This window comes from Dermacentor variabilis, chromosome 8, assembly GCF_050947875.1.
Source record: "Dermacentor variabilis isolate Ectoservices chromosome 8, ASM5094787v1, whole genome shotgun sequence".
Lineage (NCBI taxonomy): Eukaryota > Metazoa > Arthropoda > Arachnida > Ixodida > Ixodidae > Dermacentor > Dermacentor variabilis.
Genome location: NC_134575.1, coordinates 51385428 through 51529606, shown reverse-complemented (window position 1 = coordinate 51529606; position 144179 = coordinate 51385428).

The window sequence follows — 144179 nt, the reverse complement described above, 5'->3', positions numbered from 1 at the left end:
TCTTCGTCTGCTTCTGTCGCTTCCTATGCACGCGCACGTTTTTTCCTATGCTCTGCAGTGTAAAATTTTCTTTCTGTGCAGCCTAATGTTGGAAATACTTAGGAAAGGATACGAGGCTTACGGCGCGGCTGTGCGATGGGGCAGCTCGGGGAGCAACACAAGGGCGAAATTTTTCCGTTTCCCAGCGGACGAGCGGTAAGCACACTTTTTCTGCAATCGTTATGCGGAAACAAAAGCTATGCTTATCAAAACAACTATCAGATGAAACGAAAGATCTTCCGCATTTATTTTCGAGTGAATATTCTTTCTGCCTTGGTGCGCCGCCTTTTTCCGCGATGTTGTAAGAAACTGAATCTACTTGGCCGATTGATGCTAGCTGACGCGCAGCCCGAAATTTCGCTTCGTTATATGTTACCGTTGGCACTTCATTTCTTTGGAGAGTAGAAAACATGCAATTTATATCTGCGGGAAGTATTTGAATGCTTCCTGCGCAAACTTGTTACTCCGGGCAGCATTCCTGTGACCAGTTTTTTTGTTATTATATCGCCACCCATGAATGGTCATGAACACGGCAGAAGTAAAAAAGAAAATATCACGCAGTAGGCACCGCTTGCGTTTTTAACTACAAGAAGTTGAGGTTACCTATGTGCCGACATTGATTGCTTTCACTTTTCAACCTGTGCCTACAAGGGCTGGATTACTTTCTTTTTCTGCTTCTTAGTAGGCTCAACCTCATTTGGTTTCGCTTTTAAGTGTTCTTTAATCATGACCACCCGGTATTTTGCCCATTCCTCAGGAGCGACATATGACAAAATGATGTTAAATTGGAAGCCCTGGCGAGGCTGACGTGGGAGCACATGTATGACGGCTACGGCCTCTGCTCGGACCACTTGGGACAAAGGGACTACGCCGACTCTGTCGTGGTTGGTCGGCAGTGCCGACTGCTGGAGTGGAAGAGTGGTCCCTGATCGATGAAGGTAAGGAAAACACGATATTACTGGTTGCCAATCTGTGCTTCTGTAGTTCATTATTTTCGTACAAAAACCACGTGACAGGGGACGGTTTAAGTGCCATTAGGGGGGCCAGCGTTGCCTTTTCTTCGTCGCTTGTTCCAGCGCCGTGTGCCCTGTGACGTTGCGAAGCGAAATTTGCTACGCGTGGGCCACGACACCGCGTGTGTGTCAGTTTGACGTCATTGCTTGCTCGCGTGCGGGGCGCGATGTCCCCGATTACAGCCTAAAATAAAAAGCCAAACTGTTTTCGGTGACAATGAGCGAATTCACGTTAGTAAAAATTGGCGCTGCCTTGGCACTGCGGCATATATATACGTTACGCCGAAGACAGTTCTGGCCGCGCACGGCCATCTTATCCCGAAACTTGGTTTGCCGCTTTACAGCAGAAGTTTTTCCGGAGCAAAAAATCCCAATTCTCAGTTGCCCAGCAGCTTTATACTATTGGAAAATAGCTTTTCTCTTATGATATTTCGCAGAAATATTGATGAAAAGTAAATAAAGCACTCAATTACCTTATCCCTCACAAGAATAATCAAAAGCTTTCATCCATCAAGTATGCTTGCTCTACAAAATTGATGCCTAGTATTCTGAACAAGCTATTAAGAAACCAGCAACGCCTAACACGTTACATGAATGCATAGCAGGACCAAAACTTGCTACTTTGCTTATTAAATTTTGGGGCCGCATTTCTACTTGAAATCCTTTAACCAAACATAATCAGAACTAACTTGAACGGATTAAAAGGACTCTTTTAAGAAAACCGTTCAGTTTTTGTTACGCGCAGAAGAAATTTCATGATGAACGGTCTTTTCATATCGTGTTTCCAGAAACGTGAAGTGATGTGGTTTGGGACCCATGTGTTGCCAATGGAACATGGCACTCAAACATAGACAGGGCGCTGTTCTTGTGCTGTGTGCCTGTGTGTGGTGTTCGTTGACACAACGTGCAAGGTCGGGGAAAATTTGCCAAGTAGCCTGGCAAGATCTTCTGATGATGTATCTGTCTTCCCATGTTCCACACCACCACAGCGAGGCGAAACGGGGAAAATATATACTCACCAGAGACCGTAGGCGTCATCAACCGACTGAGAGATGATACACAATGGTATTGCAAGTCAGCGAAGTTGTAGAGCTGCCCGAAAAATAACCACGAGGGAAACACTAGAGACGTTGGTGTATCATGTGAGCCCAGAGTTCTACCAACTCCTTGTGTGCCAGGTGACGGTCCATTATTTCAAGAGGAAGTACACGGATAATGGTTTTCCGGAGCATGCTGGTGTGGTCGCGCAGTTCTGCGGTGTGTCCACTATTTTTAAACATAGGCTAAACTGTAGTGTAATATAAGGAATATATTGCTCTAATGAGTGTCGCATAGACCTGCTGTAGTATTTCTGCCATGTATGCCGTATGCTGCGCATAAATTACATTAGTCTGTATCTCAAAAGAGGGCGTTAGAGAAAACCCGCTACAGAAAGAAAGCTCCAGAAGCTTGAAAATTTGGAAAATTTTCTTACTGGTATTCTCGTTTCTTTTTGCTAATTGCGACAGTTCTCATGGCGGTCTCCTGATTAGGCTATCTTTAGATAATATTGACACGTGTAGTTGTTTAGCTTTATCGGGAGACCACTTTTTCACCGCCTAACAAATGTCATCGCACAGCGCAGGACGCGCCTGCACGCATAGGAAGTTTCTGGAATGTTATTGATGGTTCCATCCGCTGTCGGTCATCGAACCTTGTGTAATCTGATTGCATGTATGCGCGACGCGAATGGTGTACAACTTTGTGGAAGACACGCGGGTCCCAGCGATTAATTACTCTGGAACATTCGACGACTGCCGTATAAAACCCGACTCGCTTGACCCGCTGATCAAATTTTCGACGATCGCCGAATGTGTTCGCCGCTATCATTGTGTTTAAGTGCAGCCTGTTTTTGTGGGCACAGGTTCGTCCTATACATGTTAGTTTTGTCTTACGGTTTTCCTACTGTGTTCGTTAACGTCACTACCACGTGACAATGTCTCGGCATATTTCAATATTTGCATAAACATCGTGCATCGTATTCTTTCTGCCAACGGTCATTGCTCCCACGCTTGCACCCTCCTCTTCAAAGATTATTGCCTAGCCACCATACGTGGATCTTGGGACGCTAGATTTTTCCTGAGCTTACTTCAGTAAAGATGTGAAGTAACAATAGTGCTCAGCCCTGTACACTTGCGTGGTTTCACTAATAATCCAAAACTGAGAGCTGGGGGCAGATCTCCTTCTGCAAGCCACGAATAATTTTAATTATGAAAGAAAGCATGCTGTGCCAAAAACGAGTGTTCTAGAAAAGTTGAAACGCTTACGAGTCCTTATCGTGTCCAGACCGAAATTCTCACGACAGATTACCTCCAGCAAATGATGAAACTGGTAACATAGCTCCAACACCTGTCCTATGCTTCTAAGATTGAAACGGGTGGCACGTAACTGTGCCTGTGAGCGTAAAGTACATCCAGCGTATTACAAGAAGGTCTTGAAAACCATTCAAAAGAGATTTGTTCTTAGCACGCTGCCCAGATGCATTGAATGCAGCCTACTTGCGTTTATTATAGGAAATATTTCTCTATGTCCTGAAACTACGCGTTCAGTAATACATTTGTGCGTCACTCTGTCTTTGCTCTACCTCTAGTGACAATCGACCGCCGATTGGCACATAATTCTTCTGCATTTGTTGTTTCTCAACAAAAAAATTGCGCTATTTGTTGTTATTGCCTCAGAACGGTGCCATTTATGCCTAGAGGATAATAGAGCAAATGAACTGCATTACGAATGTTAAGAAACATCTGCAATATGATCACGAGGGCTTAAGTATTGATACCTTGTTCACAATATTACAGACCTGAATGAAACTCTTGTGGTCTTACATGTATTGCGAAACAAAACCACATATGAAGAAAGGCTACAAACATTTTCAATATAATTTGCTAGATATTTATCTGCGCATGAATGCAAGAAGAGCTAAGCAGAGAATTAACTAGGTATAGCATGTGGTTTGGTCTAAGATGTATAACCGTCGTATAGAATAAAACAGGGAGCTTTTGTGAGTGGTGTGCGAAAAATTTGGATCTGCTGCTCTTGATAGTCATTTCATTATTCATAAATAACTATTGCGACAAAATTTGTTTTGGTAGAGTTGTGTTGCCCACAGCAACCAAACATGGTCTCGGTTAGCCATTTTCTGTCTATGTGAAACTGTAGGAGGTTGTCTTACGCATGAATTATTATAGTACAGAATGCGCCCATTTGTGCTGACAAATGAGATACTTTGCTCCACATTATTGCAATGTATATTTAATGCCTTGCTGCGTGATAGGTTGCTAATAAAAAAGTAAATAAACCACATTTTCATGCCTGCTTATGGTTTACCGAAACAAAATAGCTGCGTGGCATGGCACACCAGCTCGCGCATCTTGAAAAGAAAAAGATAAGTTTTCACATAAATGCGTTGAACATATTGTGAGTAAGAAAATAAAATTAGAAGCCGAAGGATGTTGAAAAGCATATATGAAAAGGGAAGCAATCTGCAGAGATAGATGGAGGTGGTGTTTGTTTCCGTTGGCGCCTGCAGGGAAAGTCGTGTTCTCGTCCAAGGCATGGTAGACGGCATGGGCAATAGCGTTTGACCCTCGCGCATCAGCAAAACCGTTGCCATGGAAGCAGGCTTAATTATTTCTTTGTTTTTTTTTTCCTCTCGTTGTTTGGACTACCCAGCAACAGGGTAGAAATTAGTGCTCGTGACACAATTTCCGTTTACCTCAGGGTATACCAGCTAACCTAGCCGTGTTCTAGGTCTCCATGTAGTGTACACACGGTGATGTCGTCAGCGTGTGGAAAAAACATACCGATCGTAACCGTGGCTATACGACTTTCTTCGCAGATATTGCTTTTGTTCAATTATTCAACATGCATGAGGGCGTAGTAGCAGCGTTTCTTGGAACTACTTTTGATAGAGAAGCCTGTCCACCTCTTTGTGATCGTCTTGTAACGCCCATCAATAGAACAGTAGGCCGAGAAACTCCACGATGATGTCGCCAATGGAGCCTTCTTTACGGCAATTGTTGACAGCTAGGTATCGTGAACACACCTATCATTAACACAAGAATAGGCTCAGCTTCCATTCAATAAAACTATAATACATCCTGTAGAAAAGCGACAGTGCAGAGGTGTCAACGCACTTCTTCAGCTAGCCGTGTCGTTTTATTCATTTTTTTGCATAACGGGCATCCCATAGCAACGATGTGTGTTTTGGCTCGAAAAATGCAAGCTGTTGCCGCTTTTTACCAATGTGGTAGAGTGCTTCCACATTGGTAATGCACGACGTTAGCTCGCCTACCTACCATCGCTGCATGAACATAGTAGAGGAGGAGACACTTCATCAGTAGAAGAAAGTGTGTAACTCGGATGCAATAATGAAACAGATGTACGCGAAGGTTTCATGAGCCAACAAGGTGAAATGGTGCACCAAAAGCGACGCGTCGAATAGTTCAGTGTCAACGCATACCTCAAGAGAAGAAACCGAAGACGCTTTCGCTTGCTCGACAACAGAAGTGGAAGGGCGGCCCCAAGAAATTTCCGGTCCCGTTCTTTATCAGTCTACTGCGCGGCAACACAAAACGCATTTCCCAGACCTTTCGCTGTGCGGAAAGTCTACTTTTAAGTTTTGAGGTAAAAGAAGAACGCATTACTCTTCAAGGCTAATTCGTAAATATTTTGTTTTATCTTGCGCCATACTTGTAAAATTGTCGATATGTTTAGAGGAAAAGTCTTCAAAAACGGCGGGCTTAGATTTTAACGCTCTCCAGCTACACGATATCGCCATCAATGCATTTCATGTTTAGCGGGCTACTTCAGTGAGCGAAACCGGAAGTTGTCCAGGGCCTATGTCTGCAAACAGCGAAACGCGGCATCTCGCCGCAGCACGATCAGAGACGCACACAGAATTGCGGTGACAAACTCGTGGCGTTATTTCTTTCTTTCTTAGCAGGAAAGTGTGCGCGGTGACGTCTTATAAATATTATCTCATCATCATCATAATCATCATCATAATCGTCATTATCCTGGTTACGTCCACTGCAGGGAAAAGGCCTCTCCCATGCTTCTCCAACTACCCCGGTCATGTACTTATTGTGGCCATGTTGTCCATGCAAATTTCTTCATCTCATCTGCCTACCTAACTTTCTGCCACCCCCTGCTACGCTTCCTTTCTCTTAGAATCCAGTCCGTAACACTTAATGACCATTGGTTATCTTCCCTCCTCAGTACATGCCCTGCCCATGCCCCCCCCCCTTTCTTTTTCGTGATTTCAACTAAAGTGTCGGGCGGAAGAAGAAGTGATCGTAGCGAGCAGCTTCAGCTTCGAGATCTCTGCATTTTCTATTTTATTTTCTGTGATCTCCGCAATCAGTGACAAGAAAACTGGGGGACGTCGTCCTCTGCAATGGGGGACCCAAACCCCGCCCAGCAGTTTCGTCCTGAACGGCCAGTTCATTATGCCGGTGACGTGAGTGACGGCTTCGACCCCAGCATGGTCCCGATTGAGTCATCTGATGGCTCCTCTACTGATGAGATGGGCTCGGACAGCGATTTTACCGTGGTGTCAAGCCGACGTCTGAAGAGAAAGATACGAAGAACATCACCGACCAGTCGCCAGGCGACGAAAAAGGCAAGTGGCAAGCAATCATACACTATTGCATATGTACCAACAACGACAACAGACAACCTCAACTCACTGACCAGGCAGAGCCTGTCGGAATATTTTGAACGAACTGCCCATGGTCAAGTAGAAGAAATACGTATAAACGCTCGAAAGAACATCCTCTCGGTGGAAGTCAATACACCGACAATACTGGAGACACTGAAAAACATCACTCAGTTGGGAAGCATCCCTGTTCGCGCATTCCCCACATACGGCAAGGAAGCGACGACAGGCGTCATCTACGATGTGGACATTGACATTACAGACACTGACCTGGCCAAACTACTATCATCGTCGGCTCCTGTGCTCAGCTTTCACCGTTTTGGACGTTCCCGATGTGTGAAATTAGTGTTCCAATCGGAAACTTTGCCAACACACGTCAAGATTGGATATGTGAGGCATCCGGTACGTCCTTACGGGCCGAGGCTTTTACAGTGTCACAGGTGCATGAAACTTGGGCATGTCAGTGCAGTTTGCAAGGGTGCAATAACATGCAAACGATGTGGTGGACCTCACGGAGACAGCAATTGCAACGTTGCTGCGAAATGTCCAAATTGTTCTGGTGCTCATGACGCAACGTCAAAAGAGTGCCCAAGGATCAGGAAGGAAATGGGTATTCTGAAGAAGATGGGTAGAGATCGTTCCACGCACAGGGAAGCGGCAAGGGCTATCCGACACCGCAGTCGTCGTTCACGAAACCGACATCAACGGGATCGCAGCCCTCCTCGCGTTGGAGGGACGACAGCTCAAGTGCAACATCCACCCCCTCTTCGTCTCAGGAATGAAGAAGCACGTGCCTCAAAGCCTTTGTATGCCGCGAAAGTACAAGGCGACCCATCATCGGCACTAAACACATCGGAGACTCAGTGGCCCTCGTTACCATCAAGGCCTGTGGGAACGCCCTTATGCACCGCTCCTAGACGTACTGAAGAAAATGAAAAGATGGGTGACATTGACGTCACGAGTATGGTGAAAAATTTGATGGGCTCCATGCGCAGGCTTCTTTCCGGCCTAAATACCCCGGCTGCCAAGGTTGCCGTGCAGCTACTTGAAGTCTTGGAACCACTGCTAGTGCTTTTTCACTAAGCAAGTATGGCGATAATGTTTGAAGAACGGATGCCTCAATCGCTTGCTATGCAATGGAATGCTCGAGGTCTGCGTGGTCGTTTGTCGGATTTCCGACAGCGGGTATTTAAATACCAATTTCCAGTTATTGTTATCTGTGAACCTAATATGGATTCTTCTTTCCATATTTCTGGTTATGTCCAGATGTGGTCTCGTAACGCCCAAACCTCGAGCAAAGTATTAGTTTGTATACGTCACGACCTGGTGTATTTCAGACATGACGTCCCATCGCATACTACTAATGATAACGTAGGCCTCACCATAAAACACAGATGTCGCACGGTTACAGTGATTGGAGGCTATATCCACCCAAGAGCGAGGATCGATTGCTCGCACCTGATGTCTCAGCTGCAAGCATCGCAAGGTCCTCATATTGTGATTGGTGACTTTAACGCGCACCATCCCCTGTGGGGTAGCACTTCGATGAATTCTCGTGGCAAATATTTGGCTGACTTTATGTGTAGTCGGGGACTAAATGTGCTCAATGACGGGTCTCCTACATTTATTCGTGGCACGTCCTACAGCAGTTGTCTTGACCTAACGTTTGTATCAAGGAACCTTCTGTCTTCAGCATCCTGGTCGACGGATCTAGAGACTCATGGTAGTGACCACCTCCCCACTTACGTTCACTTTAGCTGGTTTCGCCGTTCAGCCTAACGTTGCATTCGTCAAACAGACTGGATTGCATTTAAGACCTCTGTCGACACCGCCTGTCAGAGTATGACATCTCCATCCGAAATAGAGGACATCATTGCCTCTATCCTGCGGGACAAAACTAGAGAAGTCAGCATACCGAGGCACAGGTCATCGGTCGACATACAATATGAGGCCCTTCGTGCGAGTCGTCGCCGCGCGGAACGGCGATACAGAAGAACAAAGTCACCGTCCGATCTTTCGAGCAGTCGCCGAGCTCAACGACATGTTCTTCGACATCTGGAGAAGCTTGACAGACAGCGTTGGAGGGCTTTCTGTGGATCCCTAGATCCAAGACAGCCTCTATCTAAGATCTGGCGGGTCATACGAAGTCTCCAGGCAACTCCACAACAAAGACACCCATTCCATGCGGTGGCTCTACATCAACGCCGGACCGAATTGGAGGTAGCAGAGGACTACTGTAAACTGATTGTGGACGCATCTAATGCAGTGACTTCATCCCTTGTCACCATTGCACCCCCGTCACCTGATGAGCGACTCGAAGTACCGTTTACGATGCAAGAGCTTGACGCTGCGCTTTCAGTTTCTCAACGCTCATCGGCACCAGGACCAGACGGAATCACGTACGCTGCACTCTGCCATCTTGGCACCGAATCACGACGTCTTCTCCTATCTTTTTATAATACGACGTGGGAGACAGGAAATGTTCCAGATTGTTGGAAATGCAGTCACGTTGTAGCGCTGCTTAAACCGGGAAAGTGCCCTAATGACCTTTCCTCCTACAGACCGATCGCCTTAGCCCGTTGCGTCGGCACAGTAATGGAAAGAATGGTTTTGTCAAGACTGGAATGGTTTCTATAGAGAAATAATTGCTTTCCTGATTTTATGCACGGATTTAGAAGAGGCCGTTCTTCGATTGACGGAGTTATCGACTTGGTCTCCACTGTTGAACAGGAAAGAAGTCGACGTCGGTTAGTTGGAGCTGTCTTTCTGGATATTAAGGGTGCATACGACAATGTACTCCATTATGCAATCCTTGATGCACTGGAAGATTTAGACATCGCTGGCCGACTATATACATGGATTGTTAGCTACCTCAGTGGCCGCACGGTGTATATGTCGACAAGTGATGGCGACACCGGACAGTACCATATACATCGAGGTGTTCCACAAGGGGGAGTTCTCAGTCCAACTCTTTTCAATGTTGCATTGATTGGCCTTGCATCCGAACTTCCTAGCACGGTAAAGATTAGCACATATGCCGACGACATATGCATATGGGCATCTGGAGCCACCCGTCCCCAAATGCGTGCTAGGCTTCAACGTGCAGTGACAATCACAGCTAAGTATCTTCGGCGTCAAGGCCTCCGACTCTCAACAGAAAAATGTTCTGTTATTACATTCACGCGAAAACGAATGACCAGGTATCCGATAATTGTTAACGTCGTAGCGATACCTACGGTTACACACCCCAGATTCCTTGGCTGAGTCATAGACCGGGCATTATCTTGGTCAAGACACGTCGCCGCACTGAAGTCAAAGCTGAAGAGCTTTGTTCACGTCCTTCGCGTCGTGGCAGCAACAAGATGGGGCCCCTCGGAGTCGTCATTACTCCAATTGTACCAAGCACTATTCGTAGGGTATATACGGTACAGCATGCCGGCGCTCTCAAGCATGGGACTTAGTTGTGTGCGCGCGCTGGAGAGCATTCAAGCTCAAGCATTGCGCACATGTTTGGGCCTCCCACGATGCACGTCAACCAATGGAACAATAGCGGAAGCTCGTGCTTGTCCTATTCGGGTGTACTTGCTCTGCGAGCCTCTTCGAATGTACCTTCGCGTGTTGACCCGACACAGGCACCATCCTCTGTCATCGCTCCCTACCACAAACCCAGGTTCCAGCTTTTCAAGGACTATATCGCGGCATCAGTGTTTTGCCGTCAAGATTTTCTCCCGACTGTATTCCGAGAACACCCCCGTGGGTTCTGCCTAAACCTGTCGTTACATTGCAGATCCCTGAAATTACTAAAAAGTCATTCGTTGCATCTATTGGCCGCAGGCAACTCACCCTGTTGCACATTTCTACAGAGTACGGAGATACTGTACATGTGTAAACCGATGGCTCTGTCACACCATATGCCTCCACTGCAGCCTTCGTCATTCCACATATGATCATCGCTCGCAGGTTTAAACTAGACCATAGCCCAACATCAACTGCCGCAGAACTTGTTGCTATGCGGGAAGCACTTCGATTTCTCTCCGAGGTGCCTCCTCACGCATGGACGATATTCTGCGATTGCAAGCCAGCTCTGCAAACGATTGACTGTGTCCTCAGACGGGGCCCGTATTATTCTATGGCTATAGAAATTACAGAGTATCTCGACCACGCAACTAGAAATGGCCACAATGTCACCTTTCAGTGAATACCATCACACTGTGGCGTGATAGGGAACGAACAGGCAGACGCTGAAGCGAGAACTGCTTTACATAATGCTTGTGAAGTACGCATTCCGTTCTCACGAACAGACACAAACGCCCTATTCGTCGCGTAAACCGCAACTGTACGTTGGAACACTGGACCCAACCAGATCGACAACACAAGCGATTACACAAATGGGACCAAGAAATGAGATTTCGTATGCCTCACAAGTTCAAAAGAAACCACACGAGCATGGTGCACCGGATTCGCCTTGGTGCCGCATTCACCAACCGTTACAGAAATATGATAGGTGCCAGTGATACTAGCCCAAACTGTGAATGCTGTGAGGTGCCAGAAACACTTGAACATATATTTTGCATGTGTCCCGCGTACGCTCAAGAACGACAGCAACTTGTCTCTTCCATAGCAAACATCCATGAGAGACCGCTATCGGACGAGTTTTTTTTAGGTCCTTGGCCTAATGCAATCAGCGCAGCCCTGGTAACAAGAGCCACTGTAGCTTTTCTCCAAGCCACTGGGCTGGACGCAAGCCTTTAGAGATACCACAACTCTGTGAATTTGTATATACGCATCTCTTCCTTATACCATCATCATTCATCAGCCCTTTCCCTCCCCGTCCCTTTTCCCCAGCGTAGACTAGCAGGCCAGAGCAAGTTATAGCTCAGGCCGACCTCTCTGCCTTTCTGTAAACAAATTTCTCTCTCTCACTCTCTCAACTAAAGTGTCATTTACTCGCGTTTGTTCCCTCACCCAATCTGCTCTTTTCTTAACCCTTAACATTACACCCATCATTCTTGTTTCCATAGCTCGTTGCGGCATCCTCAATTTATGTAGAACCCTTTTCGTAAGCCTCCAGGTTTGTGCCCCGTACGTGAGTACTGGTAAGACACAGCTTTTATACACTTTTCTCTTGAGGGATAATGGTAACCTACTGTTCATGATCTGAGAATGCCTGCCAAACGCACCCCAGCCCAGTCTTATTCTTCTGATTATTTCAGTCTCGTGATCCGGATCCGTGGTCACTACCTGCTTTAAATAGATGTATTCCCTTACCACTTCCCGTGCCTTGCTACCTATCGTAAACTGCTGTTCTCTTCCGAGACTGTTAAACATTACATTAGTTTTCTGCAGATTAATTTTTAGACCCACCCTTCTGCTTGGCCTCTCCGGGTCAGTGAGCATGCATTGCAATTGGTACCTTGAGGCAATATCACCAGCGAATCGCAAGTTACTAAGGTATTCTTCATTATCTTTTATCTCCAATTCTTCCCAATCCAGGTCTATGAATGCCTCCTGTAAACACGCTGTGAATAGCATTGAAGAGATCGTATCTCCCTGCCTTACGCCTTTCTTTATTGCGATTTTGTTGCTTTCTTTATGGAGCACTACGGTCGCTGCAGAGCCGCTATAGATACCCTTCAGTATTTTTACATACGGCTCGTCTACACTCTGATTCCGCAATGCCTCCATGACTCCTGAGGTTTCGACTGAATCAAACGCTTTCTCGTAATCAATGAAATCTATATATAAGGGTTGGTTGTATTCCGCACATTTCTCTATCACCTGATTGACAGTGTGAATATGGTCTATTGTGGAGCAGCCTTTACGGAATCTTGCCTGGTCCTTTTGTTGGCAGAAGCCTAAGGTGGGTTCTTGATTCTATTTGCGATTACCTGAGTAAATACGTTGTAGGCAACGGACAGTAAGCTAATCGGTCTATAATTTTTCAAGTCTTTGGCGTCCCCTTTCTTATGGATTAGGATTTTGTTAGCGTTCTTCCAAGATTCCGGTACGCTCGAGGTCTTGAGGCATTGCGTATACAGGGTGGCCAGTTTTTCTAGAACAATCTGCCCACCATCCTTCAAGAATTCTGCTGTTACATGATCCTCCCCAGCTGTCTTCCCCCTTTGCATAGGTCCCAAGGCTTTCTTTACTTCTTCCGGCGTTACTTGTGGGATTTCAAATTCCTCTAGAATATTATCTCTTCCATTGTCGTCGTGGCTGCCGCTCGTACTGTATAAATCTCTATAGAACTCCTCAGCCTCTTGAACTATCCCATCCATATTAGTAATAATGCACATACACAAATAATGAACATACCGGAAGGCGTAGTTGTAACGTTTGTTGGAACTACTTGCGATAGATGAGCCTGTCCACCACTTTGCGATATTACTGTGCAGTACTGGCGAGTACGATGCATATTATTGCGAATGCATCCAACCTCTTATCATTTCTGAAAACTAGGTATTCTCAATGTCCCACAGATATAGCCTGGGTATTGTCTCAGATACGATGCAGGAAATACTATTAAAATGTTCCCTGTGGAAAAGTTGGAGTACAATCCTGTCAAGAGATTTCTTTAGCTGTACGCGTTCTTTTATTCATTCCCTGTATCGTCGGCATTTCAAAGAAAGAAGGAGCGTTACGGCCGGAAGTAAAGCAAGCTGTTGCCGCTTTGTAAGAAAGTCGCAAAGTGCTTCCACTTTGGTAACTCACGACGTTAGCTCGCCTAAATTATATCGATGTGTGAGCGTGGTAGAGGAGACACTTCATCAGAAGAAGAAAGTGGGCAAGTTGGATGCGCTAATGCAACAGATGTACGCGAATATTTCATGAGGCAACATGGCAAAATGATGCATCAAAAGTGACGAGTCACGCAGTTCGATGTGAACGCGTCGCTCTAGCAAAAAGAAGCGAGACTGCGGCCCCCAGAAATTTCCGGTCATGATCTTCATCAATCTACTTCGCCAGAACACAAAGCGCATTTCTAAGTTCTTTCGCTGTGCGGAAAGTGTATTTTGAAGGTTTGTGTTAAAAGACTTGCGCATTGCGCCTGAAGGCTAATTCATAAATATTTTCGTATAACTTACGGCAATCTTGACTTGTAAAATTGTCGTAATGTTTAGAGAAAAAGGCTTCAAAATTAACGGGCTTAGATTTTAACGGACTCCAGCTACAAGACATCGCCGCCAATGTCATTCTTGTTCGCTAACTTTCGCTCGCTATGTCAGTGAGCAATACCGGAAGTTGTCAGGGCCTGTGTTTGTAAACAGCGAAACGCACCTTCTCGCCACAGTACGATGAGAGACACACGGATAATTTCGCCGACAATCGAGGGACGTAATTTCCTTCTTTGACAGATGAACAGTGCACGCAGTCACTTCTAAGAAATTTTGTCTATGCAATGCCTAACTCAGTCTAGCGTCTTTAATGGTTACCTTGTACGAGGGTAATAGCAGATATCAAAAAAATCTACAGTAGGTCCAACCAGGTGTGATCTATAAAGACAGCAACCCTTTGTGTGAGGGCATAAAGAGTCGAAACTCTAGCTTATGTTCATTGAATGTCCGGACAAAGTGAGACAGAAGGTTTTATTCAGGCCTTGTATAGAGCCTAATGCGATGACGCGGCAGCTGCCATCGATGCGCGAAGGTGAGCTTTCTGGTTCTTTCTTTCTTTGTTTTCTCCCGCACGGCCGGTGCCGCCGCGTATTGGTTGGATGGATGGATGGTATGAGAGTCCCCTTTGAAACAGGTGGTGGGTTGCGCCACCAAGCTCTTATTCCTGTTTTTCTGGTTGTCCTACCTATCTTTTCAGAAAAAAAAATGTTCGCGGATGGATGGATGGATGGATGGATGTTATGAGCGGCCCCATTGGAAAGGGGCGGTGGGTTGCGCCACCAAGCTCTTGCTATTATACTGCCTAAAGTTCTGCCTAGCTTGAACAATAAAAAAAGAAAAAAAAAACACTATTAACTACCACAACCGAATTTTCCTATCCCCTCTTGCGAACTGGGCTTTTGTACGTCTCCTTCTTTGTCGTTTCCCTACTTTTATTCCAGCAGTCCCCCAATCCCCTCTTATTAATGCCTATTGCGGGCATGTTTACTTTTCCACTGCTCTCGCTGAACTCAAGGGCTTCAAGGAAGCCAGGGGTGCCTAAATCGACCATTGGGTAGACGTCTTCACATTCTAATACAACATGCTCCATAGTTTCCCTAGCTTTACCACAGCAAGCACATGCTTATTCTTCTGTCTTATATCTCGCTTTATAGGTGCGTGTTCTAAGGCATCCCGATCTCGCTTCAAAAAGTAATGAGCTTCCCTTTGAGTTATCATAAATTGTCATAAATCATAAATATCCAAGGCAAGCGCCATCTGGCGGTGGTGCAATTAAACCATTCGCGCGCGCGGCGCGGGCCATTCACTGTGATTGGTTTGCGTATTCGGCTAAAGAAGAGTCACGCAGCACCCACGGTCACCAAAGCGCGGAGACTTTGCAACGAAAAGCTTCTCTTCTAAAATGACAAGAGCGATCAATGAATGGATGGATCGACATTATGAGCGTCCCCTTTGGAACGGGGCAGTGGGTTGCGCCACCAAGCTCTTGCTACTATACTGCCTGATATCCTACCTAGGTTAACCAATGAAAAAAGAAAAAAAAAACATTCTGAACTACCACGCCCAAATTTTCTGATCCCCTATTGCGAACTGTGCTTTTGTACGTCCCCGTCTTCTGTCGTTTCCCTACTTTTCTTCCACCAACCCTCCAGTCGCCTCTTACTATCAATTGGCCTGCAGCAAAACACCATCTGCCGTCTTCCCGAAGGCGCAAAAAAACTAAACTGTTATGCTGGCACTATAGCTGCACGTTTAGCTGCTGCTCTCACTCTTATGCAGCCAGGTTCTGCCAATGCTTTTCGCTTCTAGATGCAAAGCAAGGAGGCTGTGGCAACCCTGGCCAAAAGCAAGGCTTGGGCTTTTTTGACAGTGAAACATTTATTCCGATTTAGAGCGCTCAATAGGGTTACGAGCCAGTTATCGATCTTTTCTGACGAAACTAAACGAGTCACAATGACCACTTTTTCGAACAAACTACGGGGAATGTTAAGGGCGACGTGCAGGTGAGTTTTGAAGTGTGTGGTTCAAGTAGGGATTTAAGTGAAAATTGCCAAGTTCTCGTTCTTTGTCCATTGTGAAGAGTTATATGAAAGGTTAAAGAGGCTTCCCTGTTTTCCCCTGGGGGACGAAGAATGCCAGCAATTTAGTATCTGGACGGAACTGGACTGTTTCTTCCGTCAACCAAAGTTTAAAGCCTCGAGATTACTTACATAGTTTGGACATTGTTACCGAGTGCTCGTATTCCACCTGTTTTGTGCTCTGTACAAAACATGCAGCTGATTTTATAGGACCCCTCGGTGTGCTGTGCGACGCAGTTTGTTTATCTTTCGATGAAGCAGCAAGCTTGTTTTAGGGGATGAACCAGAAATGTATATCTTTGTAGTGTAATCAGAGCCTCTGTTGAGAGTTACTTTTTCTAGCGATTCGGATGGTCATACTGCAATTTACGGCAATGTTTTCCGCTATTCTAAAAGAACAGCACGTGACACACTCACGATTTGGCGGAAGTGTGGGTAACGGGAAGTGTAACATGTCGCGAGCTGTTGACTACTTTGTTTTAATTAGAAGCGTTGGAAATGTTTACTAAAGCCTTGTTTTCTTTTCTTTCTTTATATCTTCACGCGTCATACGAGGTCTGCAGTCTCTTTCTCTGGTGTCTTCGTTTAACTAAACAAGCCACCTTGTTAATATTCATCGAACAGAAGGGGCACGATATGGGTAATAAAAGCCTTAAGTTTAAGGCCTGTGGTTTCAATTTACCATTGCAAATAATTACGTAATTAGCTTTTATAGATCGGTATCATCATATTCATCATCATCATCATCATCATCATCATCATCATCAGCCTGGTTATGCCCACTGCTGGGCAAAGGCCTCTCCCATACTTCTCCAACTACCCCGGTCATGTGCAAACTGTGGCCATGTTGTCCCTGCAAACTTCTTAATCTCATCCGCCCACCTAACTTTCTGCCGCCCTCTGCTACGCTTTCCTTCCCTTGGAATCCATTCCGTAACTCTTAATGACCATCGGTTATCTTCCCTCCTCATTACGTGTCCTGCCCATGTCCATTTCTTTTTCTTGATTTCAACTAAGATATCATTAACTCGTGTTTGTTCCCTCACCCAATCTGCTCTTTTCTTATCCCGTAACGTTACACCTATCATTCTTCTTTCCATAGCTCGTTGCGTCGTCCTCAATTTAAGTAGAACCCGTTTCGTAAGCCTCCATGTTTCTGCCCCGTGCGTGAGTACTGGTAAGACACAGCTGTTATAAACTTTTCTCTTGAGGGATAATGGCAACCTGCTGTTCATGATCTGTGAATGCCTGCCAAACGCACCCCAGCCCATTTTTATTCTTCCGATTATTTCAGTCTAATGATCCGGTCCGCAGTCACTCCCTGTCCTAAGTAGATGTATTCCCTTACCACTTCCAGTGCCTCACTACCTATTGTAAACTGCTGTTCCCTTGCGGGACTGTTAAACATTAGTTTTCTGCAGATTAATTTTTAGACCCACCCTTCGGCTTTGCCTCTCCAGGTCAGTAACCATGCATTGCAGTTGGTCCCCTGAGTTACTAAGCAAGGCAATATCATCAGCGAAACGCAAGTTACTAAGGTATTCTCCATTAACTCTTATCCCAGATTCTTCCCAATCCAGGTCTCTGAATACCTCCTGTAAACACGCTGTGAATAGCATCGGAGAGATCGTATTTCCCTGCCTGACTCGTTTCTTTATTGGGATTTTGTTGCTTTCTTTATGGAGGACTATGGTGGCTGTGGAGCCGCTATAGATGTCTTCCAGTATTTTTACATACGGCTCGTCTACACCCTGATTCCGCAGTGCCTCCATGACTGCTGAGGTTTCTACTGAATGAAACGCTTTCTCGTAATCAGTGAAAGCTATATATAAAGGTTGGTGGTATTCCGCTCATTTTTCTATCACCTGATTGATTGTGTGAATATGGTCTATTGTTGAGTAACCTTTACAGAATCCTGCCTGGTCCTTTGGTTCACGGAAGTCTAAAGTGTTCCTGATTCTCTTTGCAATTACCTTAGTAAATACTTTGTAGGCAACGGACAGTAAACTGATAGGTCTATAATTTTTCAAGTCTTTGGCGTCCCCTTTCTTATCGATTAGGATTATCTTAGCGTTTTTCCAAGATTCCGGTACGCTCGAAGTCATGAGGCATTGCGTATACAGGGTGGCCAGTTTCTCTAGAACAATCTGCCCACCATCCTTCAACAAATCTGCTGTTACCTGATCCTCCCCAGCTGCCTTCCCCCTTTGCATAGCTCCTGAGGCTTTCTTTACTTCTTCCGGTGTTACCTGTGGGATTTCGAATTCCTCTAGACTATTCTCTCTTCCATTATCGTCGTGGGTGCCACTGGTACTGTATAAATCTCTATAGAACTCCTCAGCCACTTGAACTATCTCATCCATATTAGTAATGATATTGCCTTCTTTGTCTCGTAACGCATACATCTGATTCTTGCCAATTCCTAGTTTCTTCTTCACTGCTTTTAGGCTTCCTCCTTTCCTGAGAGCATGTTCAATTCTATCCATATTATGCTTCCTTATGTGAGCTGTCTTACGCCTGTTGATTAACTTCGAGAGTTCTGCCAGTTCTATTCTAGCTGTAGGGTTAGAGGCTTTCATACAATGGCGTTTCTTGATCAGATCTTTCGTCTCCTGCGATAGCTTACTGGTATCCTGTCTAACGGTGTTACCACCGACTTCTATTGCACACTCCTTAATGATGCCCACAAGATTGTCGTTCATTGCTTCAACACTAAGGTCCTCTTCCTGAGACAAAGCCGAATACCGGTTCTGTAGCTTGATTTTGAATTCCTCTATTTTCCCTCTTACCGCTAACTCATTGATCGGCTTCTTATGTACCAGTTTCTACCGTTTCCTCCTCAGGTCTAGGCTAATTCGAGTTCTTACCATCCTACGGTCACTGCAGCGCACCTTGCTGAGCACGTCCACATCTTGTATGATGCCAAGGTTAGCGCAGAGTATGATGTCTATTTCATTTCTAGTTTCGCCGTTCGGGCTCCTCCACGTCCACTTTCGGCTATCTCGCTTGCGGAAGAAGGTATTCATTATCCGCATATTATTCTGTTCCGCAAACTCTACTAATAACTCTCCCCTGCTATTCCTAGTGCGTATGCCATATTCCCCCACTGCCTTGTCTCCAGCCTGCTTCTTGCCTCCTTTGGCATTGAAGTCGCCCATCACTATATTGTATATTGTTTTGACTTTACCCATCGCCGATTCCACGTCTTCATAGAAGCTTTCGACTTCCTGGTCATCATGACTGGATGTAGGGGCATAGACCTGTACAACCTTCTTTTTGTACCTCTTATTAAGTTTCACAACAAGACCTGCCACCCTCTCGTTAATGCTATAGAATTCCTGTATGTTACCAGCTATGTTCTTATTAATCAGGAATACGACTCCTAGTACTCGTCTCTCTGCTAAGCCCCGGTAGCACAGGACGTGCCCGCTTTTTAGCACTGTATATGCTTCTTTCGGCCTCCTAACTTCACTGAGCCCTGTTATATCCCATTTACTGCCCTCTAATTCCTCCAATAGAACTGCTGGACTTGCCTCACTAGATAACGTTCTAGCGTTAAACGTTGCCAGGTTCATATTACAATGGCGGCCTGTCCGGATCGGGCAGGCCGCGCATGCGCGGAAGATTGCGCATGCACGTCTACCCGGCCCAGGCAGCCGGGGTCGACCCGGAGGCTGCAGACGAAGACGTAGCATCACCATACCTGACGCAGCAGTCGATCATGATAGCTACGCTAGATGCGGCACGGGCAAGCGAGTACGCTGCGATCACGGCCCTTCGAGTCGGTGGATCGACGGTCGAGACGAAGGCTTATATTTCCATGCCGGAAAGCAGAGGGAAAGGAGTGATCCACGACGTCCCGCTGGATGCAACTCACGAGGAAATCCTCGATGCACTTAGAAGAAATAAGAAAAACCCATCGATCATTGGAGTCAGAAGACTTGGGGCGAAATTCAAATCTGTGTTGAAACTGTTTGAAGACTGGAAAGTGCCGATGCAAGTTTACCTCCGATGCTTCCCCACACGCTGCTACCTATACAAGAAAAAATATGAAGTATGCGTCACCTGCGGAAAACTTGGACATCGGGCGGATGTTTGTCCGTACCCCAACGACGTCAGATGTCGGGGGTGTGGAGCCGAAAACCCCGAACCAAATCAGAGCTGCGAGCCTTGATGCCAGCTATGCAAGAAAGCCCACCTGCTAGGCGACAACAAGTGCCGGGAGATATATCGCATGCCGTACATCATCAAGAAAAAAATATGGAAGAAGAAGATAGAACAAGAGAAGCTCCAAGTGCAAGCCCTAACTCAAGGCAAGCCCTAGGCCACCACCTCGGCACCTCGACAGGAGCACCGAGGCAGAGCAAGGGATGCTACCAGAGACCAGGCAGGGCAGCAGTCGAGAGCAAGAGCTAGCTCGAGACCCGGAAGGAGGTCCAATTCGTGGTTGCCAGCTGCCAGCAGACTTGAGCCAAGTGGCCTGCTGACCAGAGCCGGGGACCTGCCAACCAGGGCCGGGGACCCGGCTTGCCGCCCAGGGACCCGAAGGACCCGTGGGGAAAAAAGAAGAAAGAAGAACATACCCACTTGGTAAGCTTTGGTAGCAAGGGCTCCCAGGCTGAAAAAGATGAGATTAGCTTAAACATTGACAGTAGAGAAGCCTGGGAGCCCTTGCTCCAGAGCGAGGCTGAATACGACCAGCGTCGAGCAATCCGCTTGGCCGTTGAGGCTGTGAAGACTCAACCCCCCCCCCTACCTACGTGTAGGTTAAGAGGCGGGCACCCCACCTCGGTGGAACAATAAAGTTTACAATCAATCAATCAATCAATCAATCAATCAATCAATGCCGTGAGAATGCATGGGAAGCGCGAATGCATGTTCTGTACTCTAAAATTGAGACGCTGGCCACTGCTTGCTCGCCCCTCCGCATGAGCCTCAAGGGGGCGAGCGGAAAACCAATAAATTCAGTTTCCTGCACCCTGCCACTCAAATGATCAGCCTGACTGACCTATTGCCCCTTCTTGGAATCCGCACGAGCTGACTTGATGTCATTTGTCGGTTAAACGTTCAAAAACTGGACCACAAGGGGGCTATTCCACTCGGCTCCCTAAACCTAAGCCCAGGGGCGCACATGCTTTGCGAATCCCATGCATATATTCTTTTTGGAAATATATATTTTTTTTTCGCACCGTAGCTGGACCACAGAGTTGCTGGAACGGGCCGTGCCTTGTATATGTGTACTGTAACATTGTGTTTCTTTCCACAAGTTGCTGCTCTTCTGTCTTCCTCTGGGCCCATTCTCTGTTGTGCCCCCCGCCACCCGATTCAACTTGCCCTCCCTCCCGCTACAACTGCAGCACGCGCACTGGTGCTGCGCAGCGACCGTTTTCTCCCTCCTTGCCTCGGGCCAAAGGGAACCTAGCTGGCGCTACTTCCCGCCCCCTTCACTCTCCGACTTACGTCTCCCCCCTCCTGTGTGCTTTTTTTCTTTTCTCTTCTTTTTTTTCTTTTTCTTTTCCCCCTTTCTTCTCATTGACCTCCTTGCTCTACATACATGGGACTACGCCTTTCTCTTGCCCTGCATAGTTGCCGAAGGCAGCTGTAAATCTGCCAAAGCGCCGAAAGTCAATCACTGTCGCAACTGTCCCTCTCGGTTTGATGTAATTGAGAACGACCGGGCACCCAGTCTGGTGTCTTCACTGCCAGGGCCGGACTGCCATTTTTTGTAAACCCTGATGAAGATCGGTCCACCGATCGAAAGTGTTGAAATTAAATACTGGTTCTGTTTACCTTGTAGCACCACTCAAGTTCTTCACGTTTGAAAGGTAGCCTGAAGAATTTCTCTTTGCCTACTATATATATATATATATATATATATATATATATATATATTGACACGTGTGCTTATCTTTATCGGGCGAATACGTTTCGCCGCCCAACAAATGTTATCGCACAGCGCGGGACGCGCCTGCATGTATCCGAAGTTTCTGGAAAGTTATCGATGCTTCTATCCGCTGTGTGTTGTCGCCGAACCTTGTATTATCTGATTTCATCGCGTGACGCGAATGGTGTAAAGCTTTGTAGAAGGCACGCGGGTCATAGAGAAAGAAATTCAACAAGAGGGGACACTCTTCAAAAACTGGCAACAGGAAACACGTCACGCCTAGTTTCAACAACATCCGTTAGTTGACGCGAGCATCAGAAAAAAAAAAAGAATGTGAAATAAACTTCCAGACGACGTTTTATTTTTTTTTATTCCTTCCCACTAAAAGTGAAAAAGTTTTGCGTGTAAATGAACTTATACTTTGCAAATTTTTGTTGCGTTGCCTAGCAACAAGCTAGCGGCACGCCAGACGCGCGTGGATACGTCATGCGCCAGACAAGCCGCAGGAGTGAGCGAGGCCTGTTGTACGTGCGAAGCTCGCGTACTCGGCGACCCGTCTGTTTTGGATATTGGCCTCGAGCTCCACAACTGGAAAAGCTGACGACACCGTCGGCGTGACGTGCTAGGAGGGATCACGTGGACATAGCGGCCGCGTCGGCTGCTTCGGGAGCGCCGAAGCGAGCTGAAAACGAGTTTGAATTCCCTCGTGCGCTGCGGTCCTCATTTAGTGGCGAAATTTTCCCGCTTCAAGTGTCTCCTTTACAACGCTTGAAAGCACTGCAATAGGTAGTTGCTGCCTTTGAAGGCGCGCAACATGGTAGGCCACTGCTCGGTGCCGCAGGGCCGGACGCACGTAACGGAGGCCGGTGTCAGCCTTATTCATACGTAGCCGCAGGACAAGAAGCTGCGTGAAGCTTGGCTCGCGAAACATAAAACCGGCAAACAGTCATCGGCTACAACTCGGGTATTCAGCAAGCACAGACGCGAGGAAGATTTCTGCTACGGCGCCCGGTCTGCGATGTTGTGAAAACGCGCACTGAGACGCTCGCCCGAGTCTGCTGCACGAATAATGTTATGACGGTTTGGTCTATCAACTTGTCGATGCTATAGATACTGGCAAGTTCAGTGGAGTGGAAAGGTAGCGGTAAGAAGCACATTTAAAGAAAGCATGGCATATGGTCATGTTTGTGTTATCAATTAATGCACTGGATTACAAAAAAGGAGCAGCCGGAAATTGCACGCTGAGAACACCAATAAACACACAGTGCGGCGCAACTAGAAAAATAATATTGAAAAGTCAAAGAATTTAGAAGAAAAAAAAACATTGAATCGTCGCGACGGCACATCATAGTCCCTGTAGGGGTCGAAGTCTCTACAATGAAGTTATTTTTGAACAGCTCTGACAGCTCCTACGCAACAATGGTTGCTTGTATACTGTCAAATGCTCATATTCTGCGGCCTAAAGCTCATGGCACGGTGCGAGAACGCGCGCGCGGAGAAAGCGAAACAGTGCGCGGACAAGCGTGCAGACGCGCAGTCGGTCGTTGCGAATCTGCGCGATCGCTGCATTGAGACTTCTTGCTATTACACTTCATTTAGTTATACAAACACTGTAAGGACATATTTCACATAGTTTACTCTCAGCGTTTACCTACCTTTTACGCAAGAAGCCGGTTCGGGAGACTCCATCGCGGCGACCGCGCGCAGTGGCGTTCACTGTACGTATTCGGTAAAGAGATAGCGTCTGTAAACGATTGTGTGCTTTCAGTTTGCCCAAGATTATTATTTAGACAGTAAACAACTTCTCTCGTTTCGAAAGTACTCACAGAAATGTCCGGGAGAGCTCGCGCGTGGTGTTTTCAGTGAGCGCTTACAGCAAAACCTATGAGGAGCGCGCCGCGTGATCCCTCATACTACGCCTGCGAGGCGCTTCCGATAGATGGCGACTCCGTAACTCCTCGCCGCCCATAGCCCATGTTTTTGGGCTCCCGGCCTTCTCTATGCTTTTCTTGCGTATCGTCCGCATTTCGACACGGCACTACTGGACTACGGCAAGGTGAGAAATTGTGTTTGACAGTGTGCAGCGCATTTCAAGCACATTTAGGCTTATTTCGAGTGGCGCAGTTAGCGAAAAACAGCTCCGCCGTCCTGGCGCAGTTAATTTGAGTTAATGCCTCGTCCTGGGAGATGTTTGCGACGCTTTCTATGAGCCCCAACATTACTGTAACTTATTTCGGTAGTTTTTGGGCACGCTTGCCGCGCCCGGCTTATTGACGCAGTAAGCGACAACCGGCTTGGCCGTGTGACGCAATTGCGCGTGTACATGCGTGTACTACGTCGTAGCGCCTAAGACAGAGAAGTTTTCGCGCATTTTGTGGCCCCCAACATTATTGCAGCTAGCGTCGTTATATTTGGGGTAGTTTAGAAGCACGGTTGCCGCGCCCGGCTTATTGACGCAGTTAGTGAAAAGCAGCTCGGCTGTGTGCCGCAGTTAGTTTCGCGCGTACTGAATCTTACTGGTAGAAGTTCGTGACGCATTCTCTGACCCGAAAAAGTATTGTAATTTATTTGGTACCTTTTTGGGATATCTTGAGGCTTGCTCGCCGCGCCTGGGGTTGTGAAAGTGTTAGCAAAAAAGCAAGCCGGCCATAGTGAGTTAGTTTTGCGTGTACTGAATTTTGGTGGGACAAGTTTGTGACGCATTTTATAGCCATGCAACATATACCAATATATACATTATTTCGGTACTCACGCTTCTCGAAAACGCGACGAGCGATTGCCGAGAGTGATAACACGGGAGTGTTGCATGCGCCGGCAAGACGCGTAAAAGATAACACGGAGGAGCTCAAGAACATGACATTTACGTATTCGGAGCGACTGAAAACAGGCTTTGCACCCACGAGTCTGACTTGTGTGCGATTAGAAGGCATTCTGCGAGCGTGTAACATGGTCTGGCTGAGCCTGTGTGTGTACTTGGCGTACCATCGTGTCGACTGATGCCAAGTTGTTTTGGAAACGCGCAGTCACCCGTGTATTTGTGCACTTAAAGTACAGGAAATAATGCCCAGGAAAGGAGGGGTGCTTCAAAATCGGATGTTCAGATTTTATGGCATTGTTTGGGAGGAGTCTTTGCTGCGAAATGTACGTAAAAGTGAATTTATCTGTAATGCCGCTCATTCACCACTTACGCCCGTTTCGCCTCTACACGAAACACTCCTCTTAGGTGAATATACCAAAACGATACATGCTTGTAATTTACTTTCTTTCAGTTGATGGCATCCGGTGGAGCATCGTACGGCAATGACTGCTGCTTACCTGGTACCACAACTTTGGATGAATGCAGAAGAAGGCCGGAACGAGCATATATATAGAGCAAAATAAACATTTCATCATTTCAGAAGACGTCTTTAGTTTTCTTCATGAAATTGCACCTGACAGATTCGGTGCAGTCTTGTAAAGGTCAATCGCAATCATTTCTACTGAATAATGAAACGATTCCACGCCAAGGCCACGCGAGGTTCAGCAGAAGCGAAAAAAGAAATGAATGCCTCGCCGACCAGCGGAGCCGGCGCGGCGTGTACCAACTGGTGTTCGAAACGCGCGCGCCCGAAACCGAAACCGGAAGGAGTCAACAACATCCGCTTGGTGTGGCACAGTCAATTCGGCCGCTGGGCTCTATGGGAGTGTCCGCTCTTGTTGAAATTTCTTTCTCTATGCGCGGGCCCGAACGATTAGTCTGGAACATTCGACGACTGCTCTATAAAAACCGGCGCGCTTGACCCGCTGATCAGATTTTCGACGATCGCCGACCGTGTTCGCCGCTATCGTTGGGCTATAAGTGTAGCCTGTTTTTGTGGGCACAGGTTCGCCCAATAAAAGTTAGTTTTGTCTTTCACAGTATTACTACTGTGTTCTTCAACGTCACCACCACGTGACATCCAGTGGAGGTGCTTGTGCGTTCATGTACCGAACGCCCCCGCAAAGCCGCGATCCAAGCCCGAAGCCCGAGGAGAAACCCAACGTCGCCCAAGACCCGCGTGCTAGCCGCCGACTGCAAGGACTGCCCCCAGAGGACGGACTTCTACCTGAGACGAGCAGGAAGATTGCCACCAAGTCCACCCCAATGGCAGCCCCAGCATCCCCCGTCGTGCTGCAGCAGCCCAGGGAGCCCCCCACGTTCCGCGGTTCAACATTCGAGGACCCTGAAACCTGGCTCGAGACGTACGAGAGGGTCGCTGCATTTAACAGCTGGAACAGCGACGACAAACTGCGACATGTCTTCTTCGCATTGGAAGACGCTGCCAGGACGTGGTTCGAGAACAGAGAAGCCACCTTAACGACCTGGGACCTTTTCCGAAGCGGCTTCCTGCAGACATTCACAAGCGTCGTACGCCGAGAACGAGCCCAAGCACTACTAGAAACCCGAGTGCAGCTGCCTAACGAGACCACCGCGATTTTTACAGAAGAAATGAGCCGCCTATTCCGCCACGCCGATCCGGAAATGTCCGAGGAAAAGACAGTCCGGCTACTAATGCGTGGTGTAAAGGAGGAACTTTTCTCCGGTATGGTACGAAACCCTACGAAGACCGTCGACGAGTTTCTTCGCGAGGCCACTAGCATCGAGAAGACACTCGAGATACGAAACCGGCAATTAGACCGCCGCACCAACTCTACGAACTATGCCGGCGTTCAATCGCTGGCCTCCGACGACCTGCGCGAGGCTATCAGGGCAGTCGTACGAGAGGAGCTTCAGAAGATCTTCCCGTCGTCGCAGCCTCAAGTGGCCTCGATCGCTGACATCGTCAAAGATGAGGTTCAGCGGTCGCTTGGAGTTCCGGAGGTGCAACCTCAATTACCGCAACCCCTGCCCGAAGCGATGACCTACGCCGCCGTCGTACGCCGTCAAGGTCTTCCTCCGCGACCGCGCCAGGGCCCTGTAACGCCGCAATACCGTCGACCACCGCCGCCGCCACCGCCAGCACGCCCACCCTTCGCCCAGCGCAGCTACCCGAGGAAGACCGACGTTTGGAGCGCTCCTGACCACCGCCCACTCTGCTACCACTGCGGGGAAGCGGGTCACATCTACCGACGATGTCCATACCGGGAGATGGGACTGCGAGGTTTCGCCGTCAACGCTCCACGCCCGCAGCAAGGTGAACGCCCTCGCGATATCGTTGACTACCTCGCGGCTACTCAGTGGAGCTCTGGGCGACCGTCGCGTTCGCCATCATCAGGCCGCTACCTATCGCCACAGCGCCGTCCATACACTGGCCCAGCCCGGGGCCGGTCAGCGAGCCCATATCCGGAAAACTAAAAGCAGCAACCGATGGAGGTGAGGTTGCTGTTCGTCGAACTGACGAAGATCCTCCGCCGCCGACGAAGACGCCGAAGAAACTACCTCGACGACATAACGACGCGCCGCCATCCCGACGAAGCGTGAAAGCAAAGAATACGACGACGAAAGCCGATCTGACGACGTCCCATACCAGCCACAGGTCAACGCGACACAGCCGTGATCCGACGCCAAGACCTAACTGTAACGGAAGGAAAAGAACCACCGACCTCGACGTGCTTCTCGACGGCCACGCAGTCACCGCCTTAGTGGACACAGCGGCTGATTACTCCGTCATGAGTGGACACATCGCCGCCCAGTTGAAGGAAGTTAAGACCGCATGGGAAGGCCCTCAAATTCGGACCGTTGGAGGACACCTCATAACGCCGACTGGAATCTGCACGGCAAGAATTACCATTCATGACCGGACTTACCCTGCCACCTTCGTTATCCTGCAACAGTGTTCACGAGACGTCATTCTCGGCATGGACTTCCTGAACCAACACGGTGCTATCATCAACCTGAAGTCGAAGTCAATAACGCTGTCGGAAGATCAAGCGATACCGCCGGAGAGCCCTCGTAGTCACCACGCCTTGAGTGTGCTCGAAGATCAAGTGAGCATCCCGCCGCGTTCCAGCATTATTATTTCCGTCGGCACCGAAACACCCGCTTACGTAGAAGGCGTCATCGAGGGCGACCAACATCTACTACTCGACCGTGAAATTTGCGTCGCAAGAGGGATCGCTCGACTCCACGGAGGGCAAGTAGAAGTTATGCTAACCAACTTCAGCCAAGAGTTCAAGCACATCAAGAAGGGTACGACAATCGCATATATCTAAGAAAGTGCGGAAACCAGCAATGCCTTTGTCCTCTCGGATTCAGCCGCATCTACCCCGATGAGCATAGTCCCCGAACCAGACTTCGACGTGAATCCAAGTCTTCCTATGAGTAAGCAGCAACAGATCAGAAGTCTTCTCCGACGATACAAAGACTGCTTTTCGACGTCATCGAGGATTAGACAAACAACAGTTGCAAAGCATCGCATAATAACCGAAGAGAGCGCTCGACCACTCCGCCAGAGCCTTTACCGAGTTTCGACACGAGAACGCGAAGCTATTAGGCAACAAGTCGACGAAATGCTGCGCGACGACATCAGCCGTCGAACAGCCCGTGGGCCTCTCCTGTAGTTCTGGTGAAGAAAAAGGACGGAACCCTACGCTTCTGCGTCGACTATCATCGACTGAACAAGATAACGAAGAAGGATGTGTACCCCCTTCCACGGATAGACGACGCATTGGATCGGCTCTGCAACGCTAAATACTTCTCGTCGATGGACCTCAAGTCTGGCTACTGGCAAATAGAAGTCGACGAGAGAGATCGCGAAAAGACTGCCTTCATCACGCCAGACGGCCTCTACGAGTTCAAGGTGATGTCATGCGGACTGTACTCGGCGCCTACAACATTTCAGCGCGTCATGGACACGGTGTTAGCCGGACTGAAGTTGCAGACGTGCCTTGTTTACTTGGATGACGTCGTTGTCTTCGCCGGAAATTTCGACGATCACCTGAGGCGGCTTGCGACAGTGTTAGAGGCCATTAAGTCATCAGGGCTCACCCTGAAGCCGGAAAAGTGCCGCTTCGCTTACGATAAGCTTTTGTTCCTAGGCCACGTCATCAGCAAATCAGGAGTACGCCCCGACCCACAGAAGACAGCTGCCATCGCAAAATTCCCGCAGCCAACCGACAAGAAGGCAGCGCGCAGATTCCTTGGCATGTGTGCCTACTATAGGCGCTTTGTCAAGGACTTTTCACGCATCGCGGAGCCGCTAACACATCTAACCAAATGTGATGTCGAGTTCAAGTGGGAAACGTCGCAGGCCAAGGCATTTCAAGAACTCAAACGACGCATGCAGTCGCCGCCGGTACTTGCACACTTCGACGAGGACGCCGATACCGAAATCCACACTGACGCCAGTAGCCTAGGCCTCGGTGCCGTCCTATTCCAGAGGAAAGAAGGACTTGAACGGGTGATATCGTATGCTAGCCGGTTGCTGTCAAAAGCGGAAAGCAATTATTCTACGACTGAAAAGGAATGCCTCGCCATCATTTGGGCTACAGCTAAATTCCGCCCTTACCTCTATGGGAGGCCATTAAACGTCGTCAGTGACCATCACGCGTTGTGTTGGCTAGCTAACTTAAAGGACCCTTCAGGACGGCTGGCGCGGTGGAGCCTCAGACTGCAAGAATATGACGTCACGGTAATATACAAGTCCGGAAGAAAACACTCCGACGCCGACTGCTTATCGCGCGCCCCCATCGATCCCCCGCCGCAAGACGACGAGGATGACGACGCCTTCCTTGGAATAATGAGCGCGGAAGACTTCACTAAACAGCAACGAGCAGACCCGGAGCTAAAAGGCCTCGTCGAGTATTTGGAAGGGAACACCGACGTTGTCCCTAGGGCATTTAAGCGTGGGTTGTCTTCGTTCACGCTACAAAACAGCCTGCTCGTGAAGAACTTCTCACCAGTCCGCGCCAGCTACCTTCTTGTTGTACCGTCAGCGCTGCGTCCAGAAATACTGCACGCCTTACACGACGATCCAACCGCTGGGCACCTCGGATTCTCCCGGACGCTGTCGAGAATACAGGAAAGGTATTACTGACCGCGTCTGACCGCCGACGTAGCCCGTTACGTCAAGTCATGCCGAGACTGTCAACGACGCAAGACACCACCGACAAGGCCAGCAGGATTACTACAGCCGATCGAACCTCCTCGCCGACCATTACAGCAGATTGGGATGGATTTGTTGGGGCCGTTTCCGATGTCAACATCCGGGAATAAGTGGATCGTCGTGGCGACGGACTATCTCACCCGCTTTGGTAAAACTAAAGCTCTACCAAAAGGCAGCGCAGCCGAAGTGGCGAAATTTTTCGTCGAGAACATCCTGCTGCGACGTGGTGCCCCAGAAGTCCTCATCACCGACAGAGGGACGGCTTTTTGAGCAGAGCTCACCCAAACCATTCAGCAGTACAGCCAGACAAGTCACAGGAGGACAACTGCCTACCATCCGCAGACGAATGGTCTCACGGAGCGCCTGAACAAGACCCTCGCCGACATGCTAGCAATGTACGTCGACGTTGAGCACAAGACGTGGGATGCGGTCCTGCCGTACGTAAAATTCGCTTACAACACGGCGGTGCAAGAAACAACACAGATCACGCCATTCAAGCTGGTTTACGGCAGGAACCCGACGACGACGCTCGACGCCATGCTGCCGCACGTCACTGACGAGGAGAAACTTGACGTCGCTACCTATCTCCAGCGCGCCGAAGAAGCCCGACAGCTCGCCCGCCTGCGGATCAAGAACCAGCAGAGGACCGACAGCCGACACTACAACCTCCGAAACCGCTTCGTCGAGTACCAGCCCGGCGACCGTGTTTGGGTATGGACCCCGATACGCCGACCAGGACTCAGTGAGAAACTACTCCGACGCTATTTCGGACCCTACAAGATCATCCGACGTATTGGCGCTCTGGACTATGAGTTCGTGCCAGACGGCATTTTGCATTCACAGCGGCGCCGCGTACGATCTGAAGTGGTCCACGTGGTGCGCCTTAAATCCTTTTACGGACGCTGACAAAATTCCTTATTTTTGTTGTTTTCTTTGCTACGGGTGTTTTTCTTTCGTTTGCATGTAGCATCGGGTCGATGCTGTTTAAGAGGGCGGTATTGACACGTGTGCTTATCTTTATCGGGCGACCACGTTTCGCCGCCCAACAAATGTTATCGCACAGCGCGGGACGCGCCTGCGTGCATCCGAAGTTTCTGGAAAGTTATCGATGCTTCTATCCGCTGTCAGTTGCCGCCGAACCTTGTATTATCTGATTTCATCGCGTGACGCAAATGGTGTAGAACTTTGTGGAAGGCACGCGGGTCCGAACGATTAGTCTGGAACATTCGACGACTGCTCTATAAAAGCCGGCGCGCTTGACCCGCTGATCAGATTTTCGACGATCGCCGACCGTGTTCGCCGCTATCGTTGTGCTATAAGTGTAGCCTGTTTTTGTGGGCACAGGTTCGCCCAATAAAAGTTAGTTCTGTCTTTCACAGTATTACTACTGTGTTCTGCAACGTCACCACCACGTGACAATATATATATATATATATATATATATATATATATATATATATAAGCTACAATAGCAACTTATTTAAACGTTGTTTCAACACCGCTATGGGCGGCGGCGCGCTGAACATTGATAATTACTCCCATTCCTACCATTACACTACAATAGAACTGCTATCGTTACTCTAAAGCCATAAAGCGATGCATACCCCCCTCAGGTATTGTTGTTGTGGTGTTTAACGGCTACAGAGGACATGCACTTTCGCAGCGTCGGATGGAAAATTTTTTGGTGACACGAGTATTATTTGACACTCTAGTTTCTTGCGCATCACTTCACGTTCAGCTGCTGACAATACATGAGTGGTAATTCAAAATAAATCGGAAAAAAAGAAACAAATAGTACAGGACAAAATTTACGGCCTTCTATATAGATATGATATCAGTGCAAAAGCTTAGTTACAAGTTGCGAAACTGAAGTGTCTGGAATAACTAAAAATAATTACAACTCACTGAGGCTACCGAAGACGAAATCCAAAATAAATCAGGAAAAAATTGAAATTGATAGTGCAGTACAAAATTTCTACGTTTCTTTGTAGATATGATATCAGAGCATAAGTTTAGTTACAAGTTGAGTTACTGAAGTGTCCAGAATAACTAGAATTAAAAAAGAAATCACTAAGACGACAGGGGACGAAAGTGAAAAAAAAATGTCAGGAGAAGTAGAAAAAAATGATAGAATACCAATTTCATGGATTTCGTTATAGATATAATACCACACAAAATTTTAGTTATAAGTTGCGTTAATGGCGTCTGGAATAATTATAATTAATTAGAAATCACGGAGACGGCCTGGGACGGAATCCAAAATAAATAAGAAAATCATGCAAAATAACAATAGTAGACTGCACAATTCATGGGCTTCATTACAGATATGATGTCGGAGTATAAGTTACTAGTTACGTTATGGAAATGTCTGGAATAAGTAAAATTAATTACAAATCATTGACTACTGCACACGAAAGAACAGAATCGTATACTTTAGAGACCCGCCCCGTGATCACGATTTTGGCGAAATTCTTGGAAACCCGGAAGTAGAAAGGAGACATAATGACGTCAGTAATGACGTCCTAAACGAGAAGGTGGCAGGGTATTTAACTGGCTAATTAATGGAGAACGGTTGTCTCCGAGTTCGGTTCGTGCGTTGCGTGCGTCTAAATTTGACCTAAACGATAACAATGAGGAGGTGCAAGTGCCACTAAGAGTCACCTAAGTCAATGATTAGGGTCGCCTACTATCTCTTTCTTTCGTATTTCTGTTTTTATCGAAGCAGAGTGAGTCGAGCTTTTGGGATTATGACGGTATTTTTAAACCTGAAATGCCTGCTTTCAATATTTGTTTTTTCGCCTAAATTCCATTTTTCAATATATATTGCTTACTGTTTGTACTCTAGCAGTAAACACCTGGATTTGCGTACCCGTATTCTGTAAGTACGCAGAGTAATTCCTGGATGACGTCTTTTATTACAACATGACCTGTTTCGCTACTGCCCTGAAATTCCTTAAATATAGTAACGCATATATTGTACCCTAACAACAATGTTACTCATTCCATGTGAAGGCGGTGGTGTAATTACAGCCGTCAGTCTAGGGATTAACAAAGAAGGTTTTGGTGAAATGAATGCGAAGTTGAACTAACGGATACTCAGCGCATTAAAATTTTATGTAACGCTGATCGTTTTACCCATATGCTGAGAATTAGGAATAGACAGCTTGCCTGCATTTCGCCTCAGGCCCAGTCAGGTTCGCCTGGCTGAAATAACAGTGTGGCTAGTTTTTGTTTTCTTTCGCACATCTTGGTATGTACTGGAATGTCGCAGGAAGTGCATCCGGATTGATTCATGTTCTGGTGCGTTGCTATCGCAACCTCGCCACGTTACATGCATACAATCGGAACGGAAATTTACGTCGTTTTCTTTATAGACGAAATAAAGGGAACCTTAGATAAAAGGTATCCGCTCTGAGTGAACGCCTCAGCAAAGGCCTTGTGTGTAATTTAGCGAAAAATTTTCTGTAGGAAGCCTTCGTCAAATAAGCCGAGATAGCCATAGAAAGTTTGGGAAGTTTGTACGATGTTGTGCAGTAGAACTTGCGGCTGTATCTGGCTCCAGGCGATCGCAGTTAGCGAAAGGTTACCCCCCAGTGTTCTTATGTTTGTATTAGTGCGTTATGTTTGCACTTTCCTAAAGTAAACACCTATGTTTCGCCCGAAATGCTAGGCCTGGAAATTCGTGGACGTACAAGTATATGCGGAACCTTTCAATGAACACAGAAGCAAAAATCACGGTAGGAGACCTGACGTCCGCGAAGGTACCCATTACCAGTGCAGGCACACCGCAGAGATCGACTATATCGCCCATGCTTTCCGCCCTGGCTCTGTTTGGTCTTCCTAGCAAATTACAAAGAATCGAAGGACTCAACCGTATAATCTATACAGACGACATCATGCTATGGCCAAACGATGGCAGTGATGGACAGATTGAACATAGACTACAAGAAGTAGTTGAAACAGTCGATAAATACCTAGAAGGCTCGTGGGTAACATGCGCAGCCGAAATATGTGAGCTGTTGCTATGCAGACTAACGCTAACGGGGAGACCTGTCAAAAGCCACAACACACCAGCATACACAGACATACAACTCAAGACCGAAGATGGAGAAGTCATACCCAAAGTCTAGAAGATAACGGTGTTGGGAATGATCACAGAAGCCAAGGGCGTCAACGCACAAACAATTCGCAAAATCGAAGCCAAATGTTTTTTAGACGATGCGATTGATAAAGAGAATCAACAACAGGCACGAGGGCATGAAAGAAGCAAGGGTCAAAATAATCATCCAGGCGTTTGTCTTAAGTCAGATAACGTATCTGGCGGCATACCACAGATGGTACGCCGCAACAAAAGAATAAGCTAGACGGCCTGATTGGGAAGGTTTATAAGCAAACGATTGAACTGATGTTAAGCACGAGCACGGAGAAACCTTTAAAACCTGAACTGCACAACACGCCAGAGCAGCTAACAGAAGTGCAACGTATAGCACAATACGAATGCCTCTCCATGAAGACGGCGGGCAGACGCATCCTAGATCAACTAGCGATCCGCTAACACACACAACAAGGAGACAAACGGGACATACCTAAGCAAATAAGTGCCCAATTCATGGTACCCCCCCACCCCTTACGAAAGAATACGCATACTCTGCATCACGAGGGCAAGAGAGAAAGCAGGGCAACGAACATGGCTACGGAACTACGAAAGAGACAAGGACGTGGCCTTTGTAGACGCTGCAGGTTACAAGCAAAAACGTAGCTTTGTCGGAACAGTAGAGCCATAACAGACAATGCTGCACAACCTTGACCATAACCACGAGACGCATCAGAACGGCGCAGGAAGCGGCTATAGCGCTAGCCATAGCACAAACCAACTCATACTTTATAATCAGCGATTCCCAAACGTCAGTACTCAACTTCGCGAACGGCCAGATCTCACCTAAGACGCCAAATATGCTCAGAAATAGTAAAACAACAGGGGAAGAGAGATGCGTCCAAATCTTATGGATACCGGCCCACACCCCCCGACTCAACGGGAGAGGACAACCCTAACGCGGCGGCACATAACTTAGCTCAAAGGCTCACTTTCCGAGCTGCGACGAACCAAGGCTCCTTGACCGGTCCCTACGAGGCATATGAGTAGTAAGACAGAATGACCAGGTTTAACGACATCCTCATCCATTACAACAAAGCGAAGATGCGCTTACCCACCACTTCATCCACAACTCAGTATATCGCAAGCTGTCCTGTGGCGGAAACTACAAACCAAATCATGCAAGACTGCGATACTAATGCACGCTATTTATCCAGAAATATACGCAACAGATAATGCAAATGTGTGGCACCAGAGGCACGCTAGAGTGTATGCTATGGGAATGCCACGGAATATAATACACGACAATTCAATTCATTTTTTTTTATTTCCATAATTACAAGTGTTCTGGTGGATACCAAAGTTTAAAAGCTGTTAGAAAAACAGGTTGACTAGACCGATGGTCCGTCACAAGGCATACATGGTGGTTGAATCAAAATCGTAACATTATTAGACACTCGGAGTAAATTCATTACATAAATGCACAATAACAAGACCGAAAATAATAGGGAGACTAAGAGAAAAAACATTTGATTCATCAGAAAAATGGAAGTATGTGTGTAAAAGTGGGACTAACAAAACTAACACAATTCGCTCTGATACAGAGATTAGATAATACAGAATAAAAAAAGAAGAACCATTCGATACACCAGAAGGTAGAAATACATGTGTATGGGTTATAAAATAAGTAACTCGTACAGTTGTGTCTCAAGAAAGATAAACAATATCTGATCACATGTTTACAAAATGCATTCGAACTTCCTTGGATCAGGAAGCATATGAAACTTTGCATTTATTTAAAATATGTTGTAGATTTTTTTTAATGACTGTAGGCTATATTTATTACGAAACCACGAAACATACCACGTATCACTATTTCTTGTATTGAAAGAATTGAATTTTGGAGCCAAAGATGCACTACATACTAGGAAATTTTTGAAGGCAGTATTTGAGAAATTAGATCAATTTAGAAGGTGAAAAGTGTAGAAATATTCTATTTTTATAATTTTATGCTTTAAGAACGCTGTCCGCGTTGTCTCCAGATAACCTATGTTGTCAATGTACTGAATCATTTTCTTTTGTAAAGAAAGGATTTTCATATTTGTTTTTCCTGTAGTCACCCACACTAAACTACATAGATAGATGGATAGCTACATAGCTACATAGATAGATAGAGTAAGCTGCAGTAATTTAAAAGGGAAGAAAATAAGGCATAACAAATGTTCAGTTTTGCTTTGGTTGGACGAAGACGCCGACATCGAGGCAGGACGCCTGTGATAGCAGACATTTTTGTGCAGATACTTTCAACATGTTTATCCCAAGTAAGCTGCGAAGAAAAAGTGACGCCTAATATTTTATGTTCCTCCACAATTTGTAGTTCTTTACCAGCGCAAACTAAAGTTTGCTAACTAGTGATAACTTTATTTTTTGCGCGACATAACATTACGTTTGTTTTCGTAAGGTTCATTTTTAGGCAATCACCGACTGACCATTCAGATAGCTTAGTGAGTAGATGGTTACATTTTCCCATTATTTCTGGTGAATTCCGATCAGAAATTAGAAGATTAGGGTCATCGGCATACACGATAAATTTTACAGTTGTATCAATATTAGTAATGTCGTTAATACAGAGGTTAAAAAGCATAGGACCTAGTACGCTCCCTTATGGCACGCCATTTAGTAAAGGAACGAAACTCGACTTCTCGTGTTTTATGCGTACTGATTGCTTTCGATTAGTAAGGTAAGACTCAAATAATGCTAAAGAAGTACATCTAATGAAATTCTGTGATAATTTCCACAGGAAAATTTTATGATTTATGCAATCGAATGTCTTACTGAAATCAATGAATAGTGCCAATGGGAAGAGATTTCTTTTTATGTTTTTTAGCACATGTTCCTCGAGTGTGAGCAAAGCCGTTTATGTTGACCTGCCTTTACGAAAGCCGAACAGAGCAATAGATGGAATGTTTTGTCTGTCGAAAAAGTTTGATAAGCGAGAAAAGTTAATATTTTCTAATCCTTTGGAAAATACTGGAATGATTGAGATGGGTCTGTAATTTGACACGTCGATTCTGTTGCCTCCTTTAAAAAGTACAGTTGCCTTACTCATTTTCATCGTTTCTGGAAACACCCCAGACTGTAAAGCTAGATTAAAATATGCGTTAAAGCGGGAGTTATGTATTCTAATACATATTTTATAGGTTTTATTTGGATATCATCAATGTCAAAGCTTTACTATTTTAAAGGTTCATGATAGTGCTAAATACAACAGATTCACTAGTGGGATTTAAAAATGAGCTGTTCGAAACGGAAATAAACGATGACGTATCAGGCCGAGTTTGCTGTGGCACGGTTATACTTGCAAAGTACTTATTCAAATGGTTTTCAAGTGCTAAACCTGAAATTTCATTGTTATTATAGATTATCTTCTCTGGTGCGGTAGAATGCCTTTCGCGGCCAAGAACCTTATTAGTAATGCTCCACAAGGTTTCAGGATGTTTACCAGGGGCGTTTGGAAACAGATGCTCATGATAAGCATTCTTAGCGCGCCTAAGTTTCGTATTTAGTTTGTTTCTCTTCTTTTTAAACAGTGTAAGCGTTTCAGACGAGCATGGTGTAAGAAATCTATGCTACAGTTTGTGTGTTTTATCATCATAAAAAGTTCCTGTGTAACACAGGGTTTTCTTACCTTTTTAAATTGCTTAATCTTTTTGAAAGGAAAATGTGTGCTGTAGATTTGTATAAATGTTGAAATAAACTTGGAATACGCCACATTTACATCACTTATTTCGTATAGGAAAAACCAGTCATAATTGCAAACTGTGCGTTTAAATATATTCATATTTCTATCAGTTATATCTTGTGTAGTAAACGCATTTAACTTTGAACAACTTTTTCTCACATGGACACGATATGTCATAAACACATGACTGATCACTGACGTCAGACGTTACTGTTCCACTATGGTCTACGACAGTCTCAATATTCGTGATAAGAATGTTAAGACATGTAGACGAAGACAACGTAACACGAGTTGGTGTGCTAATTAGGTTTACAAATCCCGCACAACTAAGTCCAGTAGTAAAATCCAGTGTGGCAGCAGTACATTCAAGAAAATTTATCTTAGTGTCTCCCCCGCACACAAGTCAAAATTCGTTAGCAGAAACATATTCCAGTAAACTATCAAAGAAATTTAGAAAGTCAACAACATTTCCATTTAGCAGGCGATATACGACCGAAATTATATAGGAGTAAGGTTTAAGCGTTAACATTAGATAGTCGTTTCTTGTTTTACAAAATTCTGATACTTCTTCATAGTTCCATTCCGACGGAGACATAGATTGCTACACCCCGGGTCCTCTCCTATCAGTTCAACTTAAAACGCAATCAGAATAGCCATCAAGGTACAGCCGAGCACTGCTGTCGTGACACCATGTTTCGGTTAGCATAATGATATAAAACTTGAAAGAAAAGAAATTTTAAAAATTACTAATAATTTCGTGTTTGTTCACGGCAGACCGAGCATTCAAGTTTTCAACGGAAATGCTAGAGTTAGATTGTAATTCTAAACGATGCGGCAAGATGAAATCATGATATCCCATGGGAATTTTTAGTGGGCGACACATCGACCGATATCCTCCGCGTGTGATGCCAGGCCGCGCTGCTCAGCTCGAACCTTGAAGGCCAACTCCGGGCAGCCCAGCGCGCCAAGGAAGCCGCCGGGAGACAAGAACTATTGGCCGTAACTGCGCCGGGTTTCCCAGCACACCGACTCGCCGGACGAGAATTGTTTTGATTCGAAATAAATTTTTCTCACTCACTCACGTTCAGTAGGATGTCGTGCTGTCACTGCCACCTAGTGAGGTGAGCTTGTGTTCGTAGTCATATAGTGAGATCTGTTAATGCTTGCCTCGACCCACGTGACACAATAGTATGGTATGAAGAATTTTATTTAGGCCTATGAGTGATCAGTCTGGAACTGATAGGGACCGTTCCCACGTTTGCTTAATTATATTCTTTTAAGCGACTGGTTACCGCAATCTCTCCTCCCGATAAATTTGCAAACCTAGCTTCGTGTAGTTATCTAATATTTTGCATCCACTTTTGTTTGGAATCTTGGGCGAAAGCTTAACTTTTTTAATATTCATAAAATAATAACTTTGGAAGGTAGAAGGATAAAGCGAACCTCGAGGTCTCTTGTTTCCGGAGGAAAAGTATCTTTATTTTGCGAAAGTACTAATACACCGCACTAAGTGCTAAACATACAGCCCCTAGTAAACGCCGAAGCAAACCGCTTGGAAGACCAAGCTGACGCCCTTGGCGAACACTTCCAATATGTTTCCAGCTCTAAAAATTACTCCAAGGCGTTCCTAAAACACAAACAAGTAGCAGAACGCAAGGCTATCGACCGCAAATGCAGACATAACGAACCCTTCAACGCGCCTTTTAACATCGCCGAGTTAAGAGACTCCCTGACTGCATGTCAGAGCTCCACACCTGGATCGGACAGGATCATGTACGACATGATTAAACACCTTCCCAGCGGTACTCAAATTACTCTGCTAGCATTTTTTAACGCAATATGGGCAGCGGGATACCTCCCTACCGCATGGAAAAAAGCGTTGGTCGTTCCGATTCTTAAACAGGGCAAAGACCCCACATTAGTAACAAGTTATCGCCCAATTGCCCTCGCAAGTTGTATATGCAAACTTTTTGAAGAAATGATAAACCGTCGACTTTTACACTTCCTTGAATTAAATAAATTTCTTGATCCGTATCTGTGTGGTTATAGAGTAGGACGATCTACAACCGACCATCTAGTGCGCATAGAAACAAACATTCGCGACGCCTTCGTGCATAAAAAGTCCTTCTTATCCGTGTTTCTCGACATGGAAAAGGCGTACGATACAACTTGGCGCTATGGCATCCTGCGTGACCTATCGACACTGAACATAGTGCCGCGGATCCATACATAGTCCTCGCTTACTGCAAAACCGTACATTCTGAGTGAAAATAGGTAATGCGCTGTCGCGTGTATTCATACAGGAAACTGGGGTACCCCAGGGAGGCGTACTGAGCTGCACGCTCTTTGTAGTTAAAATGAACACGCTTCGTAAAACATTACCCCCATCTATTTTTTATTCCGTCTACGTAGACAACATACAAGTAGGTTTCAAATCTTGCAACCTAACAGTCTGTGAGAGGCAGGTACAACAGTGCTTAAACAAAGTCTCCAAGTGGGCATACGAAAACGGGTTCAAAGTGAACCCCAACAAAATTTCTTGCATTCTTTTCACCAGGAAAAAAGGGCTTGCTGCAGATCCCACTGTTGAAATATATGGGCAACGAATACCCGTAAACAAGGAACACAACTTCCTAGGCGTTATACCTGACTCCAGGCTTACATTCATCCCACACATAAAATACATTAAAGCAAAATGTCTTAAAACAATGAACTAACTTAAAATCCTATCCCACACAACATGGGGTAGCGACAGAAAGTGTTTATTGAATCTTTATAGGAGCCTAGTTCGATCACGACTGGACTATGGTGCCGTGGTTTATCACTCCGCCGCACCGAGCACGCTAAAGATGTTAGACCCTGTTCATCATCTGGGTATCCGCCTCGCCACTGGCGCATTTAGAACAAGCCCTGTTGAAAGTCTGTATGTCGAGTCCGATGAGTGGTCACTCCTTTTTCGGAGAACATACATCAGCTTCACCTACTTCCTTAAAGTGCGCTCTAACAAGGAACATCCGTGTTTCACGACAGTAAACGACTTAACACGCGAAACACTTTTCCGTAACAGACCCTCCATGAGACTTCCTTTATCGCTGCGTGTAAGAGAACTTAGTGAAGAAATGGATGTCCCAATACTCGAACATCGCCTAATGGCTCCTGCTAATCTATTACCGCCCTGGGAGTGGCAGGTGATAGAATGTGACACATCCTTTGTAGAGGTCTCGAAGTACGCTCCTGAGCTTGAAATTGCCATGCATTTCCGAGAGCTTCAATCGAAGTACTCCTGCTACGAATTTTACACAGATGCGTCCAAATCCCATGCTGGCGTATCCTAGGCTGCTGTTGGTCACTCTCTTTCTGAATCTGACGTATTGAATCCCCTAACAAGTATCTTCACTGCAGAAGCCTACGCAGTGTTGTCTGCAGTAAAACATATAAAGACACTGAAACTTGACAAAGCCATCATATTCACAGACTCCTTAAGTCTTGTAAAAACACTCATTTCGTTACAAAAGCATACAAATCCTGTCTTCAATGAACTCTACACACACTTATGTAACATCTACTCATCACACAGACATGTAGTAATATGCTGGGTTCCAGGCCATAGAGGAATCGAGGGAAATGTGCTTGCTGATGAGATGGCCAAATCAATGGCATCGCAGGGTACTCGTTCTGCTGCAGTTCCTGCCACATACATGGAGCCTTTCCTCAGAAACAAGCTGCGAAGCCACTGGCAACGCTTGTGGGACGCAGAAACGAGTAATAAGCTTCACGTAATTAAGCCTAAGTTAAGCTTCGGGCACCCAACAACGAAAACACGAAGAACAGACGGCCTGTTCACTAGACTAAATATAGGACACACGTTCGGCACTCATAACTTTCTCCTGACCGGTAACGAGCCTCTAACCTGTGGTAGATGCGGCGACAGGCTTTCGGTCCTCCACGTCTTCCTGGAGTGCCGGGAAGCCGAAAGAGACAGGAAGAAACATTTTCCTTTTGCATACAGCCATCACGTCCCCCTGCATCCGGCCATGTTTCTTGGTGTAGAACCGCTTTTCAAGACCAAAGCAGTCCTCGCTTACTTGAAAGATGTTGTGCTACACGTGACAAGCCCAATTATTGCGTAGTGCATCCTCTTTCCAGAGGATACATCTACGATAGTGTTCTTTGCATAGCACATGCCTCTAGGTCCTTCGCTTTGAAGGGCTCTGGTGAGGCAGATGTGCTCCAGACATTTTAGCATCTCAAGTATTTTATATATTGCATCATTCTTTCTCAATGCGTTCCAATGTTCATAGTACACTTCAATAGTCACTCCCATAATTTTATTACTCGTACATTTTATGGAATTTGGATCATCCGTTTTAGGCCCCTTTACAGCCACGGCACATTAAGATCACAGAACCCATCTGTCCACTGCGAACTCATTAACATTAGCATGGCGCTCTTTGGCCACACCTGACCCTTGCGCCATTAAACATCAAACATCATCATATGGCAGGCAAAGTCAGTCACTATGCGGGAAATGGCATACCATGGGGGAGATGTGCTTTTAATGGCCAAGGGAGACGAAATTGACTTATGGGGTTTTACGTGCCAAAACCACTTTCCGATTATGAGGCACGTTGTAGTGGAGGGCTCCGGAAATTTCGACCACCTGGTGTTCTTTAATGTGCACCTAAATCTATGTACACGCGTGTTTTCGCATTTCGCCGCCATCAAAATGCGGCAGCCGTGACCGGGATTCGATCCCGCCACCTCGTTCTCAACAGCCCAACACCATAGCCACTGAGCAACCAAGGCGGGTAAGGGAGACGACCCAAAATTTGCACAGATTGCAGGTATTTTTGCGGCTCAGGATGAGGTTCTCTTCTTGTTAGACCAGATGGGACTTGTTGAATTCAGGAGACATCGATAAGCATTTAAGGTATCTAAACGTAATGTAGTCTGTGCGGCGCAATCAGGAGATGAGGTATTACCAGAGTTCTTCGATCTTTATCTGGCAGGGGAATTGGTACCCAGATGTGAATTAGTGTTGTTTCATTAAAAATAGTAATATTTGCTTAGCTTTATGTCATGAACTTTACGTGGTGTACTTCGCAGTTTGTGTTGTGTTGACATTGCGTGTATATTCGTGCTATATCTTTTTTCTTCTTTTTTCCCATTCTGTGCATGGTCAATCAATATTCATGCACTGACCCCCCCCCCACCTTAAGGTATCATTATATACAAAATATATATTAATGTACAGTGAGTTGCATATATATTCCAACCAGTGTTATCACTTTTGGAGTTTGGCATTGTACCATCCTGCTTCTATTATTTCTTACTGAATAATTAAAAAAACAATTTCCATTTCTTGGTATGCTGATTATGCAGTAATGCAGCACTGCATGAAACGCATTTTACTTTTCCGGCTACAGAGTTGAACTCAGGTAGTTACATATTATGCTGTTTTCTTTGGTATAGTCAATCAGTTATTTGATTGAGTGAACCAACGAATCCACATTTGTTGCAACTTATCATATGGGCCTTTCACTGACTCCCTTCAAGCAGCATGTGAGTCCTCCATTTCATGCGTCATTCCTGACTTCCCTTTGTGACTACCCTTGGAAATAAAGGTATTCAGCGACTGAAAAAAGAGAGTTGAGGTAGTCGTGAGCCTCTTTTGACTCTCTTTTTTAAGAGTGTAGATGCTCATAACGAATGACCTCTATCCAATGATGAAACTTCAAACATAGCTCTAATAATACCTTTCCTATCCTTCAAACAGATTGCACGTAACTTAGCCCATAGGCTGTTTTAAAGAAAGTGCGGAAGATACATTCAGCGTATTAGAATGAGGTATTTAAAACCAATCAAAAGAGAATAGTCTTGAGCAGGTTACACTTGTGCATTGAAAGCAGCCGATTTGCGTTGCCTTTAGAATATGTCTCCATGTCCCGAAGCCACGCACTCAAGAATAGCTTTGCGCATTATTCTGCCCTTGCCCATCCTCTGCTGACAAACCGGCGATTGACACATGCTTCTCCTGGACTTAAAGTTTCTAAACAAAAAACTTGGCGCTGCTTGTTGTTATCTTGGAGCCATGCCATTTCTGCCTAGATGACGATAGGGCAAACGAACTGCATTACAAATGTTAAGAAAAATCTGCAATCTCCTCACGAGGGACCTAGTATTCATACCTTGTTCGCATTGTTAGAGATCTCAATGAAGCTCTAGTTGTCTTAAGTGTTGTATGGCGAAACAAAACCACATATAAGAAAGACTACATTTTCAAAATAATTTGCTAGATATTTGTCAGCACAGTAGCACAAGGAGAGCTTTGAAGAAAATTGACTAGGTGTACCATGTTGTTTGGAGTAGCCAGTATACCCGTTGTATGGAATTAAAAAGGAAGCTTTTGTTGCTGGTATGCGAAATATGCAGCTCTCCCGCTCTTGGTAATGTTCGCAAGTAACTGTTGCGGCAAAATTGCTTAGAGTGTGTTCTGCACAGCAAACCAAGCATGGCCTCTGTACAATGTTCTGTCTTAAAAACTGTAGGAAGTTGTCTTACGTATGTACAATCAGAGTACTGAAGGCGTCCACTTGTAGTGACGCATTGCATTCTGTATTGAAAGACTTGTTGTGCGTTGGGTTGCTGATACGGACAGTGAATAAACCACACTTTTCTGCCAAGTTATGTTTTGCCGAAACAACATTGCCGCGTGGCATAGCATGCAGGCGCGCGCATCTTAAAGAATAAAAGATAAGTTTTCACACAAATGCATCGCACATATGTAGTGAGTAATAAAAGATAAAAGAAAATTAGAAGCCGAAGGGCGTAGGAAACTAAATCTGAAAGAGGAAAAACAATATGAAAAAATAAATGCAGGCGGTGTTGGCTTCCGTTTGCGCCTGCAGAGAAATCGGGATGGCGTTTCCGACTCGCGCATCAACAAAACCATTGCCATGGAAGCAGGCTTCATTTTTTCTTTGTAATTTTTCCTCCGGAAGTTTGGCCTGCCCAGCACCAGGGTAGAAATAGGCGTTCGTGACGTAACTGCCGTTTACCCGAGGGTGTGCCAGCTGACCTGGCCGTGTTCCAGCTCTCCATATAGTGTGCACCCTCTTGCGTCGTCAACGTGTGGAAAGAACACACCAATCGCAGCCGTGTCTCTATCACTACGTTCAGAGATGTTGTACATGCAGACATAGTTAACATAAGGGGAGGCGTAGCAGTAGCGTTTCTTGGAAGTACTTTTGGTAGAGGAGTCCGTCGACCTCTATCTACAATGAACTGACAAGAGATTTACTACTGGTGCTCATGGAGCCAACTACGCAAACATTCTTCGTGGCTTGGGATTCTGAACACACAATTAGCATGGGGATTCCCTCAGCTTACACTCTATAAATACTATCAGTCATTCCCTATAGAAAAGCGCGAGTGAGGTGTATCAGTGCACTTCATCAGCTATCAGTGGTCTTTTATTAATTATCTGCATAACTGGCATCTCACAGCAACAACGATTATTTAGGCTGGAAAATTTCAAACCGTTGCCGTTTTATAGCAAACTCCCAGAGCTCTTCCACTTTGGAGACGCACAAGGTTAGCTTCCCTACCTACCATCCCTGCGTGAACATGGTTGAGGAGGCGGCCATCGGGAGAACAAAGTGTGAAAATCAGATTCACCAATGAAACTGATGTACGCGAAGGTTTCAAGAACGAACAAGGCAAAATGGTGCATCAAAAGAGACCCACCGCATTATTCAGTGGGAACGCGTCCCTCTAGCAAAGAAAGCTAAGGCGGTTTCCTTGCTCAACAACAGGAGTGAGAGTGCGGCCCTAAGATTCTGGTCACCGGCCTTATCAGTCTACTGCGCTGGAATGGAATGCGCATTTCTAAATTATTTCGCTGTGGACAAAGTATCTATTTACGTTTTAAGACTCAAGACACGCACATTATGCCTCAAGACTAATTCACAACATTTTACGTATAACAAACAAGAACTTTGACTTGCACAACCGTCGTTACTCTCACAAGAAAAGTGTTGACAATCTATGGGCTTAGATGTGGCGCAGTCCTGCTACCCGATATCGCCGCCAATGCCCGTCTTGTTTGCTATATTTAGCTGGCTACGTCAGTGAGCGAATCTGAAATTTTCCAGGGTCTATGGTCGTAGACCGCGAAAGCGCCCTAAAACGTGTTGAACCGGACGCCACCACCTGTATGACCTTGCAGAAACGCGCCTTCTAGCCACAGGACGACGAGAGACGCAAGGCAATTCCGGCGACGAACGCCTGGAGTAAGTACTTTGTTTGTCCTCTAGAAAGTGCAAGCGGTAACCTATAAAAAATTTTCTATACGACACCTAACTGGCCAAGTGTCTTAATGCATTACCTTGCACCAGGGGGATAGCGGATATTTAGAAAAAATGAGACAGATCCAACAAGTTCGAATCTATATAGAGACATGGCACGAGTGGGTCAGGGCATAAAGAGTCAAAACAGAAGTTTTATTGCGATAGCACTTATATAGATCCTCCCGGCGAATTTCTGCCGTCGGCGTCGCCGTGAGGTTCCGTATAAAGCCCGAGGGCGATAAAACCGTCACCACGGGCTGTATGCTGTATGCTGTATGTGAGGGTCAGCCGGCGAACGTTCGCGCTTCAATTTTCTCGAGCGCGTGCGAGGAATGAGGTCGCATGCGTGCCTTCTTCGGCTAGAGGGACGGGGGTTCTTCGCGCCCACCGCCACAGCATTGCGGCGCGTAGTGGCGGGCGAGATCGCGAGATCGCCAATAGGGGGCGCCATAGTAGACACCACGTGGCCAAAGTTCACGCCCCCGCGCGCCTCAGCTTCACAGCGATCTGCGATGTTTTCAGAGTTCGCGTAGTGCCTGTAGCTACGTATGCGCTGTGCCTTCGACGTTTCTTTCGCGCTGAAGCGAGACATGCGTGAAGGTCAATACGCTTGCTGCTTCCTCGATTCGTCACTCCGGAATTTTGACAGCGGGTTTTCGTGCTCAGTGAGCGAGATGTGTTCATGTTTGCCTGTTAGCGCATTGCACCGGGCTGATTAATTTAGTTAAAACAAGTTGGCGGGCTAGTTGGTTTGAAGGCATGATACAATGTGTAAGTGCGACTGAAGAGGGACGTAGAAAGAAGCAGACACCCAAATACAGCGCTGTCTGTGCCTTTTTCTTTCTACGTCCTCGTTGAGTCACGCTTACACATTCTATCATTGTTAATTTATTTAGTAAGCGAATGTCTACATGTTTATACGGCCGATAAAGCTATTATCCATACTTCATATAGCTATTCACTTAATTTGGTATCCCATTCGGTGTTTCGCCTTTCGGGTGGAACTGCAATTTTTTTATTTATCTAATGTGCGCGCAAAGTGACATGGAAGGCTTCATTCAGGCCTTGTAGGTAGGCTAATGAAATGCCGCCGCCGCTGCCTGTGATACAGCAAGGCGAACTTTCTGGTTCTCTTTTTTCGTTTTGCTTACCACCGGACGGCCGGTGCCGCATCGGATGGATAAATAGATAAATGCCATGAGCGTCCCGTTTGAAACAGGCCGTTGGTTGCGCCACCGATCTCTTGTTCTTATTTTGCCGATTGTCCTACCTGTCTTCTTCTAAATGGAGGGCCCGGGAGAGCAGTGACGATGTTGTTGCTCAAAATCTCCTTCTGATCTGATATGCATTTTGGTGCAACCCAGCTCTTTATTGTAAACGTTGAAGCAACGATGTCTCTTGCTGTTTTCGTGCCCAAGTGTTGTTTGGGATACCTTGAACGACTGTATATTTTTTGTTAAGCTCCTCCTCAGCCTGACCATAGCCAATTGAACAAGGAACTGCATGATGCCATTGCTGCCTTGTCAACTCGTTGACGCCATTGTTGCCTTGTCAACTAAATTTGAGAAGAGTCATGCGGAAGTAATGGAGTCTTTCGCCGAGTTAAAGGAAAACCCAAGAGGCACACACGCAAAAAAGGAGATCCTAAAAACGGGTATTAACGTTGAAATCCATTGTTGAACCTATTGGAAATGCGTCGCGCACAGCTCAAACTAACCGCCTTGTTCATGAAACTGTTACAAGTGAAGGCGCCGCAGACAGCTCAAGGCTTGACGAGTGGGAATATCGGTCCGGAAGGGATAATTTATTATTTTACGGCATAGCTGACAGGGGTGCTTACGAGGCGGTGGCACAGTCCTAGCACTGCTATCGCGTCACCTAAGCTTGAAGGTTACCGACGGTGTGATCGACAGAGCGCACATGCTGGGTTCCATTGAGCAACTAAATACACACCACTTATCGTCAGGTTTTCAGCTTTAAATCAAAAGATTTAGTTCTGTCTTAGAAAACTAAGTTGAAAACAGCTGGAATTCCTGTGGGCGAAGACTTCTGCAGATCAGCACGCTTGTGACGAAAAGAACATTTTCTATGTGGAAAATCATGCGGCCAACCCTTTTCATTGCGCTTTGACAAGCTTATCATCAACAAAAAATGCTACATCTACTGCTCAGCCACTGATGCCGTTTATGAAGTAGACTCGTCTCATGAGGCACGCCTACCTGCTAATCGCAAAGCGACTTCAAGCACTTGTGACAATTCGACAGCATAGCTATCTTCCCGCCCCGCAAATAATGTTTCTGTTCGATTTAGCAATGCACCCAGTGTGCCCAATGAGTAAACGGCACTCTCAGGTCATATTAATTAATTTTCTGCTGATATTGCTGTTTCATCGGAAACTTAGCTTTATGCAAAAGTCCAAAGCAGTGAAATTTTGGACTGTGAAAAAGGAAGTGCGCTATTTATGAATATGACTGAGATATTCGTGTCGGCAGGGGTGTCTTGATCGCTGTTAATGAAGAGTTCCGTTCCTCAAATGTCCCACTCACGTCAAATTTAGAAGTATGGCCATTGACAGTAGGGATTGTATCTTTTTGAGAATGTTACAGACCCCAACTTCACCCCGTTCTTTCTGTGATTAACTTCATGACGCCTTACATAATATCGTTACGCGATTCCCCACAGTGCCTTTCTTTCTTCTAGAAGATTTCAACTTTCGAAACATCTGGTGGCACAATGGTTTCGCCACTATTACAAAAAAATTCTTCGGAATGCGGTCAGTTTCTTGATGCTTGTTTTTATTTCAGCCTCGCACAACTTGTTGATGAACCCACTGGTTCTACTACAGTTTCCGCTAATATCCTTGACCTCATTTTTACTACTACGTCGGACTTAGTTTGCAAACTTACTTACACCCCTGCTTTAAGTGAGCATTTGCTTATTCATTTCACTTTGTGTGCGCATGTTTCTACTAAAGAGAGCTTTTATGTTGTTCGTGATTAAAAGCACGTTGATACGTTTTCTATCACGCAAGAAATGGAATTATTTAGAGCTTCTTACATCAACGGGTTTTCAACCGCTCAGTTGAGGATAATTGCGACTTTTCAAAAACACTAAACTGTTATCTTTAATTTCCATCTATGCACCTCAAAGAAACATACCCTCCAAGCACACTGTTGCTATGGTTCAACAACTCTCTTAAACTCCTCCTCAACAAAAAATTCGCAGTACCGCCGGAAGAGCAAAGTACCGATTGCGATAGAAAATTAGTAGATACCTGTAATACACAGAGTCCCCCGTAAAGAATATTGCATTGGTCACCTTTATTTTGGCCATGGAGTCTACATATCCACAAAAAGAATACAATACTGTCTTAACTACTATTAATACTCTACTATTATTACTAAGCACAGATGACACACAACACAAGGTCATAATTTATATATTGTAGTAAATAATTACTATAATTAGGAATTACGTTAATGTAATTACCCTACGTGTTCAGCTTCTCCTACCCAAATAAAAGTTTTCTGGTGTCGAACTCGATGTAGCATACATGACAGGTCGGGCACTACAGGGCTACATCAAAGGAAATCGAGTGAATAAAATCGTCTCCTTAACATAACTCCTAATTCCAATAATGAGTCCGCGCATTTTAGAGATCCCTGTGAGCCAAAAATCTTTGTGCACGTTTTGTGCACGAAGGTAATTTTTTCTTGCTCAGAATTGAGCTGGACATGGTGTGGTCAGCATGCAAGCATTACGTGGACTACATCGTGGGCTTTTGTATTCGTATCTTTTTTAACTGTTTTATTTATATACACAAAAATTTGGGGCGAGGTAGCGATTTACCCAACAGCCACCAGCCACGCCAACCTCTGAAAAGAAGAACAACGGACACTTCACTCCATTAATAAAAGAGTGCGAAGCACGACACTCGGTTTCCTTTCTCTGCGTCCCCTCGCACTCCGAGATTTGTCTACGGGATTTACAGCATCAAAAGCTGCGTCGTGACAACTGTGGAAATTGTGCGGGAATATTGTGGCCGTTCAGGCTATCTTACCCATATCGACTACACTTAATCTCTGCGATTTAAATATTATTATTTTTAGGGCGAAGCTCCGTTTGTCTGTTTTTCAGGGGTTCCAGTGGCTGAGTTGTGCTGTTGGGACGTTAAGGGAATTTTAATAGCATGAGCACAGAATATTCAATTAACAGTGGCGCGACAGTGACATGGCAATTATATATATATATGTATATATATATAAATATATATATATATATATATATATATATATATATATATATATATATATATATATATATATATATATATATATAGTACTGAAGAGCAATGCCCAGCGCCGCAGCCACATCGCCAGCATCCCGGAAGGCGGGAGCTCGACATTGCCTGAGCTGCTCTGGTTGAGACACGCTGCCTGGGTTTTTGGACAGGAGCATATGAGAGGCATCGTCGGAAATGCCCTTCAGGATGTGACGTACCTTGTCCGCCTCCGCCATCGTCAAGTTGGCACGCCGGCAGGGGTTGAGAATGTCCTCTATGTAGCTGGTAAACGTTTCACCAGTTTGCTGGGATCGGCTTCGTAGACGTTGTTCAGCACGCCATGTCGGTCAAAAACTTCTGCGACGCCGGAATGGAAGCTAGCCCACGTGCGGAGATCGGCTTCGTGGTTTTTGAACCAGAGCTTGGCGACTACCGATAAATAGACGATCGCGTTAACCGAGCTTTAGGGGATCGTCCGATTTGTTGGTGTTGCTGGCGCGTTCATACGATTCCAGCCAATCTTCAATGTCTTTCTTATCGGTGCCGCTGAAGATATCAGGATCCTGCTGACGCTGAGCACCGGCACTTACGATGGCTGGAGTAACCGGTAACCTGTGGGTATGTCGGGCTGGGGTCGCCAGGCATGACGGATGGCAGAGTTCGGGTGCGTAATTCCAGGTTGGGGAAAACCGTAGCACCTCCACCAGAACCTAATATGAATACAGCACAAGAGAGCAGCAGGCAGCGTGTCTCAACCAGAGCAGCTCAGGCATTCTGAATATATATATATATACACGCACATCGAGGGTGTCCCAACACTCACGGACCAAGATTTAAAAATGCCTGACAGCTTGTCTCAACCAGAGCAGCTCAGGCATTCTATATATATATATATATATATATATATATATATATATATATATATATATACGCACATCCAGGGTGCCCAAACAGTCACGCACCCAGATTTAAAAATGCCCAATCGCCTTGTAACTGGACGGAAACAAGGCAATGGTGTTTGCCGTCGCTTGGAGATGGAATATCTATGTTGCATTCCGCCAAAATGCGCAAGTAGTCATAGTAAACTAATGACCTTCTCAAATACTACAATTACATGAAAAGCGTCAGTGAGAAAATCGTAGAGCACCACGAAAAACTCACGGTAAAGCTTTTCTCGCACTCAATACGGGCCAGATTACAGTGTTCCTCGAATGTGAAAGAATTCCGCAAATATACGCAAAGTACATGGAGCGGCTACTCCCGTGGCCATCCGGCCAATCCGCAGCTTGGTCGAGGGCTGCACAGGCGTTATTTATCACGTTCCGGTATTTTGCGGAAAATGTTATGCCGGATAAGCTGGTCTTCGTTTGAATAACAGATTAATGAGCTCAAAGAACTTCTTTTGAGGACACGGCGGTGTTAGAACTTACCGTTACATTGCAAGGAATGCGGCTGAGCAGCAATGTTTTCTGACGCCATGGTACTTTCGAGATTTAAAGACAAGGTGGCAAAGGAAATCGGAGGTGCATTTACAGCGAAGCTGTATACAGCTATCCTCCAGCCGTCGCCAATGTCCGTCCGTCTACGCGTCGCTTCGACACAAAAAAATTTTCGTCTCCAGTTTCAAGCGAATGCTCTGCAGCTCTTAGTTTAATCTAGATATCCTGGAAGAAATCGTACTGAAATTGGCGGCTAAAAACGCTCCATCATTACGCAGAGTTTCATTTACTTGTCATGATTACTCCAGAGTGAAGTTGCAAACGTTACAGAATTCTTGTCTGCTGTCAATACATGGCCGTCTACAGAGGGAGTGTTGTTACAGAAAACGGCTGTAACTCTTGCTATATCAAAAACTATGCCGAAAGAAATTATGTGAAAATTAGCTGCTAAGACGACTCAAACGTTACGCCGAGTTTCACCTACTCTTCCTGACAGTTCACAGTGAAGTTGTAAATGTATTAGAATTCCCGTCTACTATGCGGCGGTACTTGTACACGTAACTAATTCATAAAATGATCAGAATAAATCACTCCACAGTCGAAAGGTGTATTCGTTATCTGTGTGCTTCAACAACGACGACGACGGCAACAACAACAACAACAACAACAACAACATCCACAACAATAATAATCACAACAACCACATCTATATATACATATATAGGTGTCTACGCATCTATATATACATAGATGCGTAGATTGAGGAAAAATGCACCACGGCATCGCTGATGGTCCTTCACAGAGTGGAACTGCTGCTGAATTTTGTTTCATTAGCAAATCGAGAGAAACCTCTGTCGCGAAGTCATCCATTCATTACGCTGAATGCTGCAGAGTTAATTCGATGCACAGCACTTACTCATGTTGGGACTCAAAGTTTACTTTACAAGTTTACGTTTTTGGGTCCATGTGTCTTTCAGTGCTTCTATTTTCGTCGGTTTGTCAGCAATATCCGCAGTTCACAGTCTGCGCGCCCGTCGTTTCTTTCCTCTCATCTCCGTTGTTTCACTCTCGAAACGTTAACCTGCGTTATCAGCTAGTTATGAAAACCATCCTTTTCCGTTTATTTCTTACACCTTAGGAGCCCAGCAACGCCCTTTAAGAGGTGACATATAAGTTGGAATACTGACACATCGATGTCGTGAATTTTGCCATATTAGGATTTGGATCGAGCGCGTCGCCTGCGCGATTCCGACCTCCGGTTGCGTGGCTCCATCTATCGACCAAGACAGTAGCCTATAGATGGAATTGATTTTCACCACTGCTGGATGAGGCAACGGTACAATTACGTACATACAAGCATTTTTCCGTTTATCCCGGCAGCGTCAGATTCAACTTCTTCCGCAGGTTCGTTTTCAACATATGAGAGATGGGCACACAAATACCCAATGAAACCAGCAGCCAATAACAGAAAGTATTTCGTGGCTTTCATAGGCCACTAAATAAGCGCGCCACAGACGAATTCCTTTATCACAGGCCACTTTGCGTCTTCAGGTCCCCGAGGATTTCTCTTTTACCTGTGTCCTTCTGGCAAGAAGGTATCACAATTTGGAAAGTGAAGCGGACAGCAGTCTTCCATTCAGTACAGAGTGGAGAACTTCTACAACAAATGCCGCTGCAAGAAAACGACCTAATAACGAAGGAATAATTAGGTAACATTATTTTGCTATTATTTGACAGCTCTGCGGTGCGCGACATCTACTAGGAAGTGAACATTAAAACGAATAATTCAGGCTGGCACAAGCACTTCCGTTTAAAGGCGTTGTTGATAAATAAAAGTTCTATGTTGTTCATAAAGAAAAATTGATGCGCCTACTTGCTTTAAGCGCTTAGTGCGAGAGTGCATGGAAAATAGACAGCGATCACGAATAATACCATAAAGCCGAGCGTACTTTTGCCAGATCTGAAGAGCGCACCTCTGCTACATCGTACCTACACCCTGTGCTGATAATTTGGCAAAAATTTCTTTCAACATGTTTATTTACTTCATTTTTCCATATGTACGTGTTATGAACAAAGCGACGGCATTAGCATTTGCTTGTATTCCCTTGGAATGCACATGTAGAAGCTTTCGTCGAGATGGTATCATTACCATATCCTGCAGCAACTGACTATATTATGTGATGCATCCTTCTATGTCTAATAATTAGGGGTACGGAAATATTCGAAGTTTCGAAGACAGATCTAATAATACGTATTATTTTAATTCGTATTCGAAAGGAACTATTTACTATTTGGAATATTCGGCACTAGCCAAATGTTTTGCCAGGATCGAATGTGAAAGTGCGGTTGTCATTCTTTGTCTTCTGAATAAATTAGCTCAAATTATTTGAAGTGAGACAAGTTTTTACAAGAAATCAAGGAGCGAAGTGGGCAATGGAACCTTTGTTTCCGATATCGTCGCAGAATCCTCCATGACAACTTGTTTTCTCTTGCAGATGACCACTTAGTGGTTTTGGCAGTTTAGTAAACATTTTGGTATTCGCTAATTTTTATGCCACAACTTTCTATGGTTTTCTTGCAACAGCCCCTTTACATGTGTCTATGGCAAATGAGTACTTCAGCAGCTTCTTTTTTTTTTCTTTTTCCACAACTTGTTTTCGAATTTCGGCTGCCACTTATTTGGCGTGTTTCAAATGCTAGTCACACATCAGCCATTCTGTATTGGAAAACTTTTTGAAAACCAGGCTGCAGAGTTTTGGATAGACCACCCGCGAAGTTTTTGTTGATACAATTAATTGTCCTAATGTTTACAACTGATCGTTTGTTTCTAATTATTGCTTGTTTTTTTACACTAGCAAGTACAGGCTTAGTACTCTATAATGCAGAAATACTTACTCCTCCTAGAAGTAGATGCGTCTGCATTGATTATTCGGTATACAGCTTGGTAGTCTATACCTTATTTTGGTATTGATTTTGTATTCCAGAAAGTTTATACTCGCCAGGCTGGTCAAAGAGTGCAGAAGCTACTCCAGACTGAAAACAATAGTCTGAATAGTCCTATCTCAAGATGAGTGTTAATTGCAACTTCACTATTGAAATACCTTCCTTATTTAATTAAGACGCTGCTTTTATTAGAAGCCTGAGAACGATAGGTTTGTATGAGATTCCTAAATTTACAATATTAAAAATGGTTGAGCATAAATCCATAATTTCTTCAAAATCGTTGTTCACGCAGAAAACTCTCCCTAACGCTGGATTGGGTGAAATCTATGGTAACTCATAATTTAAGCGTCATTCTCTTTCCGAGTCATCCGACAGGTGAGGCACAACAAATCGCCTGTGCAAAGTAGAGGTACTATTATGACTTACAGTGTTCTCCTAAGCTTCTTTTGTTCCCCAGTACGCTTGACGAACGGAACCGTCTACCCGCATCTACCACCATAAATGACTGGTGTTCTTTTTTTTTCTATAAATCTGCACTTGCACATTACTTACCTTCTTGGCAGCCGCACTGTGGTGTTCTCATAACGCACGTGTTTTTTTCTGGGGCATCTTGGGTCCCTAGGGTATGCGAATAAATCAAGAAATAAATAAGTAAATACATAAATATCATGGTTTACATCAAGCGAATAAACTAATGACGTGGTCGCAACTGATAGTTTTGTGACAATACAATCACTTAAAATGGTAATCAACATCCGCACTGCTGTCCCTCGTCCACTGTGGACGCCTATGAATATCCGCGTCAAAATATGCTCATTGACAAACACAATCAAGAGGAAGATTAAGCTCGGTGGTTCTATGGTAACGCGTGAAAAAGGAGAAATTGATTTATTGGATTTAATTGATTTTTACATCCTGCGGGTCCGACGCTATAGATCGAGTGGCGTTATCGTCACATGTCAATTGGAGACGAAAAATTGGTCAGGTGGAAAGAACGAACGTTTCCGGGTAAGGCGTTCCAACGTTGAATTGTGGAGGAAAAAAAAAGCTGTGGTTGGGCACGTTACTTCTGGGTTGCCATGGTGAATGATTTCAGGTTGTGAGAGCTTTTGGTAATGGAACGACCAGAAAACCTAATGCATTTTTATAAGCGAGTACACCGGTGAGAGTTAATTAAGCCGTGCACGAACTTTAAGCTTTCGTAGTGACGACGTCTAGCCAGAGTGCCTAAATTGGGATTAGATAGGTTAGAAGAAAGCTATTTCCGGCTACCACACCACCGTATACAACGAGACCTGTTGGATGTAAAAAAAAATATACGGTAATATCACGTAACTGTACGAGCGAATTCCTTATTTAGGTCGTAATTTAAACAAAAACAAATGTCGATATTTTGAAGATGTTCTGTCTTCCCAGGGTCGACACCGCCGCAGCGAGGCCAAAAGCGGGAAACGTACTCACCAGATATAGCAGGCGTCATCAACCGACTGAGCGATGATACACAAAGGTATCGCAAGTCAGTGAGGTTAAAGAGCTGCCGAAAGATTACCAAGAGGGAAGCACTGTAGAAATTCATTTTTCATGTGAGCATGTGAGCCAAGAGTTCTGCCAACTCTTGCAGTGTCAGGAGACACTCTATTATTGGAAGAGGAAGGGAAGTAGATCGATAATTGTTGTCCGCAGCATACTAGTGTGGTCGCGCAGTTTTGCGCTGTGTCCACTATGCTGAAAGATATCCTAACAGCAGTGTACTAAAAGAAATATTTTGATGTATTGAGTGTTGCATAGGTAACATAGGTATTGAGTGTTGCATAAAACCATCTGCTGTAGCAGTTCTGCTATGTGGGTTGTATGCTGCAAATAAATGACATCAATCTCGATCTCAAAAAGACATCGTGAGAGAAAACCCCTTGCAAAAAGAAAGCTCCAAAAGCTTGAAAATTGAGGAAAAATTCTCACTGATACCCTCTTTTTGTAATTCCGGCAGTTCTTAGGTGGGTCTGCTGATTAGCCTGAATTTAGAAAATATCTCGGCCTATTTTAATATCTGCATAAACGTCGTGCAACGTATTTTTTATTCAGGCAGTCATTGGTTCCCACACTTACACCGTCTTCTCCGAATATTATTCCCTAGCTGCCATACGTAGATCATGGGATGCTAAATTCTTCTAGAGCTTATTATTTCGGTAAAGCTGTGCAAGTACTAATATTGCCCAGCCCTGTTGACCTTGGTGGCTTCACAGGTATACCTAAACTGAGAGGAGGGGGGGGGGGGGGGTGTTGGACTCCTTCGGCAAAGTTACCAGTATTCTTAAATATCAAACAAAGTATGCTGTGCCAAAAACGAGTGCCCTAAATAGTTTAAACGCTTTAGAGTCCTTATTGTGTGCAGATCGAAATTCTGATGACAGATTACCTCCAGCCAATGATGATACTCGAAACATAGCTCTAACACCTGTCCTATGTACTATGCTTCAAACGAGTCGCACGTAACTGTGATGATATGCGTAATGTACATTCATCGAATTAAAAGAGGGTCTTTCAAACCATTCAAAAGAGATTTGTTCTTAGCGGGAGGGTCTGATGCATTGAATGCAGCGTATCTGGGTTGGTTTTAGAAGGTATAGAAGGTATTTCTCTATGTCCTGAAGCTACGCGTTCAATACAACCTTTGTGCGTCAGTCTGTTCTTGCCCAACCTCTACTGACCATCGACAGATGATTGGCAAATGCTTCTCTTGCATTTGCTGTTTCACAAGAAAAAAAAAATAGTTGGCGCTATTCGCTGTTATTCTCTTTGAACTGTGCCATTTATGCCTAGATGACGATTGAACAGAGGACGTGCTTTACGAATTGTTAAGAAAAATCTGCAATGTGCTCGAGAGGTATATCGTATCAATGGCTTGTTCTCAATCTTACAGATCAAAATGAAGGCCTAGTGGTCTTACAGGTTGTATTTCGAAACAAAACCAGATACGAAGAAAGACTTCAAACATCTTCAACATAATCTGCTTGATATTTATCGACTCATGAGTGCAAGGAGAACAACGCATAAAATTGGCTAGGTATAGCATGTTGTTTGGACTAGCAAGTGTCCCCTTAGTATGGAAAAAAAATTGAAAGGAGTTTCTGTTACTGGTGCATGAAAAATGTGCATCTGCGGCTCCTGATAATCTTTTTGTTATTCGTAAGTAACCGCCAGGCCAAAAATTTCTGTGGTAGAGTTGTGTGTTAGACAGCAAGAAAACATGGCCTGGGCAGCAATTTTCTGTCTATGTGAAAATGTAGAAGGCTGCCATACGCATGCGTGATCACAGTACAGAATGCGCCCATTTGTGCAACAAATTAGATACTCAGCTCCACAATATTGCATTGTCTACTTAATGCCTTGTTGCGCGATAGGCTGCTAATCAAGCAGTTAATAAACAACATTTTTCTGCCTACTTATGTTTTCCCGAAATAAAATGTAGCACCGTGGCATGGCATACCAGCCCGCGCATCTTCAACAGAAAAAGACAAGTTTTCACACAATTGCGTTGCGCATGTCCTGTGAGTAAGGAAAGAAAATTATAAGCAGAAGGATGCTGAAAACGAAATCGAAATAAATGCAGGCGGTGTTGGATTCCGTTGGCGCCTGCAGAGAAAGTCGTGCGCTCGTTGAGCACATAGCAGACGACAAGCGAGATGGCGTTTGACCCTAGCGCGTCAAGAAAACCGTTGCCATGGAAGCACGCTTCATTTTTTTTTTCCTGTCGAAGTTTCGCATACCCAGCACAGGGATAGATTTTGGTGCTCGTGACGCAATTTCCGTTTACCTGAGGGTATACCAGCTCACCTAGCCGTGCTCTAATTCATGACGTAGTGTAGACACTGTGACGTCATCTGCGTGTGGAAAAAATACCGATCGTAATCGTGTCTATAGGACTATGTTCAGAGATATTGCTCATGAAAAAATTATGAACATACGGAAGGGCGTAGTAGTAGCGTTCTTGAAACTACTTCAGTTAACGTGCCTGTTCACCTCTTTCTGACAGTCTCGTGACGCACATGAATGTAAAAGCAAACAAATAAGTTGATGCGAACGGAGCCAAGGCACAGGGATTGTTCACGCCTAGGTATCTTGAACACCCCCATTTATATCACAGGAATTGCTTCAGATTCCACTTAAAAAGGACCATTAAACTTGCTCTGCAAGAAAGCGAAATTGCAGGTTTTTCGAGATACTTCCAGAGTTATACGAGCTCTTTTACTCAATTTTTGTATAAGTAGCATGTCCTAGCAACAAAAAGTATTTTGGCCGGAAAAATGCAAGCTGTTGCCGTCTTTTAGCAAAGTCGCAGAGTGCTTCCACTTTGGTAACGCACGACTTTAGCTCGCCTACCTGCCATCTCTGCCTGAACATAGTAGAGGAGGAGACACTTCCTCAGTAGAACAAAGTGTGCAACTCGGATGCACTAATGAAACCGATGTACGCGAAGGTTTCATGAGCCAACAAGGCGAAGTGGTGCACCGAAAGCGACGTGCCGCACAGTTCAGTGTGAACGCATACCTCTAGAAAAGAAACCTAAGACGCTTTCGCTTTGTCGACAACACAAGTGGAAGGGCGGCCCTAAGGTACTTCCGGTCACGTTCCTTATCAATCTACTGCGCAGGAACACAAAGCGTATTTCCAAGATCTTCCGCCATGCGGAAACTCTGTCTTTAATTTTGAGATAAAAAGACACGTGCGCATTACCCTTCAGGACTAATTCATAAATATTTTCGTTTATCTTGCGGCAACCTTGACATGTCAAATTGTCGTTAAGAGAATAAGTCTTCAAAAACAACGGGTTTATAATTTAACGCACTCCAGCTAGTCGATACCTCCGCCACTCCCCTTCTTGCTTAGCGGTCTACTTCAGTGAGAAAAACCGGAAGTTGTCCAGGGCCTGTGTGTGTAAACAGCGAAACGCGGCTTCTGGCCGCACTACGATGAGAGACGCACATAGAATCGCGGCGACAAACCCATGGCGTAACTTCTTTCTTTGTCACCTGGAAGGCGCGCATTCACTTCTTATAAATATTGTCTGTGCGACGTCTAACGCAGCCAGCTGTCGAAAACGTTACCTCCTAGAAGGTAATGGCAGATGTTAAAAATGCAGCAGATACAACCAGTTTCTATATATATATATAGACAGCGAAGCTTTGTGGGAGGGCATAAAGAGTGGAAACAGCAGTTTGTGTTTATTGAATGTCCAGACAAAGCGATACCGAAGGCATCATTCAGGCTTACTAGAGCGGCTAATGCGATGCCGCAGCCGCTACCTGCGGTGTGCGAAGCTGAGCTTTCTGGTTCTTTTTGTTTGCATCTTTAGCCGCCAGAAATGGATGATTGGTTGGTTGCTATGAGCGTACTCTTTGACATAGGCGGTGGGTAGCCCCATCAAGCTCTTGTTACTATTTTCCCGATTTTTGTAGCTATCTTTTTCAAGATAAAAAGAAAATTTACGGTGTTCAGAGGCGAGCGCCATCTGGTGCTGCCGCAAGGAACCCAGTAGAGCGCGCAGCACGGGTCCTCCACTGTGAGTGGTTTCTCTGTTCGGCTAGAAAACAGCCACGCAGCGCCCACTGTCACGAAAACGCGGCGAGTTTTCAACGAAAAGCTTCGCTTCTAAAATCCCAAGAGCGATCGACCCACTTTCAGCAAAGCGCCATCCGCCATCTTCCCGAACGTACGATAAGACGGAACTGTTAGGCATGGCTATTCTTATGCTGTTAGGCTGACAGCATAGCCCTGCGCTTAGCTGCTACCCTCACTCTTGTTTTGCTCTGTTCTGCCAATGCTGTTCGCTCCTAGATGCAATTCGAGGTGTCGGCGGCAACTCCGGCGAAAAAGTCAGGCTCGCATTTTTTAACAGCGAAGATTTCATTGGGATTACAAGCGCTCAGAAAACGATAGGTGCCAATTATCGGTGTTTCCTGGCAAAACTAAACTCACTAAGTCTTCATTTTGAAAAAAGCAATGGGCAATATTTAGGACTACCTGCAGGCGAATATTGAAGTGTGCGGGCTAAATAGGGGTTCAATGAAAATTCTTAAGGCCTCGTTCTTGGTCCATTATAGAGTGTTATATAAGACGCATACGTTTTCCTGCAGAAATATAAAAAAGTCGGTTGTTTCATCCGTTACATCTAAAGTTCAAAGCGTCGATGTTACTTATGTCCTTTGGACATTATAAGTGAGTGCTCGTCTTCCTCTAGTTGTGTGCATTGTAGGAGACGTGTAGCTGATTTTACAGGTCCCCGCGGCATACTGTACGACGCAGGTTGTTTATCTTGAGAAGTTTGTTGAGGGTTACTTCCTCAAGCGTTCCGGATTGCGATACGGCCGCTATATACAATGTTTCGCGCTGTCCTAAACTAACCGCAGAGGAAACGAGCTCACGATTTGATACAAATAAGGGGAAATGGGGAAATTTAATGTGTGACGAAATGTTGACGTTCTAGCTTTAATTACAGGCGTTAGAAATAAATACTAAGCCTTTGTTTTTTTTTCATATTTTCACGCGCCATACGAGGTCTGCAGTTACTTTACCCGGTGTCTCCGCTTAACTAAACAAACCACCTTATTATTATTTAGCCAACAACAGGGGCCCGCTATGGGTAATGAGTAGCTTACATTGAAAGTGTGTGGGCTTATTGCAGCCTTACAGTTAGATATACGGAATGAAGTTTTCCCTACCTCTATGAGTTTGGTTTGTCACTGGCGGAAAATTTAGCCTGCTGCCCTGGGATACCTACAAGAGCAAGCAAAATCAAATTTAACAGGTTATTGCAAATTTGAGAGTGCGAACTTACACTTACCGGATCAAAACTGCTTTTTGAAAAGACTCCTTTCGCGAGCGGTCCAAAGCCTTATATATTCATTTCTTTTTTTGCTGTTTTCTAGTGTCCTGAAATTACTGCTGTGAAAACTGTTGTCCCAGGTGGGAGGACACCGTCAGGCATTACTTCCTAAATTTTCTTCTCTCTTCCACTGTCTAATCATGCACTTTATTAAAGCAAATTCATTTCAGTTCAATTTACAGCAATTTATATAAGCCGGCAAAAAGGCACGCATCATTGACTACGCGTAGGAATAATTAAAGATGTTTGGCGTAATTACGGTCGTTGCAGCCAATTACAAATTGGTGCGCTTCGAAGCGTTATCACTGTGCTTTAGTGCCATCTGGAAAGTTAGTCCCTTGCCCTGGCGTAGCTACCAGTTCAACAAGGATAATACTTAACAAACATGGGGGGAACGCTAAGCAAACTTGTGTGCCAAGTTATGCTCATGTGCATCAAGTTTTGTTTTGCAGCTGCGCTTCGATTGTAATGTCACCAAGAAAACTTCTGCGCTAAGTGCTGCAGAAAGTCGACAACGTCGACGGGCAAATCTCGCTGTGGTCCGGTGAGGGACACGCCAGCGTGAAGGAGAACGGTTTCCCGCGTCCGCGGCTCAAGCTGCAAAATCTGGCACTCGCATTCCTGAAACTGAGCGCGTCGCAACTCAACCGGCTGCTAAAGACACTCGCACCACAATGCTCGTACCTTTGCCGAAACAACGCGGTCGCCGGCCCGCAAGCTGCGCGACTTTCGCTGCAGCGGACTAGGAGAGCACGAAGCAAACATGCAAATAGCTCTTGTGAAGACCGGTTTCACTGTCGTGTTCTACTGATTCCCATGAAAGAAGGATCAAGCTTAACTTTTTTCGTCCAATTTCATTTATCTATATTTGCTGCATTTGATTTAAAACAAACAATTTCCCCTAGGCTTTCCTTGTCCGTGTCTGTTGTTTTTGTATGGTTACAACTGGGACGGGAGGCTTGACGCATAGGCTCCGTGATTCTAGGTTTTTTCTTCTGCAGCCTGTTGACATAAAATCAGTTGAAGAACCACCGACCTCCCTGTTCTGTTCTGTTTTACTCCGAATATTTCTTTTCCTTCCGAAACGCTGCAAATTCATCTAATTACATAAAATCAAGCTAGCCCAGCTTTCTGCCATACGTTCTTCACTTTGGATTAGTGCGGCGGATCGGAGCCAGCGTGTGGACCCTCTGTTCATGTGTTAAGCGATGCGCAGACCGTGTTGACGTGGCAACCCTTGTGGAAACCATGATGCGACGATGTACAACACGTGCTGTCGCAGAGCCAGAAGGGCACTGTTCGACTTGGAGTACGTGGATAGTCGAAACTAGGGTGAATCATTTAGGTTGAGATGAATGAGTGTTTGCAGGAGAAGTCCGTGTTCTAGTGTATCGGTGATTAATATGCAGCCTTTGTGGCCGAATGAGTCTGTCCTATGCGGGCATACCGCCATGAGGCCTCGTATAGGGGATACTGTGCAGGTTCTAAGTGTCCATGCAGTGTACAGACTGTGACGTTATCGCCGGGTGGAAAAAAAAAACATACCGACGGCAACCGTTTGTACAGGACTTCGTTCGCACATGATGCACACGCAAAAACAGTAAACGTACGGGAAGGCGTACTAGTAGCGTTTCTCGCAACTTTTGTTAGAGGAGGCTCTCTATCTCCTTGCGAAAGTACATCAAGCCAACGTATGCCAGTTACACATTCAGAATTCAGCGATCTTCGTGGCATTTTTTTTTTTCACGTCTAGGTATCCTGAACACCCCCCACAAACATCCTGGGCATTGCCTCAGGTTCAGTTCAATGAACACTGTTAGTCATTCTCTTGTGGAAAAGCGAGAGACAGTGATATCAAGGCACTTCTTCAGCTATCATTGTTCTTTTATTCATTATTTGTATAGTGGGTATTTCATAGCAACAATCTGTAATTCTGCCAGCAAAATGCAAGCTGTTGTCCCTGCATAATAAGATAAGTGCTTCCACATCGGTAATGCACGACGTTGGCTCGCACACCATCGCTGCACGAACATGGTCGAGGAGGAGACACTTGATCAAAAAAATAAGGGAAGTGAACAAATCCGATGCACTAATGGAACTGATGTACGCGAATATTTGAGGAGCCAACAAAGCGAAATGGCGCATCAAAGCTCTCTGCAACCCAAGGCATGTTTTCATAGACCGCATTTGTTAACCAATGGTTTTCTTTTCTAACTTTGTCATTGTTTCCAAGATACCTCGTGGCTCGGGCGCTGCCGCGTCGCTGCTATCGCTAGCATCACCACTCATTGCTGCGCAAGACAAAAGAAAAAGAAGGCGCAATGAAATTAAGCGTTGCGAATGGGCAGCCGCTGTTTATGGCTTCAAGGCCACCGTCCCTCTTTCATGCGGCTAACAGTGACATAACAAAATACCAATGGAAAAGATTTTAACAACATACAAAAAACTTCCAGTGGCTTTTCCATGTAAGGAAGATGAAACAGTTGTGCCAGACGTTGGCAGAAGAATGTAACAACGATTCTAGGGCGCATTTTACAGAACCGCGAGAACGGCTACGGGACCGGACTAGGCTTCGGACGAGTTGGGTCATGCCGCCCGTCGAGCTGCTAGCATGCTGCTAGCCCCAGCCGTATTTTATACCGAATCTGTATAGCTCTACCGTCGAAGGAAATTTTCGTGTCTTTGTATTAAGCAAAAAACTCCCCATGCGTGGGCCGATCCCAGAGATAGTACAATGCCGGGCCTACTCGCGGCGGAGGTGAAGCAGGCGTTAAGCACTCCCCATACGTGGACCGATGCCAGAGATAGAGCAATGCCGGGCCGACCCGTGGCAGAAGTGCAGTTCGCCATTAGGGGCCCAGATACGGAGCTTCGCTGGTCATCCTTGTTCGGAAATAGAGGGGCACTGACATTTTTTCTTTTTTTGCTTAGCGCGCTCTGCCATCTACACTCTTAAACAGTTGCACCCTTTTGGGTGTATATTTGCCACAAAACAATAATCGTAATCTGTCTTGCCCGCATTGCCTTTCTTTAACGGTGCGAGCCCGGCACTTCCAAGTTAGGAACGGCATGCGCGTTATCAGCATGACAGATCATTCCCGACACGAAAGTAGGTAACGTAGTGTTTCCAAGAAAGGAAACGCAAGCAAGACAGGTGACTATTATTGTTCCGTGGCCAATATACAACCCAAGGGTTGCAACTGTTCTTAGAGGGCAGCGAAACAGCCCGAGTGTCGTTACTCCACGGTTTGTGCTTCACTAATCGCGCGACCGAATCGTTTAAGGTTGCAAATATGGAGAAACGAAATGACCAGTAAGGTTTGTATGGCACGCGGAAGCGCGCGAACGTTTTAGAACTACACATACCCAGGCCGCTCATGTGTTTCAAGAAAAACTCGGAAATAATTGAATTGCTGATGCTAAAATACGTGGAGAAATCGTAAACTACGCCTCACGCGCAACCTGCCCGCATGAGATTTCTCGGATTGTAATTAGAATAAAGGAAAAAAAAACATACCTCTGTTACGCGAAAATTCAAACAAGCCTCTGTTTCAGCTTTAATACGAAGCGTAGACCGGAGGCGGCGTCCGCCATTTGCGCACGCCGGCGCGTAAACGTCTCAGAGTCCACGGAGCAGCGCCCCGGCTTCCTTGAAAGATCCCCAGATGGCGCGCTTACCTCCACCGCATCGCGGCCCACGCTGTTGGCCACGTTTTGACCAGACAGCCCGGCTTCGTGCATAGCGTTCGCCGCGAGTGATTCCCGATAAAGATTATGGTTCCATAGGATGCAGTTGCCTGGTAGCATGAGAAGAAGTCAGGGATCTTTCAATGCCATCGCGTGCCACTCTTCAAGGCCAAGCTTAAGCGGCCTCCAATTCTTTTGCCACACGGGGGATCCTCCTCCGGCGCAGACTACCTCTCATCTACGATCATTTTTTTGTGAAAACCGCCAGGGACTAGAACGGTCTGCCCGCCGACATCACGCACTATTCCGACGCTCATCACTTCAAGGCTGCTCTCGAATCACCGTTTTGTTAAACTAAGCACATCCCTCATGTAATACCCCATCTCTAGGGCCTTTGAGGTATAATGAATAAATGAATAATCAAATAAATAAATCATGAATATATAGCGGCAGTAAAGCTTGCAACCTTGCTTATTATACTTTAGGGCCGTATTACTACCCCAAACTCTACAACCAAATAAAATCAAAACTACCACATAGACTTAAATTTCTATTTTACGTAAACAATTACGCTTTTTGTCATGTGCAGAAGAAATCTGATAATGAACAGGCCTTTGGTGTAGTATTACCATAAACGTGAAGCGACGTTGTATGACACCCATGTCACGCATGACACTCAAACATAGGCAGGGCTGTCCTGTGTGCCTGTGTGTAGTGTTCCTTGACACCAACTAACTGACAAGATGTTCTGAAGGTGTATGTGTCTCTAAAGCTTCTACACTGCCGCAGAGAGGCCGAAAGCGGAAAATATACCCAACAGAAACCGCAGGCCTTGTCAACCGACTGAAAGATGATACGCAATGGTATCGCCAGTCAGCGGAGTTAAAGAGCTGTCGGAAGAATACCACGAGGGAACTACTAGAGCAGTTGATGTATCACGCGAGCCCGGAGTCCTACCAACTATTGCAGTGCCAGGTGACGCTCCATTTTCGCAAGACCTTCCTCTAAGGACACGGATAAATTTTTCCGGACAACGTTGGTGTTGTCACGCAATTCTGCGGTGTGTCCACTGTTCTGGAAGACAAGCTAAACAACAGTGTACTATAAGAAATATGTTGCTCAAATAAATGTCGCTTTGACCTGCTGCAGTAGTTCTGCATTGCGTGTCTTACGCTGCACATAAATGACTTCCATCTGGATCTCAAAAAACGGCGTGAGAGAAAACCCCTTGCAAAAAGAAAACTCCAGAAGCTTGATATGTAAACAAAAAATTATCACGCATATTTTTTTTCGTAATTCCGATAGCTCGTAGGGCGGTCTCCTTATTAGCATATATTTTCTTTATATTTAGTTATATTTCAATGTGGTACGTAAACACTGTGCAACGTAATCTTTCTGCAGACTGTCATTGCTCCCACACTTGCACCCTCCTCTTCAAAGATTATCGCACAGCTACCAAAACTTGATCTCGGGACGCTAGAATCTGCTTGAGCTTACCTGCGTAATAGTGTGCTTGTACTAGTGTTGCTCAGCACTCTTGACTTCAGTGTTTCATTACGAGGAACCCTTAGCTGGCCCCCAACTCCGACGCGGCCTAGTCAAATACATGTAAAACGCAAACACGCTTTTCTGAGATAGCCCCTCGAATGATTTTGATGAAATGTGTTGCGTTTGAAAGAGAAAGTTCCGATGGTGTTGCGCTGCTGAGCACGAAGTCGCGGGATCGAATCCCGGCCACGGCGGCCGCATTTCGATGGGGGCGAAATGCGAAAACACCCGTATGCTTAGATTTAGGTGCACGTTAAAGAACCCCAGGTGGTCAAAATTTCCGGAGTCCTCCACTACGGCGTGCCTCATAATCAGAAAGTGGTTTTGGCACGTAAAACCCCAAATATTATTATTATTATTATTTCCGATGAATTTGTTGCGTTGTGTAGAAGGGTTCTGCAAAAGCTGTATTTTCATGATACTGAATTTTTTTAGATTCATGTGTGACATAGCAATTTTTTCCGCTCTAAATGTACTATCATATGCATTTCACAAAACTGTGATGTGAATATTTCTTGTTTAGTTGCGCAGTTGTAAACGTTATAATTCTGTTTTCTGCAAATTTTCAACTTTGGACAAATTTTGATAAAAAATTGAGGATCTCAATCAATATTTCCAAACCAACATTGAAGTTTTTCTTTTAAATGCAACATATCTCGTCAAATTTAGTGGAGTTGTTGCCGAGAAAGAAAAATTATCTTTTTACATGTATTTACATTGGAGCACCTCAGCTAAAGCTTCCTCCTCTTAATAGAGTGAAAGTGCGAGGAGAGAGATCTTTCGTCATAGTCGCGAATATAGTTAATAAGCAAAGAAAACAAGTATTATAGGAAAGTTGAAGAGCTTTCGCCTCCTTATTGAGTCCACACAAAAATTCTCATCATGGATGACGTCCAGCCAGTGATGAAACTCGTAACATAGCTCTAATGCCTGTCCTGTGATTCAAACAGGTCGCACCCAACTTATCATATAGGCTCTTTTTAAAGGCCGTGATGTACATTAGGTGTTTTAGAAGAAGGTCTTTGAAACCATTCAAAAGATAATTGTCTTGAGCTGGTTGCCCTGATGCATTGAATGCAGCAGACTTGCGTTGCTTTTAGAAAATATGTCTGAATGTCTCGAAGCTGCGCGTTTAATATTACATTTCTGCATCACTCTGTCCTTGCCCAAACTCTACTGACGATCAACCGCCGATTGACGCGTGCTGCTACTGCATTTGCTGTTTGAGAAACGAATTGTATCACAAATATTAAGAAACATCTGCACTATGTTCGCGAAGCTTTAGTATTGATAGCTTGCTCGCAATGTTGCAGATCTGAATCAAGCTTTAGTGGTCTTATTTGTTGCATATCGAAAGAAAACCAGATATGAAAAAAGACTACAGACATTTTCAGTATAATTTGCTAGATATTTATAGGCTCATTAGCACAAGGAGAGCTTTGCAGAAAATTGACTAGGTATAGCAAGTTATTTAGTTTAGCAGGCATACCCGTTGTATGGAATAAAAAGGGAAGTTTTTTTACTGGTATGCAAAGCATGTAGGTCTGCTGCTCTTTATAATGTTTTTCTTATTCACAGATAACTGTTGCTGCAAAATTGCTGACGTACAGGTATGTTGTTGACTGCAAACAAGCATGGCCACTGTGCCTATCTTACGTCTTTGAAAAACTGTAGGAAGTTGTCTTACGTATGGATGATCGCCGTGCCGAATGCACCCATTTGTACTGACTAATGAGATGCTCAACTGCACATTATTGTATTGTATTTCGAATACCTTGCTTTGCGATAGGCTGCTAATAAAAACAGTAAACAAGCCGCATTTTTCTGCCTACTTATGTTTTGCCGGTACAGAAATATAACTCCGTTGTATGCCGGCACGCACATCTCGAACAGAAAAACATATGTTTTCACATGGATGCGTTGCACATATGCTGTGAATAAGAAAAGGAAATTAGAAGCCGCAACGGGTAGAAAACTAAATCTGAAAGAGGAAGACAATCTGGAAAATTAAGTGCATGCGGTGTTGGTTTCCGTTGGCGCCTGCAGTGAAATTCGCGCGCTCGTCAAGCGCACAGCAGACGACAAGCGGGATGGCGTTTAACCCTCGCGCATCAACAAAACCCTCGCCATGGAAGCAGGCTTCATTTTTTTTCTTGTTTTTTTTCTTCTCGGAGACTGGTCTACCCAGCGCCAGGGCAGAAAATGGCGTTCGTTCCGCTATTGCTCCTTTCTTGGGGCATTGCAGCTGACCTAGCTGTGTTTTAGGTCTCCATGCGGTGTACAGACTGTGATGTCGTCAGCGCGCTGAAAGAACATACCGATCATAACCGTGTCTACATGACTACGTTCACAGATATTGCACATATGCAAATAATGAACATACGGAGAGGAATTGGAACTACTTTTCACAAAGGACTCTGTCCACCTCTTTCTGATGATCTGGCACATCAATATTGCAGGAACATGATCTGAAGTGCGCAGCGCATTGCGAATGGAGCCAACATTATAGGAATTGTTCACAGCTAGGTACCCTGAAAACCCCCCCAATTAGCATGGAAATTTTCTCGGCTTCCATTCAGTAAATACGATTAGCCGTTCTCTGTAGAAAAGCGCGAACACAAGGATGTGAAGGCAGTTCTTGAGCTGTCCGCGTTTTTTTACGCAAGCGTCGTGTAGTGGGCATCTCATAGCAACAAGGAGTATTTCCGGCGAGAAGAATGCAAGATTTTGCGGCTTTACGGCAAAGTCGCCGAGTGCTTCCCCTTTGGTAACGCACGACGTTAGCTCGCCTAACTACCATCCCTATCTGAACATGATAGAGGAGGAGACACTTCATCAGAAGTAGTGTGCAAGTTGGATGCACTAATGAAACTAATGTACGCGAAGGTTTGAAGAGCCCACAAGGCAAAATGGCGCATCAAAAGCAACACACCGCATTGTTCAGTGTGAACGCGCCTCCCTCTTGCAGAGAAATCTAAGACGATTTCTCTTACTCAGCCATAGAAGCGATAGTGCGGCGCCAAGAAACTTCCGGTCGCGGGACTTATCGGTCTACCGCACTGGAAAAGAAAGCGCATTGCTAAGTTCTTTCGCTGTGCAGAAATTAGGTTCTTAAATTTTGAGACAAAAGACACGCACATTACGCCTCAAGACTAATACATGATAGTTTACGTATATCATAAGACACACTTGACTTGCTAAATTGTCGTTATGTTCACAGGACAAATGTTGACAATCTGCAGGCTGCGATCTCGGCCCACTCTTGCTGCCCGATATCGCCGCCAATGCCCTTCTTGCTTGCTACGTTAAGTTGGCTACGTCAGTGAGCAAAACCGGAATTTTTCAGCGTCTATGTTTTTAGACAGCGAAAGTGTCTTCAAATGTGTTGAATCGCAAGACACAACGTGCTTGACTTTGCAAAAACGCGCCTACTATTCACCGTACGATGAGAGACGCACAGACAGTTTCGGCGACGAATGCGTGGCATAATTTATTTCTTTGTCCGCTGGAAGGTGCACGCGGTCACTTATTATAATCTTTTTTCCTCTACGACGCCTAACCGACCAAGTGCCTTAATGTGTTACCTTGCACCAGGGAAATAGTGGATATTTACAAAAAATTCAGCAGATCCAAGAACTTGGGACCCGCCGTGGTTGCTCAGTGATTATGGTGTCGGGCTGCTGAACACGAGGTCGCGGGATCGAATCCCGGTAACGGCGGCCGCATTTCGATGGGAGCGAAATGCGAAAACACCCGTGTACTTAGATTTAAGCACGTTAAAGATCCCCAGGTGGTCGAAATTTCCGGAGTCCTCCACTACGGCGTGCCTCATAACCAGAAAGTGGTTTTGGCACGTAAAACCCCATAATTTAATTTAATATTTTTAGAAATTGGAATCCCTATGTACACAGAGAAGCTTTGTGTGAGTGCATAACGAGACACAGGGAAAACACGGTGAAGGCGGGAGATGGAAATTCAAGACGATGAGCAAACCGAGAACAAGATGGAAGCGGGCTGCTGCTTTGACCTTGTTCTCGTTTTGCTCATCGTCTTGCACAAAGAGACGAAACACAAGCTTTATTGTGATAGCAATTACATAGACACCCTTGTCGCATTTCTGCCGTCGCCGTCGCCGTGAGGTTCTGTGTAAAGCCCAAGGGTCTCAGGAGCGTCGCCGCGCGCCGTATGCTGTATGCGCGAGTCAACGCCTGTGAGGCAAAGCCGGCCAATGCGGTTCAATTTCTCGTGGGGTCACGAGGTCGCGATCGTGGGTTCCGTAGTAGACGCCAAGTGGCGAAAGTGCGTGACCGCGTCCGCCTCATCTTCAAAGCGAGCTGCGAACTTTGCAGAGTGCGTCTAGTGCCGGTAGCTTCGTATGCGTTGCGCTTTCGACGTTTCGTACGCATTGAAGCTGCAGATGCACGGAGGTCAGTTGGCTCGCTATTGCTGCCGCGTTTCCAACCTCCAGCGTCATCGAGGGATGTGTGTTCATTTTTTACCTGTGCGCGTGTGACACCGTGCCGGTAAGTTGATTTAAAACAAGTTCGCAGACCAGTTGGTTTGAATCTATGATAGAATGTGTAGGCGTGACAGAATAAGGACGTATAAAGAAGCACACACACAAAGACAGCGCTGTCTCTGTGTCTTTCTTTCTGCGGCCTGGTTGAGTCACGCTTACACATTCCGCCCTTGTTAATTTAGTTAGTAAACAAAGGTTTCGAAGTTCTTATGGCCGATAAAACTGCTATCCTTACTTCGTACAGCTATCTATGAATTTGGTATCGCAATCGGCGCTTTGTCTTTCGAGCAGAGCTGCGATGTTTTCATTTCTTTAATATCCGCATAAAGTGGCACGGTAGGCTTCATTCAGACCACGTTCAGACGCTAATGCAATACCACTGCCGCTGCCTGCCATGCGAGAAGGCAAGCTTTCTGATTCTTCTTGTTTTGTTTTGTTTTGCTTTCGCCCCGCACGGGCGACGCTGTATGCCGCGGATGGATGAACGGATGGATACCATGAGCGTCCCCTTTGAAGCAGGCGCTGGGTGGCGCGACCTATCCCTTGTTCCTGTTTTGCCGATCGTCCTACCTATCTTTTTTAAAGTGGGCATATGAGAGCAGCAGACTACTTTGTTGCTCAAAATCCCCTTCTGCTTTCATATGCAGTTCTTCACCTTATTCTCCGGACGGCTATCCTAGCCTATGCTTACGGTTCGACCAGCCGCTCCTGTATTGACGCCGTTGCCGTTATCATCACTGCTCCCGATACGTTAGGCGACAGCGAGCGATTACGACCGGTCCTACGAGCGTTGCCCTGCCGCCACCTTAGCTTAACCGTCAAGCAAGGCGTCATCACTGCCACCGACAGCGCCTTGCCGCTGGAATTTAAAGGACTTGCATCGGCTTTCTGTCTTCAGTGGGCGCGGGAGAGCACCGACTACGTTGTTGCTCGTTGCTCAAGATCCTCTTCTTCATTCATATGCAGGTTGGTGCAGCCCGTCTCGTTATTCTAAACATTCAAGCAACAGACGTCTCTTGCTCTTCACCTGCCCAGGTGTTCCCGATACCTTGAACGACTGTATACTTGTTGCTACACTTCCTGATGCTAAGAACAAAACCCTCGTCTGCCACATCCTGGCCCTAGTGAATTACACTAGGAACTGGTTGATGTCATTAGTGCCTTGTCAACTTATTTCACAGGCGTCATACGTTTTTAACCGAATATTTCGGCTAGATAAAGGAAAACCAAGAGGCACTAACGCAAAAAGTCACAGATCTTACAGAAAGATTCGTAACTTTGTAATCTAGAGAATCTAATGAAAATGCGTCGGCACAGGCTCAAATTACCCGCCGTATTCATGAAACTGTCACAAATGAATGTGCCACAGTCAGCTTAAGGCGTCACGAGTTGGAAGATCGGTCCGGTAGGAATAATTTTTTTATTTTACGGAATATCTGACAGTGCTAACGAGATGTAGCCACAGTCCGAAGACTGTATTGAGGATCTGCTGTCGCGCCATCTAAGATTGAACGTTACGGACGGTATGACCGACAGAGCGCACAGGCTGGGTTCCTTTGAGCAACTAAATATACGCCCAGCTGTCGCCAATTTGTCGTTTTTTAAAACCAAAAAGTTAGTTCTCTCGCAGATAGCTGAGCTGAAAACAGCTGGCATTTCTGGGGGCAAAGACTTCTGCAGATCAATGCGCTCATCACGGAAAAAAATTGAACGCGGAAAATCTAGCGGCCAACCCTTTTCACTGCGCTTTAACAAGCTTATCATCAACAAAAAAATAATACATCTACGGCGCAGCCACTGATACCATTTGTGAAGTAGACTCCCCTCATGAGGCACGCCTACCTGCTAATCGCAACGCAGCTGCAAGCACTGCTGGCAATTCGTCGCTCGCATTTCTGCATTTGTGCAATTGTGCCCTTATAAACAAAAAAAAACCCCCAATAACTTATACTCAAGTAACCTTTATTAAAGAGGCATATCTGCGCGCCTATCTACCAGAAATAAAATTGCAACCTTTACTCAAGTAACGTTTAATACAGGCGCATATAATCACAATTTCGTGCACCACTGAAATAAAAGGCATAATGTAACCTTTATTATAGGTAAACGCAGCCTTTTGATATTGTAACTGTACTGAAGGCACTGGGGGCAGTGGGCATAGTGCTTGTGAAAGAGAACACGACGAGAATTGCTGGCTTCCCCGTTTCGCCATAGTACCGACCTGTTTAAGCCTACCGCTGAAAACCTAGAACTAGTGCTGCTAGGCAAACACCCCCGTTGTATTTGGTGGAGGTGCTGGGTTTCTCTTCGACATCCTGGAACTCCGCAGTCGGACGCTAGCACCAGCTCTTTCAACGGATGAACCGGGACGGTCCCAGGCTGCTGCTCCCGTGCCTCCAGCCATCGTTTGCTCTGGCGTCATTCGGCAGCGCGATCCGGCTATATTTAGTGGCACAGATGACCATGGGGGGACGTGGAAGACTGGCTCGCCGAATATGTCCGTGTAAGCGCCTATAACAAATGGGACGACCGCGCCAAGCTCACAAAAGTCATATTTTACTTGACTGACGTGGCAAACCTATGGTTCCGCAATCATGAAGCCAATTTTACCACCTGGCCGGCTTTCACAACTTTGGCAGAGGTCTTCGGCCGTCCCGCCGTTCGCCGGCTTCGCGCTGAGCAGCGTTTGCGTGGCCGAGCTGAACGCCAGGACCAGACCTTCACCAGTTATATTGAAGACGTGCTCTCGCTCTGCAAGCGCGTCAACTCATCTATGGACGAAGCAGACAAGATCAAGCACGTCATGAAAGGCATCGATGACCATGCCTTCCAGATGCTCGTCGCGAAGAGTCCCCGGACGATTGCCGAGGTCATACAGCTTTGTCAGCAGTACGAAGAGCTGCGCAAGCAGCGTGCATCAACACACGCTGCTCAGCAGGACACCGCGGATTTATCTCCGTTGGATTTCGGCCGCGACGCTGCCGACATCTCTGTTTTAGTGCCAGAGATAAAGCAGTTCATCCGTCAGGAAGTAGCACGCCAACTCTCTCTGGCGAATAGCGCACCCGAGCGGTCGACGACCTTGGCTCCTTCGCTTCGTCATGTCATTCAGACGCAAGTTGCCGCGGCGCTACCGTCTAGCCCCTCCTCCGCAGCCTGCAGCTGGACCGCTAACTTACGCGGACGTTGTCGCCCGGCCTTACGCTCCTCCGGCTCCTGATGCCTACCGGGCCACCGGAACCTTTCAGGTGTCGCCTCCTCCTTCCCGTCCGATTGCCGTGCCCTAAGCGGCCGCTGGAACCCCTGTCGTCAACTCATGGCGGACAGCGGATAACCGGCCAATCTGCTATTACTGCCATTTCACGGGCCACGTAGCACGATTGTGCCGCCGTCGCAACCACAGTTTACATGACAGTGGGGGCGCCTCAAGCTACAGGCCTGCTCGACTTCCGCGTCAGGACCGGACTAACCTTCCTCCGGACTCGTCCTACAGTCGCCACCCCTTCGATTCACGCCGGTCGCCTTCCCCACGTCGCCGATCCATTTTCCCGATGGTTCGCCGACCCAGCCCAGCCCGAGAGGAAAACTAACAGTCGCAGTTCCAGAGGCCAAAACTGTGTGCACGTCGAACATTTCAAGGCCTCATTCTGCCCCGCGAACGAAATTGAACTGTCCGTAGACGGCGTCACCGTACACGCACTTATCGACACCGGAGCCGCCGTTTCTATTAGTAGTGAAAAGCTTTGCCGCAATTTGAACAAAGTGGCCGTTCCCCTTACCTCTCTTTCTCTGCGTACGTCAACCTCGCATCGCATTCAGCCTTCAGCGTCGTGCACAGCCCGGGTCGTCATTCAAAGCGTTATGTATGTTATCGAATTTGTCGTCCTATCTCGTTCCTCGCACGACGTTATCCTTCGATGGGATTTCCTATCTGTCAATCAAGCTGTTATCGACCGCGCTCGTGCCGAACTTACGTTATCCGTACCGTGCTTTGACCCTGACGACCATTCTGAACCAGTGGTGGGACACAAGTCCCACCACTGGTTCATCTTGAGTTTGGCAGCTCGAAAAGATGATGTTCTCTGCGGAGATCTCCTCAAGGAAAAATGTCACCCACATGTTGGATCAGATGTCGACTGCGGCAAAATAATGTAGCGTTCCTAGTTAAAAGACACAATACACTTAAAGCATTGCCGTGGAACTGGCGTCGTTGTTGTTGTTGTTGTCCTGAGTGGCCGTGGCACATACCCACAGTGGGGGATTGGCCAAGAATCGGGCGGTTTAATTAGGTGCCTAAATAATAATGATAACAAGGGAGTTAACAATTTGGGCGTGTGAGTTTAAAAGTAAACGTTTTGTGTTTGGAGAAAAAGGAAATAATCAGATGAAAACTGGGTATAAGATAATAATAATATTAACAATAATAGTTAATAAAAGATAAGAAATAAAAGAAAGCTATGGTTGGGAGGGAGAACGATCAATCTAACATGGAAATCGCTTGGTTTCAATTAGGTAATTTTGGATCGCCAAGCAAACATTTCTGTTGCTGAACCCAACAATGGAGGCTCCAAACGATAGGATCACAGGCACTGATAAAGTTAGACCAATAGAGCGAAGCGGGATTTCGAGTAGTCGTTTTCTTATAATAGAAAAACGTCTGCAAGACAACAAGAAATGGTCGATTGTCTCCGCTTCGCCACAAAATGAGCATAATGGTGAGGGGACCAGACCAGACGTGTGGAGGTAGAAGTTCAATGCAGGTATACGGCAGCGCAGCTTTGTGATGGACACTTCAATTTTCCGTGTTCGGCAAAAATCTCTGTTCCAAGGGTGCAGGAGATGTCCGTAATCCACAGAGTTGGTAATTGCGGAGTCTGATACTGGCTGTATAATGATACTCCTGCGAAATCTAGCTGCAGTAACATAAGCAGTCAAAGGGCAGCAAGGAAGAATCGGGCCACTTATTGATGCCTTGGCTAGAGAGTCTTCAATTTCATTAATGATTAGTCCTTTATGGCCAGGCACCCAAATCAAACGCACGCTTCTCACGTAACCAGGTACCAATGATTGAAATGTCCTCATTACGCGAGAATCCCTAGAAGCAGTAAGGGATGAGCACAATGATAAAGAATCAGTGACTATCACGGCTGACGTAATTGATGGTCCTAATTTGCGTAATGCCAGCACCACGGCCATGAATTCGGCTAAAAAAATCGGTATGAAATCTGGCAGCCGAAGAGAAAATGTCCAATCGATAATCAGGGAAAATATTCCTACACCTGACTTTTCTTCACATTGTGAAGCATCTGTAGCAATTACAACGTTTGTTTGAAGGTTTTTCAGGTGATCTTGTAATATACCGTCTAGAATACGGTGTGGAAGTAATTTCTTGTCTACCTTTATTCTAACTTCCTTCTCCTCTTCTCCTGTACCCAGGTTCCTGGGCTTCTTGATCTTGTGTTCGAAGGCTATTACCGCTGCATATAGAAGTGTCATTCAAAACACAGGGAATTGTTCTCCACTTCCCGCAGTGCTTCTCTACTCCTTTATTTAATAACAAGATGCTGATCCATTAATGTTTTTAATCAAAGGTTAAATTTGTTAATTTTCGCTTTTGCTTCCTGTTTGGCTCTCTGCCTTAGCACATCGCTTAATTTCTCAATTTCTTGCGACTATAGCTTTCAGGTGCCCATTTAGCACGAAAAGAGCTGTGCAATTAGGGAAAGATCAGACGAGGTAATGGGTGAGAGTCATATTGTTTATGGTTTTAACCGTTATTGCAGGGTCTTATGGTGGACGCTGTTTCTCATTATTTTATTTTCCACCTTATCTAACCCATATCACGGGTATATGGTTCTGAGGATCTGTCAGCGTCGCGGCGAGCCGTCACTCGAGGAAATAATAAAGCAAAATGAAAATTTAAACGCAAATGGCGGTTTCCCTGGCCACAACTCGTTCCACGAGCATACGGACCAGCTGACCAAGAACCGTATCCCTTTCCTCGTCCATAGGTCGGTCTAAACATAGAAGATTTAACTAACGAAGCAACAGCGATGCGCGTGACCGTTGAATAGATGCTCACAACTGAACGCATGTCGAGTTAATGACGCGGGCACCTAATGGATGAACAAACTGGCCTTAACACCCGAGGAGATGCTGATAACTAGCGCCATCTAAAAGGAGGGAAAAAGGCAGCAAAATGGTGACCGCCGAATAGCTGTCAAGTCTCAACATGGATTTCGCGACACTTTAGGAGTGTGGGTGAGGACTGGTGGCGTGTGAGGGGAGGGGGTATGCCGCTTAAATTCGAAGGGGGGGACAGGCAGGCTTCCCCCCCTGGGTACCTGCCTGTGCCGGAGAAAGTGGTCGTTGTCTCAATAACAGATGAACGGACCGCAAAGATCTTCTTTGAGGGCACAGACGTGTTACAACGTATCGTTACATCGTGTAGAATGATGCTGCGCAGCGATGCTTCCTGAAACCAAAGTACTTTCGAGATTCAAAGACAACGTGGCAAGACAAATTGTAGAGGCATTTTTTACTAGCAAAACGAGTGAGACGTGTCGCACGAAGCCATCTATCCGTTACGCTGAATGTCCCGGAGTTACTTCGATGCGTAGCACTGGTTCACGTTTGCACTTTAAGGTTTCTTGACAAGTTTTAATAATTGGGATCACGCGTTTTTCGGTGCTTCTATTTCCGTCTGTTTTTCCGTAATGTCCTCAGTTGACAGTCTGCACTGTTTGTCTTTCCTGTCCTTTTGTTTCTGTTGCTTCGAACTGGCGACGTCAAGGTGCGTTATGCACTCATCGAGCAAGCGAACCTTTCCGATTTGATTGTTGCACCTTAGGAGCCCAGCAACGGCCTTCAAAAGGCAACATATACCTTGGAATACCGAGACATAGACGTCGTGAATTTTACCACATTAGGATTTGGATTGAGCGCGTCGCCTGCGAAATTCCGACTTCCGATTGCGTGGCTCCATCTATCGACCGAGGCAGTAGCCTATAGCTGGAGTTTCATTGTACCACCGCTGGATGAGGCAACGGTACAATCACAAGCCTAGCAGCGTTCGTCCCTTTATGCCGGCATTAAGTTCAAGTTTTTCAGCAGGTTCGTTATTACCACATGGAAAGCGGGCAAGCAAAGACCTAATGAAACTTGCAGCCAATAGCGGACAGCATTTCACGGATTTCGTAAACCACTAATTATGCGCGCCGCAGCCAAGCTGATTTATGATAAAACGCTTTGCTTCTTGAGGTATCCGGCTATTTATTTTTACCACGTGTACTTCTCGCAACTAGGTATCATAATTTTGGAACTGAAGAAGACAGTAGTGTTCCATTCCGTACAGAGTCGAGCTCGTCTACAACAAATGTCTGTATACAACCAAATGACTTTACAACGAAGGTCTAATTATGTACCTTTTTTTTGACAGCTGTGTGGTGCGCGACGTTTCTTACGAAGTGTCCTTTAGAACTAATGGTTCTAGCGGCCTGAAGCACTTCGTTATAAAGGCGTTGTTGATAAAAAAAAGTTCTAGCTTGTTCATAAAAGTGATAGGTCTATTTGTAGTATGCGCTTCATTCAAGAGTGTAGGTGACATTGCCATTTGTTGGGCGTGTTGGTAAATTGAAAGCATATTTAGCACCAGCAAACAAGGACGGAAGGGAGACGACAACACAAGCGCATTGTGTTGTCTCCCTTCCGTATGCTTTCAGTGTAGGTGAAGTAGACAGTGATCATTGATAACTTAAACCCGAGTGTACTTTTGCCTAATCTGCAAAACGCACCTCTGCAAGATCGTAGTTATCAACCTGTGTTGATAATTTGGCAAACATTTCTTTCAACATGTTTATTTCCTTCTTTTCTCATGTGTGCGCAGTGTTATGAACAGGTTGAGAGCGTTGGTGTTTGCTTGTCGACCGAGGCAATGCACATAGAGATGCTTTCGTCAAAATTTTATCGTCGCCATATGTTACACCGGCTAAATATTTTAATGTGATGCATTATTTCATGTCTAACAATTAGAGGTATGGGAATATTGGAAGTTTTGAATACAAATCTCATAAGACAAATTATTTTCATTCGTATTTCAAGGTAACTATGTACTATTTTCGATTATGTGAGAGTAGCCAAATATTTCTCCACAATGTAATATGAAAGTGCGGTTACTGTTCTTGGTCATCTAAAAAAATTAACTCAACGTATTCGAAGCGAGACAACTACAAAAATTTTACAAGCAATGCAGGAGCAAAATGAGCAATGCAAGCTTTTATTCCGATCTTGTGGTAGAAGTCTGCATGATTTGTTTTAGAGCGCAGCTCTTTGGCGTCCGTTCCTGGGTTTCGCGTCGTCGTCGGCGTCGGCCTCGTAACCAGCTCCGCCCCCCTTTCATCCCCCCAGCGCTAGCAGCGACCGACTGATACCGCTGGATGCCGCTGACGCCGCTAGAGAGTCAAGATAACGTGACTGCATAGAACACCGTCGCCGCCATGCAGAAAGAGTATCAGTCAAAGGCATCAGTCAGTCGCTGCTATCTCTTCCCTCCTCCCTTTATCGTGTTGTCCGCTTGCTGCGCGCGCTTCTGCCCCCATCGTTTGCCGCTGGGTGTACACGCCGCCCCCCTCCGCTTCCGCTTACTGCTGGTTGCTCTCGACGGCGGCGATGAGCCTCCGCTTCGGCGGCGCGAACTGCAGGGTCTTCTCGGCGGCGGCGATGAGCTTCTGCTTCAGCCTCGCTTACTGCTGGTTGCTCTCGACGGCGGCAATGAGCCTCCGCTTCGGCGGCGCGAACGGCAGGGTCTTCTCGGCGGCGGCGCTTAGCCTCTGCTTCCCCCACGGCTGTGACAACCTCGCGAGGCACTTGTATAGATCTCGTCTTTGAGAATCAAGCATTGGTGTACCAAGTCGAACATATATCAGTCTATTTCTCCGACCACAAAGCTTCCTTCATGACTGTCAAGAACTGTTAGTGGAGTCTTTGTTAAAGGAATACGTGTGAAAAATAAAAAAAAAATTCTGTGATAGCGCATACATGTGTTGCTCGATTTCTTTGCCTCAATCTATCCAAAAGGTGAAACAGCTTATTTGCTGCGCTCAAATTTCGCATTAGGAAGTAACGTAATCGTCGGTATTTTTTTTTTTTTTTGCAGTCGGCCATTTAGTGTTTTCGGCAGCTTACTCGTACACCAGTTTAGATTTTTATCGTGCAAGTTTCGATGATTTTCTTGCAACGGGCCCCTCCAGCAGCATTCGTTTTCCTTGGTTTTTTCCACTACTTCTTACGCATTTTCTGCCGCCAGTTATTTAGCGTGTTTGGAAGGCCAGTCACAGAACAGCCATTCTTCGTTCGAAAACTTGTTTGAAACCAGGGTCTACAGTTTTGGAGAAACCACTAGCAGTATTTTTTGTAGTAGATTTCTGTCTTAAGATTTAATACTAGCAATTTGTGTCGAATATTTACGTGCTTTTTTTAACACCAGCCAATGCAGGCGTGGTACCCTTTAATGCCGAAATATGTATACTTCCTGTTAGTATTGCGCCCGCATTAATTATTTGGCGTTCAACTTGGTATCCTATACGTAATATTAGTATTCAAAAAGTACTCAAAAAAGTGAATATTTGCGCGCCTGTACAGACAATGCGTTCGCTGCGCCAGACGGAAAGCTGTAGTCTGAATACATCCTTCTCAAGAAGAGTGTTAATCGCAACTTCTTTACTGAACCAGCTCCTTTTTTTCATAAAACCTCCTTTTTGCTCGAAGCTCGACAACGTCAGGTTCATAAGAGATCCCTAAATTTGCATTCTTCGAAATACTTCGGTATTAGTCCCGAATTTTTCCAGACATCGCACATTTATCTAGTTTACCTTGTGCCAAAATACTTCTAAGTGCCCACCTCGTCGTTCACGCAAAAATAATCCCTTGCACTCTGTTTTGTAAAATCTACGGTAACTCACAAATTAAACGTCATCCTCTTTCGGAGTAATCCTACATGTGAGACACAGCAAATCGCCTGTCCAAATTGCAAGTACAATCATGCCATACAATGTTCTTCTCAAATTTTTTTTTGATCGCAGTACACCTAATCCACAGAACCGCCTGCCCGCCTCTATTACAGAAAATGACGACTAGTTTTCCTTAATTATTGTGTCAACATTACTTACTTTTGTGCAGCCGTACTTTTTTTATCTCGTATGGCACACGTTTTCTTCTGGAGCGCCCTGGCGTTTGGAGGTTTGCAAGTAAGTAAATAAATAAATAAATAGGTAAAGAAATAAACTAAGGCGGAAGCCTTTAATGGCTCATTGTCAAGGTCATCTGCCGTTAGCAGGAACTGTCACAGCTTTCCGGCCTCCTGATTGGTCTCCTCTGTGTCTTGACGTCACTGTCGCTAGGCGCAGGTGTGCGCCTCCTGATTGGCTCGCGTGCCTGACGTCACTGTCGTCAAGAGCGGGTGTCGGGGTAGTTCGGCGCCGCGCTGGATGCCTGATCACATCGGCACGCGTGGTGGCCGTGTGTTCTACGGTGCGCCCTGACGTCACTGTCGTCAGGGGCTCGAGGTGGCCTCCCGATTGGGCGCTGTGTGGCCTGACGTCGCTGTCGCGAGGCGCGCGTGGCGACCGTCTGCTTGGGTGTGGCGTGGCGGCGGTGGTGGGCGGCTGTTTACTTTGCGGTATCGCGTGGGAAGGATGCCTCGTCTCGCCAAACCAGTGTCTCCCAACCACCGACGTGCGGCAGCCGCTGAACGCAAGCGGCGCTCAAGAGAGGCTGAGCGTATACGTCGCATGCATCAGGGCGGCGAGGCGCGTCGGACACCACAGAGACCAGGGACACGACGGGCCAACACAAGAGAGGCAATGCGTTTGAAGCGACTCGCTGCATCTCCGGGTACCAAGGCAAATGAAGCTCGGAAACACCGTGACCGCCATCTTGCCGCGGCAAGCCGAGCAAGTAAAAGTCAATCGAGCGAAGTGGATGATGAGGACGGCCAACTACACCCCGACACCGCCACGGAATACGCGTCTCCTCCCGATTCTCAAATGGCGCTGCAAGAGGTCCAGGCGGCCACAAACTACTTTAACAGAGAGTTCGTTCAGAACGACGTTGCAGGCATTTAATAAAGAAACAAACATTCACATAACAGTGTGGGCCTAAGTGGTGCTATTGACGCAACAAATCGCTATTGGCCATGGTGTCAGGCTTCCGCTGTTTCATACTTTAGTTTCGACAAAGTGTCTTCCGTTTTTTCATATGAGTGGGCACAGAGCGGACAGTTAATTAAGGCGCGCCGGAACTTTATGGGGCCTTTCGTTGTGGTAACATGTAGCAAATTAAGAGTGGTTAAGTTCAGACTAGAGAGGTAGAAGAAAGCGATTTTCGGCTACCTCTGCACCCTGTTCAACAAGATTTGTTGGATTTAAAAAAAGAGTTAATATCCCATGACTATACAAGCGGATATTCTTATTCAGGTCTTAATTTTAAACAAATATTCTCGATATCGAATAATTTACAGTACTTACATGTTAGCAGCTCTGTAACTCGGTAATGAAAACTGATATCACAATTCTGTAAACTGCATCCGAGAGCAAATGTAAAGCAGACAAAATGGTTGTATTACACAAGGGACTTAAATCTGCACCGCCGATACTTGAGGGGGACTTATGCAAAACCTTTGTAAGCACTGTAACGAATAACCCCAATATATAAATCACACTGTCAACTCTGTCACCTCTCAAGTATATAACAAATGCTGTTGCCAGAACTACAGTACCTTTCTTTTTTGGTGCAGATTTACCGATTTGTGAACATCGTGCTTCTCTTGTTTTCAAGCTTACCAATAATCAGTAATTTCTGTAAAACAAATTGCAATGAAATCAATGTTTGGCTTACAACACTGTCTAGAATTTAGCTTTTTCCGTCAAATTCAACACGCTTCATCAAAATCGGGCCATGGATCATCTTGGCATCAGAGGTGGGCCTGAGTTAAATCTCCCTCGTAGGCTTGAGCCCCTTAGAAGAATGCGAAGACGTACGGCAACGCCTCTGAAAAAAATTAAATAGAAATTTCTATTGAATTCGTATCCTGTTGGAGAATTCGCAATACAAAATTGCTGAAAATATGTTTCTGTTCAAATATTAGGCATAACAACACTAAACGTAGTCCTCAGGGAGAAAGGAGAGGTAGTGACTATTCCTTGAGTCTGCTACAAAAGACCTGCACTGTAGCACGTGGCACCAGATCCTGAGCTGAAGGACGAAGTAAATTACTTCTGTTCAGTCGAACATTGTCATTCAATGAGTATGCCTCGTTTTAAAGCAGCTTACGAATTTGTTCCTTTGATTTAGACAAAGCAAATTTTATTTGACCAATCGCTCGCCACTTGATACCTCTTCAGGAAATGTATGACCATTCGACGAATAAAACGCTCTAAATGCATAACGTGAGGCGTTTCTGCAGCTTCGAAACAACATGGCGAGATTCTGGAAAGTAGCTGGGGATGGACGAAGGAATGCAGTCACTCTTAAAACTTGTCTAGAATAACTAACTGTCGGCGCAATACATTTACGTTCAAATAATTGCTTCAGCCTACGGCAGCTTTCTTTATCATGTTGTGACTTGGCACGTAAATGCTGGTGAGGTGGCCGAATATATTTTATTATCCGGACAAGCAAACGCTCTTTGTCGGAGTTTAAGTTGAGAACAGATTGTGCGGGTTCGGATTTTCGTTGCATAAGTTGGCAACATTGGGTTCCAACGCTTAGAAATATAGGCTCCGACCTACGAGATTAACGGCACTGCGCTCTGCATCTGGTTCACTTTTGTCGCGATCGTTTGCATCTGCGTCCTGATCAAATTCCTGAAGCATAACCCTGTATAATGCTCCCCCTTGCTCTCTATTTATATCCTCAACCCTATCCGTATGCAGGGTAGTCAACCACAACCCATCTCTTTTTCTGTAAACGCTTCATCGCCATCGTCACAATAGGCTTGTTTCTTCGTCCGATGTCCCAGAACACGGCACAGCGTGCTGCCATCTCTCCTCAGCGGAAGAGGCCGCTACGTCTATATATATATATATATATATATATATATATATATATATATATATATATATGTATAATATACCGAGTCATCGAACGTTCCAGACTAATCGTTGGGACCCGTGTGCCTTCCACAAAGTTCTAGACCATTCGTCACGCGATGACATCAGATAACACAAGGTTCGGCGACAACAGACACGGGTTGCAGCATCGATAACTTTCCAGAAACTTCGGATACATGCAGGCGCGTCCCGCGCTGTGCGATAAGATTTGTTAGGCGGCGAAACGTGGTCGTCCGATAAATATAAGTGCACGTGTCAATATATATATATATATATATATATATATATATATATATATATATATATATATCAATGTTGCTTTCATAGATTTCTGCTGTGCACGTGCCAACGAAAATGTCGATTTTAGCGACGTCATGCTTGATCTCATGATGTCGTGTTTTTTTCTTGTCTCGATTGTGGCATTTGTTCTTTGGTTTCAACGGCGCGCTCATTAAAGAACACAGCGCATCGGCGGCTGGTTAATTGACGCCTCGGGCGGCGAAAGTGAAGCGTTGCTCGTTAGAGACCGGTGTCCGAAATTGCGAAAGAGCATGCGCGTTTTCGCGACGCCATGAACGAGCAATGCAACAACAGTAACATAAGACTGACCCAGACAATGAGCTGGAGTACATCGCTCATTTGCAAGAACGCCTGAGGTACGGAGGCTAGATTAGGCCATGAACAACGTGCTGACATGCGTGTCGAAATATCTGCGATGTAAAGACAAAGTCAGACAAAAATTAAGTGCGATGTACTGCTCCAGCGGTTATTAGCGTTTCACTTCATTTACGCTATCCACAACATCCTGACATTTATTTTTGTTTGATTTCTTGGCTTTTGGCAACAAAGTCTTTCAGGAGAGTTGCGCCTGCAGGATAGCAATGACTCGAAAGAGGCAGGACCACTAAAATGCATCCGCCTAATCCATTCACATTCCTTACGCACGTGAAAAACGTGTGACAAATATTCCCGTTCAGATAATGTGTTTTAGTTGTGCTGCGGCACCCAAGGATGCTTGCTGAACTGCTGTGTGAATGCGTTTTTGTTTGATTTAACAAAACATTATTGTTAGTTTGCGGTGACATTGAAACTAACCCCGGTACCGGTAGCGCTACTATACCGAAGCCACTGCAACTTATCGCTGAGGAACTGAAGGGATTTAGGCGAAATCGACTAACCACAATTGATTCCAAGTAATGGCTCGTATTAATGAATTGGCTAGTTTGGAGAAAACTATACATACCTTCGAGCTTACGGTGGACAATCTGGAAAATTGTTCCAGACAGTCTGGTCTTCTCATTTGCAGTTCCCCTGAGAATGAAAGAGAAATCGGCGACTCCGTTGAAAAAGTTATCAATTTAAAAGCATTCTGGATGTGGAGCCTGTTAATTTGGAAAGAATTCATAGACTAGGGAAACCACAAACCAAAAAAAGAAAAAACCACGACCCGCACTCACGATACTTGCCGACTTTCGAGGTGAAACAAGGGTGTTGAAGAACTGCCGCAAAGGTTGAAGGGGAACACTTATTCAATAAGTGAAGATTTCTCAGCCCGTATTCGAGATTGAAGAAAAAAGAAACACTGGAACTACGGCAAAGCAAAAAAAGGAAGATGCACAGAGTGTTTTTTTTGTGTTTTACCTGATGACAAACAGAGAATTAATGGTGGGCTGTACTGTTGGGATGAGAGTCGAAAAGGCGTGGTGCCGGCAAAGAGACAGTCGAGCATCCATTGTTCAAAGAAAAAAAGAAAATTAACAAGGCGAAGCGCAGTCGCTGTTTCCACGCCGAATTCAGCAGCATTCGAAATAAGTTTCATGAATTTCACGGCACGTAGCATTGCTGTGACAGAAACATGGCTGACACAAGAGACCCTGGACGTCGAATTGGCCCCACCAAACTATTCAGAGTAGTACTAAAATACAGAAAGACGCCTGACGGGAGCGTGGACATATATATATATATATATATATATATATAATAAACAATGCTGTCCCTTTTTCATGGCTCACTGATGTAGTAAATGCTGAAGCAATCTTTTTCAAACTAACTTTGGTGTGTTTAGCGCTGTACCACATCCAGCTGTTGCGTCACGCGTTCACCATACGGCTGTGAACTACGTCATGGGTCATGTGGCCGGTTAATATTAGTGGGCGAATTCAACTTGACTAATATTCGCTGGAAAGCCACGCAGTTTTCGTCCGCATCCTCTGAAATAATCAGCGATGCTGCATTTGAAGCTGAATCAGGCAGTTTACAAGCCCCCGCGCACTGAGGGAACTCCGGAAAACATTCTTGGTTTGACGTTTTTCAGACATCACATTGCGCTTCAAAGCATAAATTTGCAAATTGTGGAAGGAATATCTGGTCGCTAAATAGAGTATCACTTGTTTAAGTCAGTACAGGAAGTAGAGTCATATTATAAGCCACCATATTTAATTGTGGTTTGCCGTCGTGAAGTTTTCGCCGTGATGACCAAAGTTTACGCATGGCCATATATCACATATGTTGTCGTCATGTACTGAGCTGTTGTCATTGTGTGTGAGATGAATCGTGAGGCATTTACATAACTTAACGTCAGCTAGTTGAGCTTTATTGATGCTGTAGTGAAAAATGTAACGCATCTTTTTTTTAAGCATCATGCACGTAGAAACAGTTTTTGATGGGTTTATCTCCATTTACGACTCGTCCCACCTGAGGCTGATTTTCGTAAAGGATCACTAAATTCCTTTTGCTCATTAACAGTGCACACTTTAGGATACACAGTGGGGTCGTCTGCATAATATTTGATGACTTTTTTAGGTGAAAAGCCTGCACCCCTATTGCTTATATAAATGGAGAAAATAAAGGGCCTATGACATATTCTTGAGGCACACCTGATGGAACAGTTTTATTGGCACTGTAAACAGAATCAAATAAAGCAAATTGTTCCTTTTCTGACAAATGTGTCTCTAAACATTTTAATAGCTGAAGGCTACCTAAGAATTGAGACAGTTTCATGAGCTGATATCTATAGGATATTCTAGCAAACGCTTTGAGAATATCTATAAATATAATAGCTATTCGACCCCTTCCTTCAATACATTTACAAATTTTATGCGCAACCTCAGTGATAATAGTGACTGTCGAGTAACATCGTCAAAAACCATGGTGATATTTACTCAAGATATTTTTCTCTCTTACAAATTTCATTAGGTGGGTAGCTAAAACGAGCTCTAACGTTTTGCAACATCTACTCGTCAAAGTGACATCATGTTTGGATCCATGTCTCTGAATTGGTTCACACCCGCCGGGTTGCTCAGTGGGTATGGTGTTGGGCTGCTGAGCACGAGGTCAAGGGATTGAATCCCGGCCACGGCGGCCGCATTTCGATGGGGGCGAAATGCGAAAACACCCGTGTGCTTAGATTTAGGTGCACGTTAAAGAACCCCAGGGGGTCAAAATTTCCGGAGTCCTCCACTACGGCGTGGTCATAATCAGAAAGTGGTTTTGGCACGTAAAACCCCAAATATTATTATTATTGAATTGGTGCAATCTTAGCCCGCTTCCAGACTGTCGGAACGTCTCATAATACTAGGGACTTATTATATATATCATGAAGAATAAGCAAGCGCTACTGTACGTATCGTTTATAAAGGCTTAAGAAATTTGCTCAGGGCGAGTACATTTTCCCCCATATATCTGATTCAGAATCCTCGCTTGTCGAATAGTTAGTTAAGATGGACATTGCTTAATAGAAAGCAGTGTTTAGGGTGTAGTAGCATGATTCCGTGTGGGAACTGATTCAATTATTTATTGAAGAGACAAGCTATTTCAAAGTGGCTCGTAATAGCCTTATTTTCATTTGTTTAATGCCAGATTTGGGCCCTGAAATACATCTGCAGGATTTTCCTGGAGACATTTTAATAAAATGGACTAATGTTTCAAACATGTAACAAGGTCTCCTTTTGATAATATTCATTTTGAGCCCCTGTAAAGCGAACTTATACGATGACGTATTGTTGCAAAGATATGCGTGCCGAGCCCGAAACTTAGGCCGTGGAACTCTGGAGGCCAATTTAAGTGGGGATCTTTCCGTGACTTCGTCGTCGATGGTTGGTGGATGCTTCCGATATATGTTTCGTAGTGTAACGTTCTAGTAGCTGCGTCGGCAGTAGATCCAGACAAATTCGTAATGACAGTGGGCAGTGGGCTTCAAGAATGTGGCGATGGTACTTGAATTCGAGCGGTGACGGCAATAGGAACCAGCAGACAAGCAAATATGAACGCGTCGGAAACCATGCTTACATACGTGCCACGCACGCAACTGATGAAGATGGTTACACACACACACACACACACATATATATATATATATATATATATATATATATATATATATATATATATATATATATATATATATATATATATAGCACGAAGAAGCAGACCGCCAACAAGGTGCGACGTAATGCTGACGCACTTTACTGCATTTGGGGATTAACTCTAATTTAATTTTCATCTGGTACCGTCTTTCGACTTCTGCTGACACATAGATTGCTTGTTATGTGTTATATGTACCAAGAAACGGACTAATCTCTTCTCCTGCTGGCCTGCTACAGTCCATTCCAGATATGTTCAGATCTCTTCCACCTCCCTGCAGCCGTCCATTGGTGAATCGTGATGCTCACCACATTACAGGGTATGTTGAGACAGCACTGCTACGCTCAGGCTACGCATCACCCCTTCTTACCTGACGGAAGCCTTACTCCTATATCATTCTGTGCGTGAGGTGCTGTACAATGGCCTTGGCATAAATTTCCCTGGACGTTTATTGAAGCACGAGGAAACTTGCTCAGTTCATAAAACAGCGTCGACCAACCAGCCACAACGAAATGACCTGACGCAGCACTGTCGTCACAGATTCTGTTCTGTATAACTCACGTGATACCCGTGCATATCCGACGAGGTCACTGCAACTGACCATATGATCGGGATACTTGGTCAGGATCCACGGTTAGGCTCAGTTCGAGTAAGCGCTTCTGTTGTGGACATCGTTACTACTGTGTCCCCGTTAATTCTGCGCTGCCTGCCACCACTGCATCGGAAACACAAGTCTGCCATTTCTACTGATACTAGCGCTGTGCAAAGGAAGAGTCTTCATCAAGACTGTCAGAATTGTCACGTGGTAACATGGCTTCTAGCATCGTCTGAACTTCCCGACCGTAAACAAGAGAAAACGGCGTGAAGCGTGTAGTCTCTTGCGTAACGGCATTGTGCGCAAACGTGACGTACAGTAGTACCTCGTCCCACGTCTTACGATGCAAGTCTATGAACATCGACAGTATGTCCGTCATCGTTCTCTTAAGCCTTTCGGTCAAGCCACTTGCTTGCGCATGTTAAGCAGTCGCCGTTTGGTGCGTGGTGTAATTCAGTTGAAAAACTTCTTCAAGCAGCCTTGGCGTAAACGCCGTCCCTCGATTTGTGATGACACAGGTTGGGGCGCCAAGGCGTAGTACGATGTTCTGTACGAAAAACCTTGCAAACTCAGTAGCTGTGCCTTTAGGAAGAGCCTTTGTTTCAGCATAGTGGGTTAAATGGTCTGTGGCGATGATGACCCACTTGTTTCCGGAAGTAGACAACGGAAACGGGCCCAGGAAGTCCATGCCGAGTAGGGCCCTCGAGGTGGGTCGATAGGATGCAGCAATCCCGTAGGTTTCACATTCGGTGATTTTCGGCGCTAGCATTCACGGTAGGCTTGGACGTAACTTTTAGCACAACTGGCAAGTTTCGGCCAGTAGTAGGATTTCCGTACCCTAGCAATGGTTTGAGTGAAACCCAAGTGGCCAGACGCAGGCTCGTCGTGGCATGTGAACAGGATTTCGTCACGAAGCTCTGCTTGTACGACCAATAGATAAGTTTTGTTGCTGGCAGCAGAATCCTTCTTGTATAGATTTTCCTGTCGCAAACAAAACGAAGACAATCCACGAGCAATTTGTCGGGGCAGACGTACGTTGCGACCTTGTAGATGTTCAATGATAAGATGCAATCCACAATGTGCTCGCTCCCATTTAGATACGTCTGCATCGCTTATGGCGCCGAGAAAAGCGCTGTCATCTTCAGTGTGTTGATCGGCAGGTTAAAGAGGCGCGCGGGACAATGTGCCGGCATCGTCGTGTGTGCGGCCTGACTAGTACACGATGGTCATGTCGCACTGCTGCAAGCGCAAGCTCCACCGTGCCAGTCGTCCAAAAGGGTCTCCTAGGGTTGCCAGTCAGCATAAGGAATGATGATCCGTCACGACCCGGAATGGGCGGCCGTAGAGATAAAGACGGAGCTTTGCAAGGGCCCGTACGACGGCAAGACACTCTTTCTTCATGGTAGAGTAATTGGACTCATGTCGTGACAGGGTGCGACAGCCGTAAGCTATGGCCCGTTCGCCGTTCTCCTGCCGCTGTACGAGCACCGCAACTAAACCGACGTTACTGGCGTCGGTGTGAATTTCTGTTTCGATTTCCTCGTCGAAATGCCCAAGAGAACAGGGGGCGATGCCACGCGGTGTCGAAACTCAGTGAAAGCCGCTCCCTTGTCAGAGCTCCAAATGAACGGCGTGTCGTCTCTAGTGAGACGAGTTAGTGGTTCGGCAATATTAGAAAAATTGCGTGTAGAGCACCGGTGAGGCGACGCTTTTCTTGTCGGTAGGTGCCGGAAAAGCAGCTACAGCGGGAAGTTTTCTCAGCATCGGGACGGACACCTTCCGCGCTCACGACCTGTCCAAAGAGCTTCAGTTCTTCATAAACAAATTGACATTTCTGAGGCTTTAAGGTGAGGTTGGCAAATCGCATTGCTTCGAGCACTTGCCGCAGTCGCTCAAGATGTCCGGAGAAGCTGGCTGAAAATACATCATCCAGGTAGACGAGACAGGTTTGCCTTTTTAGGTTGACTGGCGCAGTGTCCATCATCCATTGGAAAGTTGCCGGAGAAGAGCGAAACCCGAACTGAAGTACTTGGACCTAAAGTCCACCCGGAATGACAAAGGCGGCTTTCTCCCGGTCACGCTCGCCTACCTCAATCTGCCAGTACCGACTTTTCAAGTCAAGGGAGAAAAAATATTTGGGTCGCCGTAGCCGGTGGAGAGACTCATCTACGCGCGGCAACAGATAGAAGTCTTTCCTTGTAACGTAGTTGAGTTTTCTGCAATCGACACAGAAGGCGGAGAGTGCCGTCCCTCTTCGTTGCCAGGACAACCAGTGACAACCACGCACTGTTTGAAGGCTGGATGACGCCATCGTCAATCATCTCCTTTCTCGTTGTTGAATTGCTTCGCGTTCTTTCTGCGAAACACGATATGGCTGCTGGTGAATAGGGTGTGTGTCGTCGTAAGTAATTATCCTGTGCTGCGTGATTGGCGTCTGACTTCTCCATAGTGAACGCTTCAGTGAGAAACTCTGCAGCCGTATGGGGTGGAGTACGAACAAGTCCACCAAAGAGGCACTCTTTCACACCTCTCATCAAGTGACGCAGCTTCTTCTCTTCCGATATGGTAGGGTCAGTTCGCCTAAAGAGACGCACCGTGTCTTTTATGCACATAGCCACACTTTCATTGGGTTTCTGAATTCGAGATTGGAGGGCCCATTCTGCTCGTTCCCAGCGATCGGAGCTGGCGCAGGTGCCCAAGAGGCTGCGACAGAACTCACGCCATGATGTCCGGACACCTTCGTGGTTCTGAAACGACGCACGAGCACCATTCAAAAGGCTGAAGCGCACGTTTCGAAGCTTCGATTCGTCGTCCCATTCACTGAACATCCCTACGCGCTCGAAGTCAGCCAGTCTTCCACGTCTACAAGAAGGTCGCCATGGAAGGGACTTTGCACGCTTGGTTTTTGTAGCGTGTATCGAGGAGACAGGGATCACCTGTCGCAAGGGTTAGTTGGGGTAGTATGGGATGCAGCATCTGTACCTTCTGTCGTTGTCGTTGTCCTCGCAGGTAAAGGCTCAAATTAAGCGGCCAATCCCTGGATTTTACGGCTGGCGCGGTGTACTGGCGTGAGATTGGCTATTGTTCTAGCCTTCCTGCTGCTAGGAGGGATCTGTTGCATGGGTCGACAATAACCCGCATCTCCACCAGAAAAATGTCATGTTTAATAGACAAGCGACTTCTAAAAGAGGCCGAGTCTTCGAAGGGGCAGCATGGCACCGATAATAAAAGACCAAGGGGCGAGCTTGTGAGCCAGCCCGTCCTCGTCTTCTTCTGGGAGCAAGTGGCACAAGCGCGTGGCAATATGACCTACATGACATGCTTGTCATGACATTCATGTCCTGACCTATCATATCTGTTCAACATGCACTCTTGTCATACTATGCCTATTTTTGTACAGACGAAGTTAACGAAACCACCATGAGAGCACCAAGACCTCGGCGACTGTTTTATGACCTAGATCAGACTCATGTCATCGCATTCATGTCATGACCCATCATTTATGTTTGCCATACACTCTTGTCATACTATCGACATTTTGTACACACAAAGTGAAGGAAATGACCATGAGAGCGACAAGATCTAGGCTGCTGCTTTATGACCTGCATCTCACTCATTTCATGATATTCATGTCATGACCGATCATTTATGTTCAGCAGTCTCTCTTGTCATCCTAAGCCAATTTTTGTACCGACGAAGTTAGCGAAACGACCAATAGAGCACCAAGACCTACGCGTTTGTTTCGGGACCTTTGTCAGGCTCAGGTCATGACCGATAATTTATGTTACTTATACACTATTGTCATACTATGCCAATTTTTGTACAGAATAAATTAAGGAAATGACCATGAGAGCACCAAGACCTAGGCTGCTCTTTTATGACCTGCATCTGACATGTCATAACAGATAATTTTTGTTCTTCATACACACTTGTCATACTATGCCAATTTTTGTACAAAGGAAGTTAACGAAATGACTGTGAGAGCACCAAGACCCACGCGGCTAGATAGATATTGTCAACGTGGCAAATTTTCTCCGAAAAATGCTTGGCATTTAATATCCCTCGAAATGAAAACACGCATCTAGCTACACTGAAACTCCGCATTAGGGATTATCGTAGTCTTCTGATCATATCTTCAACTTTTGCATTCTTATGCACTTTGGAACTGCCCATACAGGCCGAAAGCGTTGCCAATGGAGCCAACTCCAGAGACCTCTTCGCAAACGCCACATTACACAACATTTAAAGTAAACATCGTTATATTTGCGGTTTTCGCATGAATATTTAAAGAACGACACAAACTTTTGAAAAGTACTGGAATAGACTTGCTAAGTTTTCTTTTCCAGCACATGCTTTTTAATGTGCTGTCTGCGACACCGAAGGAACTTAATTACGCCATTAGCTTTAGTCACCTTTATCCCCGTATACGTAGCACTCGCATTAGGGGCTGTTCCGGCTTGGTACCTATTGGGTGTTTGCCCGTCGGTGCTAGAAACACCTAGACATCCGGGGTTCGACGTCCTTACGGCGTTCTCCAGTTGCAGGCCACTGGGAAAACCTCGACGGGTGGTCTGTGCACTTGTTTGGCGGCAGCCTAAAGTGACGTACCTCGCCCCAGGAACTCAACTGGGCGCTTCTCCCACGCCTGGGACACTACCTGCACACCCACGCCTTTGCCAGACCTCAAAGGGTCTTTGGTTAACATGGCAGAGTAATGACCCCCTCCGGGAGCCGTCCGCCACCATTCTGCGGTGGTCCAGGGGGTGGGGGGGTTATTCTGTAAGAGTCCACCTAATTGACTGTTCATTTCGGCCGCTGCTGATTGGATGCAGCTGTACGGACGAAGAGGAGCCGAGCGGCTCTAGCCAATCAGCAGCGGCCGAAATGAACAGTTAACTAGGTGGACTCTTACCCTGCCGTTCCTGATGACCAGCTGCGCTCGAACCCAGCTGTGGTGCGTGTGAACTGGTCCGGACCTAACGGACAGAAAACCGTATAGATGTTGCGCGCCATCTAGCGGCGACGCCTGGGACGCCGCTGACGGTGATCACTAAGACGCCAACGCTGCCAGACGCCTGGCACAGCGGACTGGATGCTGCTTTTATGCTCCGCGGCAGCAGTTGCCCACGCGTGCTGCGTCACGCCAGCATCTATCTCGCGCGTGTTGTTTAATACCGTCGGACAAGTTTCAGTGCAAGGCTGAATCTTGGGATCACTTTCCGAGGTTCGACATTCCCGCGAAGCGGCCTGTTTCTACCTTTTTTTCTTGTTATAATTGAACTTGCCGTCACGCTGATCTCTGCTTCCGTTCGCCGGAAACTCGCCAAAAATTAGGGTTGGCCCGGCTAATACAAAAACAAAAACTTATCAAAAGCGTCAAGCCGAGGAACGTTGCCGACTTCCAACAGGCTGCTGGCAGATTTAGGAGGCATTGTGTCCTACAAAATCGGTGGGTAAACACGCCACTTCCACTGCGCTGTTCGACGGGGCCAGAACCCCGGACAAAGCGGTTCCTTTTAGTGCATTAGGTATCACCGACGATGCTTGAGCACAAACTTTTCGAAAACAATACCGCTGGGTTGTTATGGTTTTGCGCTGCACTCGAATGCTGCTGAACGGTCGGTAGGCTTTCCCAGAAAACCTGCTCCACGTAGCTGAAGATATTCTACATCTGTTTCTCCCCTTGGTATTATCCGACCCTTGAGTTGGAGAGCAACATAAAAGTACAGCTTTTGTGTTATTGTTTCTTAGCATGAACGTTGTGCTGGCAACAGACACTCGTTTTCGCATTTGCGGGCACACGGCCAAAAAGCGTGACCATTTTTTTCACCGAAACATTCGTGCCCAATTGTGACGACGACATGTTGAATGCGAAAAATTGTCAATTGAGCTTTTAAATGTGCATGCACATAAGATGTATTAATGAGAATCGTGGCTTTCCCAATTTCGTTCCAAATGCGGAACTTGGCTGGCGTAAGCCTTCTTTCGCTGACTGAATAATGACCACAAAGGCGGTAGTTACCTGTCTTTGGAGGACAACGGGCTTGCGTGAATTACAGGTGTAAGCAAGCTTTTCGGGCTCCTCTTAGCGCGATTGCACTGATATATTTTTTTGGAGCATGCCTGGCAGATTTTGTTCGGGTAACAATCACTTCTGTTAGCGCGAAGGCTGACGCCACATTACCGATTAGTAATTAACACATTTTATATGTATTCAATTAAGGTAAGTTACTTACCTTGAACACATGCACGGAGGTACATTTAGTAGTATCGGGAACATCGAAGCAGCGGAAGTTTTCTTCGTTGCGCAGTCAGAGGACGGATACGGGGGACATGTTCTGGATGACGTGTGGATTGGAAAAGAAAGTGCTGTGCATTTGCACAGTTCTTGCACGACAAGTCCTGTTTACTTCGGCAAGTATGAAAAAAATATATGTGCATTTTCAGGTGCAGGTTTTGCGCAGCTGTGCTGCTCTATATATTCCTGCCAACCTGTGAACACTGAAATTTGTCAAGATGCCGCGCTGCAATGACTGAAAAGGTCGCGTGTTATATTTGCATAACCATGGCTTATTTCAACACTAGACCATATTTCGTTTCATCTTCCATTACACTTCTTTTTATTGGTCTTTGCAAAGTGCGCGTGAACTGCGCCTATCTTGTACTGACTTTTCTTCAGTAGAACACCAGGGTATTATACAAGGGGCTCAATTTATTCCTAGGCTCATGGTGAATTCATGGTGAAGTCTGTGTCAGCAGACCTGACCGCCGGAGTGTCCGCCGAAGCATCATCACGCCATATGAAGACCGATTAAAAACAGATTACAGAATAAGAAATGATTGATAGTGACAGTTAGTGAATGATAACGTTATAATAGAGATAGGTAGTGGTCAATAATAACTAATAGTGACTACTAATGACTTGTAATGACTACTAATAACTCGGAAATGACCAATATGTCTCACGACAACTTGTAATGACTACAATTGATTGGAAATGACTTAGGATGCTTAGTAATGACCAGTGATGACTAATGATGACTGAAGTGACCTTAATGACTGCTAATGACTATGATATGACCAATATGTCTAACGGCGAATTTTGACGACTGCAATTGATTAGCAATGACTAAAAATGTTTAGTAATGACAAGTAATGAATTATAATGACTGAAATGACTTGTAATGACTAATAATGACTAAGATATGACCAACATGTCTAACGACGGCTTGTCCGTCGTTAGACCATGATTACAATTGATTACAAATGACTAAAAATAAATGACCACAATTGATCACAAATGACTAAAGATACTTAGTAGTGAGCAGTAATGACAAAAAAAGAAAAGAAGAGAAAGAGAAGAGGCAAAAAGAAAGAGGCGAACGATAAGAGGAGGAAGAGCAGACTTTCGCCGTCCACCTCTTGAGAGTGATCTCAACAGACCCTGTAATTTTTTCTCAAAGTGACCTTACAAAGTGACAGGACATAACATCAGATAAATGATATGGAAAGTTACTTGTCATGTTTAATTGATAGCTATAACTATTGAGGCAAAGAGAAATAAAGTGCACGAACCGATAACTTTCCGCAATGTGAGTATCAGACCCTTATACACCGCATTGCGCGTGCTGTGATTACTTAAACTAAGCTACCACTGAGCCATTTTCCCCGCCATTTGCTTGTGTGTTTGATAATTAGTATAAAATTAGCCTTAGGAGTGCTAGACAGCGCCGCTGACGACCAATGCCCTGACAACTGCGGTTCAACGCCCTTTTACCGCAGGTATCATGCAGGTGTCGACAGATGTGACATTCAGTTCAAGAGATGGGAAGGCAAAAAATGAAGGCCTTATCGCCAATTTCACCTTCTGGAAATAAATTGCCGATGTTTAGCGTGAGTTTCTCTTCTCAATTTAAATAAATTTTGGGCGCATTCGCCGTCGCATCCAGCAGTACTTTTCGACAGTAGTTTTGCAAACAATGTTGAAAAAAAAAGGAAGTGTCACACATCACTTGATAACCATACTCGCAACACTGTCTGCTTGTGAAGCAATTCCAGTTCTTTCTTTAGGTGGTTATGGCTGAAACGATACAAATACAGTTAATTTTTTTTAGGCTCTGAAGTCATCATTTCCTCCCAGTTGATGTCGGCGTTAACTACAGCAAATAGTGTCGGGTCGGCACACCAGCACTCTACCTTTGTTTGACTTTCTATCAAATTTAAAATTTTCGATCTCTAACATTTACGTTCGTTTTCGATTTAAAGCAAAGCTGTCTCTCGTGTAAGCTTTTGCTTTGAGGGGTTGCTTGGTGTAACCTCGAGCCTTGGTTTGAAGGTGATATTCGCACAACAAAAGTAGAAGTGACAAGCAAAAGCAAATCGAACTATCGCTTTTGTGCGCAACGGAAGTAAACCGAGTCGTATGTCAAAGGAAATCCGAGTTCCGTGTAAGGAATGGAAGTGCATTAGTCTCGGCCACAGAAATCTGCCGGATTTGGCACTGAGCTTCGGGTAGGATATATCTTCTGCCGTGGGCAAGTCACGCCGACTCTCGGTTTGCAGTATTACGGCCTACACTTGACGCCACCTTTCTTCTTATGCCCAGCACCTTGCACCTTTCGTTGCGTTCGAACGTTGTATTAAAGGCTTCGCGGAATCTAAGAAAACGAAATCCCAATCCCCCCTTTTTTTCCGCCGGATACCGTGACGGCAGCCACCGACATTTTCCCAAGACGAATTGCTTTCAGGACACTTCGCTTTGCCAGTGCGTGACGTGTCGCCTTTGAAAAAAAATCTAAATTTGTTTCCCGCCGCGCAGTTCTTGCGCCCGTCCATGTGCAACGACGCAAAGAATCCAAGCGGTTTGCCGCCGGACTTGCTGACATTCTTTAACTACGAAAAATGAGTCGTCATTTGTTTCTCGATCAGGCAGCTGCCAGCCAAAGTGTGGTCCATCGTAGCTTAGTCTCGTCAATGTGGGCTGCTCCGATTCAGCCAGTTTCTGGTGCTGAATAACTGTAGGCAGTTGGATTTTCTTAAAGCAGGATAGCTTGCATTAGCAACGATGGATGGTATTCTCAAGCTGCGGCACGAGTTTTGAAAACACAGCAACAACGCGTTCGTCAAATTATTTGAAGCTACTCGCCGTGAAAGTATACCAAACTTTATGATCACTCTCCATCATCTAGCCGTTGTACTGGATCAATACGAAGTCTGTCCCAATAGTTTGTGCAGTATGCTTCAAATGTATTGTTTCCCAAAATTTGAGCTACATTTGCGTGGTGACATTCAAAATATGGCCCCATTAGACCTATCATTTAGTTGCTCCTCTTCGGCAATTACGGGAAACACACTTGTAAGTTCTCTCCAGTTGAGCCTTCTGGCAGCGATGTAGTTTTCCCTTAAAATGTCACATTTCCGAAGTGCTACCTCCAGAGAACCAGTTTGCATTGAGGGAACAAAGAACGACGGGAGGTAATTCAACTTCTAGTCGACGTCAATAAGAGTAAATATCTTCCTGAGCGAGTATGGTCACTGCGCAACGCACTTTTCACGTCGCCGCTCGTGCAAGGAAAGTACGCGTAGTGTCGGACTTCCTAAATATTTGGGCTGCACTATCGCCGGGACAGGTCCCCATTATTAAACTGCCCATACTCACTGAAACGCGCCGCATATTTACCCTGCAATAAACTCCGGGATCGGTCCACATTCTTGCACTGCTCATACCTTTAGGATATGCGCACATTTTTACATGCACATATTCACGAAAGCGGGCCACATTTGCACACTGCTCGTACTCGCCGGAATTGACCACATCTTCGGCTTGCACTACATCCGGGATCGGGCCACATTTTTACCATGCCCTAGCTCCGGGAACGGTCAACATTTTTTACACTGCTCATACTTTCGCGATTAACCCAGATTTTTGCATGCACATTGTACCCGAGCAGGTCACATTGTTAAACCTCACAAACTCACTGAAACGCGCCACATATTTACCCTGCACTACCTCCAGCATCAGGCCCCATTCTTGCGCTGCTCATACCTTCAGGATCGGCGTACGTCTTTACATGCCCATGCGGAAGTGGGCCACATTTTCACACTGCTCGTACTCACTGGAATGGACCACATATTCAGCTTGCACTACATCCGGGATCGGGCCACACTTTCACGCTGCACATACGGTAGCGGGCCACATTCTTAGCATGCGCTACCTCTTGGAATGATCCATATGTTCACACTGTTCATACCTTCACAATTGGCCCAGATTTTCACATGCACATAGTCAGCGGAGCAGGTCGCATTTTTACACTGCAATTATGCACGGTAATAGGCCACACTTCTAGACCCCAATACCTCCTGGATCGGCCCACATTATTACACTGCCCAAACCCAAGCGAACGGGCCGTACTTTTGGGTGGCTGGACTACTTCAGGAATTGGTTCACATTACCACACTGCTAACATCTATGGGACCGGCGCCCATTTCTAGCGGCACCCACCTTCAGTATTGGTCCAAATTTTTAGGCTGTACAATTTTCGAGATCGGCCCACGAAAGAGACTGAAGCACGCAATTCTCGATACGGAAATGTGGGGCTAGCTTGTCACAGAATACCGCTGCGAGTTCAGGAAAGTCGCAGGGGACTCAATCTAGCTCGTAACGAGGGTTTTCCAATATGGTGATGAAATTGCGCGCCAAAAAATTGCCCAATGTCAAAGCAGATTGAGCAGGCGTACTAAAGGTGCGAAATTCTGCGCTCCTTTTCAACAATTTTACTGGCACACTCCGCAGTCGATATTTTCGACGCTTCAGGACATCCACGTAGAAAGCTACATCGATATTTGACTTTCGGCCGCATGTTCCTGGTGCAGAATTCCATGGCCGTAAAAAAAAAGGCCATCAACGTGACATTGATTTTTGCTTTGTTGCACAGCTCATGTTTCTTTCCATGCGTTGTTCCGTGACTTCAGCATGATGTGGCGTTCGTAAACCCAAGTTTTGTTGTTGGTGACCGACCCTTCACACAAATTCATTCCTGTCGTCTGAAGTCTTCAAATCGATGCAAAATTCTTTTCAGTTCAGTGTTGTCATAGGAGTCAGCCATTTAGCCACCTTCCTGGCACAAACCTTTTTTCATTTTCCAATGTTTCTGTATAAACCCGATGAACGGGTGTCTTTCATAAACCAAAGTGCTGGCTATTATCGTAACAGGACTTCGTTGCTCACTGAACAAAATAGAATACACTCGACCGATGATTTCAACTTCGCACATGGTGGAGAGGACTCCTGATTCTTCGTCGTCCAGCACCACCACCACAAACACCACCACAACCACCACCACCACCACCACCACCACCACCACCATCCTTCAAGTACTCAAGGTTTTTCAAAAATGCTGATTCACTTGAATACACTTTTTCCTTTTAGAAAAGCCTTTCCATGGACGTTCTCGCACAATTTGAAAATTTTCTGAATTGTTCTTGCCCAACACATAAAAAGTTGATGCTGATTGTGTGTTCCGTCTGTTCGTAGATCTTGATTTCGACGAAGAATAAAAGTTTACTCAACAAATGTGCAATCATAATGTTATGCCTTGGCAAAGAGCCGTCCTACTCATACGAGAGGACTGCTGCACTCTAAAGGACTGCAATCCTTTAGAGTTCAGAGAGCAAGAGATCGGCGCCGCTAAACACTCTCCCACATTTTTTGCTGATTCACGGCGTGAACGCTGTAAACGATCCTTATACTGACTTTAAAACCTGGCTCCGGTCCTGCTGCAATTCGAGTGATCAATACGTTAGAAGTATTAAGCAACTTCATGAAGGTAAGGACATTACCTCTGTTAGTGCATCCTTTCATTCCTAGAGTTTTAAATTCAATTACACATCATTCCCTGCCAAAGCGCTCGCTGGTTTACTAAGAAGCAATTAAACTACCCCAGCAGGGACAAAACCATATGTAGTGTGAATAGGGGAGTTAAAAATCCCACTCCAGCTTTTCCAACCAAGCAACGCTAGTAATGGCCACAATCGGTCAACTCAAGCCGTCCCTATGACGGAAAAAAGCTTCGCCTTCAAGAGTGGAACGCGATAGCGTTCCCGTCGACCCGCCAAGGGGTGTAAGACAATGGGCTACGGCGCAGCAACTACGCTCCCCGCATCGGACGCGGTGAGCGTCGAGCAACGCAGCGTTCGGCGCGACAACGAAATGTGGGCCTGAGGAAGCAACGCACGCCTGAGCCTTAGAAACAGCTCGTTTCTAAGGCAACACCGCGTTCACTAGTGGCGCTTTTGTACCGCTTTGAAGCATCGAACTCGTGGCTCAGTCCAATAAAGAAAAAAAAAAACTCGTGGCTCAGTGGTAACGTCTCCGTCTCACACTCCGGAGACCCTGGTTGGATTCCCACCCAGCCCATCTTGCAAGTTGTTTTTTTATTCATGACGTGCCTGCTGGGATTTATCACTCACGGCCAACGCCGCCGACACCGACACCGACGCGGACGACACCGGCTTTTCTGCGACACGAGCTGCTTAATGCTGTCGCGTTAAAACGAATGACAGACGGACAGACAGACGGACGGACGGACGGACGGACAAAGAAGCTTTAATTGGTCCTAAGGGACTACGTTCTCGTAGTTGCGGGCCGCATCCGTGGCGGAGGCGGAAGACCGTGATCTACAACGCTGTCGCAGGCCCTTTGGACAGCCCGAAGCTGGACTTGAAGGTCGTCGCTTTTGACGGCTTCATTACAGTCTTCTTGCCTGTTGAAAGGCGAGTGGCGCGACGCAGAATACTGCCACAGCATGTGGTTCAAGGTGGACCGTTCCTCGCCGCAGCCTGGGCAGCGGGGATCCACACCCGAAGTGTAGTGGATCAGCCTTGATCGAGACGGGAAGGAGCCCATCTGCAGCATTCTCAGCACCGACGCCTGGGGTCTGCCTAGCTTCGGGTGAGGAGCCGGAAACTGCCTCCGTCCCAGCTGGTAGTGAGCAGTGATCTCGTGGAAAGTAAGCAGCGGGTCCGCGGTTCGGTCGATCCCCTGCCACGCCAGCTCATTGGGGTTGATCGAGCAGAGGGAGATGTTCCGGCCCATGTCAGCCGGGAAACAAGTGATGACGTGACGGTCTGTTCCTGGCTTGCGGGTTCTCAGTACCGCAGCAGCCTCGGCCGAGACCGAGCTGGCGAGAAAGGCCATCGCCGCCGACCTGGAGACCGTGAATATCTGCGTGCGCCCCGGTTTGCACAGAGCCAGCGCCACTGCGACTTGGTCTGCGAGAGTCGCCGTCGAGTGTCGGTTAGAAGCTGCATTCAGGATCTTGCCCTGGTGGTCAATCAGCGTGGCCGCGTACGAGTTTGATCCGGGATACCGCGACGCATCGACGAAGGACGCGAGCTCTGGGTTCTGCAGGGCAGTCTTGATGAGTGCTCGTGCTCTGGCCGCGCGCCGGACCTCGTTGTGTTGTGGGTGAACGTTCCTCGGGAAGGGGGAGACTCGAAAGGTGTCCCTTTCACCCTGGCTGAGCGGGACGGCGCACGACTCCTTGGCCATGGCTGCCAGACCCGTCATCTGTAGTATTCGGCGGCCGGCGTTGGTGCTAGACAGGCGAACGATCTGTGCCGTTTTCTGTGCTTCTACGACTTCGCTCAGGGCATTGTGGACGCTGAGTTGCATCAACTTCTCCGTGCTGGTCGTGAAGGGGATGCCGAGGACTCGTTTGATGCTCTTCCTGATGAGTGCGTCGATCTTATTCTCCTCCGACCGCGACCAGTTTAGCGCGGAAGCCACGTAGTTGATATGGCTCATGAGGAAGGCGTGGTGGATCCTTATGAGGTTGGCATAGCTGATGCCCCCCACCTCTTGCTCGTCATTCGAGAAACGGGTCTGAGCATGTTCTCCGTCTTCGCGCTCAGAAGCGCGATGGTTTGCGCGTTGCTGCCCTTTGCATTGAGGACCAGTCCGAGCACCCCTGGGAGAATCCAGTCTCTGGATGTGCTGACCTGTCTTCGTTCTGAGTTCGATCGGTACTTGGTCCAGCGTCGTGTCGTACTTGCGGCCCTCTCTGTAGGGCCGATACAGCAATAGTTCCGACTTGGTCGGTGATAGGACCAATTCCGTGCCCTGGAGGAATTCTTCCGTGAGGTGCAAGGCCTCTTGCAGGGCCCGCTCCACCGTTGGGTCAGACCCACCGCCACACCAGACGGTGATGTCGTCCGCGTAGAGAGCGTGATTGAGATTGATGCCCCCGATTCGGTCCAGTTGGACTGATAGGTCTCTCATGGCGATGTTGAAGAGCAGTGGAGATATCACGCACCTTGCGGCGTGCCACAGGCACCCAGCGCCTATCCGTACGACATGCTCTGGCCCAAGTTAATGGTGGTCTTGCAAACCCACGGGGAAAGAGCTCACGTACGCGTGAAGGCGTTCGCCCAGGTTCAATCTCGTCACAGAGGCGAGGAGGTGCTTGTGTTTGACCGTGTCGAAGGCCTTGGCGATGTCCAGCGCCAAGATGCCTCGGACATCTCTCGTGGCACCTTGCCCTGCGAAACGAGATTTAAGACCCATAGGTCGATGCTGTGACTTTCCAAAGCACTCACTTTGGAAAGTTGTACTAACAAAGTTTAATGGAAGGACATTCGGTAATGAGAACAGGCGAAATTATTATAGGTCGAAGAAAATGCCAGGCGTTGTGACTTCCAGCACACTCACAGAAGAGAAAGTGCGAGAACCTAGAGGTGCAGCAGCCTCGCAGTTTTAAAACAGGGGGTGTTCGTTTTTAAACCTAAGATTTCGTTGTTTTATCCTCCTGCTTACTGCCATTGCGCGTCCAAGTTACGCCCACATTTTCAATTGATGCATCTGAACTGAACATATTGCACTAGCCGATAAAAATCTTTCTTTTTTTTTAGAAAATCTCGTCCTGGTGGTTTCGTCGGTGTTGGTTCGTCGGACCCTATTCGGGCTCTCGCAGACTAGATTCAATCTAAGTGCACCCAGCGGCGGGATTTGATCCTTGGCCCGCCATCGTTGCAGCCCCACACTCTCACCGTTACGGCACAAACTTTTTTTACAGGCTGTACAACTTATGTGCTATATATACACTGTGAGAGTAATATTACTGGTTGTGTGGCTTTCTTTAAACACAAGCACGCCAACATCGATAAAGAAAGGGAACAGAGGCATTTTGTGCGAGTACTTCCACACTTTTTCCGAACCATCGAGCCAGTATGGCGACTATGGCAGGCTGAGTAAAGTAGGGTCTGTAGGCTTGACGAATGTATGCGACGCTTTTGATAAAATTATCTCTTGAAGAATGTGCCTTAACCTCGATATGGCGTATTTGCGTGCTTTTTTTCCTGAAGCTGCTACGCTACAGACCATGAACGTTCCTACAGATAAAAATCGAACTTGATGTGGTGTTATTGGAACTTATTTTTCTTAAGTGTTCGCTGAAGAACGTTGAAATGAAATGTTGCGCACCAGTATTAAATGATTGCGTGTTTTATAGTTTCGGTTTATTCGTAAAGGATGCAATTGCATGTCCATGCCACAGATAAGTATTTGTTCGGCGGTGACATTTTGACAGGCAGCGTGCCGGTATCTAATTATAACATAGAGCCTTTTGTCGTTGGTTTGGTTGGCCTTTCCTTCACTCGGTTCAAAAGACCATGCTCTCGTTCTTCACAGTTAAGAGATTGACGTAACAGTTCTGCGGAAAGCTCGCAAAGTGGAGAGAAGTAATTATTGAAAGGAGAATGAGACATCCACCCAAACGTAGCTAATTGCTACATAAGAAACGCGTTAGTGTTTCTCAAAAGAAAAGCATTAGAATTACGCTATCCGCCACAGGGAAATAAGAAAAAAATCAGCATGGTCAAAAAATTACCCTGTATATCCACGTGACTTCTTTTTAGATTTACCAACTTTATTTTTTGAAATCGCATGAAGAATATAGGGAAGTTCGACTTGTTCTGAAAAGTTACTTGAAGAGAATGGCGTTGCTTACGCTGCAAATCGCAATGCCAAGGTGTTTAATTACTAAGAGTCATTCTAAAACTTTTAAATTCTCTAATTTAGAGCACATCTTCCAGTTGCGGAACTGACACCCCGTCACCCTGAAGCTATGTATGCTTAGCGGAAATTGTAGCACCAGCCCTCTTTTACGAAAGCTAACCGCAAAAGCGGTTAGGTAATACGTTGGCATTGCAGTTAAACCTATGTTAAACTATTTGACCCGTGCTTTTGCTTAATAGTTACGTGGAACGAGTATGTATTTGGCACCACCACATCGAGGCACAATATCTCGAAAGGGGTGCAAACCTCAATATTTCTGCTTAGCAAACATGACTGCTCACTACTGCTCGGTCTTAATTTCACAATTCACACTCGTGCGTCAATCGAATAGTTAAAAAAATTCTTTGTGAATCTTTTCTTCCTTTCCTTAACCACCGGCACATTGCGGTTACGATATTGCGTCCACATCTTCAATTGATGCATCTGAAGCGACCAAATTTCACTAGCCAATAAAAAATCTTTTTTTTTATTACAAATCCTGTTCAATATAACACAAAGAAAAAGACGGGTCATTCCACGTCATTCATGTTCATCTGTGGAGGTACTGCATGGTTATATTCCACTTCTCTTGCCCGTCGCTGGCACCCCGTATAGATTCTACTATTAACAGCTTCAAATTCGCAACAAACATTTCATTTTTTTGTATTTATTGCGATTGATTTCTGTCCTTATCATTTTCAGCGCACTCAATGTTTGGCAATTCGCCCCCCCCCCCCCCGAACAAAGCTCCGCGCGGTTAGAAAGAGGGCAAGGTGACTGGAAAAATGTAGTGTCATCCCAGCTGTTCTTTATTTATTTGTCCTCTTTTGCTGTGATTGGTGCTTTATATTTACGGGGCTGCTCTGTGTTCCAGAAGACATAGGGTATTATAGGAAATCTTTTTTTCTGCAACGACACTGTTCAAGCTTACCGTAGCGAAGAGGCTAGTGTTTTTTCGTAGCGAACTTTGACAGTGGACTTGAATTCGCGTGCTTTTGCTTGTTTCGTTCGTTCTGTTGTTTCACTTTCCACAATACTCTTCGTTTCTTCAATTGACTGTCGCCTTTTTCTAATACAGCTCGCCTCCATCTTTCTTCTGGCCGATGTTCATTGTACGCTGAAGAATCAATAAAGAAACGCATATTCTGGCAGGCCTGACTGAGGCCCCACTAAGACGACGTTATACGAGGCAGCAAGAAAATACCCCGTCCCCGGGCATGGTTCCTGGCGGCCAGGTGTTCTTGGCAGAATGAGCGGGTCACAACTTGGCTTTAGGCGTGCCATAAAAATGCCCTGAGAGGTTCCCGGTGTAAGCCCACGCGTCTTCAGTTTCCGAGCCGTACAACTTCTCTTTTATGATGACGGGACCTCCTAAACAACGACGCCTGTGTCTGCCTGCTTAGAACATTCTTTTTTTTTTCCTGTTAAAGTCGTATTATTTTCGCTTTCTCTCTCCGTCGTGCTCGTAACTCGCTGCTAGTTTTATTGGGTCAATATGAATGTCTCCATAACGCCCTCCGAGCGGATCATCATCTCTTTTTTTTCTTCTGCCACGTTTGGAATATTCCACTAGCAGAGTTCTTCTCGCGGTTTTTGTAGGATGCTTCGTTATCTGGAGTCGCCGGTTAATCTATGAGGCAGAACTGCGTTACCACATTGCATGCTGGCTGAAAAATGCGCGCAACGGTTGGTCGCGCTATTTCGTAGCATAGTCGCATTTCGGAACGAAACTTCAACGGCGGCAACGTTCCGGCAAATAAGAAAAGAAGTGTGACTTCAATTCGAAGGCCTGACTTACCAAAACCGCGATACGGTTATGAGCCACGGCGCTGCCCGGGGCTTTTTAAGCGTTCGTATAAATCTAAGTGCAAAAGTGTTCGTGCATTTCGGCCGTCCTCTTAGTGCGGCCAGTGTGGCCGGAGTGGAATAATGGACCACGAATTCGAAAGCGCGTCGCCATCGCCACTAAGTTACCGCAGCAGGACACATCGCAGCAGTCGAACTTATGGCCGAGTAGCTGTCGAATAAACTACCAAGCCAACCTTTCGCGAGCAGCCTGACAAAATTTGAGACCAAATTGTTCCTCTGCGAGCAGCATCGCAGCCTTTCCTAGTTAAATTGTTCTCGGGGCACATTCGACACCCGTGATTTCATTAAGAGACCGGTTATTATTACCGCTGAATATTGCCTCTTTGTTTATGGTAGGCATTAGTTAAGACTTTTTCCCGATTTCGTAGCGTAATCTGCGTATAATGGGAGATAGAAAGTGGGCGTCCTCCTTAGGATTCTAAGAGGGCGGCGCAGCTGAGTAAATCAATGTCTGCATCCGTGTCATGCGTCTATCGTATACATTCGTTTATTACAGAATTATGTAATAATGAACAGTATAAATTACTAATTGAAGAATAGGCTATGGCAAGGAACTCTCTCGGGCAGAGTGCCTCGCTATACTGATAATAAGTGCTTGTTAAAACTATTTTTTAAACAGTTCTTTAAAATTAAATAATTATTTAATTAATTAATTGTTTAATTAATTAATAATTATTTATTATTTATTTATTTATTTATTCATTATACTGCACTTTTAATGAAACCAAAGCAAGCGGTTGTCGCGTACACAATTTCACTCATATTAAATGTATAAATCGCACGGCATTGTACAGGTGAAACAAAAAAAAAAGATCCACAACAACTAGCGATTGAATTACACTGACAGTATAAAGTAGGACACATTTCTTAGTATTGTAGTCCTAGTATAGGACAAACGGAATGTTACTGAAATTATAAGAACACTACCGTATAACTGAGGCTTGTAATGTAACACAAGTTATACTGACAATAGCCTAAATCTGGGCCTAGTTGCGGCTTTAGATAAGAGTAACGAGAACAGCGAACGCTACAAGCATTGTACCGCGGGGTATGCGAGTGTGCCAAGTGGCCACCATCTCTATTTTATGTTTCCAGATAGCGTCAGAGAGAGACTATTGCCGGATTCAGAAAATTTCATTCATGGACGGCGCGTGACAAAAAAGAACTTGAGTCTGTCATTTTGAACGCTGTAGCTTTGTTTTTTAGTGTGATTCGACAGTTATTTCCATATGTGAACAAAAGCAATGCACGTTCCTCGGTCTATCTTATAACACACAATAGGGAACCGTTAGGCATCACATTTTGCATTTAGATTCTGTGAACCGAATTTCTCAGAAAGTTGGTGCTCCGTTTTGACTGACCGCTCGTCTAGGACAATTGTATTTCGAGCACGTCTTGCCACGTTATGCTAATCACACGGCATAACCCACCAACCGTGCACACAAATCGCGTATTTCAAGAATGTATCAAAAAAGGAAACCATAGACACCAACCAAGTATATTAATATACGCGCGCACCGGTGAGAAATGTTAATGATGGGTGTAGTTGTTATGTCGGCAATAGGCTTGAGATGATACACCACAGGTTAAATATTTATGAAGAGATCTGAGGACGATAGAAAAAGGCACGCATTGCTCCGAGACAGCCAGGTATGCAAACATAGATTACTTTTAAATAGAAAAAGGAATAGTCTACACAAATTGGCACACCTACTTCTCCATTAAGTTTCCCATTTAGCAGGCACACAAAAACAACTTCAATCGCACGTGCAAATTTTGGGTGCGAAGACGTAGACTATCAAATAATCCGACAAGTCAATATTTATTAAAATTGATTTTCATGCGCCACAATGTAAGTAATATATAATATTATTTTGTTAAGTCATTTCCTGTGAACAGATATGCTCCCTGTTCTGTAATCAGGTAGAAAAAAGAAAGTGATATTTGTATGTGCATTGCTTTGTGCCGCTTTTTAAGTGCACTAGATGTATATTTCGTTGGAACGATTTTGAGCATGCAAGGTGAACGAAGAAAGTGTATCAAAAAGTGTGCCTACGATGAATGTAAACATACCTTTATCGAATGGGAAGCGTACGCGTATGCCGAACTTCAACAGGAGCAAGAGCCTCTGTCAGACTACGTGACCACTAATTATTGCCCCTCTTTCTTGTAAGAGAAAGAAATGTACTCAATTTAATTGAACTGAAAAAAAAGAAACGCGCACGCATACACTCGAAAAAAAAAAAAAACGCAGAAAGTGAGCACCGCGAAATAAACAAAATGAAAGTGCAGCTTTATGTCACAGCAAAGAAAAAGGTGTTATCTATCATTGTCTCTTTGACTGCACCACATAGATGGATAAGATTTTATTTTCTAACGATTCTAGGTGCCACCATTTCTTTTTTCGAGATTGCGAGTGATTGTGTCGCAGCAACAGCTTTATACGTTTGCATATTTAGGTCGCCAGCATGGTCATTGCCTATGGGATGCAAAAATTCCTCTGTATGGATGCTACGATTCCTGACGGGAAAAAAATGGAATGTAGACCGCAATTTTCGGTCGTCAGCGGGCGTTTGAATTTTGCAAATCTATTGCTCTTCCCAAGAATAGCGTTGTCCGCGTCGACGTGGAATATGTCCGGCTACTGGACACAGGACTAGAAGCATCATTGTCCATTATCAACGTATACACTCCTGTTCCATTCGTATATAAAAATAACGTCTATATGTGTGTGTATTTGCGCTTTTTTCTTTCACGAAATCTTCTTCAAAATAAAAGTCACACGGAAGCCAACAGCCAGCGCTTTCTGTCCGTCTTTTCTCAGCCTGCCCCAGATTGAGCTGTTTGCAATTATGCTACGGTATGCACTAGATTAGTTTAGCGATATCACACGGGAACGATGGATGCCGCATGTCGGAACCGCAAATAATGTAATAGCAGGACAGCGAGCGGCGACGCGGATGGCTAGACACGCTCAAGCGAGCATGTTTTACAGGGACATCTGATTCGGGACTGACCGCTGTTATCGCTTGCGAGAAAGAAGAGGTTATCAGTGGCAATATAAACGAACGAATTGGAGAAACGAATGCCTCTTCCACCTCTTGGTTTACAGGTTTTACGAATCTCAGCTCGGAATCGTTAGCTCCCAGTCGTGCCAGGCGTGACTGCATTCGGCTATACTTTAATATAACGAAAGTGTCCGTTTCCCTTCATCAATGTTTCCGGTAGACTTTTCGTTCTCTTTCTGTTGTTGCCGCAAGTTACATATACATGCGGCGGCGTCTCCCAAAATTGGTCGCTGTGCTCGGAACAACTATTCTTTATATCCGCTACATTCTCCGAGCGAGCGAGGTTTCAACAGACACCCATATGTGGGAGAATCCCACACGACACAATCAAGAAGAAGCGCCGTAATTATTGCAGCGCCCCGAAACGCCCGTATACGAAATAAACTTCTTGCTCCGAAGGAAATAATAGTTGCCTTTAATTTTCTTTGGGTTCTTGATGGCGTACCGCGATGAAAACGCCAGAAAGTGGGGGAACAATGAAAAAGGATATTATTCGCCAGTGCCTGATGTTCTCCGTTCCCAGGCGGTACAGTATTTATTTTTTCGAGAGCTGGGGCCATCACGTTTATTTATAACCGGAAGACTTGACGTGTAACTGTTAATAATGCTGCTGTCTTTTTCTTCAGTTGCTCTTTCTGCGATGGTGGCGCAAGTATTAACCTCACATAATTTCCCCGTGAGCGCGATGGCTGCCTTTGTCCGGCTTGCAGGCTGTGCAGTTTTGCTTCGGCTGCGCCCACTCAGCTGGTGGCAAAAAAAAAAAAAAAAAGCGTAGACGCACACGATGTCGCAACACTGTGTGCTTTAAATTGATGTTGGAAACACGGGGTGTTCTCCATCGAGAATTTTCTCTTTTCTTTACACTTGCAGCAATGAAAAATAAAAAGCAGTATATATATATATATATATATATATATATATATATATATATATATATATATATATATATATATATATATATATATATATATATATATATATATATATATATATATATATATATATACTTTTCTCATTCACTCTCCTTGCCTTGCGCGGTCGCGGTGGTGCTATTATTGAAAAGGAAGGCGTTCTCTTGTCGCGCGCCTTTTAGCTGTATTTATCTTCGTTCTCGAAACGAAATTACGAATGTTGTATACGCCTTCAACGGGTTCAGAACTTGCCAGGGAAGTCGTGAAACCTTTCTACTCGGAATGAAAGATGCACTTCATAACGGTTCACCAAGACTAACATTTCTATTACTAAATAGAAGTTATGTTATTATAATAGCCCTAAGCCTCAAATTCGTGATGTCGTACTGGTGTTATGCGAAAAAAAAATATTCTTGCTGCAGCTTGCCGTAATGAACTACAAACCGCAACAAACTTCTAACATACATGCGGCTGAAAGTCGAGTTAACGAAGTTGTGATCTCACCCAGATTATTTCGTTCAATCAGGAAGCTCGTAAACTTGAGAAAGACATTTTTCGGTCCCTCAAAATCTCAAATTTTCAACTAGCGACAGACAAAAGCTACCGCGGCATTGCATTTGTCGCTAACCATCGCATTTCTTGCGCCCACTTCTGACAGCGTGAATGATGTCCGCCTTTTGTCGCTGTCGTAGCTTGAGCAAAGCCAGCCTAAACATCGGTGCCATCCACAGTGACACGAATCGAAACCCGAGGCGAACCAACATATAGTGTGTAGAACCCACGATACGCCATCGTGGGCAGAAAATAGCGTCTTAAGTTGCAGAATACGAACAACGTCCGTCGGAGAGCGACTACAGGTAGTCTCAAGTAAAACAGAGGCTAGCCCATAGGTCTAGTTGGCGACGTGGCGCAAGATAATATCTCTAGCCAAGGTCCTTCAAATACTTTTCATATGTGGGGGGGGGGGGGGTATTCTGTAAGAGTACACCTTGTGGACTGTCCATTTTGGCAGATGCTGATTGGATGGAGCTGTACGAGCGAGGAGGAGACGAGCGACCCTAGGGAATCAGCAATGGCCGAAACGGATACTCTGCTAGGTGGAGTCTTATAGAAATACCTCCCCTGGTCATTAAACATCCACGTAACACTACGAGACAGCTTCATATAGGACCCGCAATGGATGCACAGCGGCGCTGTCGCGAGCAGAAGGCTCCAATGGAGCAGACGCCGAACGGGCGCCGTAGGTGTTCTGTGCATACGCTCGCTATTGTGTAAATGTCGGTTGCCTGTATCGGCGTGTGAATATTGTGGACGAGACAGCGTGCAGATTGCCGTCCTGTCTCTTTGCAGTGCTCGGAAACGATATCGAAACAATTGCAACGCCTTGTTTCCTTTCCAGGTTCAAATGCGTTCGCAACAGCGGCCTAATTCACGATTCAAACTGCACACTTGGACCTCTCAATCGTTAGAAACCGAATACAGAGCGAGTTCACGCTGCACTCTTGTGTAATTGCGCGTAAGAGAACCTGCGTTTCAATCTGACAAAGCTAAGCAAACTGTTTACTAAACGAATTACTAAACTAATTACCAGATAATCACCGATTACTTCGTACCAACTGATTATTAGACTAACGGATTAACCATCGGATTAGCTAACCAAATACGTGATTACAATACTAATAATGAAAGTAGTAATTAACCTAACTTCCTAACTAATCTAACAACTCTTCAACTAAGCTCAATAATAAGTAACGTAACAAAATACAGTAACAAAACCAACTCAACCACAAAATATTCACATAATAATAACTAAGTACTACACCAACTAAATGATTAGCCAAGTTATCTAACTGAATAACAAAATTTACTACTGACGTACGTAACAATAATAACTAAGCGTATTATAATTACCTTCCTCATTATTCAACTAATAAATAACACCAAGAAGTAGCTAGCCAAATATGATTGATTTATGCAATTAACTAACTCGACGAAGTGGGAATAGAGACAGCCTAACGAAACAGTTTGTGCAAGGGGTGCTACTAGGGGGGAGGGGGCGAAATGAATCATAAAACGATGTCATGTATAATATAAACAAAAAAACACATCGCACATTAAATTATTTTGCCAAGGGTTTCAGTCTCATGCTCACCCTACAAACATGCTGAAATAAATGCGGGAGAGGCGCCTTTGCTCGTGAAAGATTTGGGTGATTGCGCAGCCCGGCCATCTGACGTGGCAGATTGTTCGCCTTCTTTTATGCCAGCGCATCTGGTGCCAACTTCTATACCTATATGAAACTTTTAGGGAAGTTTCATGACCAGAAGAAAAGTACTGAAGGACCCTAATATAACGTTTATAAATATCACGCATAAAAAACGAGCGTTTCAACAGGAAGGCCTGTAGGAGGCAACGGAATATCAAGAGATACCCAACAACATTTATGCACAGAATAAAGGGTCAAGTGAAGACTTGATGTACGATCACGAAATCAGTAGTAATTTCTTATATTGTACATTGGGAGAATGATTGATTGACTGATTGGTTGGCTGAAAACTAATCCGTTGATTCATTCTTTGCTCCGCTTCGTGGTATGAGCCGAGTCACTACTGCGGATATTCATGAATAGTGTGATAAGACAAAAAGAGAACTAGAGATGAGTTGTAGAAAACAGAGGTGCTTTTAAAGCCGCAATATAGAACGTTAGAAATAAATCTAATACAGTGGCTTAGTTGTTCCTGCTCCGTTATTGGACATCTTCAGTATAGCGTTGTGAGCAAAAAACAAGTACGCAGTACGGTCATACACATCGAGTACGCACGCACAAAGCGAAAGGGCAGTGGTATGTTTAAATTTCAAGGCCCTTTCACCGGCACAGGTGACGTACCCAAGAAAACAGTGCTTCCAAAGTTAACATTATCGTAAATATGTTAAGTACACTGATTAAACGGAGATGGCATATGATTCGGTTACATTTTGAACATGTTGCTATCTTACACTTGATGGCGGGTTAAAGCAGAGAATGATGTTGACCTCCTGGGGGGGGGGGGGACTCGAAGCGGCTCCTTAACTAACCGTTCATCAATTATCTTTCATCCGCGCATATAAAGTAAACACCTCTCATTGCAACAGCATCGGTCGAGGTGCAGGATAACGCCTGAAGAACCATTGCGGAAGTGCAACCTCTGGATTGCACAACAGAGCCAACCAACATCGGGTAGTTCCGCGAGGGAACCACGTTGTTTTGCTTCGATTCGAAGAGGAGAATTAGTAAATGTGAGAGAATTTAGTCAACGAAATCAAGAAGTGCTTCGGCAACCCGGCTCCCTAGAGCAGTCCGGCCCTTGCGCTGTCCGGTGCGCTCCTATCGGCCCTTGAAAATCCGAGGGAGGGAGTGGGACTTTCGGGCCGGACCGTACCCACACCCGCAGTAGGTCTCCAAGGTGAGCAGACTCTAGCCCATAGACCAATCTAGGTGAGGGAAGTCGGCGAAACGGATCCGTAACCTTGGGAAAAGGATTGGCTCTGTGGGCCGAGCTGATCGGGCTGGGGTCCCGAAGCAGGAATGGCACCCGGCAGTGAAATAAAAAAGAAAGTGTAACCGATGCAGACGATGGCGCAGCTTGTTAATGTTTCAGGTGAGGCATGCACAATGTACATCGAGGAGATACTGAAGCTGCAAACATCTGTGGGCCCACCTATGACAGAAGAAAGGGCCGGGCATCACCTCGACAGAATTGGGGATGGTGTTTACTACTACCGCATAACTGAGGGCCACTTAAGTCTGCAACGGACATTGGCATACCTTGTGGCACTTTAGAGGATCTTAAATCTCGTCGCATTGCACCAAAGTTCGGTCGATTTGAACGTCACCATCGTCGCCCAGTGGAACGTAACCAATGGAAAATAGTGTGGCATACCACATCGCACGATCACTGTTGACGCTATTACGTTTAGCATTGAATCAATACAGCGACACAACGTATCGCTAGCTACGAAAAAAGTTATGAGGGCTGTACCGCAGTTGGATTCGTCTTGCGCGCTTCGCTAACACTTGGCGCCGTCCGGCGCAGCCGCCGCGAAGCCTGTGAGGTGAGTGGCCTCGGAAATGCATGGCGTAGGCGCGTGCGAACGCTGAGAAACCCGTCACGCAGCAACGGGGTTCCTCTCGCGCTTCTTTCTGGACGCGCTGCGCCATCTACTGGTGCTGCCGAGAAGTACGCGCATGGCCTCCGAGACCAGAAGCGCAGCCCGCCGGTGCGTGCGAACACGGAGAATCGCTCCCTCGTTTGCCGCACACACAGTGGCACGTACTCAGTGACCAAAATTGGCGAAAGGTTCATTCAAAAGCGGCACATGCACAGTGCATTGATGGCGCTGCTCGCTAAAACGTTGGCGCGAAAGACGTTCATTGAAAAGCGACACCTACCCACTGCATTCGTGGTGCATCGAGCTAAAGCGTCGGGTTGCTGGACTTGCAGATACCTTTGGACGTGGATTCGACGTCAATGCGCCGTAAAAAAGAGTTTCTTTGAACAACAGTACAGACCTGGTCCCGCATTTACAGTGACCCATGACGGTGTGAAAGAGGTTTGTTGAAAAGAGGCACATAGAGATCATCGCATACCCAGTAACTCAATCTGACCCGATGGTTAGTTTTGACGAGCGTGGCGGTATGGGCTTGTTGGTCGGTCATCATTGAAAGCTATCTGTATAGCGCAACAAAACAAGGACACAAGAAGAAACGAAGACAAGCGCTCACTCTGCTCTACTCTACCCTACCCTTCGGAGTTGGAACCCCGTTATCCCTCAGCACAGCAACCAGATGTGCCACCCATTCGACCAAGGGCTACCCAGTGACTCAGGAGGCAAAATGGTTAGGTGCAACAACAGATAGATGGCCCCGGAAAAGCGCGTGAAGTACGCTAAGAATACTAACGCTTCAAAACGTTGCTTTATTACCAGAAAACTTGAATTTAAAACTTAAAATCCGGGCCTGTGGGAGGGTGAATTCTTGTGCGTAAGAAGAAAAATGCGCAAGTACGACAACCTTCGGGTGCTTCTGGATGCATAATAGATGTTCAAGTAAACTTCGAATTCGTGTTAATGGTTTCGGTATAACTACTCTTTTTATGTAGCCTGTACCCCTGTTTGAAACAGAACAGCGCGGTTTTGACGGGGCAAGTAGGGAGAAACGATACGGACGTTTGTTCTCTTTCAAATATGGCTTACCAACTCGCCCAAACGTCCGTTTTCAAGGGTGCCCCTGCATTCTCAATATTGTTGCAGGGCTGCTGAGCACGAGGTCGCGGGATCGAATCTCAGCCATGGCGGCCGCATTTCGATGAGGGCGAAATGCGAGAACACCCGCGTGCTTAGATTAAGGTGCATGTTAAAAAACCTCAGGTGGTCGAAATTTCCGGAGTCCTCCACTACGGCGTGCCTCATAACCAGGAAGTGGTTTTGGCATGTAGAACCCCATAATTTAATTTTTAATAATATTATTCCACTTAATTACAGGAAAAATAATTATAAACACCATCGCCTGACCGAAACTAACGGTGCTCCGCCTAAAATGGTAATATGTGAAAAGCGTTCCGAATATTGCAATCTTTTTTTAGGACATAACATTAAATATCTAAATGTGCGTTTCATTGAAATAGCCACTGTTATTCTGAACAATGGCCCGCATACTTACACCTTGTCCTAGCGAGAGTTAGATGCCTTAAAAAGCATTTATATAGTTCCAGGTAGAGTTGTGAGACACAGCGTTCCGGATCATAGGTACAGGTATAAAGAACAGAGTTCCCGAGAAAAGTCAATATTTTGCTGGAGCACCGTTTTCCATATTTATTAGTTATGAATTCAAAAAAGAAACATACGTCCATCTACCACACTGCGTAGGATTTTGTGGCCGTTCATTTGACGTATTTTGCGATGTTATGTATAAGGATGTTCATTTAGTTTAGCGGAAAATGCCTGCAAAAATATTCCAATTATAGCTAGTATCTAAGCGGAACCATGGGCCCTATACCGTAAAACTATTCCGATATGTTTTTATTCCAGTCTCCTGACGTGAAATTTGCGTAACCGCACACGAAAGCATTCGGCGGTGACCCGCGGGTTTGTCTGAGTAGACCAATAAAAGGCTCTCCTCGTTTAGAGGAGGTCACTTTTGTTTGCTTTAAAAACGAATAACATTGCCTACACTGAGCCGCTTCTCTTATCTAATTGGCTGACAAGAGGCGAGGAACATGCTCAACTGGAGTTCGATTCGATGGGGCCGAGCCAGTGCACTGAAAATCGATAACCGGATGAAGAGTGTGGTGCCGACGTCTTTGATTGGTCCACATTCCCTCACTTATCTTTCGTTGGCTCGTCGAAAATAGCGAGAGAGCATGGGTTTATTTGCACACAGTAAATCTTTTTGTGCGGTCGTGTAACGTATTTGAGCACTTTCGCCATGTATAAAACCTCGTTCTGCCAACTATTCTTTGCTGAGGATAAGCTTTAGTGGCATTCCTAACCTTCCGCTGCATGTCGTCGCTATTTTCGACCAGCCACCGCAAGATAAGTGAGGGAATGTGGACCAGTCGCAGACGCCGGCACCACCCACTGCATCCGGTTATCGATTTTGAGCGCCATGGCTTGGCCCCATTGAATCCTTCTCCACTTGAGCGTGCTCCTCGCCTCTTATCAGCCCATTAGATAAGACAAGCCGCTCACTGTAGGCAATGCTATTTGTTTTTAAAGCTAACAGAAGTGACCTCCTATAAACAAGTAAAGCCTTTGATTGGTCTGTCCAGACAACCATGCGGGTGACCGCCTGATGCTTGCGTCTGCGGTTACGCAAATTTGACCTCAGGACATTGGAATAAAAACATATTGGAATAGTTCTACGTTATAGGGTCTCATTTGAAAATATGCCAGGAAACCCACATGGGGTTCGTTTATGAAGGATACAGCGGACATCTATACTATTGTTATAGCCATGCAATTCCTAATCAGACGCGTGTCGGACATGGCCTGGATGCCGAATGTTGCTAAGACGCAGTCGGCAGTGATCTACGTATGTGATCGCAATAAAGGCTCCTTTGGGACGAAGGCTCAACGTTGTCTGGCAAGCTTACGCATCAGCTTCTATGTAAGTCTAGTGCGGATGTTCGTTGGACCGGTGTGGCCACACACAAATTTAGATGGCTGAGCCACAACACGATACTGGTACGGGAATTGATGGCCTATCTTGAGGTTCGCTTGGCCACGGCAGGTACGAAATATCGTGCTGTGCGCGGTCGCACAGTCGCGGCTCTGCCGCCATATTATTTTCTTTATTAGCGCCCCGAGGCTGGCTCATAGAAAATTCGGTGGAAACAAACGAATGGTTGGTAATGATTACTCCTTCAAAAAGACTGGGATGGAGTGTATCAGTGAACGTTATATTGTAGCGCATTCTCGTTTCGTATAGGTGTCTCTATATTCTAACTTTTCGTACTAAGTGCCGTACGTGTTATTTTCTATCGCGCGATGCAAAATTGCGCCTTCGCTTGCTTATGCGCAATGTACGCCAAGGCATCTTCCCTTAAATGTAAAGCCGGCAGTAGGGGCTGGTCCCTCCTTTTTTTACTTTTACTTGATAGAACCTAAATGTGTTGCTACTTGGCCAACGACATCTTCTGTCAAAAACTATATGACGGTGATTGAAACAGAATTCAAATACTTTGAAACAGAAAATATTTCACTGCAGAACATATCTCTCAGTGAAATGCGATCTCTCATTTTTCCCCTTGTATTCGACCAGACCTCTTCGATCGTGCTCTTGTGCAGCGTTTCAGAAAGAACATGGCAACGTTACCCATCCGGCGGCAAGTTGTGGTAATGCGCTTTGACGCGCGAAAATGAGAGAGGCTCTTGCTACAGCGCCTCCGGCTGCGGAAACCGTTTTCAACTAAGAAACCGAGGATGCCGTGTAACGCCACTTTGTCCCCGGTATTAGACGCGCACAGCAATTGTCGGTTCGGATGGCGAACGTCTAGAAAGCATCGGCGCCAGCCGGTCTGCATCCGGAAGCGAGTCGGCTTGAGGCCTCTGATAATGTAGCGAGAGGCGGAAAGAAGATAAGGAACGATATAATACTGTCTGTGATGCGATGTCAATAAGTGTGAAACATTTGGGCAGACATAGCAAACGAGTATCATTCGCTATATCTCTATTTGCCGCGAGCTTGACCCTTCAGAACTGCGGCATTTGTTCAGACGGTAATGAAGGCCAAAGGCCGAAGGTGAACCACAATATGGCTTCGCGCTTGAAAGGTCTCCCCACCGCGAAACTTCCTTCACTAAAGGCAGCCTTCCTGAGCGGCAGTCTTTTGCGGCATCCAGCCCTTACTTTTGCTTATCTGGACCCATCAAATTTGAGAACATTTCTTTAACCGTTTAACAAGCAAGAATCAACATACTACGCGTTTAATATTTCCGTTGCTTCATCCGTACTCATCATGCCCAGACACGTGCTCAATTAAATATAAAAACGTTTCTCCAAAAAACAAAGCAAGATACAGTAGGCCAATAATATTGTTGACCTGCAAGTTAAAAGTAACTATATGATCCAAGAGTGGTGTTTTATACTTGCCATTGAAAGCCAGCAGAGCCCTGATATTTATAGTTATATTAAGGATAAAAACAAACAAAAAACTAGCTTTTACACTTGAATCCGAAAGGCAATCCATTTTAGACATTTGAACCGAAAAGCGCTTCTGTGTTCCAATGATCACAGGGGTCTCTCTGCTAACTGCTGGTGGAAGGGGAACTGAAAGATTACTTCCCTCGAGTAACTAGGCAACCTCCCATAACATTTTCTGGCGTAAGAAGAGTCCGTACAAAAGTGTGTGTGCCCATGATCCGGAACATTGTGTCGCACAACTCCACCTGCCCCACTGAAGCTACGAATGGCTTGGAACAGGAGATAACTTCAGCTGAGCCCCACTGGCCGTCTCCATATACCGTAGAGTAGCATTTTGTTCTCGGCTAGAAAGAGGCGACATGATCGAAGTTACAAGAATCTCACAAACCGACATATTCACGGCAATATGTGTGTCAGCTGCCAACATTTATTTTCCCAATTTGCACAAACATAAATTTAAATGTCTCCTTGACACTTTATTCATCTGAGTGCAATATTCAGCAAGTAACTTCTGCCCTGGAATATAATAGGGCCTTGGATGGCTGGGCGCGTGGAGCGTTGAGAAGGAAACCGTGCCTCAACTCTTAACTGGCACAATAATTTTACTAGGCATCAATGTGCACAGCTCACAGGGCACCTCAGAGGAAAACGCTATGACGAGGTCTCAATCTTGCGGTTTGGGAGGCACCTATGCGAACATAAAGAAAATTTAAAAGCCTGCCGAAACAAATTAAACCATTGTCACAAGGCCGAGAATGCGACCACTGCGTGTTTTAAGAAGAAAGCGGTGATGCCTCCAGGTACTGTTGCAGAAACACCTGTTGAAGCTCACCGTAGATTTATTTGTGACGAGCACTGTTGCGCAGCCATACAAATACCGAAATATTAGCAGGGACGGAATAATATTGGAATTTCTCTTGTTTATGGTGCAGGTTTTCCTACGTTAACAATATTATTCAGGTCCCAGTTCTTTAAGTGTTAAAGAGAGTGGTGTAAGCACATCGTTCATTGATAGAATACGACCGAATACCAATATAATATAGACCGATTCCCATAGTGCGTGAATTTGCAACTTCTCTTTTTTTATATACCGAAATTCACTAAAATAATTAACTTCGGTAAAATTTCGGGAATATTCCTGTGCCGTGCGACACGTACAGCACAGTACGTGTTGCACGGCGCCGCGTGGCATCAGTACCGACTACAGTCCGCAGCCTTGCGGGATTGGAATTTGCAAGATTCCATAGATAGATAGATAGATAGATAGATAGATAGATGGATAGATAGGAGGAAAATAAGAATAAAAGGTAGAGAGGACAACCGGACGCACGTCCAGTTGACCTCCCTACAAAGTGTCCGGTGGACAGACACTTTGCCAGGGAGGTCAGTTCCGACATCCCACCACTATGCTTCAAAAAAAAAAAAAAGAATGTGCACAAGCATTTCATTGTACCGGTACTTAAAAGCGCGGCAAGAATTCAGAGGTTAATAAAAAGAAAAAAACTCGAGAAGAAGCCAAAAGCTCATAACGAGCGATGGAAAAACAAATTGTAGACGTGACACCGTGATATCACAAGAAAGTGTTATGGATTAGAGAGCAAACGGAGGTAGCTAGTGTTTTAGCTGACATTACGAGAAAAACAAATGGAACTAGGAAGGCCATGTAATGGGTAGGGCGCTTAACCACCGGCTTATTAGACTTGCAGAGCGGATGCCAAGAGAATGGAAGTGGCGTCGAGAACGGTGAAACCTAGGTGGTGGGATGAAGCGATAAAATTTGCTCGCGTAGGATCACGTAAGTTGGGGCAAAACAGGAATAACCGAACATTGATGGCACAGGCCTTCGTGCTACAATGTACGTAAGTTGGACGTAAGTTACGCTAATAATGAAGGCTACATTCAAAATAAATTAAACTTCACAGTGGGAAACGAGCGGTGCCGTGGTGAAGGGCTCAGGGTTATTTGGCCACCCGCAGTTACGTTAATGTTTACCAAACCGTAGCACATGAACATTTTGCCTTCACGGTTCCATCGCAGTGCTTCCGCCATAGCGGTCATTCGAACCCGCGACCTCGTGCTCTGCAGTAAAACGCCACAGTCACTGATCCACAGCGGCGGCCTTATAGTGACGCTCCTATGCAACTTTCACAAAGAGAGTTATTATAAAACAAGTCATAGTAAACCGGTGTGTATTCCTTACCCAAACTACAGTGCAATCATTCACAATACAAAAAAACAAGACGAGACGAGACGTAAGCGTGCACTGATATATCTACAGAGGCTTGTCTCTCCTTTCATTTTTTTCCTCGCTGCGTAATTTCGCGCTGTAGTTTCCAAGCACCGATTTCCAACACAACCAGCTTACGGCTACCTTGATACTACATTTCTCATTTCACACTTCACTAAAATTGAATTAGGAGTGACACCTGTCAGAATAAGCTGCGTTCGCAGGGGCGGCAGACGAGGATCTACACGTTGCATACTAGGCCTGCCGCGCTGAGCGCGTCTGAAAGCAAACAAATCTCTTGGCAGTGGATGCGGAAGCGACCAGCGGCGCATTATGTCGAGACGGATGCGACCGAGCATTCAATGCCGTAAGCCCCTGCCTCGACAGCGAAAACTAAAAAAAATTAATAAAAATTACCGGCGTGCAACCCGTCCCTGTACTTAGAGTGATGACAGATAAATCTTCGCTTGTCATCTCGTATGTGAACTAGGGCAGAGTGAATCGCTAGCGTTTCTCCGTTGCAGAGGGATTACGGTCTGTTATAGCTACAACTTGCTGGGAAAGAAGTTGGCGCCGGTTCATTTTGGAAAGTGGGAAGTGGCGCAAATTACTATGGAAGATGAAAATCTAACTTTTAAGTAGTGACATCATATTTTCTTTACGTCCTACTATACCATGTGCCCCAGCTAACATTAGTCAAGCTGTTCAACGAAGAAGGAAAAATAGATTAGAAAAACGCTGTGCAAGATAGGAATTTAAGACATACGGTGTTTGGTAATCAGGCCTCTCTAACAACAGAGCAATGTATACGTCGCGCGTGCGCGTTTGTGTGCAGACGTGTGTTATTTCTGTCCGTGCTCTCTTCAATCTCCTCGGCGGTATGGGTGTGTGTATGCGAGTGAGGACAGATAAATCTTCGCTTGTCATCTCGCATGTGAAATAGGTCGGAGTTCACAACCAACGTTCCTCATTTTCAGAGGGATTACAGTCGGTTATGGCTACAACTGGCCGGGAAAGAAATTGGTGCGCGCTCCTATTTTAAACAGGCAGGTTGTGCAAATCACCGTAGAAGACGAAAATGTCCGTTTTAACGAGCAACGTTCCACTTTAACTTCTTGCCAACCTAGCGCGTGTGCTAGCTGACGTTAGCCAACGTGTTCAACGAAAAGAAAAGAAAGATTAGAAAACCACGGTGCAAGATAAGATTTTAAGACCTACAGTGTTCCGGAATCAGGCCTCTCCCAACCAAAGACCGTAGGTCTTAAAATCGTGTCCCACGCCATCTTTTTTCAATTGCTTTTTTTTTCTTGTTGAACAGCTTCGCCAGTGTTAGCTGGGACACCGTATATATCGTTGTCTCGACCTCGCAAATTTTTACTATTTCATCAATTCGGTGAGGAGTTGATTCCTCGCTGCGCGCGTGAGCTGGTTTGTTCGATTCAAATATGTGTAGCTCCCTGAGACTAGCTAAAATTGTATGAGTCTTTTTGCTTTCTGTTGCATTGTGTATATCATGTTGGTACCCGTGTCTGCGTTGAACCTTGTAATGCGGAATCCTACGGTCAAGCTGTCGTAGTGAGAGGCATTTGCTGCTGTCGCTCCAAGCGTCATCTGCGCTGTAGAATGATGAGAATAAACGTTTAAGTATTATTGATACGAGATCAGGAGTGAGCCTCAATGAGCGCAAACTGCAGTAAATGACGATGCTGCGACATTTCTTTCCCTCATGTCATAATTAAATACATTCGGAAGTTTGAATGAAATCTAGAAGCCTAGAGGCTGCATTTTTCTTGTATTCTTTTTTGTCCAGGCGGCTTCTTATATAAGCAGCTCCGATTTTTTCATTATATGCTTCGAACAGTTCACGAACACTTGTGTTCTTGCTCACACACGATCTTCCACCCAATACGCGTGCTGCATCGTATTAACGTTAACTAGTGGGAGTGAGCGTGTGTGCACGCGCACGCGTATGTGTGTGTGTATACATGAGTGTGTGTTCACGCGTCTTATTTTTGTCCTTTCTTGACCTTATTTGTTCTTGCGCAATACCAAGTTGCCAAAACTGCCGCCCTTCAAAGACTAATGCATGGAAGCGAATTTATAGGCATACTCGTTGTACGTAATTAATGAGACGAAGTGTGCTGATACTTTTTTCTGTGGGGCTTCCTTCCCTGCCCCTAAATGCAAAATGATCTTTCGTTTACGCTGATTGATATTGCGACTATTGGGTGGTCAAAAAGGGAAGACTCCGAGAAACCTACTTTCTAATACGCGAATGGCTCACCACCTTCGAAGATGGTAACTTATTGGAATGTTCGATGGTGCAGGGCGATATGAAGGGCTGCTTATACGTTGTCTCCGACACGGCCAGAGTTTGCTGGACCATTTCTGGAGACGCTGAAAGCACGATGCAAGCTCACTCTTCCATCGGTCCTGCCAGTGTATTACGTAGAGATTGCGCACATGAACAACGCATCAAACTTCATGTAGTTCCTGCAGCAGTCGTGGAAGCGTACCGCGCCAAAGGCGCAATAGTGCGCGCATGTCTGTTACGGTTGGATAATAATAATATTTGGGGTTTTACGTGCCAAAACCACTTTCTGATTATGAGGCACGCCGTAGTGGAGGACTCCGGAAATTTTGACCACCTGGGGTTCTTTAACGTGCACCTAAATCTAAGCACACGGGTGTTTTCGCATTTCTCCCCCATCGAAATGCGGCCGCCGTGGCCGGGATTCGATCCCGCGACCTCGTGCTCAGCAGCCCAACACCATAGCCACTGAGCAACCACGGCGGGTCGGTTGGATAACGGAAAAATACGTTATTGTCCGTGCAGAGGGCACATAACTTCGAGTTTTGCTGCAGTGCAATTGATGCCCGGTAATAGGATGGGAAGTACAAAAAGAAAAAAAAGAAGTAATAATAAGAACGCGACGAAACAGAGAGGTAGCCGATACCATGCGCAGCAGATCATTGGAGGAGGAGGAAAGAGAAAAGAAGAAGGCAGGGAGGTTAACCAGAATAACGTCCGGTTGGCTACCCTACACCGGGGGAATGGGAAAGGGGAAAGCAAAGATCACAGGGAGAGAGAGGAGGGAAGGAAAGAATGAAATTGTGGCAAGTCCGCTGGTGGGACGACGACGAAGTGTTTCTATCATAAAACGCTTGTACCTTTGTCTCGCTTTGTTTATTTCCAAAATCTGGGAGCTGCCGCTCCCGTGTTGTGGCTATGGACGAAGACGCCCTCGAAGACCTTCCTGGAGCCAAGCCATCACGTGCGGTCGCGTCCAGGAAACGCGGAAATGCGTCAAGTGACACGGACAGCGAGGCAACCGAGTTGTACTCGGACAGCGTCGACTCGTCGGACGACGGTTTCACGCGTGTCATGAGCCGAACCACAAAAAGAAGACTACTGCGGAGGTCATCGTCGCCAAGTGTCTCTACCGTGAAGACAACATCACAGCGCTGGCCGCACACTATGCTCTTCATGCCTGTGGACCCAGTGTCAAATCTGCGACTCCTAAACAGGCAAGTCCTTTCTGCGTTTCTTGAGGGAGTCGCGCCAAATGAGATAAAGGACGTGAGAATAAACGCACGGAAGAATGTTCTTGCAGTAGATGTTCTACACCGTAGTGCACTGCAAAACCTGCGGCACGTAACGGAGATCGACAAAGTACAGGTGCGATCCCTGATACCTACTGGCTGCAATGGGACTATCGGCGTCATTTATGATGTTGATATTTCTATACCAACCGACGACTTACCAATATTAATAAAGCCAACTACAGAAGGCACTCTTATCACGCACATCACAAGACTTGGCAACACCCGTTGCCTGAAGCTGTGGTTTGATGGAGACAGCCTTCCCTCACATGTCAAAGTTGGCCACGTCCGCCATCCAGTCCGCCCATACATACCGAAGCCTCTGCAATGCTACATATGCTGCAAGATGGGACACGTAAAAGGTGTCTGTAGGAATAACCTCGTGTGCCCACGGTGTGCCAAATCCCATTCAGCAGATGCCTGCCGCGCAACTGTGTTAAAGTGCCCTAACTGCCATGGTACTCATGAGGCCTCATCCAATGATTGCCCGCGGGTGAGGAACGAGCGAGCAGTACTCAAACGTATGGTACGGGACCATTCAACACACAAAGAGGCTGCCGCTACTCTCAGGCGACGACGACATCGGCCCCGAAGAGCAGCACGAAGAGTTACGTCTACTGAAAGATATACGCCATCTTCCGGCAAAGCGGCTACCGTATCAACGCCGACTTCCACAAAAACAGATACTGCGAAAACGAAGACTGCGGCAACACGCTCACCTCCTGAAGAGTGGCCTACACTTCCAAGAGCACAACCTGCCTCGGAGTCACACCAAAGTGCGCCGCCCACAATGACCTCACGAACCGCGGATGGGACGACGACTGAGGATCGCCAAGTCATAGTGATGCTGAAGTCACTTATGGACGCCATGCGCATTCTACTGAGCAGCATGAAAACCCCGTCGGCACAGAGCGCACTGCAGGTGCTGGACACCTTGAGTCCGGTGCTTGCGGCTCTAGGGTAAAACCATGGCACGAGAGATGCCGTCGTTTCAAGAGGAGGTCAAGCATGCATCTGTCTTGCAGTGGAACGCCAGAGGGCTTAAGTCACGCATGTCCGACTTTAGACAGTTTGTCTTTACGCACCAGTTCCCCATTATCGTGATTTGCGAGCCCAACCTGTCAGCTCCCATCAGACAGTCCGGGTATGATTGCTTTATGTCCTCTACCTACGGAGAGTGCAGCAAGGTTGTTGTGTTTATACGCCGTGACTTGACTTATGTACATCACTCAGTGCCTCCTGACGAAGCAAATCAATACGTTTGCTTAACAGTGAAGAGGAAAAAGCTCACGTTTACAATTCTTGGAGCCTATATATCTCCAGCAAGCCGTCTAGATTGTGAGCGCCTACGGGGAATTTTGACATCGACTCCAGAGCCGTGGGTGCTCACTGGTGACTTTAACGCCCACCATTATCTATGGGGAAGCTCCAAAGTTAACTCTAGAGGCAGAACGTTGGTGTCCTTTGCTTCTGAACGGGGCTTTTGCTTGTCGAATGATGGTAGCCCCACTTATCTGCGTGGATCAGCGTATAGCAGCTGCTTGGACCTAACCTTCGTGTCACGGTCGCTTTCGAGAAGAGTGCTCTGGTTTTCCGATTTAGAAACACGGGGTAGCGACCACATCCCAACCTATTTGAAGATCGAAGGTTTGACTAGTTCCAAGTCTTCCAGAACCGTCCAGTGCACCGATTGTCCTAAATACAAAATAATAATGGAAGACTGTTGTCGTGACGGCACCTCTTATAACCTACAGGGCGCGATAAAGGATGCCATACAAACAACCACGCATCTGCTTTCGAGGAGTTCTTCCCGCACCGATTTCGACATTGAACTAGCAAAACTTCGCGCCATTCGCCGTCGTGCGGAGCGAAGATATAGACGCACGAAGTCAAATCATGATTTGAGATTGGCTAGACGAACACAAAAGAAAATACAGCGTCACATGAACAAGCTGGCTTCGCGACAATGGGCATCCTTTTGCGAGTCCCTGGATCCGCGAAAACCTTTGTCGCTTATATGGAGGACTGTTCGTGGCCTTCGCACAACCTCTGGTCAGCGCCACCCGTTTAAATCTTTGGCACTTTATCTACAATGTAGAGATGTTGACGTCGCTGAATCTTTCTGCAGAAAGATTGCTGGCGAGGCAAATTCCGATGGAACGGGTACGGGAACGCTCGACGACCCACTGTTCTCACGCGATCCCCGCATGGAATGCCCTTTTTCTATGGAAGAACTGGAAGCTGCGCTGGCTTTGTGCAGGCGTTCTTCAGCGCCAGGACCTGACGGCATTACATACCGTGCCCTGTGTAACTTAGGAGACCAAGCTCGGAAAGCACTCTTGCTCCTATACAACGACTCCTGGCTGACGGGTACGGTTCCGCAAGAGTGGAAGTCAACTCGCCTCATTCCACTTCTCAAAGCTGGCAAGTCGCCTTTGGACATTTCCTCATACCGTCCGATCGCACTTGCCAGCTGTGTCGGAAAAACTATGGAAAGAATGGTTTTAACACGTCTGGAATGGTACTTAGAGTACTATGAAATCTATCCACAAGCTATGGCCGGATTCAGACGGGGCCGTTCGTCAACAGACAGCGTTGTTGACTTGATAACATTTGTGCAACACCAAAAGGCCTGTAAGCGACTATCTGCTGCTCTGTTTCTAGACGTTAAAGGAGCTTATGATAATGTCACCCATGAAGCCATCCTTAGCACGTTGGAAGCCGTCGGACTTGGTGGTAAGATGTATATGTGGGTGTGCAACTACTTACAGAGGAGACCATTCTACATGCACACAGAAAATGGCCCGACGTCCGAGCATTACGGTAGCCGAGGAGTCCCTCAAGGAGGAGTGCTTAGCCCGACTCTTTTCAATCTCACCCTCAGTGGATTAGTTTACAACCTGCCAAGCACCGTACGACTTTCCATCTATGCGGACGACATCTGCATTTGGGCATCAGGTGTGACACGACTTCAGCTTCGTGCTCGGCTTCAGAAGGCAGCCACAATGACATCTTGCTACCTTCGTCAGCAAGGACTTGAAATTTCATGCGGAAAGTGCGCAATGGTGGCATTCACGAGGAAGCCAATGTCTGGTTACGGCGTATCTATTAACGGACACCTTATACCATACAGCAGAAGCCACAGGTTCTTGGGAGTCGTAATTGACAGAGACCTGTCTTGGACTCCGCACGTCAATTACGTGAAAAAGCGGCTGACTGCTATCTGTCACCTGTTCAGGTTCCTTGCAGGAAAAAGCTGGGGAGCATCTATACACGCTATGTTACAGTTGTACATGGCGTTGTTCGTTGGATTCCTGCGATACAGCCTGCCTGCAATATCCAACACCTGCAAGACTAACCTGCGTACGATTCAGAGTATTCAAGCCCAAGCCCTTAAGATATGTCTTGGCTTACCACGCAGTGCATCAACGGCTGAAACCATTGCCCTAGCGCAGGATTACCCGATCACGACGCACATTGCCGTTGAGACAATGCGTATGCATCTCAGGCATTATGCTAGGACCCCTTCCCACCACTTGGCGAGCCTCACTGCTGCAAGGCCCTGCTCGACATTTAGCGGTATTGTCAGTGCACATCGTGCGTCGTTTACCTCAGGGTACGCACCTGCGGCCAAGCCAGCGTTTCCTCCGTGGTGTTTGAGCCGTCCACAAGTTGAGATAACGATTCCAGGACTACAGAAGAAGACAGATCTACCGGCCCCTGCTCTCAAACAGCTGAGCTTACTTCTTCTGCATGAAAAGTACAGCAACCACGTGCACATCCACGTGCACGTGGTTGCTGTACTCCACGTGCCCGTCGGTATGCACGTGCACAACCACGTGCATACCGACGGATCGACTACGTCGTGCAGTTCTGGTGGTGCCGTGGTTATACCAACGCGAGGAATGACACTGCGGTTCAGGACATCGCATGTCACGACCTCAACGGCGGCAGAACTAACAGCCCTGCGTCGAGCACTGGAATTCATTGATTCGGAAAGACCCAGAAAATGGGCTGTGTTCTGTGATTCAAAACCGGCATTACAGTGCACGCAGTCAGTTCTCCGACACGGATGTCATGACCAATTGACATACTAAGTCGTGAAACTTCACCACGATGTCCAACAAAAAGGCCACGAAGTCGTTTTTCAGTGGGTACCTGGCCACTGTGGAATCAGTGGCAATGAGTCCGCCGATAACGCTGCTCGCACAGCTCATCAAGAAGAGCACAGCATTCCGATTCCGCTTTCGAGGACTGACGCTGCAAGGCAGCTTCGACACCTGGCACGTAGCCTCACATTGACCGACTGGAACTCGCAAAACTTACGACTTACACGACTACATCGACTAAACCCCTCCCTGCAGCTCCGACCTCCACCCGGACTTCCTCGACGTGAAGCTACGCTTCTCTGTCGCCTTTGGTTAGGAGTGGCCTTCACAAAGGCATACTCTACATTAATTGGGGTGACTGACAGTGCAGCATGCGAGGTCTGTGGCACCGAAGAAAACATCGACCACCTGCTGTGCCACTGTCCAAGATATGCTCTAGAGCGACAAGAACTTGCCAAAGCTTTCCAAAAACTGGACAATCGGCCGCTTTCTGTGCAGGTGCTGCTGGAACACCGCCCCCATCGCCCATCGGCCCATAAAGCGGTGAAGGCACTTTTGTGTTTCTTAAGGACGACGGGTTTGTGCGACCACCTGTGACTATTAAGGCAATTTCTGTAAAACCGCACGGAGATCATTGGAGGGCACGAGAAAAGTCTGCATCTGAGTCTAGAGTTTTTTTTAAGCATCATCATGTCTTACATCATGCTTTGCATCATGTTTAATCATCATCACGTTTGATGATGGCGTCAGCAGCAGAAACGTTGCCGAAAGCCAGCAAGTTGAAGGCGTCGTCGGCGATACCCTTCAATACTTACGCCGCTTTATTTGTTTCAGACATGTTGTCGTCAGCTTTGAGCCAAGGAGCCAGGGCGTCTAGGATGTATCAGACGTAGGGCTCGGCCGGGCTCTGAGCACGGGTAGCAAGGGCCTTTTTATTTTCTGAAACCGTGCCTCCGAAGGGGTCACTCAACAGTTCGCGAAGTTCTTCGAAAATGTCCCAGTACGTTAATTCTTCTTCTTGGGTTCGGTGCCACACGTGTGGGCTGCCAGTTAGGTAAAAAAAAACGACGTTAGCCAACATGATAGTTGGATTCCACCTGCTATTAGCGCTGACGCGTTCATAGAGGTTCGACGTCAGTGCCGTCCAAGCCGGGACACAGACCAGGGTAAACCAGATAAAGAAAAGGGAAAGCATCAGGACTGGATCAGTCGGATGGGTCGTAGCCGACGCTGATGGGTTCTCATCTCCGGAAGGCGTGGTAGCGAGCTCGATGTGCTGACCACTGCGGAGCCCCGTGGTGAGGACGGGTCTCGCATACACCAACCAAAATGTAGCGTGCGGCGAGACACCAACAAAGTAACTGATTGGAATGTATATATATTGGCAGCACAGCCAGAGACCAAGATGGAAACCAGCTCGTGCCAAGCCCAGATGACCGTCTTCGTCTACCTCTGCTCATGCCTCCATGTCTCTTGAGGGTCTGTTGTATCGCAAGAAAACACGCACACAGGCGCAAGCAGACGCACGCACGCACGCACCCATGCACGCACACGCACACGCACGCACGCACGCACGCACACACGCACGCGCACACGCACACGCACGCGCGCGCACGCACGCACGCACGCACGCACGCACGCGCACACACACACACACACACACACACACACACACACGCACACGCACACGCACACGCACACGCGCACGCACGCACGCACGCACGCACGCACATATAATGGGTATGTGCGTGTTCAGTAGGAATGACCGCATACGAAATTATCTACATTTTACTCGATTTCACTTACTGACCAATAATAAAGAGTTCTAAATTTACACCGCTAACACATTTCTAAAATCCGCCCGTTTTCTTGGCTCAACGGGTAGGTGCCAAGGAACCGTACTCAAATGGGTTCAGCGTGCTTGTAATGTAAAAAAAAAAGAGCAATATGTGATTCGGGTGCTTCTTCAAAAGTGCAGTGGAGTTGGGTCATCGAGCTGAAGTCTGCTGCTAATCGCGAGGGTAGGGCACATATATACCTCTACGCTTGTGTACTGCGAGCAGGAAAATAAGACGCGCATTGTTCTTTTCTCTCTTTTTTGAGGAGGCGGGGGGGAGAGGGGGGGCTGGGTTTGTGTTTGTTTCGTGTTCGGTTGCTTCCGCAGGAATAAATAAAAAAAAAACTCGAGGGGAGCTCGGCAACACCGGCAAGGTGACTGTACTCTGTCAAGTTTTCTGCACTACAGTCGGCGAGAGAGCGGAGCGTGTGAACGAGGCAAGGAAGACAGGAGTCCAGATCAATCACTTGCTCGAGACAAGACATCGCGTGTCCGCAGCCACGCTTTCTACTCTGTTCACATCGCGTGCTGCGGGACAGCTCGCATGTCTCGCGTACTTTCGGGACAAGATGGTTGCCTCCCAAAGATACAACACCTACACTGAATCGCCACTGCCGTGTTCGAGACATAGCCCCCTCGCGGTTTTGCTTATGCTCATGTTTCCCGATATGCGTTCCTCAAAAGACACCCAGAGACAAGCACCATACAACGGCGATAGGGTTTGTTCGGGAGTACATATACACGGAAGCAGCTACTGGCGTCTTTAAAAAAAATAAAGTCCTTTCAATGCACTTAGTTTTCCTTCGTAAACGACGAACAGCACCCTCAATCTGACGAGGTCTTTATGGTTTGGGTTCCAAGCCGCAACTTGGAGTACTTTTGACGATTCGGTGCGATGGGATTTCACGCCATCCTGTCAGTCTCGACATCGAACAAAAGGACGGCGTAACCGCGTACATTTCCGGAACTCTCTCGTCTAGTTGCTAGTTAGGGCCTCGAAAAACTGTTCGGCAGCTCAGGTTTGAGTAAACTGCAAGACACTGCAAGCTTTTTGCGTCCGATTGTTCCTTCCTGCGTTATGTCCCCACTTTGCTCGACTAACGCTTCCGTCTGTTTTTAGTGCAGGGCTGGCATACAATGGGTCTCTTTTCTATAGCGTAAAACGATCCTCTGAGAACCTCGTATGGAATTTTTATCTCTTCTCCCATAAACATGTTTTCATGATGCCGTTGGCAGAGAACAGGGGGCACTACAACATAACATCGTAATATTAAGGCCATATTGCTTTCAAAATGTTCCTTTTTTTTTGCTATTTCAGTTTGGTGTCATGTTTTATTTTCGTGCACGTATATATTCGTTAACAGACGGGCTTCCGTATAACTGACTGAAGAGTACGCTAAAAAAAAAAGAAAAACGAAAAGACGACGTAAAAGTACGTAAACAAGACAGGCGCAGTCCTGTTTCACGCCGGTCGTGTTCTATACGGTGTCCTTTCTTCGTTTGTCCGTGGTTCTTGCGCACTACTTGGCCACTACTTGCAAAATGATACAACTAGGCCAAACGAGAGCTTTATTGCGGCATATTCTATTGACGGCTCGGGGATGAGATAGAGCGTTTTGCAGTTAAGCTGTTCATTCAACCATGTACAAAACACTTGAAAATTCTATGAGTATATTTTCACGGTTTTTTGAAGAAACTACATAACTCGCGAATGTATTTTTTCAAGAAAACGCGCCATCAATACGGGCAATAAGCAGGCACATTTCGAATGATTTGTGTCATTCAGAGGCTGAATTGAAAATTGCGAAACTCTCGTTTCCGGCCTATTTAGAGGCATCATATGACAGGCTTCTAAAGTTTCTACACTTGCGTGAGGGGGCTAAAGACAACAGAAATACTAAATTTTAAGTAAAACGGGGCGACTATAGGGGTGTCAAGAACCGAAAGTTACAGGTTTTTCACTACATGTCAATTATTCACTACATGTCTTCACCTAGCCCCGCATTGTACCTCTCGAAGATAAAGTACGACAAAACCGGGGACATGTGGCATTGCGACACTTTCAAGTGCGCATGTTCGCCGCCATAGAACAACGACTCCTCTTGAGATACTGATACGAAGAGCGGTCATGGGTTAACCTTGCGGCAGCATTTTCTTTCTAAAGTTACTCAAAGTAACTCTGGCGCCTCGATCGTTCACGCACCATGGAAATTACGGTTAGTACATGAATGCTTGTTCGACAGTATATTGCGTCCTAAATGCAACAATTAGTAGAAAGTATAAATGTGCGCAGCGTCCCATTGCTTTCGGCGCGTATAAAAATAGGATTGCATCAAAAATTGAGGCTACTGAAGGTAGATAAAGCTCATTAAACGGAGCCACAAGAACGCCTGAAGCGTCAAGCACGAAGCTAAGACAAACCCATGTAGAAACCCCCCTTGCCATGATGGCTATAGGATTGCAGTGACAGAGATCCCTCTCGTAATGTGAGAAGGAAAGCGCTACCGAAAGTGGCCTCACGACCACTCCTTGCATCTATACCCTGATGTGGAGGAGTTTTATACGTGTTACATGGTGTCTTATATATATATATATATATATATATATATATATATATATATATATATATATATATATATATATATATATATATATATATATATATATATATATATATATAGACGTAGCGGCCTCGTCCGCTGAAGAGATGGCAGCACGCTGTGCCGTGTTCTGGGACATCGGACGAAGAAACATGCCTATTGTGTCGATGGAGATGAAGCATTTACAGAAAAGGAGATGGGTTGTGGTTGACTACCCTGCATGCGGATAGGGTTGAGGAAATAAATAGAGAGCGAGGGAGTAGCATTATACAGGACTTATGCTTCAGGAATTTGATCAGGACGCAGATGCAAATGGTCGCGGCAAAAGTGAACCAGATGCGGAGCGCAGTGCCGTTAATCTCGTAGGCCCGAGCCTATATTTCTAAGCGTTGGAACCCAATGTTGCCAACATAGGGAAAGAAAACCCGAACCTGCACAATCTGTTCTCAACTTAAACTCCGACAAAGAGCGTTTGCTTGTCCGGATAATAAAATATATTCGGCAACCTCACCAGCATTTACGTGCCGAGTCACAATATAATAAAGAAAGGTGCCGTAGGCTGAGGCAATTATTTGAACGTAATTCTGTTGGACCGAGAGTTAGTTCAAAAGGATTATTTCCCAAACCATCTATATTCTAGTTTGAATAATTTATCATTATTAAAAATTCTAAATTAACACCACGAAAACGTATCTAAAATCCATCCGATGCTTGGCTGAATCGGTAGGGGCCAATGACTTTAAGGTGGTCATCATCCCCATTGTCGTCGTTATGGTTGTCGTAGTTGTCGTCATCATCGTCCTCATCATCATCAACGAACCATCATTCCCCTTGCTCCCTGAGGTCCCTTAGACACTAACGTAGCGTACCCGCCGTAGTTGCTCAGTGGCTATGGTGTTGGGCTGCAGAGCATGAGGTCACGGGATCAAATCCCGGCCACAGCGACCGCATTTCGATTGGGGCGAAATGCGAAAACATTCTTGGTACTTAAATTTAGGTGCACGTTAAAGAATCCTAGGTGGTCGAAATTCCCGGAGTCCTCCACCACCGTGTGCCTCATAATCAGAAAGTGGTTTTGGCACGTAAAACCCGATAATTTAATTTTTAATTAAGACACTAGCGCATTCGTAGAATTCCCGTTGACATTGGTGCCAGAATGCCCTCTAGTGTTTTTGCAGGAGACAAAAAAGGTCCGCAGTGAACCAGCTTTACTCGTGGCCGAAGTGCAAGGAAGGTTGCGAGCCAGGCAATAAGCTAACTACACTCTTAGGCAATGTTACACCCTTTGGGGCGTATGTCTTTCTTGAAAACGCCGCGCTCGCTACTTTCCTGTAGGGAATGCTACGTCATGCCGATAACAGGCATGCCGTTCGTTACTGGAAAGTACCGAGCTCGCGGCGTTAAAGAAAGCGAATGCAGACAGGACAGATGACGATAATCGTTGTGTGGCAAGAGGGCTGTAATTTTGCTTAATATTGTGGACGCGTCCAAGCGCAATGCGAGACGTACGGCGATATCTCTCGCTGGCTTTTAAAGCTGTCGTCGTTCGCGCGTGGTTTCACTGTGCAAGCAATGAACTGGATTGACAGCGCGCCCTGTCTCGTGACACCAGTCGCGCTGCTCTGCTTTCTCTAATTAGATGCCGCTTCCCCTTGATGCCTAATGATGCCTGACTCAGAGGCTTCGAGCAATCGCCGTCAGCTCCCATTATCCGAAACCACAAACCTTCGCTCGCTTTGGTGTAGCATTGCGACCTCACTTAAGCTATTGGGGCGTCGGTTCGAAAAAAAGTCGGAGCTGATTGCTCGGGTCACGCTAATGGCGACAGGGTGCCTCACAAAGTAAGCACGCTGCGCACATTTGTTCCGTAATCCGTCCAACTGTGTTAAGAATGAATGAATGAATAAAGCCTTTATTTTAAGGAAGGGGACGGCTCTAGGCCGCTGATGGGGATTAGGAGGGAAGGGAATGTGGGTTCCCAGACTGTTCGCTGAAGCACATCTTCATCTGAGTCTTGCGTCTTCCGCTTTATGCTGGCTCAGGTGCATGTTCAGTTCCGCCGCTCTCACATGGGCTGATCGACCCTACGCTACTCGAAACAGGCCACTTTGTCTTCCATATGTTGCAATGGCTTTCTGTGTTTCAGGGTTAGTTTGTATTCCAATTCCTAGTGTTCTAATGTCTCCTTATAGTAAATGCTGAATGTTGGATCGCCCTTGCGAGAGATCAGCACAGCTCCAAATGAGGTGTTGCAAGTCTGCAGTGCATGACACCTGACAATGTGTGCATCGGGTATAAGTCTTCGCAATCGTAGCTTGTCTGGGTTGGTGCCATTGTTCAAGTATGTGTGGTGTGTATGCAGCGTATGATGTGTATGCTTTGTATAGTACAAGCACGTGTCTCTCAGACGTGTGGTAAGTACCTTGGCCGCGTGAAAGCTATCAGCCGCAATCAATTAAGTACGCGTTGCCCAGTCAGCTGAACAAAATGAGGCAGGATTTATCGATATTTCAGAAATTTCTAATAAGTAGCAAGTGCATATTTATCTAAATGAACACATAGCTTATAGTGCATGCTATTTGTGATCGCAATCGTGTCTGACTTTATTTATTTATTGTTGTGATTAGCATTCCTTGCCTACTTCAGCTGTTTCGATCCTTTCTATCTATCTATCTATCTATCTATCTATCTATCTATCTATCTATCTATCTATCTATCTATCTATCTATCTATCTATCTATCTATCTATCTATCTATCTATCTATCTATCTATCTATCTATCTATCTATCTATCTATCTATCTATCTATCTATGCATCTATCTATCTATCTATCTATCTATGCATCTATCTATCCATGCATCTATCCATCTATCCATCCAGCTATCTATCTATCTGTCTGTCTGTCTGTCTGTCTGCAGTGATCCATGTTTTCTAGTTTGGGCCGCTAGGTATGTACTCGTGATCGTTATGCCACCGTGGTTGTTCCATCTTTGTCATTCAGCTTCGGGATCTGCTTCTCCTCGTGCCATCTTCATCACACCTGCTTCGTCAACCCAGTGGCCCGAGTAATCTAATCGCTTCGATCCTTGGTTATGTGCACGTGGTGATAATGCCGTCGCGGTCATTGCGTCTTCGGCATTAAAGCTTTGCCATCGGACTTTCGTCCTGCCATCACCTTATGCCATCGTCGTTAAACTGTTGTCGCCGTGCGTACGTCGTGGTAACGTCACCGTGATGCGGTCACGGTCACTCCTTCGTCGTCCTTGTAACTTCGGCATTCGACTCTCTCGATGCCGTCGTCATCACATAGTCGTCGACATAGCATTCTTTCATGCCATCGTTGTAAGCTGTCATTTTACAATTGTCTTCACTTAAGTGACGTCACCCTATTGGCGTGATGTCATCGTTGTCATACCATCGTCGTTCCGTCGATGTCAATCCTTTTTCATCATTCAGTCGTAATCGTAAAGTCACCATTCGATCGGAATTTCGTAGCCATTGTCGTGCCGTCATCGTCATTGCGTCGTCGTCACACGGTGGCTGTCACGCATCCGCTTTCATACCGTCGGCGTCATGCCGTCGTGGTCGTGCCATCGCCCTCACTCCATCTTCATCCATAACAGGTTCCCCAGGCAGCCACGTAAGTTTGCCACAAAGTACCATCTAATTTTCTATAACTGTTTGCTGCCGCCACATGCACTGTTTGGCTTCAAGCCCTTTCATTGTTTACATAGACCTTCATGACTTCTGATTGTGCCCACTGACACATCCCGAGAGACTTAGTGGGCAGAAGACAAAGGCCAGTAGCAGCATCATATAAAATTGCGAACACAGATGTTTTAACACTTTTCTTTTGCAGGTAATGAAAAATTTGCTCATAGTTTGGCCATGGTTACACAAAAATTTGAATCCATTACTCTTGAGGCACGTTAAAGAACTCCAGGTAGTCAAAATTTCCGGAGTCCTCTACTACGGCATGCCTCGTAATCAGAAAGTGGTTTTGGCGCGTAAAACCCCATAATTTTTAACTCTTGAGGCATTACACGTCTTTCCTTTATCTCAAGACATAATAAGAGGCTTTCTGAACATCAAAACAACCCAAAGTAGGCTCTTTGTTCCACGCTGCTACACTGATAAGAAACGTCACCGGAAGTTTCTCGGGGCCGCAGGATCGCTGCGGATATCACCCGCACAAAACACTCTTCCATGAAAGGTTGTTTTTTCACTTGTACAAAATCAGCTTATAGACCGCGCTTACGTTGTTTCTATGCGGCTTGCTGTGTAGCCTCCGTGTCTTTGCATTAGCGCGGTAATTCCCTGGAATATTTGTGCGTGCGTGTGTGTGTGTGTGTGTGTGTGTGTGTGTGTGTGTCTGTCTGTCTGTCTGTCTGTCTTTGTGCGTGTGTTTTTTGTGTGTGTGTGTCTTCAATGCTTTATTATCGTGCCGGTGCAACTCGTGCCTTTAATTCGAGGTACAGCCAGCCTTTCTCAAGATACATAAGCTCTGCCATGAACGCTTCGTTGCAGCACTTTGCCACATACACAAAACAAAAACATAGAATCGAGTGGATAAAGCACGATAGTCCACAGCGTCGTTCCTGTGTACTTTCGGCTCGAGAATGAGAGCAGCCGTCCGTTAAATTCAGCGCGTGTATACGTGACGGCGCGTGATAACGCCGTAGTCCAGCGGCAACGTACCGCTGTATGCAAAACCCACTTTTCCACTCTAGCTAACACTTGACAGGACCAGCTCTACACGCGTCGTGGCAGCAGCAGTAGCACGGGGGTATTCCGAGCTGCCGACTGCGACTGGCCGAATTCGGAATTATTGTACGCGTTCGCGCGCTAAATAAGTCCTCGTAGAGTCGGAACTTTTTTTGAACCAAGTAGTACAACTACATTGCCTAAATGTAAACGTGCGGATAAAAAAAAAACAGAAATGAATACAGGTGCAGCCGTAACAAAATAGCTGGTACGAAGTTATGCGCAGTTAGAGTTGCAGTTTTTCGGTGCTGGGTTAACTCGCCGAAGTCGACATTCGCAAATGTCCACGAGCGATCTGTTTTCAAGAGGAAAGTTAAACAAGAAGCAAGAAACTCATTACCTCTTTACAGGGACGATTCTTGGCGGAGACGGAAACGTTTGTTTGTCACCCCGACAGTGGGTAAGTTGGAGAGACACAACTTTTTCGCTTTCTTTAGCTCCCTCTGCTGTCTTTTCTTTTGCTTCTCACTGATGGTGTCCTTTGTACTCTTTTTTTCTTTTTGCACTTCGGCTCTGGTTTACGGATACTCTGCAGAACTTGCCATCGGCCGATTGTCTTACCGAACGCTTAAAAGTCCAGACACAGAATTGCCAAGACACAGTGTTGTTCTTTGCTGCAGCGTCTGCGTTTCTGTGCAGTCTTCCGGTGACGCTGGAAAAAAAATTTTTTAAATGCCGTAACATTAAGCGGAGACATAAACAACTCTCGGCGTATCCCCGTCTGGCCTGAACCCTCGGCCGATTCCGAAATGCCATGCTGAATAATAAAGCGTCTCAGAGCGCTGGCTGTCGAGAAAAATGCACGTGCGAGGAAGTGGAACGGGACGCACGGGCCAGAAGTTTCGACACCTGATGGTTCCTGGTGTTTAGTGCATTGCGTTGCTGCGCTGGAGGACATAGGTTCGAACCCAATGTCGGTCGCTCGTTTCTTTGTAGCGTCGTAGGCAGAATTCACCCCCGTTCGAGAAAGAAAAAAAAAAGAACACTGGAGGGGTGTTTAGCGCAGGCGAGCGTATTACCGCTTGCAAAAAAAAAAAAAAGAAAACGGATCACGTGTTACAAGGCCTCGCAGCAGAATACAACACACAGCACAGAAGACTGTTTGCAGTTAAACTGAAACATTCGGTGCAATGTGTATACTGATGCGTCCTTGTTTTCATTCGTGTTACCGGAGCAGTATACTTCTCCCGACCCAAGCACCATAAACAAAACGCTTAGCCACAACGAAACGATATTTAATAAAGACGCTCAGGAATTGGGATAGGCACTGAGCAACGTTGGGACATTCGTGCTAGCACATGGGTAGCTGTCCTACACCTCGTCGCGGCACCGACCTCGCGCACACAATAGTGCCACGCTGGCTGGGTTAGTGTCGCCCGTGATCGTTCGTCCTTGGCTTGTCTTTACGAACCAACGGCTACGGCTTGCACCGGCTACGGCTTGTCGATGCTGGCTGGCCATCTGGCGACGGCTGCCGATCGCAGTTGACGGGGGCCTCGAAGTTACCGACTATACGTACCGGATGTGTTCCTTTTTTGTCGTGGAAAAAATTTTCAAAAAATCGCGTGATTGCAAATTGCGTAATTCAACTCGATGAGCTGTATTATTCAAAGGGGCGCGCATTACTTGCTCGAGAAATCTAAATGCACGCGCCACTAATAAAGAAGCATAATTACGGTTTTAATAATGTACGTTACGGCACATGTAGGAACTTACGACTTTTAGTGGGTGTTCACGTTGTCCGCTTCTCTACTCTTGTGTCCTGTCTGCACGCCTCAACTCTTTTCTGCATAATTTGTCGGTTGAGTTCGCAGGACGTACGCGCTTAGGACAAATGATCTCGATGCCACCTGTCTCGGGGGTTTTCTTCCCAAAATGTAGGATGCAAGACATGAACGTACCAGTCACGTTTGTGCTTCACCGCATTGAATGGCGCTTTGTTAAAAGGTGGGGATATAGCATGTTTTTACCGGAAGTTTCATATCTCGAAACCCGCGCTATGCTTACAATTTGTTCCCAAGTGAACACGCCTTGGAGACTTGCCGTTTGCAACTCGTAAATTGCAATACACACCGTAAAATAATTTGTTGAAATTTTATTGAGAAAACTTCTCATAATTTGTCGTATTTGCAGTTTCGTTGCTTGTCCGAGCACTGTCCGCCGTGCCGTCTAATCCAGCTCAAGGAACGACAATTGCGCTATCTGCCACAGGCGATATATATATATATATATATATATATATATATATATATATATATATAGTCATATTATAAGAAGCCAACAAACACTGACACCAAGGACAACATACGGGAAGTTACTTGTGCTTAATAAATGAAATAAAGAAACGATAAATTATTGGAAATTAAAGTGGATGAAAAAACAACTTGCCGCAGGTGGGAACCGAACCCACAACCTTCGCATTTCGCGTGCGATGCTCTACCAATTGAGCTACCGCGGCGTCGTTTCCCCATCCACTTTTTTGGGCATTTATGTGTCCTAGTAGAACCCTGGGAGTGTTAGCCAGTGCCAACACTCGCAGACCTTGGCGACAGACGTGGAAATTCATTTTTGCCGCAGGCGTCACGAGAACGTGATCTTTTTGGGTGAAGGCAACTGGTCAATAAACCCACATATCCTACCTTATATATATATATATATTTAATATGTCGCGCTCCCAGTGAGGCATCTAGTAAACATGGAATACCATACTTAGTGGACGAATTGATAGCCAGTACGATGGCGCATTTGGTAGCGCAATGCACGCGTAAGGAAGAGGTTGTGGGTTCGGCTCCCAACGGCTTCGATTTATCCTTTCGTCCACGTTGATTTCCGTTTTCTTCGTTATGTTGCACATTTCAGTTCCAGCCACAGCTTATCTGCCCGATGCTTTCCTAGGCTTCCCTTTCCGTTGGCTTTATGTATTGGTGAGCACTTCAGTTCCTTCCTTCGTACCTCGTTATATTCGCACGAGAAAGAGGAGGATTGAGGCAGTCGCAATTTGTTATTCGCTAACGTACGGAACACACAAACAATGAATTGGAAGACAGCATAGAAATGATTGCTTTAGCGGGCCTTAGTAAATGAAAAGATCAAGAGAAATAAAAGTTGGAGAAAAACAGCTTGCCGACGGCGGGGTTCGAATCCCTCCACACCGAATTACGCATGCGTTTCTTTGACAATTCATCTGCAGCGGCGGTTGTTCCACGTCTACATGCTTGGGTGTTCATGTATACGTCTAGAAGATCTCACCCTGGGAGTGTTAGCCAGTACCATTCGTGGCTACGGTGGTGGATGCGGCGCAGCCTTTTAAGCGCTGGCAGTCATGCAGTACGTAAGCTTTAGGAGTAGGCCCCTGGATTATACGGTAAGACCCTCAGGTGCCGCTTGCTGAGATCGATGCTTCCGGGGTCGTAGACCCTCGGTATGGTATGAACCAGAAGGGCAATCAGATAGTTCGCGGGAAACTGGTATATCAGACGGGAAAAATTCATATCGGTGTTAACGAAAATGTTGAAATAAAAATAAACACCATAACATAGGCGTTGTTCATAGTATAGAAAACGACATATTTAAGTTTCGCAACCCTTAAATTTCCCGACGACGACATTGTAGCTGTTACTATAACCAGAACGACGAATTCTGCGTTTAATGTAACATCTCTTAATTTTGCTCTTATATGTGAAAGTACAGGTAATCAACTAAGCGGCACACTTAAGAATGCGCACAACATTTGTCACTTTATCCAGCGTTTCATAAGGCGCGCACAGAGTCTGGACAGGAGTAAAGCGTAATGGCTGTTCATCTATTTTATTTATTACCATGTAATATAGAAGTTCCACAGCTTTTGGTATATATTCTCGCCATTGACAGGGTATATGCCTGTCGACATAAATTCCTCTGCATTCCCCTGTCGTCCGAATCGATTCGAGGCGCTATGCAACGCTGCAGATAGTTGTGACGTGGCACAACGTATAGGCCCATTCTCTCCGCGTTAGTATCCGAACATGGCAGTCACAATGACAGAAGTGCACCCGATTAGCTATAGCGCATATATTGTTTTAACCCTTTCAAGTGCCAACAATTTCTGCTGATTTAAAACTTATTTTAACCCCATTTCCTAAATCTTCAATAAGTCTTCAATATCATAAAATGACATACAGCTGTGGAATCTAATCAGAATTTTCAATTCTTTCAGGGGTTTCGTCAAGTTTGCAGAATGTGGACTTCACAGAAAAGCTCACTAAAGGAACATCAGATAGAGAACATAAACTATTTAATGCCTGACAGTCTTCAAAAGCGCCTACCTATCCAGCCACTTGGAATTATGCCTCGTGCAACACGCTGTGAAAAACAATGAAAGAAGTGAACCCGCTGCGTACGACAAACTCGCATCGAGCAAAAGTACCCGACCGTCTACCTTCCCACTCATTCTACTAAAAGATTTTATCCAAGCTTGTACCACAATTCCAATTAGAAGTGTTTCAATATGCATGTGGCACATTTTAAATACCATTACTTTCATCACTGATTTCGCCGTTCACGCACAATCTCGGCGAACACGATTGTGTACACAGTGCCTTAAAGGGTTAATTTTCGACGTTGACCATTTTCTTTTTCACCGAATTGGCACATTTCGCGAATTCGCACATGTCTTTTTCGCTCGACTGCTCGACCTCCCTGCATTTCTTTTCCTCACTTTCTCTCTCTTGTCGCTTCGACGCAAAACGCGCCTCTCGTGCAGTCGGGATTTCACGTTTCGTGTTTTCGCATTGTCTGGAAGGGCCAGTAACCTTGGATGGTGGCCGGGATGACGTCGGTTGCAGACCACCTTGTTCACGCTGCACGTGCAACCGCAGTTATGCGCACGAGCGCTAACAACGAGCGCAAACTTCTTTGGACGCACCGCGCGATGGCGTTGCACCCGGCGGTGACTTGTAAACAGCGATCATCCGGTTAAAGGGGTCGCCGAAAAAGAGAAAGTGGAACAGTGTGTGTGTGTGGGAATGTTAGAGTATAATGCGTG